The sequence below is a fragment of the Dromaius novaehollandiae genome, chromosome 2 (genome assembly GCF_036370855.1).
Source record: "Dromaius novaehollandiae isolate bDroNov1 chromosome 2, bDroNov1.hap1, whole genome shotgun sequence".
Taxonomy (NCBI): domain Eukaryota; kingdom Metazoa; phylum Chordata; class Aves; order Casuariiformes; family Dromaiidae; genus Dromaius; species Dromaius novaehollandiae.
This window is the reverse complement of record NC_088099.1, coordinates 120,890,375-121,008,505: the sequence shown is the minus strand read 5'-3', so window position 1 is coordinate 121,008,505 and position 118,131 is coordinate 120,890,375. Positions and strand designations below refer to the sequence as shown.

The following is a 118,131-nucleotide window of genomic DNA, read 5'->3' as shown; positions in this document are numbered from 1 at the left end:
CAGCGCTGTTCTTTTAAGCTCTGCCCCAGTTTAAGGAGAGGCTGTTGGTCAAACTTAAAAATAGAGCCAGCTCAGCCCAGACAAACCAGTCAAGAAAATGATGCCTGGTTCTGTAAATGAACATGTAACCGTTAATAGTTGCATCATTCCTTCTTCAGGAAGGAGTTGACAGCTTTAGCTCTCAAATACTTTGCTCTGATGAGTGTTAGTCAGCCTGTTTGTTTTTTCATGTTGTTAATTTCCTGTGTTTAAAACAAACGTTCTTCTCTCCAGAAAGTAGGACTGTCAGCCCCTCGTGTTGCACCACCAGCTGCGTTATTCTCATTAGTAGGCGGTAAGTTCTGTGTAGTTACCCTGCGAGCTGTGATTTTGCCAAGTCTCACTGAGATCAGCTAGGCACCTGCTTGCTTGCTTGCTTTCGGTGGGATTTTACAAACGTGCCACGTAACGGTGCTGCTGCACAAACTGTTCACAGGTTGATGCTTCCGTCATGGGACATGCACCAGCAACCACGTTCTTTCATCCAAAGTATCTTTTTATGCAATATTACGGAATATGACTGTATATTCATCTGAGTATGGAAATTTCTATAGACTCAATGGTGCAGGCATTCCATTCATTTTGGTGACACTTTGCTATTTATTTAAGAAAAGAAAAAGAAATTGTTAAAGTAAATATGTGTAATGAGGTTTTTAATATAGTCTGATAACTCAGCATTTTTCTGTTTTTTATTAAAATTTGTCAGAGGGCATACTTAAATACTTGTCTGGCAGCACATATCAGTGTGGTCTTGAAATTAAGGAAACATGGAAATGGGTGGGGGGGACACTCCAAAAATTGAAGTTCATTAGCTGATTATTAGATCTTCATGTAAAGCTGATCTGTTGGTACATATTTACACAATACTGGAACAGCTGCACTGTTGGAAATGCTTGTTTTCAATTAGCAGCAAGTAGCCCTCTTACATAATAAACAAACACTTGCTTCTCCTACCCCAAATTTGGTTGTTAGTTTGCATAGAAGTCAGAAAGCAAAAACCATGGGAAATAAATATTTCTCACAGATCTCCTGACTGTTGGAAGCGCTACGAAATTTGTGATGCTGAGAAAGAGGTCAGTCCCACGAATCGCGAATGTACTGATGCAAAGCGGTGTGAAGCTGCAGAGACTATTTCTTGCAGAAACCCTACCCACGCTCCCCAGCGTAGGGGTCCTTCTGTCGCCCCCCAGGAGCGGTGTACCTACCTGAGGATGTGTTTCTCCTGTCTGTAAAAGCCTGAACGTACTCCCAGATCCCGACGTGCCCCACTGGCTGCAGCGTTCCCGCGCTCAGGCGCCGGCAGAGGTGTTGGAGGGGGATGCTTGGGCAGGGGCTGCGGCTCTGCATCGCCGGCTGCCCCCCCCCCCGCCCCTGCTCACCCCTCCAAAATGGGCACCGCAGCTCCTGCAGGGCCAGCGGCTGGGTGCAGCGGGCAGCGCTCCCGCGCCTGGCAGCTGCGGTGCGGAGCCCCAACGTGGGCGAGACGGGCAGTGGCAGAAGAGCTCGCTGGGTCTTCCCTCCCGCGTTCTGCCACTGATGCCGTTTGCCGTGTTGTTTTTGAAGCGCGTAGGTTTTGCTAAGCTGGCGTTTTACTTGTTCAGGACGTACCTGTCCAGCTCAATGGCACCGAAGAGGCCGTTGCGCCCTGTCCCCGACTGGCCGGTTGCCCTTCCGCTGCATGCGCGGCCACCGCAGATCGAGTCCTAAGTCGCTCACAGACCCCGAATGTCAATGTCGCTGCACTTAGGTAGCAGTCACGGAGTAAGAGGCCATGGGTAAACAAAGCAATGGCTAATGACAAATGATATGCAGAAATAAATTAGATGTAGATTTTAGACAGCAAATGAGAGTTGTCCTGTTTGCAATTGAGGCTCATAACAATGTGTGTTTAAAATGTTCTTTAGAAAAACTGATCGACAGACAAACGGGCAATAGATCCAGGAAGGGTAAAAGAAAAGAAAAAAAAAGGGGGGGGGGGAACCAGACTATGGTCAGCTCTTTTCTGGAGGTTAGTAATTTTGACATCTACAATAGTTTATCCAATTTTTTTTATAAAAGATATAACTGCATTTTATGCCATCAGTGGTGTTTTATTTAACTAACAAGTGGAAGAGTAGCAGCTAACAGTAGCTGCCAACCTTGTACTTCTGGTGACCTGAGTGAGCAGCCGCCAGGAGAACGGCCATGGACACGGAGAGAGTGCGAATACCCCACGACACCCCTCCATCCAGTGAGACCCCGCAGAGGAACTGTCTTCATTGTTGCTTTTTGTAATGTTAACGCCGGGTATCTCCAATAACCATCACCCCAGGGGTTAGTTCTTTTCCTAATGCCTCCTTAATATACTACACAACTATGTAATGTAAGTATAGATCCCGGCACACTTGGATGAACCTTTAAGGCTGTTAGCGTCCTGTTGAAGACGGTCCTACCTGGTGAAACCAGAGCAAGGTAAATTAAGCAAAGTGAAGTCCCACTTAATCAAGGTGTTAATCTCTCTTTTTCTTTTTGGTTTTTTTTTTTTTAGAAATACTACTCATAAACAAGTACTACTAATATTTTACCTCCAGGTTCTTATGGCCAGGTAGTTTGGCCCAGCTAGTATGTCCTTCCGTTGCTGTATGTCTAGAAGGAAGCTTATAATTTCAGTGGTTGATTAGCACAAGCTTTTATAGTTAGAACATTATCTTTTGGTGTCTGATATAATCCTGTTCCCTCTCCTGTTACTGTAAAAAAAAAAAAAAAAACAAAAAAAAAAAAACAGGTTGATCTTGCAGATCCATAAAATGAGAATCCATAATAAAATCCAATGGGGACAACCTACTACCATGTGAAAACATGACATTTGAAACACCCATTCAATTATTTTTCTTTATGTTAAACAAGCACTGATTTCAATTTGAAGAGAAACATTTTGTTCATGAGCCTAAACATTTTTGCAGCAGCCTTTAAAATTGGTTGATATACTAATTACAGGATTTTTACCATCACCCACATGACTTGTCAGGTGCATTTTTCTTTAAAGTTCCCCCCCCCCCTTTTTTTTTTTAAGTATTTGGAGAAGGAGAAGAGTTGGTTTTAGGCAGAAAAAAAAGGATTTTTTTATTGACCAATGGTCAGTTTTGAAGAGAAATAAAAACATTTATTTCTGTCTGTCATTTCTTGACTGTAGAATTCTATATTATGAAATATTTCTAGGGACAACTGGTATTTATATGTAGGCATTCTTGCTGCCTGAGGTTTATTTGCAGTGGAAATGAAACCAAGAAACCCTTAGGCCCTGTAGACCAGTTGCTTTTTCTCAGGCTTCAGTTTGAGTGGTTTATTATTTCTTGAGGGTCTGGAGGGATCGCCACCACCAAAAATCAATACTTTGCAGCAAGTCCCTGTGTTGGCTTTGGCTGCTGCCTCATTGATCTGGGTACTGAAGACCCCAAAACAGACTTGGCATTTTGGGTCCTCCGTCTGAGACTGAGACTGTTCAAATAGTGTCCCTATCCTTCATCCAATAAAGATGCAGATGCAAAGCACGAAAATTGATCCTGGAGTTGTGTAGTTGTAACCCGAGCTGGTGGCCAGCTCAGGGAGCTAATCTCCGTGCTGGTGGAATGTCAGCGCCAGTCCCCCGAAGCATCCTCTGCTCGTGCAAGTTCGGACTCCAAGATAGTAGATAGTCTGTTTTTCCTTATGTCTGTGATTTTATTTTTTTCCCCTGTAGATTTGTTGGCTAGCAGATTAAAATGTTATGCCCCTGAAATAATTAAGAGTATATTATTTTCTAACTGCTGTCAGATGTGAAGGGCTAGATTCCCCTTCTGCCTTTGTATTCACAGTGAGCAGTGATTCACCCCTCACCTAAGGTATGGACTGAATTACAGATTTGTGGAAAATGGGGATTATGTGGAGATGCGCAGAACGATGATCAGCTCTCTGTGTTGTACGGACAAAAGTTGTATGTTATCTCTAGTGTGCGTTCTTTTTAAAAAACACAGTATTTTCCGCTGCAGGTCAGAAGAAGTGTGATTCAATTGGACTCTTATCTCACAGCCGCACTGAAGCTGTATGTTCTTGAGCTCTTCTTTTTGGATTGCCTGTAAATCTGATGTGTGACTGACCCGAGTGATCTCCCTTTGTGAGCGATCTGTGCTTTAGCCCTTGTCAAACTGAGCCAGTCTCTACCACTGCTCCTCAGAGTACAACTCTGGTGTGCTTTTTTCGGGTGAGCAGTGGGAGGGAGGGGAGAGAGAGAGAGATTTGTCTCTGTACTCCTGAGTTCGGGCTGATAAATGATCTCATCCATAACCCCAAGTGGTCTTCTGGTTTCTGTTCTATGATGTAGCTTGCCAGTATTAGTCTTAATTTTTCTGAGAAAAATACATAATGTGGGATGCCTGGCCTTGCCTGGTCACCATTACGAAATAGTTTAATGTTGAGTATGGCAATGTATTAAGTGCACACTGTGGTTCAGACATTTTTTTAAAACAACAACTACATTTCGTGAAGTCCCCCAGACTCTCACTGTACTCATTCTGCCTTCAGTGCAAACCAGGGGGCTCAGGGAGGATCGCAAATGGATGTTTGACATTAATCCCAAAGAAATTAAGCTCAACAGAAAAACAAAACAAAAAAACCCAAAACAAGCATAGCATGGACACAGGATCTAAAGATCTGTAGCAAGGATTCCAGCAATCCTTACAGCTTCTGAATAAATAAATACTTCAAATCTGGATGCCTTGCATTAAATACATTTATTGCCAGATAAACAATGAAACTAGCTGTGCATTTTTTCCCCTCAGTTTTGTCAGTTCAGGAGGCTTGTTTTTCTTCTGCTTGGGGCTGTGCCTAGGCAGCTCAAGAGTAATAATTTTGGCCCTAACGCAGTACTTCGTCTCTTCAAAGCATTGTACAAACCTTCAATTAAGCATCTCTCTACCTGCAAGGGAAGTAGGTAGCAATAAGCTCATCTTACAGCTGCGGAAACTAAAGAGGATCGACTTCCAAGCACTCTGATGGCAAACCACACTTCAAGATTTATGCTTAACTGCCACCACATCTTTTACAACCACTCTTAGAGTGTAAAAGACTTTGAAATCAGTGCGGTGCTATGACTCTTTTTTTTTTTTTTTTTAAAGCTGTTCAAGCAAATATAAGGCGTCCATGAGATGTCTGAATAGGCTTTAAAAATACCACTACAATCATGTTAGGCTTGATACTCTTTTTTTTTTTTTTTTTTTTCTAATTCCTTCTCAACTGAGAGAAAAATAAATGAACAAAAATCCTCTCACCTTTCATGTTTTAAGTAGGCTCTACTAATGTCTTCATTTTGCTCTGGCTCAGCTCTTCAGTAATGACTGTAATTTTCTATGTATGATATTTCAGTTCACTACCACAGAACTCAGCCATCACAGGAGGGAAAAAAAAAGAAAAAACAAAATATCCCTGTTATAATTTGTGAAAGAGCTTTGACTGTTCATAGGGATCACAACAAAATCCAGATGTGCACCAGGATGGTCAATGGCAGGGATGTTTCGAGCTTGGCTGCTAACATTAGGCAAGGCATGTCTGGCTAGTGGCTTCAGATGTTCCAAAATCAAAGTTACAACACTAGGGAACTAGGGCTTAAACCCTTACAGACTATCGTCTTCCTTAAGCGTCTGCTCATCTTTCTCATGGTTGTGGCTTTTGGATGAGTGGTTAAAAACCTGTGCTATAGTATCAAACGTGAGCGATGCAACTATTCCAGTAGAAAACCGCTTGGCTCAGGGACAACTGTTGTGCAGAAAAATTCTCTTCTGATGCATTATCGATAGACGTAAGTTAAAGCCATAAAGCTTGCAGCTTTATCAGGCAATATCTACTAAATCCTGGAAGCATGTAAGATAACCTAAATGTAATCTACTGCATACCAGCTCCTTCAGTGATGGATAGCAGAACAAAAGCAGGACTAATGAAAAATTAATGAAAGCAGTTACTTCCATAAGAAAAATGATCTGTTTTCTCCCACCTTTGTATTGATTTTAACTGGCCCTGTAATTGGAAGTGTGTAATTTTTTCCTAAGGTAAAGAGGATTGAGGGTGAGGGAGAGTGAGCATATAATTCTATTCATGTTTGTGACATACTTTCAGGCTACAAAAACAAAGCATTTTCCTTAGGATGTTGAAGCTGCCTGGGAATGCAGACTTCAAGCATATTTTTTCGGCTCAGGCAAACTGCCATGCTGTTTGCCTGAAACCAGATCTTGCATGAGCAGAGTACTTTGAAGGCTAGTGAGGAAGTACAAAGAAACAATGTTTAAGAAAAATCAAATATTGTGTATGTAACTTGGTGTTTTAACATGTTTCATGCATTCAGGTTCACTTCTGATTGATCTTCCTCTTGCTGGAAGGAAAAGATCCTCCAGCCACTCTCTAGAGAGTTAAATGAGCATCAGATTCCTAGAAAGGACCTTTTCTGTGTGACCAAACCAATTGCATTGAGGTGCTGCGTGCACTGGCTCGACAGTGAGATCGCTAACATTTGTTGTCTCACCACCTTCCCACTGATGCCTTTAAACACAATTGTCTTTTTGTCTAAATTTAATAGAGCATTTCTGATTTTTCAAATACAGCTGCACAAATCAGTCTGATCTGCGACTCTGCTGTAAGCTGTATATTAAATTATTTTAAGTCATTACCTGCTTAAAGTTAATATATCCATTGAGCCCAAAGGGCAATGCCAAGATGATAAATCAATCAGGCTTGTTTGTTTTGATAGAAAACAAAAATTACCTTTCACAGAATGTTTAGGAAATGTGTCATTCCTCTTCCCTGTTCTGTATAGTATGAGTGAGTTGTCTTCTAATCTATTCCATGAAACACATCAAAGACATCGGGGCTGTATTGTGATGAGCAGACAAGAAGCAAGATGTTTCTGTACATATTGGTCGTAAATGTTACTTTTTTATTGTAGTCTTTTTCTAGAATCTCTTTGCCAACCTGCCTTCATTTAAAACTTACTTACCTTGCTATATATGTACTTTTTTTACTATGGAGATTCAGACATCCTTGGCTGTTGCTTGTTAGTTATTGTTGTCTTTCTCCATGGCCTGATAACAGCTGCAATAAAAGGTGAATGGCCCCTTTTGATACATGTCATTAAAAATTAGGTCATTTACCTCTCACCAATATTTGGCTTGGCTTTATTTTTATTGCAGCAGTCTCCACCAGTCCAGTGCTCTGCAGAGTGGTCCTCACTTAGCGTGGGCAATGAACCACCTCCCTTTTAACAGTGCCCTCTCCAGCTAGCCAGGGGCTGCTGAAGGAGCAAGTGTTGCGAGAGCAGCATCACTCTGGGAAAAAAAAAAAAAAAACACCTAAAACACACCATTGTTGCAAAGTCCAGGTAGATGTGTGGCTCCTCCACCCCACAGCACCTGGCGCTCGGGAGCTGACAGGGCAGAGCAGGGGCTCCCTGGGGGGTTTGGGATTGTCCTAGCCAAAGAGGGCTGGTAGCCCAGTGCCAAGCTCCTGGCACCACCTTTGAGTCAACTGCTCCAAGAATGAGTCCTCTCAGCCTCAGGATTAGGAACTGACATATATGGGAAACATTTGCGAGGGGAGAGAGAGCAGTATGGTCCTATCCCTCCTATTGATACTTGGTATCAAGCACCTTTTTGCGGAAGGATGCATCCATAGTGCAAAAAATTTCCCGTGACGTGATTATGCTGTCTACAGGAGTGTGTGGACAGGTCAGAGGAAGCACTATCTACACGAAAGAACGCTAGGCTAAACCCACTGCTCACAGTGCCTTAAATAAACTACCAAGACTTGTTTAAAAAAAATGCCAACAGAGAAAGCAGGCGAGAAGACCATGGGAGCCTGCCATGAAAAGGCATGGGGGTGTCCCAGGTGCCACCAGTGCTGGTAGAGCATGTAACACATGAGCAGGGAGGAGAGCTTCACTGGAACGGGCCCAGCTGTTCCTCAAGTCACAGTTAAGGCACCTCTGGGTAGTTAGCTGGATGGAGGGCTTGGCATGTTCTGCCCTAGCCCTTCTGCTCGGAAGCTTGGAGGGGAGTGCGGAAGTCTGGGATGTAAAAGTAGACTATGCAAGGAAGAAGACCACGTAAACAAAAAAGGGTCTTACTGTGGGAAAATGAAGCTAAATTCATCAAAAAACGTTTAACAATGAGGTCATAAAACTAGCATTAATGAGCGTTTAGGATCACTAACAGCTTTGGTATTCAGTTTATGTTTTGGATGACAGGTTAGTGATGATAAAACTTAGGAGTGACAAGGGCAAGCACAATGTTTGTGTGAGGAAGCGATCAGAATGCGCTTTTTTGTTAGCATGTAAAAGTAGGAGGAGGGTGATAATTTAAAAGCAAAACATAGCATGTGGAGGGGGAAAGAGTCTTGATAGCTTTCATTCTTCACAGAAGAAAAGCAGTTACAATTCCTTTTGTTGTTGTGAAAAAAAGGACAAGCCAGCCACTTTATGCTAGGTAAAAAAGAAGAGCCATCCTGAAAAAGCCTGTTTTGTTACAGATTATGTTTTAATTATTTTCTTCTTCCAACATACATATATTAACTACAAAGTCTGTCTTTTCTCTGGCCATCACTTTTAAGACTATCTCGCTCAATGTGTGTTATGGACTGTTAAGAAAATTCATCAAAAGAAATAAAAACAGTATGTATGTGACTTTTAAAAAAAATTATTTATACCATTGCATGACTGTTTTTCTTTAAAATGAATGTACGCTTTCTGTCTGCCCATTCCCCCACCTCACACCCAGGGTTTGATTGTGTAGTTTAGAGAAACCGTGGCCGTTTCTGAGTGAAGGTTTGCTCTGGGAAAGGCAAGGAGGGAGAGCTTCTCAGCTCCCCGTGCTAGGATGAAGTTGTTACCCTTTTGCAGGAAGAGCTTTTCTCCCAGGTGGCAACTGGGCATCCTCTTTAAACAACATACATAAAAACAGAGCCTTTCAAGCAGGATCTGAAAATGGCTTCCCTTTCCAGCTTGCAGTTTTCTTTGTAATGCTGTAGTTGCCACAGTTCTCTAGTCTCCTTGAAAACACAGACTAGTCTACATGTGTTGTCTCTAAAAGGAAAAGCAGCAGGGAGAAGGCTTTCATGCTTCCTTGCACTTCTTGGAGATCCGACAGGACATCACTATGTTTCTTCCTCCAAATGTCACTCTTAGGTTACACTGTTTGTTTCTGGAGCATCAAAATCATCCTGCATCTTCTTATAACTAAGATAGCCCTTCATTCTGCTTTCCTTCCTTCATCACATTATCTGGGTTTTTAATTCTACCGGCCAATTTTTTTTCAGCTGACATTGATCTTTTACAACATTTTTTTTTTTGGTAGGGAACTGAATGGGGATTCAGTCCTCATGGGGGTTGAAAGCCATCAGGTGCCCGTGCTGGGCTTGATGTAATAAACTATATTTAAAGTATTACTCATAGAAAGCCTGTGAACAACAAGGCTGTAGGTCGTAATTACATCACATTATTGCTGAAGAACAAGCAAAAAGCAGAGCTGCTAGAGAGGTAGGCTCAGCACTCCTGCTTTCCTTTATGGGGCCCCAATTCGGAAAGGCATTTTGGCATGTTCTTAATTTTCAGTACATTAGAAGTTTAGTCTTAATTTCAATGGGACACTCACAGAACTGAAATTGCACATATGTTTCTATACCTCACCAAGCAAAAATACAGATGCCTAAAGAAAAGAGGGGAGAGAAGACCAAAGAAAGCCTCCCCGAATGTTCATTCTTTCTGATTTTTCATTTGTTTTAGTGATGGTAAATTGTAGGACTAAATATTGATTTTTCAGCTCTGAAGAACTGAAGGCTTTGCATCTTCTTATGTCATGTCCTCAATATGCTAAAAAAAGTCACTCCATAACCATGTTTTTTCACTATAAAAATGTGAGCAATTAACACAGCAGGTTCTCAGTTCAATACGTATAATTTATTATAAAATGTATATAATTGGTTTGGCAGACAGCAACTGCACCAACACAAACATAAACCTTTTTATGAATCCATATGTAATACTGGATGTGGATGTATTATTACTACAGCAAGATGTCACGTTAAATAACTGATGCAGATGTACAGTAGCAAATTACTGTTTTTGCCATTTTCATTAAAAAAAGAAACGAAAAAAAATTTTCACATCTCCATTATTTATTGAAGAATTTTTTAATGCACTCACTGCTGGAGCATCTGGGTGTATTAAGCAGATGAATTCAGTATCACATTAAGCTAAATTGCCCACAATGGACAGCTGCCTCATTTCATAGTTCTTGAAAGTCCAAAACATGTTTTGCGAATGTGAGACATTTGTCTCTTCCGCTCCCCGAAGCTGTGCACTGGTGGATATTTCACTGAAAAGCGGGGGGAAGCAGGAGGAAAGCACACTGCTTTGCCTTGGAGACCCTGGCAGAAGAGAAAGGCCAACAATTCCACCGCGCAGGAGAGGCAGCAGGAGCGGGAAGAGAGGCTGAAACTGCACTCCTAACTTCATGATCCAGGACCTCCTTTAAAATCGCCCGGCCAAGAAGCATCTGGTGTGCTCCTAGATGGCTTTGTCCCATGGGGAGGGAGCAGGTTGCTACAGGGGAGTGTGGGAGGGGTTTGTGGGTGCACCTGAATCTGGGGAGAAGACCTTGAAACTGCTCAGGAGACACCAGCAGCCTCTGCAGCACTGCCGTGGCTGAGCCTGGTGGCGGTGGAGCGGGAGAGATGAGGCAGCTCTTCTTCCACTGACGGCCAGCAGCGAGGGCTCTCCTCCCCTTTCCTTCCCCTCTCCTTCTCTGGGGATTTTCTTCACCCCATTGATAGAGTGCAGGACCCAATGGGGAAGACGCTGAGCCCATCTGTGCATCCTCCATGTCTGTCACATTTTTGACAGCTGTGTGCCTCCGCTTGTATCCTCCTTGCACTTCTTTGGCCTCTTCCCTCATGCTGAGGTGGATTTTCCCATGTTTTATATCGTCCTCCTCCCTTAACCCATTTTTCATCATCTCTTTCCAATCATCTGTTTTCTTTCTTCTCCTATAATCCTGTATATTTGGAGAATTTTCATTTGGACTGTTTAACATAACCACTAGATTTGTATTTTAGCCTTGTTTGGCAGGTTAAACACTCCTTTTTCTATCTTATGTTCTGCATTTTCTTCTGTCTCTTAAAATAGGTCAGGGTTGACAAACTTGAGATCCAGCTCGACTTCAGTGGAAAGTTTCAGCAGTGATTTTGGTAGAAGCAGGGGAGACAATTCCAAATATTGCAATATGAATGGCTGAAATTAAGTTTCTGGATTTATATATGGCCAGATTTCCCAAACTACTCCATGTTTCCAGTACCCTGCAGCTCCAGATGGATTTGTAGGTAGAATAATAGTTCTAAAAACAGGCCACATTTCCTTATGTTGCGAATGATGGAAGCAGGTAACAGGTTTGATCCAACTTGTCAGAGCAGGGACCTTAATCTTCCATTAGTGTCTGCTAGGAATCATGCCAAGTACTTGTTCGACATTTGTATTTATGAGTAGTACATTTGGAAGGAAGGAGGAAAAAAAAATCTTTTGCCCTTCCAACTTCACCACTTAGAGGTTCGCTTGTTCCAGGCAAACCAGAAATATCTGTCCTATCAACCCAGCCACTCACACGCTCACACGTTGCCTGACTCTGGTGCTGCTCCACCACAGCTTTCTCATCTCGTGTGTCCTGTCAATGTGCTGCAGCCATCCCTGCTTCAAGCCAACTGCAATGAGGACACAGTGGGTGAAGCCCCTCTTCCACATAGCCAGGCTAGCAGAAATCCATAATATAGATTCAGTTATATGCCATAAAATATGCTTCTACCTGCAGATTTTTTTCTATGACCCTGCTTGCCTCAGCAAGCAAGGCAGGGCACTGAGGCAAGGGGTGGCCACAGGATGCCCACTAAACCTCTGGCATGGCTGCACCAGCAGAGCACCTCTCATGCAGCCCTGCAAATAGGCAGCCAGAGCTGTTTCTAGCCTTGGTAGGGGAAAAAAGACTCCCTCATGATACTGCCATGACAGTCAGATGGTTTTTATTCTTCAGTTGTGAAACATCCCAGAAAAATAATCCAAACTGATCTCGGGAGTGAAAGAAAAAGAGAGCGGCAGCTGTTTTTGAGCTCGGCTCCTTTATCAAATGGTATCTGTTTAAACCCCTTCTGTTCAGTGTGAAATGTCCCACTAGAAAAAGTCCCCTATTTGCAGCTTATCTTTGCAGCAGCTGTCATTGTGATGCTCATTGTTCTTGAAGTTACGGGCACCTGCGTCTCACTGTGATGTGAGCTAGAGGCTCCCACTGTTTATGTCAATGTAAATATTTTTTTTGTTGAGAAACAAAAGAGCTAAAAAAGGGGAGGTTATGGGAATATTCAGTACGAGATAAGAAATCTGAGGCAGAAAAGAACACACCAATTACCTCAGCTCACACACTCATCTGCCAGATGAAACCAGTTTTACCAGCTATTGCCCAAAGGCAAAACACCACAGGGCTTCTGATGTCATGTTGGCCTTTGGTTATGAGCCGAAGTAAATGGGTACCTGGCATAAAGAGAAAAAGGGCTGTGCTACTTAATGCCAGCTTCATATATTTATGTTCATCTAGCATCAATTAAAAATACCTCTGTCTCATTCTGCCTGCCTGCCTGCTAGTGTGGTATTCATTTTCTTTCCATAACTCTTTAGATTGCTTTGCCTTACACTTTACAACAGCAAGAGTTGGCATTTGCCTCTGGCATGGCAGAGGAAGAGAAACCATTTCACTTTCATGCTGCTTTTCCTCTGCTCTGTCTCTGCACAGAGCAGCAAAGGTATTTGATGTGCTTGTTGTTTTGGAGAGGTGATGCACAAGGCCAATGCGACTGGTAATTTGCAGTGCTTCCACAGCATTAGCTTTCTCCTTAGGATTTATATTGAATCGGGAGCATTGCTGGGACAATACAGTGCTGTAGATCTGAACTGTGTGCAGTGTACTCACCTCTCTTTTCTTCTTTTTTGTATTAACCTTCTTTTCTTCTTCTTCTTTTTTTATTTTTATATCAGCAAGACCCAGTGAAGCAGACTTTATGGTGCAATAATTCTGCATGCTTTGGTTATAAATATCCTGAAGCAAAGTTAAGGTTTTTCATATAGCTATCAAAGCAACCAACCTGTGTCTGCTTCAGCACAGAAAGTGAAATGACGTTTTACACATAAAAGCTCATCAGTGGGTGGTAAACGGCCTTGGTCCTAATACATATTGCAAATATTCTGCTGCGGCACAGACTGATGGCTTTGGTAAAATTGGTACTACCTAAGACACAACGATTCGCAGTGCTAGAGGCTATCGTGGGAGCCTCAAGAGGGTCTAAGAAATCCCAGGAAAAACAAGTTTGTACTACACCGTTGCACTACAAATGACTCCTCTTTCTTTTTAAATTTCTGATTTTCTCTTTGAGAGCAAATAATGCTACAAAGTAATTTAAAAATGGAGGAAGTAAAAATCAATAACTTTAGTGATAGCAGTTTACTCCATCACAATCCATCACAATCTCTGATCTAGATTTTCCAAGCAGACTAGTGATTTCAGGGGTTGCCTTTGGCAGGTGCCCAGCATGGTGCACCTTGTCTGAAAGCAGATGCTCAATGATTTCTGAAAATCAGATGTCTTAAGATGAATATTGAAATCTACTAAATATTTCACATTTTCCTTCTGCCTCAGTGTTGCCTGCACTCAAAATGGCAAATACTTCATGATCTGAAGTCAGTGCAAGAACACTGATGTATCACTGGTTTGCAATAGTATCTATTTGAAGGGATGTTTTAAAGCAGTCTGCTGTGCTGGAAGGCTGCTCTTTCTGAACTGCTTCTAGCAAGGATGGGCTGATCTGAGCATTCGATGGCATGATTTATTTATCAGAACTTCAGTGCAATTTTTTTCTCCCCATTGACACAGGATTAAAATTAAATATCCTTAACTGCACAACATGAAAGTATAGCTTAGCTCATTCAGGTGCTTCTGTATTAGATACATGTGTAAGTGATTACTCTTTGCTAGCTTGATCTTGTATTCACGTGCAGACAAAACTCCCATGAGAAGGCTCGCCGGAATCGGATGTACAGATGAACTGTATCTATGCCTGGAGGTGGCAGCAATTGGACTAGGCCAGGGCAAATCTTTGCAGCCTTTGATTCTCAGACGACCCCATCAATAGCTGTCACTGATACTTAGGGGCTTGCCATTACGGCTTGGGTCCTTGGGAATGCATTAGATTTGTGGCCCAATAATTTTACCTGCTGGGCATAATACTGCTAGAACAAGCGTTAAAGCTCAATAGCTCACCTCTTCACTAGTTAACGAAAAATGGTGAAAAGAGATGTGCTCTCTGTGCCGACAGAGCAGCAGAACTGGAGCTGCGCGAGTCTGGCCTGCTCTGCTGAGCGCTGCCTGCCGAGGTGCAGGAGGGGGGCAGCTGGAGCCTGGCATGGAGTGGCCGTGGAGACACCAGCACTGGACAAGTCTGGTAGAGCACGACACACCTCCAAGAGCAACTGCAACATGGAAACATGCTCTCCGTCTTTGCCAAAAGTGTCCCGAGCATGCTGACCCTCAAGATTTGTTTTAACACCCATCTGCTCTAACCCTGCTCAGGGCAGAGATCAGAGCCTTGGAAGGGTGAGATCCTGCTTGTTGGGGTGTTTTTCTCCCTCTCTGTCTCTCTCTCTTGCCCTCTTTTTTTTTTTAAGTTGTAGGAGCACTGAAGCAAAACTTGATGCATTTATAATGAGTGAGTTGTATTTAAAGACTCGTTAAAGGCACGTTGAGCCAGGAACGTCACTTCAGCGCATACAGATTTTAAATTAGCACACTTAGAAGCAGCCGCGTATGGGGAAGGTGCCGCAGAGGGTGGCAAGGAGGCAGGTAGCACATCCTGCCAAGGCCAGGAGGGCACAAGAAGCACCAAGAGCAGCAGCAGCGACTGTCATGCTCTGCCACTGGGGCCCTGCTTGGCCACAGGAGAGGAGCTCCTTAAACATGGGCCTCTTTCACCACTGCCTCTGACATTTCAGTTGCATTTAATGGAGACATTTGAACCCCTTTCCTCTCTCCTGGTCCCTCGAGCTCGCTAACAGTTTCCCACAGAAGCCACACATTGCATTTCAGCCCCGTCTGATGCCAGGGGGAGGACCTGGCTGTTTCCTGGCTTGCCCCTGAGGGTGGTAGCAATACTCCTTTCTGCAGGCAGGAAATGCAGGCTCTCACCTTCCTCCGTGTGAGCGTGGCAGAGCGGTCGAAGCCACCCCACACCTGCCCTCCACCTCACCTCATGCAAGGGCAGCCACTACTTAACCTCTCGCCTGCAAGGGCTGCGTCTTATTTGTGCTACAAAGCTAGCACCCCTTTGCTGCTGTATAATTAAGCACAACCAAAGACCATAAGTAGTTTTTGTGAGCAAGAGCAAATGATTGCTCACAGAAGGGAACATAAAGTTCAGTGGCAGGGAAGATGGGTCTTGCTTTACTTGCACCATTTGAAATTTGCTTCCCAGCACCATCTGGAAAGCCTACGCTCTGGTGGCACTCAATGCTGGCACTCAATGGAGAGACAGAGCAATACTGTTTTTAGTATTTCTCTCTCTCATTTCCCAGTGCAAGCTGTATGGCAGCTCTGGACCAAGATTGGGTAGGAAACAGCATAAGTATGACTTTGCTGGGCAAAGCAGCAAGTTTTGAGGAAGAGCAGAATCCAAATGTCTTATTCAAAGTTGATGAAACCACATTTAAAACATGAGCAATTTAACCACTGCCTACCTCAGTGCTGCAGACCACCAGTGCTGATCAGCAGAGCGCTGTGCCCTGGTTTGGGATCAGGCTGCCTGCACACTTCCTTCCCAAGCATGCTGTTGGTCTGCTTACAGCTGCCCATCAGGTTGAGTCCTCAGCTGGTGACGGTTTGCTCCACACCTCTATTCCAGAAGCTCTAGGGGTCAGGTAAGGCCAACCCTCGCCACACTAGGCCTCTTTTTGCTGTTATTTGGAGGTGATTTTTGTTCAATGACATGACTGTACTGGGACAGGTGAGCTTTCATGTTGACAACTGTCATCAACTCATGGGCCTGTGCAGTGTTTTGGAGCTGCACTAATTTATAGCTCTGCAATTGAGGAGAAAGGTGGGGTCAGAATAGCTGTTACTTATAATTTAGAGCAGGCGAGGACCTTTGAGAGACTGTGCTGTAGCCAGCAGTGGAGAGCCAGGGTAGCTGGCTCTACAGCTCAGTGACTGTCCTTGTGCGAGGGCTCAGACAACACCTACTCTGTGTTTCAAGTGCTTCCCTGGCTCCTTGCCCATTTCCATACTGGGGATGTAAGATAAGTTTTGAGGTTAGCTTTAACTACTCTTCAGGGGTGGATGAACTTCCAGTGGTTATTTGGGCTAACCCTGCTTCACATTAAGTGTTTGTTATTATCAGTTATCAAGTCTCTGGCTAAGGGAAAGGAAAATATCTTAACTGGTCTAGTTCAATCATTCATATTCATTCGACCAAAGCCTCTGGCACCAGCCCTTCTGTATCAACTCCCCAGCATGATCTCAAGGATCCTTTTTTCAATCCTTTCTCCAAGCTCTCTCGTTCCACACCCAAATGAGACCCAACTCGTGGTTTATGGAAAGCTAATTAATTGTGGCATTTTATAAATTAAAAAAAGTTTCAAAAATCATTACATATCTAGCTTTAGAGACAGATCTTCAAAGGATGGTCTGGATGAGACTTCTGGTTCCTTCCCTAAACATCCCAGGCATACGCAGCAAAAGGTTGTACCTGCAACAGCCAGGGCTCATTTTCCCGAGGACTGCCTCAGTTTCCTGCCGGCTGCCCTGTCACCTTGCTGAAGCTCCTGCAGCCAGTTCCCTTGCTTCACGTGCTGTTTGGGCATCTGCCAGCGCACCCCTCTGAACCGCTGGGCAGGCAAGGTGGACAGGAGTGCCCTGCTCCTTCCCAGCGCAGCTTTGGGCGCCCTCAGCCGCTGCATGGCACGGAGCAAGCTGGCTGCCGCTGCCACATCCTATGTGACCAGGGATACCATGCTTTGGGCTGTGCCCTTGCACCCTGCACCCTGGCTCGTGGTATGACTCGTTCCCACCTCGCAGGCAACACGCCCACGTGCTGAGCTGCAGGCAGAGAACAGCGAAATGCAACGACTGTTCACAGCTGGGTTCTCCCAGCGCTGCACAGCTCTGCACAGTATCAGGGAAGTGGGCGATGCACTAGACGGTACAACTGCAGAGCTGTTTTCCTCAGCCTGAGACCAGGCATGAGAGCATGGAGATGGCAGTGCTGTGAGCCAGGGCAGATCAGACAAGCTATGCCTGCGGCTACATGTGCGTGACATCCCAGCACCACTGTTTCTAGGCTGTCTCACATTCTGCTTCACCTTGGCCCCATTTTCCTGGGGAATCTCTGTCAGTGCAAAGCCCATCTCCCAGGAGTGACCTTTCTGTCACTGAAGGAGGCCTTCCCCTCCTGGGGACAGGGCTTGGCCCGGGGACTGCATCGGGAGAAGGGCAGCAGGGTGAAGAACTGGAGGGACACAGCATCTGCACCAGGCTGAGGGGCCATCTATCCATGCAGCAACCACTATTCTGAGCCACAGACTGGGAGAGCTCATCCCTTACCCCTGGCTCTCCCAGGGATGGCCCAGGTAAACATAAAACGGCTGGCTGTGGCCTCCGGGATATTTTGCTGCTCCTGTACAGCAATCTCTCGCAGGCGGCTCTCGCAGCCATGGCAGTGTGAGGAGGGTGAACGGCTACAGGCAAAATGCATAGATGAGGCAGGTGTGGGAAGTGAGGAAAGGTGATCATCCCACGCAGAAGACCCACTGTAAGGGATGCACCACTGGTTACTTTGCAGTGCTCCCAGAAGTCGGTCATGGCAGGAGCTCGTCAGGCAGAGATGACTGCAAACGCAGAGCGAAGAGCTCCCCGGGCAATGGAGCGCTGCCATGGGCACTGGGTGATGGGACCCTAGAAACAGCCACTGGACTAGGACAAGGCACTGCAGGGGAGGTTGCTTATGCCATCATGTCTTCAAAGTTTCTCCTTTACTAGTTTGTTTGCCTGTGTCAGTCTCTTCAAGCATAGTTATCCCAGGGTCTGGGCTAATAGTCATGATTTGAGTTTGGAGTTAAAACAGAATAGACAGGGGGAAAGGGTGGTTTGCCTGCCCCTTTGTTCCTCTTGGAGTGTCTTCTGTCCTTGCAGCTGGGGGGGGGAGTAGGGAGAGATGGTCATCCACCCCAGCTGGGCTCAGAGGAGGACTGCCTGATCCTGAAATCTACCCTCTGGTCAAGAGTCCGGCTACTCTTTGGCAGTCCAGAGTAGCAAGAGCCAGGAAAGCCAATGTGATGGTTTGTGGTGTACTAAGAGCGTGTGTGGCGCAGACCTGCTTGGACTGGGCTGAGTCTGAAGGGGCCTTGTGGAGTATTTAAGGATTTTTGTGATAAAAGGCTGTGCATGAGGGCTCCTAAACATTGCAAAGCATGGAGGTGAGCACAATACTCTGAAAGGACCATGAGGGACTGTACTGGAAGGTGGGCTGGGATCTCTGTGCCAGGGTGGCCTACACAAGGGCCAGCAGACCAGTGCAGATGTAGGCTTTAGTCCAAGGCAGCCCCTGTAATGTTATGTGGGAGCTGAATGCTTTACCAGCAGGGCCCATGAAGGAGAGAGAGAAGAGGTATGTGTCTTGCTGGAAATATCACTGAATGCATGATCTGCTGCCTTCGCACTCACTGCTTTAAAACATAACATCAACCCACATGCAACAAGGTACAAAAAACATGTTTCAAAAAACCATGTGTCTAATTTTCCTTTTATACAGCCAAATTTTCCTCTTTTTGCAATAACTAATAAGTTTATTACTTTGTCCATTGCCTTCCATTAAGTGGTGTAATGATGTTAAATCCAGCTGTCCCGCACTCTAAATTCCCCAAAGTTTGGAAAAGCGGCCTAGAATGAAAGCTGTTGTCACAAAGACATCTAAACATGGTTTGGCTGTTGATTATTACAGGGTTTGTGAAGGGATGGGCTGAAATTGTTAATGCAACTTGGGCAGTTTTGTTACAAACACTGTGGTCAAGATTTTATTACAGGTGTTCATGTGCCTTGATTCACGAAGCTTAAATCACATGATAGGAGAAGCAGCCATGTTACCAATGCTTGCAGAAGCATAATATATATGAAAGTATTTCCAGTGCTTCCATCTCCCCAGAAGTAAACAGAAATTAAAATGTGCTCTAAGTTTGCACACAGAGAGTCATTAAGTTTGTATAGTTAGGGACTAGAGGGAGGCAGGGAAGGGGGATTTTTGGTATTTTTTTTTCTTTTTTTGCCTTGGGCAAAATTTTCAACATTAACTAATTAATGTTTATGAAGCACTTTGCATATATAGTGCCTTTCATCAGGGGATCTCCAAGTATTAGATTATATTATCTGGAAGGCCTCAGGCCTGTGCATACTAGCCCTAAAAAGTATTAGCCTTATAAACTTCAGTAATTCACTTCGGGTTTTTCTGGGGTTTTTTTTTTGGTTAATTTTTTTTAATCTTCTTTATTCTGAAAACATGCTGAGCATTTTGGCTGTGCATGTAAAAAGGTGGTAAAAAGGATGGTGTCAGTCAGAATGACCATATGAAAAATCCAAACCCCGTAACGCACTTCTCAACTCCTCTGATTGCTTGAGTTAGGGTGTAGCAACAGTGCCAAACTTAAATTGAACTATAAAACCCACATGTCAAATAGAGATCAGTAGGAGGTATCATCACTAGTTGAGGAAGCAGCTCTGATTGATAGTTACTGTGCATTATATAGTTATGACAAGGGAGAGAAAGAGAGATCTGATTTGCAGCAGCTGCAGGAGGCAGAAGGAAGCTACCAGGAAAGGGGGAAGAAACTTCTCCTTGGGGGCAATCTGGTGGCTCTTTTGTGCCACATTAAGTTTATGTTACAGAAAAAAAAGGGGTTGGTGGTGGCTGGGAGCAGGCAAGCCAAGGAGGGGCATGAAAATTGCCCAGCTGGCCCAGCTGCAGTGTCTTCAGGCAGTCACTGACACTGTCCCAGGCCGAACTAAGAGGCAGAGTACCCCTAAGCCATGCCAACAGTAGTGAATCTTCCATGTGTCAAATCTAAAAAGCCTGCTTGGGTGTGGGCTCAGCTGATGACTCAAACAATTACTTAACAATAGCTTGTTGCGTGAGTTGACAGAGATGTAGCCAGGTTCACAATGGAAAAAATGTGTGGGCATTTCTGCTTTAGCGAAACACATGGAGAACAGACTTGCTGCTGCATGCAGGAACTACCAACAGAGAAAGCAAGGCCTTGGGGAGCAGAAACTTGACAGGGACAAAGCAGAGGATGTCTTTGCCCTTACTTGCATGTCTTACAGGTGGAAATCCCCCAGCTGAATTTAGTTGGGTAAGGGCTGCTGCTAAGAAGCCAAAGAACAAGCAGCAAATACATTCTTTCAAAGAGTCAGTGGTATTCAGAAATCAAGAACAGAATCATCCCCTACGAGGCCAGCTTACCAAAGCACCCTTGCTGAGCAGTGAAAGTTCACAGCAAAGAGAAGGAAATCCCTCTCCTTCAAAGGAGGAGATTTGAATAGACTGATGGCACACATTACTAAAACCAGATAGATATTGCCTCATGAAAACATCCAGAGAGCTCTTCCAGAGCCTGAACACAGTGAGGAACTTGATGGAGGAATGACTAAAATTACTCATTCAGCGCTCATGGACTCACAGTCTCAGTTCGAAAATAACCACAGGGTACAGCTCCAGTGGGAGAAGCAGTTGGAAAAGTATGCAAGGGGACTGCGAGTAACTGCTTGCCAGGTTGGAGGCAGGGAGCACCAAGGAACTCCAAGGAGTGGAAATCCATTTCAGGACATTGACAGGTTGAGATCAGATTCACTGACTAACTCACAAGATCCTATAGATTTGCAACATGGGAAAAAAAAGACTAGAGTGGATAATCCATGCACCTTGCATGGTGTACTCCCAGTTCCTGGCTGAGGAAGATGCACATGGATCTAGGGAGACATTTGCTTCCTCGATTAAGAATGGCATTACGACAGAGATGCAGGTGTAGAACAGCTCTCCCTGGCACAGAGCACAGCCAGAGGTGACTGCTGTGGAGCTCCACATCTTTTATCCCTGGAGCCTGCACTGTGCACAAACTCTAAGAGGCCATGAATTTGTATCTTCAGTTCTCCTAGAAAGCATAGCCCACACAACCTGCTCTATTGTAGCAAGCAAGACAGGATCATAAGGGCCAACTACTGACTGAAAGTGAAGAGAAGATTAAACTTCCTTCTTTGAAGATGCTACACCACAGAGACTCAGCCTGGTAGCTGCTAGAAGTCTCATCACCTTGCTCCAGTCAATGGTGTAGACTTATTTATGGCATGTGAACCCACTCAGCATTGGAAAGGACTTTTCCTAGTCTTTTCTCTCCCCCTCAGGTAGATGTGGTTTGAGAGAGACTGGGAGAATAAGAATCGAAGGAAGAATTATTTGGGGTGTGGTTAGGTCTGCTCCCTGAGGGCTGTGACAGTGTTAATTTTGTTGGATCTTTACAAGATGAGGGTTCACTTCGCTCTTTCAGCATCTGCTGTTCTACATTCACAGTGTTTGTCTTCCACTAACAAATATGGAAGCAGAACTGTGTATTTATATTGGCAAATGAGACCATCTACCAGATACAGAGCCTCTAACGAGGCAAGCAGGCATGTTTATGAGGTGCTGCTGCTGCTGGCTGTGCGTGTATGTATTATACTCACCTCTTCTTTGATGTAGACACTTCACTTAGGGGTCAGGCTAATACGCTTGGTCCTTCAGGCCAGGATACTCCCACACTTGCTTGTTATGCAGCAGAAAAGAGTGCTTGTTGCTACTAGTACTACCTCCAACCTACAGCAAGAGTGGATTAATTCATGCTCATCAATAGACACCTAGGCACCTTTTCCCTTTCTCTGAACTCAGGAAACAGAAGTTACTGCACTAGGCCCTAGGGAGCCTTGGGATGGGCATGATGGCTGGTAGGTAACCACAAACCAGCTTTGAGTCATTCCTCCCTCTGGAACCAGAACAGCTCTTGCTTATGAGCTACCGTTGCAACAGTTATTGCTCCTGTTAGATTTTAGTGGTTTCACAGCCCACTGGTTACTGTCTCTACCCACTGGCTTGTAAGTAACTGGGATTTGTCTTCATGAGAGAGTGATACAAACGCTTTGATGCAAAATACACTGCTCAGCTTTGAAGGAGAAGGCCTGTGAGGTTTTACCTGTTGCACGGCTGGAGCTCCACCCTTTACCAAAGCAGGTGCACTGCTGACTGCAGAGTTCAGTCTCAGCAGGTCTGGGAGAACTGAAACTCTGGCTGCTCTTCCCTTTTGCATGCAATTCCCTCTAACTCCTGAATGCTCTTCCTGTGACAGGTAATTTGCCTACCTGACGGGAGTACAGGAAGGTCCGCATAGCCTGGGATTTCCCCATGTTTCACACTAACAAGGCCTGATGGATATGCTTATGTAACTGTGAGGTGGGACTTACAAGCAACACGGGGGCAACACGTAAGGGTTCTGCTGAGAACAGTGGGTTCTGCTGAAGTAGAAGATGTCAGTCCAGTGCAGGGAGGCCAATCTAACATGTGTGGGCTCATGAAGGTCTTCTCATGGTGCTGTGTAGGCAACTGTCTTTGGGAGTCCTCTCACACTGGGATTACTTTGCAGGGCTTCTTGTGTGGATAGCTCCAGTTGAGTAGTTGGAGTGTGACTAGAGATCTTGCAGGGCCCAATATAATAGTGCTGGCAGTGACTATGGGACTCAGTGGGGATAGACAAGAAAGGACTTGCAGCAAAGCTGACTTTGCAAGGCTGAATTGGGCAACAGCAATTTAGATCAGGTATAGATCTAGAGGCCCTCAAGTGAGGCAGGAGACTGAGGAAGTTTCCATCTTTTGCCAACACATCCATATTTGGAGATGTGGGTGAAGACTGTTCTCTGCCTAGGTTTTCAGACTCCAATAAATTGGGTGATTTAGTCTAGCATTAGGGAAGCTTGCCACAGCACTCTCCTTTTCTGGTCTTGGGGTTCTTTGGGTGACTTTGGGGAAAGAGGTATTTATTTGTAGTATCTTCAGCTCTGGCTCATAGAGGACTCTCACACAGTTATAAAAGCAGGAGGACAGCCTAAAAGACTGATTATTTTCTAGAAACAGGAAGGGAGGCTAGTTGCGGATGGCCATGGCAAGATTTAGCATTTGACTAAAGTTTCCACAATCTGAAAATTAGATTGTGCTGTTTCTGCTGTCTTCAGGAAGGCAGGTGCTGTCATAGCAAGATGGTGTAAGAAGCAGAGAGTTGCCCTGTGCCGTAGATGCATTAGGACCTTTTCTGACGCTTGTCTGGCTGACCTCCAACAATTCACAGCCTTCCAGAACCCACTCAGCAGGAGCAACTCTCATCATCCTGGGGTGTGCCGTTTTGTTTTTGTGGCACAGGCTACTTACATATTTGAACTGTCTGAAGTGCTGGCTATCTCTTGTTGAAGTCTGTGAGACAGAAACAGAGATGCCACTTCCTTGCTGCTTAGCTACTGGTGGGAAGACTGCCCTTAATAAAAACAGCTGCTCAGTGGTGGACTCTGTGGTCTCTCACTGACTCTGTGGTCCCATAATGGTGGGCTACGTGGGTTCTGTTGTCTGTCGATGCAGCTCATCAAGAATTTGAGGGGTGACAATATCCTAGTGAGAGGGGTGAATAGGAAGAGTGTGGAAGGGAGAGCAGAGCAATAAGACAGATTTAGGGGATTAGGATCCTGGGAATATCATCTCAACTCAGGAGGGAGGACTGTGCAGGGACCGTGCAGCTGGCAAGAAGGAGGCATTCTTATAAAACAATTTAAGCCTTGACTCCAGCTTGTCAATGTTCTCTCCCAAATTGAGGGCATGTAGCTTCCCCTAGAGCTTTGAAAACAAGAAGGGAAATACCCTTCAGAAACTGCCCAGATTTCGTATTTGAAATTCAGACCACCAGTCTTGTGATTCCTGGAGATCTGATTCATGCTTTTTGAACATGTGGGTTTGGCAATCCCATGCTTGCATTTAGAGCCATTTCCCAACCCCTTGTTTTCCCCAGAGGTGTTCTTACTCTTCCCCTTTTTACTCCTGTATACATGAAATAAACTGCTTGGGGGTTAGGGGAGTTGTTACCGATGGCAAAACTCATCTATTAAATTCTCAGTGAGCTGCTTTCACTAAACAACCCTCCCCCTCCAACTTCAGAGTCTAAAATAACCATGGTTAGCTAGAACAACTCCTCCTTTTCTGCTTTGCTTCGGGGTGGGAGATAGACCTTACAGCTCTGCTCAGAAAGAAGTGAGAAAATGCTGTCCCCCCTGATGCAGCCACACAGAGGGTGGTGGACAAGCCCCAGGCTGCTGCACCTCCTCTGAGCTGTCTCTCTGCTCTTGTTTTTCTAGGCAGCATGGGGAGGAAACAGCTAAGCTCCTTCAAACCCATTAGCTGCTCTGGAGGAGAGGTCCTGTGTGTGCACAGGCTTGTAAGCTTTATGCGAGTGCATCTAAAGGCCTCAAGAAAGGAAGGCAGGTTATGTTTTGGGAGACCAAGCATGGGAGTTTTGTCCCCATAGTCAGTCAGGTGGTTAAAAAAAAAATCCCTTTTTCCCCCCTAAAGTCCACTTGTGGGAAGGACTGCATCTTCATCAACATAGGTATCAATCAGGACATAAGTGCTACCTTAGTGCAAAGAACCAATGTTGATTATCCGAAGCCTCTGTTGAGTGCCATTTGGATTCTCATAGACAGTCCGCTGCTGGCATGATAAAAGGCAAAACCCCACACTCATGGGAGTGGAGACTGTTTTCAATTCTCTGCAAGAGATCCCTGCCCACTTGAAGACAGAACAGTAGTCTGAGAATAAAAGGGAGTCCCACTGTGATGGATAGGCTTTGCATGGTGTTAGCCTGCAACCCTCCCAAACTGCAGGCCAGAGCAGCAGGGGAGGACGGAAGCCCACAGAGGCAAATGTCTTACAGCAAAAGCGCATCTCTGAATTGGTTCAGCCCAGCCTGCACTCTCAAACATCACTGCTGGGCCAGGAAAGGTGACCTGCAGGGTTAGCAGATGCAGCGAAATGTAGTATTATTGGACTTGCAGCTAATTCCAGAAAAAGACTTTGTCATGGTATCAGGTATTAGGTACATTAGGAGGCATAAATAGACCTTGCTGTCTTGAGATCCCAAACCTCAAGTTACATGCCAAGGAGGTCCACAAAGGCCAGCGTACTGAGTGGAGAACTACCAAAATTAGCTCAAGGGAAACCCCTGACATAGAGATTTAGATGCCTACCTGTAAGCTGCTGAGAAGTGCTTCTTTCTCATGGTGCTAGTTATAATGAAACCTAACAATAGCAAGTTTTTGTTGGTATTACAGCAAAGCAGAACTTGAAGGAGACGTCCGAAACAGAGCTTGCACTCGAAACAGCTTAATAGTCTAAAATAACTACAGCTGCATGGAACAGCTCTCCTCATTTCTGCTTTTGATCCACACAGGGGTCGAGGAAAGCAGAAACTCCTCTAATCCTGCTGTCCTCACCTGAGGAAAAGAAAATCCATGTCCTTGACACCTTGTAAGAGAGGAGGAAGAGTGAGGCAATGGTGCAGATCTGTATAGGGAGCGCTTGTTGAGGGGCTACAGAAGTCAAAGCCGAGACTCCTAAGCTCTTCAGAGGGAAGGAATGATGGGAGCAACGTTGCCTAATGACTAATTGAGATGACGGACAGAGAAAGTAACTGAGCTCTATTCTAGCTCTGTTGAGTTTGAATTAAGGTCTGAACACAGAGGGAATCCAAGTGCGCAAAATTACTATTTGCACAGAGGACAACAGCTCTGTGACAGAGAGATCTGCACCCCAGTAGCCCAGAAAAATGGCAGCTGAATGTCTGTTCCTGCATGACATGCCTTCCTATAGAAGGAAACCAAAGGACAGTGCCTAAAGAAAGCTGGAGATCGGATGGTAGTTATCCAAAGAAAAAAAATTATTTCAGAGATTGGAAAACTGGAACAGCCATGGAAGCTGAGGGGGAAGGCAAGGTTTCAGGGAGAGTAAAAGTGGCTGACAAGCTATGCAAGATGAAGGTAGCAGTGCCAATCCGGGCCTTTGCCCAGCCAAAACAGAATTTTGCTTGAGTTTCACCTGAGCGCAGAAGTTAAAGCCAAGTCAGAGAGTGTCTGGAGGAAGCAGACATTTGATTCAGTGTTTACAAATTATTCAAAGGGCTTAAAACACTGAGAGGGAGAACGGGCAGTAGTCAGGGAGACCAGTAAAGGAAAAAAACAGGAGGAGCTACAGCATGTTTGTGTTGCAAGAGATTAGGGCAGGCAAAAATGTAAAATTAAGGCAGTTAAGGAAAGGGGCCAAGGTGGAAAGGAGATTCAACACCACAAAACAAGGAGAAGGGATTTTACGTATAAGTGGAAAGGATCAGCTGGGTCATTGCATCCAGATCTCAGACAGCCATGTCTGAGGCTCTGAGCCCAAAGTACCACAGAATACTCATGCCCATGTCCCAAAATTAGGAGCTCAAGGCCTTTATGTATGAAAGGCCATAAAATTATTTTGTGTCATCAGCAGAAATTAGGAGAAATCATAAGGACTTGCTGGTGTCTTAAGGCTGGCTTGTCAAACAGACCTCCACAGGGAAGGACGCATTAAAAAAAGAGCCTGAACATAGTGGCAGATCCAGGAGTGCACAGAGTGATCAGTCTGCCCAAAGTTGGCTTAAACCTCAGCAAGGTCTCTTGGCTCTGGGCTACCCACCCTGCCTCAGTCCATGCACTGTGTACTGAAGCCATCATATGGCCGAAAGCCACTAGACTCAAACCTTGCAGAGCTGAGGGGAAAAGCAGTTTCAGGGCAGCTCCAAGGGCCCCTTGTAGGCTGGGGCTGGGCTGGGCAGGCCCGTTGGCCCTGGGGCAGCTGGATGATGTTGGCTCCTCCTGGCTCACTGCCCAGCAGCCGGCTTTCCCAACAACTCCGCTGCTAGAGCAACTCCTCCGCCTCTCACAGCACAAAGTCCCATTATAGGAACTACAAGGGAGTCACGGCTGGCTCCTGAAACCCTTTGCCCCTGCTTTCCCCAACCTGCCCACCCTACCTAAATGCAAAACTTCTTCAACTTCTTCATACTGAATCAGCACTCAAGGCAGTTGCCAGTTCTATGTGAGTTTAAAACCCTTGTTGAGGAGAAACCTGTATTGTTGGGGAAAAAAATCACCAAAATCTGTTTGCTAGCTTTGAGCCACGGTCAAATCTCAGCTTTTACTAAGAACCATGAGAAGTTTACCTTTGCTGTTAAAGACAAAAAGCCTGAAAATGCTATCTAGCCTAAGTAATGAAAAAGTCTCACTCAGGTATACTAAACTTGGGAACAGTCAGATCTCTGCAAAGCTTTCTTAAGTTTTGACTTGATCAAGACCAGAGAAAAAAAAAGTCTTCCTGACTCACTCTCTTCCCAAGACTGCCCTAGCCCAGGGCATTCTCCCTGCCTTGGGAAGTGTTGCAATATTTGAGCTTGCCCTGAAGATATCTCTCACTAATTACTGGATATCCTGGTTTTATAACAAGGACACAATCAGAGCCTTCCCACAGGTTCTTCTTTATGGCATGAGAAAAAAGCTAGAAATGCTGATTTCTGTTTCAGCATCCACAGCAGGCTACTGTAAAGGGTTGATTAAACACTCAAGGGGATCTCTTTCCGGAGCTATCCTCCCCTGCCCCAAGGCATCACTCACCAACAGTCTCTAAGAAGAAAGGAATTTCAAAGGCAAAAACAACCTAACTTTTAATATTAGCCCTCTATACCCGAAGTTTGGGTCATTTTCAAATTTTCGCTCTGTAATAAAGATGACTAAAACTTTCAAATTAAAAGCAAAGATTCTGAGAGCTCAATGAGATGAAGCCTATTTGAGTTTGTACCACCTTTCAGCCACACTGCAAAAGGCTAATGAATCAGCTGGTGAAAGGCAGAGTGCAGAAAATTCCAGCTCTAGCCCAGATAAAAGGCAATGCAACCCCGATTACCATGTCAGCTCTGTGTTAGGCAGATGCTTACACAGGCTGTAAGCCTGTCTGTGCTTTTCTGAAGCTGGTACAGGAAAACTACTTCCCCACCCCGAGATACTGAATGGAACGTGCTGCATTCTACACATCTGCTCGCTCCAACCTCTTTTAGGATTGCCAGTTCCTGTGAAAACAATACATTTTCCTAAATCTGGCAATGCTTCAGTCATATGGCTGGACTGCAGCACTGAGCTGAAGCTGACATGGTTTTGTTAATTAATCATTTTGGCCACTCCTTCAAGGACAGATGCAATGATTACGGAGGATTTCTCCAAATTTTAAGAAACGTTGACTAAGAAGGAAGACAGCACTGAACTGGAAGTAAAGATTCAATGATTTCTTTCCAGATAGAAATTATTCAATAAGTCTGCTTTATTAAATATGCAGCCTGCATATACATATCCACCTACCTTGACAGATTATTTTTCTTCTAGAGATACACAACTTTTCTGTAAAAGAGAACATCATTTCCCTGCCCAGATACATGCAAACCAAAAAGTACCTGGAGATAGAAGAGAGTTCCATGTTCAATCCTTTGAGTGAGTTCTCCTTTTCCTACTCTTCTTTTTGAGAATGCTACCTGACCAGCTCTTCAAGGGAGTCGTTATTCCCTGCCCAATTTTGCACAGAGTTATCAATGGATTTTAATATATTAAATCTTGCAACCTCATCAAGAAATCCTCTCTTTTCTCTTTCATCTCCCTGTTGCTGGTGTTTCATACCTGGGAACTGTTATAACTCAGTCCTTAAAAGAAGTAGAATATTTCTTTTAAAAAGTTACAAGGATTCATACACACAGAGTATATCTATATTCACACATAATTAACGGAAAAAATATACCTTCTCCTCTCTTCTAGCTTCTAAGAACAGAAATAAGAAACACCTTCAAACAACTGTAAATAATAAACCATGTCATGCTAAATACTTCAAAGTATAAGTGCAAATATTTTAAGAGGCTTGGGGAACAACTACATAATTACAAATTAGCTCTCAAGAACAGATACAGATGATCTGTCAGATAATTCTTCATTCCAAATAGATTTTAAAATAATACTCTCTGTGATCTGGTAAAGAGAACAATTACTTACCGATAACTGCAATTCTTCAAGGAAAACATGCACAGTGAGAGCGTGCATGCCAAGCTGTTAAGATGAAGATTTTTTTTTTGCCTTAGCAGGACCCATGAAGAACTCCCCCCTTCTTCCTCCCTCATGCCAGGGCATAGCTGCAAAAGGCAGTGCACCCCACATGGACTGTAATTCCTCATAACTGCAGAAGCATAGAAGGAGAATGACAGCAAGAAAGTGGAAGGATAGCGGGAAGTAACTTACAGATGGTGTATCTGAAAGAATTGCAGTCCCTATTAAGCAGCTCTCCTCTATGGTGAATGCATGCATTTGCACTATTGCTGACTCCAAATACATTCCATCTATGTATTTGGTAGTTACCTCCAGGTGAGCTTCAAGCACCAAAGATTTAAGATTTCTTAGATGCCACAGCACTGTGTAAAAACAAATGCTGTCACCCAGCAGGTGCCTACAAATGCAGCAGTCTTTCAGTAACACTACTGATGGGCCAAGCCCTGGTGGAATGTGTACTGATCACCCCCAGGGGTGCAGGTCTTGACACAGCCCAAAATCCAACTGGATAATCTGAGACATGGCTGAACTCTTTCATACTTCTTAGACAGAAGCAATTTGTAGAGGAGATTCTTCAAAGAGCTCCAGGACTGTGAGATAAGGGTTGGGGAAGAGAACAGATGACTGGCTCTGATGGGGTCTCAGGCAGGAATTCCAAGTAGGCTGGAAGAAAGCTACCTGTCAGGGAAACATCCTTTGAAAGGTGAGCAGTATCTACAGCTCCAAGGATCTTGTAGAAAACCGTCAACCAAAGAAGAACCAAAGAAGGTGAAAGTCTTGACCACCATGAAACATTTTCTGTGATAACCTGTTCACTACAAAGAAAGTAGCAGCCTGAAGGTTGATGTGAACTCATCTGTACCATCAGCTCCTTTAATTTCAGAATAGTCATTCAACTTTCAAGGCAAGGATAAAGATCCTCCTTTTCTTCCTGCTTTCACTCTAAAAAGCCCTTCAAAAGAAGGCTGCCTGTAGGCAACCTATGAGCTATGAAGTAGAGCATCCTAGGAAGGGACTGGATAGCAAAGTTAGTAACTAATATGATGAAATAGCTACAGATGGCAGTGACCAGTTTGTGCCTGTAGTAAAAGGGAAAAAAGGCAGTAGGGGCAAGGACTGATGTATCTGGAAGGAAGAGACTAGTCTTTTTGCTTATGCCTTCAAAATGCTAACTACAAAGCCAAAAGGTACATTTGCCTAGGTCGCAAAAGGCCTGCGCGAAGTGAAACACTTGTGTTCTGGCTTGGGACTTTCCTACCAGATGAAGGCAGGGCCAACCATCAACCCATGGCAATGAGCCCAGTGCCAAAGGTGTCAAGATAGTTCAGATACGCCAAGGGCTTTAGTCTTTGTACTAAAGTCTGCACTCCAAAACAGAGGAAAGCCTTCACTGCAGATTTATTACCTCCGGAGTTGCAGGCTCCAGCAAAGTCCAGCCTGGACTTTGGGTAACAACCACTGGCTGAGCTCCTAGATGCTAGGCAGACATCACATATGCTATGCACACAGGGGTTTGCGTGTGTGTAGCACATACAGCTTCAGAAACCCAGCAGCCCACATTTGAAAAGTTGCTGAGAGCAAGCCCATTTCATGAAGTCCAAACCCTTGGACAGTCTGCCCCTTAGGACATCCTTATTTACCTTGGTCTTTCCATCTTAACCCTAGTGACTATAAAAGAAGAAGAAAGCAAAGAACAGGGCAAACAAGTGAACTTGGAGAACAGCTGACAGCAATTTTTCCAGGCAAAGGGCACTTGCATGGCAAGACACAGGTGTTTACAAGAGAGTGGGCCTAGAACAACTTGATACAAACAAAAGCCTTAAGCTAATTGTGTCAAAGTGTCCAAGAGAGCACAATGGCTTTGAGGAATCACATAGCAAGGTCTCAAGGGCCCCAGCTATCTTCCTCATTAAACCTAGAAAAAACCTGCAGGGTGTGTTAGCACAGATCAGCTAGTGTCTTTTCCAGGTGCAGGGAAAAGCTGGAGTCAAAGACAGTGCAAAGCGCTGGCAAAGGGATTCAGTGCTAAGGCTTGAAAATGGCAAAAAAGGGAAAAAGCATGAGGTAGGGGAGAAAGTGTACAAGACATTAAAAACAAAACAAAACAAAACAGCATAACACTATGTTGCTAAGATGGTAGGAGTCAAGATCCAGCAATAACACTTCTCTCAATTTTATGTGCTGTTTTCTTTTAAGACAGTACTAAGATATCATGGATGGTTCCATAAACAGCACTGGACTAACAGACCATCTGGAGAGCAAAAAGCACCTGAGTAAGATTTGAGAGCCCTTGAAGCTTCAGAGACATAGATGGCTCTGCTGCTGAGTCCCTAACATCGAACAGAAGCTTCTTGAGACTAGAAGGCATGGGAGCACAATGACAGGATTTTTAGTATTTGCATAAGCAGCAGTCTACCTTTCCACAACAGGTTGTAAGCTTGGGAAAAAGATGGGGAGGGTATGCATAATCATCTCTCCTCAAAGCTCAAGCATCTCCTAAGCACTCTTTCCAAGGACATGTTGTTCTCAGAATCCTACAGCATGGAGTTGGAATGAGAGGCAGGCTAAACTCTCTGGAAGGACAAAAGTATTTATAGCCTTTGCACCATGCCTTGACTACCCCTATCTGAAATTAAGCCCAAAGACCCATCATTACAGACCCATTATTACTATTATTATTATTATTGAGAACAAATGGGAAGAGACAACTTGCTTTGGCAGCAGTAATAAAAGCATGCAATCTGTATGGTAGGCAAGTCAGAGAAATATTTCAAGCATCTGTCCTACATAATTGATGAACAGATACTCTTTATAGTAAGTTATTTTCTCTAATGTATCTTTAAACTAATGAGATATCAAAAAGTTAAAGAGGTAGGCTAGTATGCAGATGCTCATCTTTGTTCTCCAACCTGTGCTTAATTACTTTAGGGTTGCTTTAAAAATAATTTAGGACAATGCTTCCACTGGACACTGTGGAAGTTTGGAGAAGCTTCCTGTGTTTTTACTTCACAGAAAACATGCAAAGTGCTTACCTCTGCTCAGATGTTAAGAAAATAGCCTTTATGTTGACTCACTGGCAGTTAGTTAAAAAAAACAAAAATGTTCTCACTTGTCTAAGTAAGTTTTTGCTCTGTCACCTAGTTCTGTTTAAAAGCTTTAAAATATTAATGATAAACTTCCATCTATTAAGTTTGGCAACTGTGCCAATTTACTGTGATGGGCAGATAAGCTAGGGGGTCTCATTAAGAACCATGCCATTAGTCATGATGACGCCAATTTCAGATGCTAAATTTCTCACATTAGGAAACAGACAAAATTACCAAAATATTATTTTTAATAAAATAATTGCTTTAATGCAGTATTTAAAATAATTTTAAACATCTGATCAATAAGATACAGTACACAAATATGGAAAATGCTGCACTTTACATAAAAAGTAAAGCTTAAGCATTTAATTATACAAAACAATTTTGCCTGATGCCATCAATATCTTGCAAACTATAGCTTAGTCAAAGTACTGCTTTTCATATATATATATATATATGTGTGTGTGCTATATATACATATATAAATAAATCACAGCATTCATTTACTAAATTTGTTTACTACTGTTTCAACACAAAAAACATAACCAATTCAAAACTTACTGAATTTAGTATCTGCAGTGTTTCCGATGGTGGAGGGCATGTTTGAATTATCACTTCAAGTTTTAAAGTAGCATGCCAAATAACCATAGGAAGCTTGTTCCTTAAAAGAAAAGTTTCAGCAGGAAGCAATTCAATACAGTCAGTGCCTTTCCCACTGGTCCAGTCAACAGCCGTGCTATATAGCACTGTGTCATGGGAGGCAAAGTGTTTGGAGGCTGGGGAGAGGGAAATGACCAGGAGGATTTTCCTCCCACCACAAGGCAGCCTTTACTAGTACAGCAGAAAATCTTTAAGTCTATTCTAGCAGTTTTAAGAACCTGGAGCCCTCCTCCTTGTTGAATGGAAACCAGGCAACTGGCTAAACTAACTAGCTTCTATTTAAGAAGTTTCCCTGTTATACCACATTACAGTATTATGAACATTAAGATAATTAAATCAATATTTTCAAAGCAGTGAATGCTCTGTGCTTTGCAAACACTACTTTTCTCCTTAAAAGAGGCTCCAGCTGTAAAGTTTTACAATATTTAATGTATTTCAAGCTTTCCTTTTTTTGCAGTCAGCACAGATTGCTTTTGTTCATTTCTTTTTAAAATCTGTTTGAGGCCATTGCTATTTTTGATATCCACATAAAGAAAAAACATGAGATTTGTTTCCTCAGTTTATCCTTCCTTTTTAGGCTTTTTCACTCGCTGTATACAAGTTTAGTAACTCCAGATTTTCCCAAACATGGAAGTATGCCACTACATGCAACTACACTGTTTGATGTACATTAATCACAGGAATTACCCATTTGTTCACCTTCCCTCAGTTGCTTTCTCAGAGGAGAGGGTAGTTGAGGTGAGGTGGGGGGAAGAGAAAGTGTCCCTTGTCCCTTTGCTTGCTACTTTGCTCCCCACAAACGTTCTCCACTACATTCAGTAGTAATTCTAAACTCAGAAAATTTAAAGAGATGCTGAGTCAGATAGGCAATACATTAGCATGTTGACTGACTGCTGGTTCATGATTAAATACAGCTGTCATGCTATGCAGTGCCTTTAATATGTTAATTTGCTTCCCTAAATAAGACTGGATTAGAAGAAGGCACTACACATAGAACAGATGTTGCAGGCTCTGGAGTACTGAAGCAAGTGACATACATGAACTAGGTACACATATCAAGCCTTCAGAGCCTGCAAGACAGTTAAATGCATGCAGGTAATCAGGTGCTTGTGTGTGCAGTTCGCTGTTTTCACTGGTTTACAGATTGGTTTAAGCCAAATATTATTAAAAACCCCACAGGTGATAAGTTAGGTATTTAATAAAAATGTTTATCTGTAAACAAGAGTTATCCTTACAACGGATCATTTTTCCAGAAATTGGAATTTCAAGACAGTGCAACAATGCTTCAGTGTTTTCTTTGGCAGTAGACAGCAAAGTTGAAATGTAAAACTCAAATCACTTCAAAAGAGCACGGTACAAGGCTAGAGAATGCTTCATCTCCCTTTCTTGTTCCATGCAGAATATCAAGTCCCTGAGACAGACACGGGTTATTCTTGGACGAAGTAACTGTTTTGTAAGGCTAAAACTCGACGATCCAGGAGCAATTCCATTGCCATTCAAACCCTAAAGCCGGGGGGGGGGGGGGGGGGAGGGGGAGGGAAGGGTGGTGAGAGAGGAAAAAAGTTAATATTATGTCAATTTAAGTTTTTAATCAAACTCGTTGGATTGTACTGCCTGCTGACATTCACTTTACATATGTTACAAACCAGCAATCCAGAATTCCATGTACATTGGATACTTTAAAAGACAAAGCAAGTATCTGCCAGTGAAATAGTTTATTCCAGTCAAAGGAATGAAAAAAATTCTAAGTAAAAAGAATTTTTATTTCTAACTACATTATGGTATGATAAATAACTGCAGTTTCACTGAAGTCATACCATGTAAATACTTGCACAGGCAAACAACAGGCTAACTGTGAAAGTACTACCACAGTTTCTACGCAGAGGCCCAGGCTGTACAAGGCTTACTTCCATTTGCAAACACCCAAGGCTCCAGATGTTCGCATCTCTTCTTGAAGAAAACTGTCACTGAGAACAAGCTCTAGCCTTAAAACATGGCCAGAAGAAACAGCACACTCTTGCCCCAGCCATCATTTGTGAATAGTCCTTTTTTTAAGGGAGCAAATACAAAAAGTCAGAGCATCTGTGTTTTTAGAACATTATACTTAAGCCTATCCATCTCAGTCAGCTGCCTTACTTGGTTATGAAAGCACAATTGGTGGAGAGATGATGATGTTTAGTAGTTATACATTCAGGCTATTGGAATGAGCAACCCCCATGCATTCCAAAATGCCCTGAGATTTATTATTAGGGGTGGGGAGGAGGAAGATTATCATGAGCTGCACAATAGACTGGCTACTTATCTTGGAGCCAGTCTATGCTACACAGCCAGTCTCTTATCACTACTGGAGGGTTCTTGGTAATGAATGCAATTTGTACAAATACGAGTGCTCAGTCTCTGTAACTTCAGCAAGGCAATGCCTGCCAGCATCAACACCACTTGGAGATGGTGTTGCTTGGATGCTGTGTTAACTATATCAGTTCTTGCCCTAACACACTCTGCAAGACTTCAGCAAAATGACTTTGCCCACTTTGCTTAGAGAAATCAAGGCTAGAGAAAAAACCCATATATTAGAAACAAATACCAGTCTATAGCAGTGAGTACTAGTGTTGTTAGGGGGGAAAGCATTGAAATTCATTAAAAATAAAAAAGATTCACCAGATAGCACACTAGCCACAGAAAAGCCAGGGCATATAGCAGAAATGGAAGCTGTATTTCTTACTAGCAGCATGCAGGGTATTCAGCATCATTTCATTTGCTTTACAGTCGATACTATTAAACATTATGAAATGCCATCATTTGAAACTTTCAGTTTGTTAAATGGCTTGGAACAAATGTGTGCATGGGGAAGACTGCTGGCCACATAGTGCAGAGAGGGCACTGCTGTCCTGGTAAGAACACAAAAGGGTCACAGTTCAAGTTTGTCATATGACAACCCTGAAGGATCCAGGGAAAAGATAGCTCTGCAATGCAGCTGCCAGCACAGGGTTGAAAAGGAGGTCAATCCAACAGGATGCAGCAGAAGGCCTGAGGCAATGTTATAAATGAAACAAACCCCAAGGGTTTTCAGTAACCCAACAGCAATGTCCTTTATAATTCAAAGAACTTTATGGAGGTGAAAGTATTTTCTCTCTAAATAGTCACTAGATGAGAAGTCTTACCTTTAAAAAGACACAAAACAAAAAACTATCTCAATCTTGTTCACTCCCTTACAAAAATCAGGCAGACATCACAAATCCCTGAGCCTGCTTTGGAAGCTATCAGATCTGCAAGATGTTACAACAAAGCGGAAACTCCAAGCTGCTGGCGTTTGAGAGAGTTACAGATTTGCTTAGTTTTAAATTCTTACTTGTCATGCCCAGCGCAGAGACATGGAATACTGTTATCCTGTAAAAATCATTTCCAAGGCCAAAGCTTATACTGAACTTCTGTTCACTAGGACAGCCACGTCATATTTTGAGTTTCACACAGCACCACACAAGTGTATCACAGCTACTGAAGAACCTCTGAAATGTAGTATTCAATTAGCTACTGAACCAACAGTCACTACCACATCTAAGTTAAAAGAAAAGGTCCTTCTCTCCAAGTGCAAGATGGTTTAAAACAAAGAAAGACAGCAGACTAGGTCATTCTGGTCCAGATCGGGACTACAGAAAGACTTCATCTTGCTGGGGAACTTATCCGACACCATATACCAGGTTGCACAAAGCCTCGTGCGTGTATGTCAGAACAAAGTTTATACAGGGATTAGCACTAGCTCCTTTTAGCCCCTTTCCCACACAGTTGCAAAGCATTGGTCTTTTATGGTTTTATTTTGGATTTTGTAACAAACAGTGGTGGGAGATCTACTACCTGCCTTCTTTTTTAATAAAAGATTTAAGGAACTAAGAACATTCGATGTTCCTGAACCATCTGTACCTCAAAATCAACCATCACACATGTGCCTCTGTCAATATGCAAGAGTCAAGTTAAAAAGCGCCTAACTCTGAGCTCTTCAGCTCACACAAGGAACACTTCAGGGGAGGATCCTCCAGTGTTCAGTTCTCAGAAGCCTCCTCTTGAGTAAGTTCCTGTTGATCAGCAGGTACATTTTGTCTGGCCCTAGGCAACAGTCAGCAGTTCTTTCCCTTCCCTCTCATATACCCCTTCCTGCACAAAAGCTCCTCCAACCCTGCTTTTCAGACCTTACTCAGTACTTGGTAAGAATAACACCAGCCCACTACCACCTGCCTATGCCTTGCTCCCAGACATCTCCATTATGTTCCCTCCAGTGGGGCAGTAAAGGCTTGTGTCTTGCTATTTTGGGGCATTCTTCGCTGCCATAAAATCTTCAGTGTATCTTAAGACAGCTTAGTGATCCTCTTCCAAAGGAAACTGAAAACTGCCTCTTTTCAGCCAGGTCACAAGTACAAAGATAAACAAAGACACCCCTATATAACAAATTCTAGCAAAGGATACCAAGCTGCAGCCACCTTCTGCTACAAGCAAAAATCAGTGCCTTAGCTGTTAAACAAGCAGTTTCTTTGTTTTTTGAGAAAAATCCCTTTTCTCCTCCATAGGGAAGGCAGAAAAGTCAGTCAACCCAAGGAGTTACTGCCTTTCACTGAATTCCTCTGGAACAAAGACATGGCCCAGCACCCCATTTTCATCCCAACACTAGGACTACACAATCACAGACAGGCAGCACGAGAGCGGTACCCACCAGCTGACCTGGGCATCAACAGCAGTGCTACAGCCAGCAGCAACAGTTTCAGTATCGCTTACAAGCCCGTCTGTAAGCCCAGGTGAGGTACTGTGGCAACTGGGCTATGCACCACTGGAAACTACCCTTCAGAGTACCCAGGCTAGTTGGCTTAAGACTAGCACCATAAGGTTACATGAGCTGTGATCATGCTTTTGGCACATCTCTGGCATCAAAACAAATCAGCAACTTTATCAAATCAAAAACTCCATCTCTCTTTCTTGATCCTCACAGCCTTTTATGTATTCCCATTAAAAATCAGGAACTCTCACTATACTGATTTTTGACAACAGAACATACTGCAGGACTCTAGCATGAGTCTCACATCTGTTTTGCATCTAGTGTTGTTGGGAGGTTGTTTCCTAAACCTGTCTTTGAAGATCTTTACAGCTCTCTCCAGCGGCTGGACCAAGAATTAAATACTGATTCTCTCACAAAAGGCAAGAGAGAAGAACCTGAGATGAAAGTGTTATCATGAACTTAAGGTAGCAAGCCTTGCATGACAAATCTTTTCCTTTACCTGAACCACCATCATAGTCTTATTTCTAGTCTCCAAAGAATTTGAAGCATATAATCTAAGAGTTTTAATTACTGACAAGAATATCAAAATTGCTCAGAGATATTATATAGGACATGATACAAAGCTCACTGAGGCCAGCATAAGCCTTCCTTCCCACAAGTATGGGGCAGGCCCCCAGTGAGCTATTCCTGGCAGAATATGTATTCCCTTCTCAAATTCAATGGCTTCACACCAATTACATTTAAAATTTTAAACTCCTAATCCTATTTTCTGTGGAGCATTTTAAGGGAGCAAACTGTTCAATCAAATGTTAAAAGTAGAGTCAATAGTTCTCATTTTAATTTTTGGCATGGCATAAATACTTCCAAGTCTCAGAGCTAAGATCCCAAGAGAGCAAACCATCATTGCAGCTCTGCTGTGCATTATAAAAATATTACCAGAAAAAGGAAGCAAAGTCATGAGATAGTTTTCAATGACATTTCAAAATGCTGAAAAATTACAACTGTTTGCAGTAGGGACTTTGTCAGAAGGTGGTAAGAACATCAGAACAGATACTCACATTGAGATCCAACTCCCAGCTCCATCACCTGTGGCCACATTGATGTCTATGTACCTAATGTATCCTGTACACTAGTTTCCCAGCTGTAAAATGTAGAAGACACTGCCTCATAAGAGGAAAAAGTAGTAAAAATCCATTAATGCATTGTGAAGTGCTCAAGACACTTTCCTGGATCTTATCTGGCAACAAGGGGAATGAAAGATAACCTGCCAGAATTGTGAAATTTGTGCTTATATGAAGAAGTAAGTGCATAATACAGCCCAGAGAAAACAAAGTGAAAGAAGTTGATACTACCTTGGTGACAAGCCAGACTTGTGATGCTGCCTATTCTAACAAGCCTCAGTCTGTTGGAATATACTCCCACATTCATAGTACTAAAATACTACATTATTCAGAATGTTTATATAAATATGATTTTTTTTAAAAAAAACAAAGCTTCCCCCTCTTTTTTTTTTTTTTTTTAAATCTGTTGTAGACCATTAGGATAGATCAAGTTGACATCTGAAAGGCTTAGATCTCTATTTCCAGACTGTTTCTCATGCAGCTGAAAACAAATATGTATATTTATGATGTTATCTGTAGTCTACAAAGCAGCCTCACTAAGCTGTTGAATATATATAATAATGTTACTCAACTACACATTTTCTTCCTCAGATTTCATTGCAACATTCCTGCAAGTCCTCTCAAATGTAGGCAACAAAAATGTTTTACATATTGAAACAAATTACTGCAAATGTAATGTCAGTTTATTCACTATTATGCTCAAGATTCATATACACATGTCACTTTGTATGGCTACATCAGATGCTTAATCTGTACCTGGAGGTAACAAATACTATACAAATATGTCATGTTAGTTAATAGACGATTATTAAGCTGAAATTTTCTGGCTCTTTGCCACATCATTTTAAGCAATGTATTGTCAACTAAATTATAAATCTCTTGACCCTTCACATGTCATCTACATTTGTGTGCTACCAATATGTTCAGCCTAAAGCTACAGTGCAATTAGTCATTTAAATTGCAGATATCTTTCACACATAAGACGAATTAAGTTCATCTCTAGCACAGAGAAAGCACGATATGGGCCAATGAACGGTGCATCTGAAGTATATGAATGGCAGTCAAGAATATTTTAGCCTATTTATGTGGGAAAAAAATCACATCAAGGGTATGGCCTAGACTGACAGCAGCCAGGAAACTCAGAGCTGAAACTGAAACTCTGTCTGTAGCTGACAGGATGTGCTTAGGTCTTGCGGCAGATAAAGATGCTGAAGCTATCTTTTATAATTACAGCACACTTCTAACTTCCCTTTTCCCAAAAGGTATGACTACCCTGTAAATTCTTCAATTGTCCAATAGCTTAGAGAAGAACTAGAAACTGAAATTAAGGGTCTGCATATGTTAAGCATATGCAAAGGGAAAAAAAAACCCTCATATCACTTTTGACCTAAGTCTCAAAAGGGGCTGGGAAGGAATAGGGGGAGTAGTGGCAGGAAGAAATCCCTCAAGTGTAGAAATAGATTTAGCACCCTGGCTCTTAACACCTAGATACATGCAAATAGTCTAGGTCCATTTAAAGTGGTTGCTTTCAAACTCAATTTCTGCCATTTTTGAGAAAATACTTTAGCACACAACCATGTACCAATGAACACTGGCAAGCACCAGGCAGGCAAATCAGCTGGAAGCCTCTCTGTACCCCACAGATATACATGTGGCAACAAACCTATTGCCATTCTCAACAGAGCCAAGTTCTAAGTTTAATTCAGGTTTAAACACAGCCACATCCTTAACACCAATACTGAAGCTTATGAATTTATGCTAGTGCATTCTCACACAGAAAGACTCTCTAGAAGAGATTATGGTCAAAGAGGTGCCAATAGCTTCTACAGCTATCATTTAAAAGAGTGTAAACCCACACACACCTTAATTGCCACACATCTCTCACCAAATGCCAAAAAATCAAAGTTATTTGATCAGCACAAAGGGGGAGAACAGAATATATCTCTTCCCAGTCATCCGGAAAACTCAGGGGTTTTCTTTGTTCACTTTGCAGGAAAGGACTTCTTGCTCTAATGTTTAGCTTTTCATAGGTCCGCCTGAAAAGCACTTCCAAAGGTTTAACATGCAACATACACAGAACATTTCATCAACATGCATATTGGCATCCTAAGCCATAAAGCAAGAAGGTGGAATTTAAGGTCTGCTGTCGACGACCAGATACTGCAGAGGCCTCGACCTGAAAGTGAAGGAAAAAGTCTGCTAGTTTTCTCCACCCACAATCAGTATTAAAATGGAACTGACTAGTGTAGAAAACAAGATATTTCTCCCATTTCCTTTTGCCTAAGTACTTCCCAGAAGGAAATACAAGCTTATTTGGGAAGTGTTCTATTAGAAGCTGTACATCACCCTTCAGGTGTCACATCATTTTACACACATTGACCAGAGCTAGAAGTTTTACAGAAGAGAAAGTCTTTGAATAGCTATGCACTGACCTCAGGATACCAGCTACACCATTTACTTCTGCAGCAACTGCATGGTGTTTGGCACCACACAGACTGCAGAGCAGAGGGCAGCATCCTGAGAAGTGCTTTAGACACTACCTTCCTCATCACTGCAATGGTGACTACTGTGACAGTGAGAGGCAGCACATAGATACAGCTGCCTGATGCACCTCCAGTTCTGACACCTCTCCCCAGCACAGCCACATTTACCCACACATGAAGATCTTTGACACCACCAAGGGAAGGGCTAAGTACGTGTTTGTAAAATTATATTCATAGTAGCCTACATTTCCACAGCTGAGCCAGACTGTAGGTGACAAGGCAAGAAGACCCACACTTACTAACAAAGCAGCCAGTCTTGGCTACAGACAGAACAGCCACACACAATATCCAGAAGGAACTTTCCTCTTCAGCCTGCTGAATCATGCAAAAAGTACGAAAAGACAGGAGATTAACCTGTGCACATTAAGTCAGTCAACGCGATCAACCTAGAAGAAGGCAAGTGAAAGATGCCATCAACAGCACTTTGGAACAAGACAGATCGCATCACTTCCAAATGGTTAACATGTTATCACAGAGCCTGAAAACTCTCTCTCCAAAAAGATTACATAGAAGTGCAGACATCCAATTAAGTTTCCCTGTATAAAGTAGAAAAATGGTCTAACTACAGTCTTCAGAAGTCAACCATAAAATTAAGATTTAGTCTGCTAATTCTATTTTCAAAAATGCAGATAGACTTTCTTCTTCCCTGTTGTGTGACACTGCACAAATATACTGCTAGAGCTGGGAGCCAGAACACCTCTGGATAAGGGGGAAAAAAATTGAGATACTCAGAACAGTACAGAAAAAAAAGCTTTAAATCAACTGCAAGCAATTTCAAACTTAAAACTCCAGTTGCAGTGAGAACTAGACAAAACCAATTCCAAAATGGTTTTGTCATCAGAAAGAAAGCAAAACTTAATCAAAAATAATCCTTGGCTGTTTCTCAGCACTGAAAACATCATCTTACCAAGAAGAACTGTGAAGCACAACACAGAATCAGGGATATAGGTCTGTGGCTTCTAGTTTAGTTTTTCTGATTTCTCTTTGAAAAAAAAGTGTTCTCCCTTTTTTCAAGGAGAGTTATTTTACCAAGTTTTCCCATCCTCTAATTCATCAGTATTGACCACATGCCCCAAAACAAGGGGGAAGAAAGGTTGGTAACAAATACATAAAACCAAAAACACGTATGAATCAAATGTAAAGGCCTCTCCTACTGATTGTATCCAGAAGTGTTCAAGGGTACCAGAATCAGAGAGATGAAGATATTAACACCTCTGCAAAACAAGCAGCACCAATTAGCACATTTTTACAATAGAGGGGTTTTCTTACCGGGTCTTTTTCAAACTACTCTTTCTGAACAATAACATTCAAATGTTAAATTGCAGTAAAGAGGAAAAGCAAAACTACCCCAACTAGTACCTCGTAAGAAGGGAGAAAGAATTCCCAACATAGCGCTATTTCTTCCTAGGCCTAGAGCATTAGCCTTATTTTTTCGTTACGTGATCTTCATGGATTTGTCCTTCATGCTGGCCGAGTGTAATGCATGAGCAGTAAACACAGAGGGATATAGCTCATCCTTTTCATGTTGCTTTTAGGCCCAAGTTAGATGACAAACTCCTCCGGTCAAGAATCTCTTTCTTCATTTGTTACCTGCCACACAATAAGGTAATGTGGCTGTTAGTAAGCAGGGCTCTACCTGCAGATCATATGCTTGTGTCACTGTATCTGTAAATTCCCAGATTAAAATAATTCATAACAGATTTCCTTAAAAGATTGTTTCCTTAAAGAAACCAGAATTTCAGAGAACAAGAGGATATAAATACACAAGAGTCAGCCATGCAAGTATGCCAGGAAAAAGACTTTCCAGACGAGGTGCAAAAGACACATGGCAGAGTATGGAGGAAGCAGATATCTAAGGATGAAGAACCATTCCAATTAAACATTAACACTCATTTGCGGAGAAAGGAAAAGTAGTAGGCTATCCAAGTGCTGTCCTCAACCCCTCAATGCTTATCACCGAACCCAATTCCAACCCTCCCTGTTGAGCTGCACTCTTCCAGTACCCTTTAGATTTCAGTACCTAACAAAGGTAAATACATAACAAATTAACTCAAGTTCCTTTTCTTCAATACATTCAGTAACTGATCATTTCTTCCCTGCCTCTCCAAACACACCTTGGAGTTTCAAGTTTACACCAGTAATGGCTTGAAACATTTCCCTTTTAATTATTACAGTAGGAAATAAAAAAGCTGAACATAGCCATCTCTGTTCTAATACAGACTTCAGAGATATGATTTTACACAGAAAGCATTATCCAAAGCAAGTTGAAGAAGTCTAAGTTAAGAAAAACCTAACAGAGTTATCATTACTGATTTCATTTAATACTATCAGTCGATAATTCATATTCAGGAATAATATCTCCCATCATACCTGTCTGCCAAGATATTACGCTTAAAAAAAAATCACAGGAGTATTACGCACAGATTTACTCCTAGCCATTGCATAGTCAGGAAGTTCTGACATTTAAGATTACTTGAGAGTAAAACTGTCTGTATTTGCAATTTGAAATGAGAAAGTACATCCTGCCCATTTAAATTATTCTCAGACAGGTTGCCCAAAAAGATGATTTTAAAAATGCCCAAATGTGTATCATCCTAAGGCCATACTGTACTTGCTTTCAGTTTCAAAGACCTCCTTTCATCTCTGAAGAATGGAATGTTGTTTACTGCTCAGAATGTTTTGCCATGTTATCACGAATGTATTACAAATGTTTTGCTTCTTGAAATACAAAATGTTTGTCAAAACCATTTTTTATTCTACATAAGAAGTCTCAAGTCTTTCATAAATCCTCTTCAGATATATTGGGACACTAAGTGTCTTAGCCTAAACATCTTGCACAAGTTATTATGCCATTTCACAAAGGGCGAGGGGGGGGGGGGGCGCACGGGGGGGAGTCCAGAGAATTGCTTTCTGGCAGCATGGAACACTAAGCACTAGGCATTGGAACGCAAGATTGCATATGAGAAACAAGAGTAGTTTCACCGGCAGAATTACCTTCACCTACTGCCCTTTCAACTGAGTCTAGTAACACAACATATATGAATAGAAGAATCTTAAAATACAGCAGATAAGTTTGATAATGAAATGTCATTAAGGTTTATGGTCAGTTTAGGCATGTCATGTCTCAGTTCTTTTAAAATAGCATATAAATAATGGATCACCACCATACAATATGAGCACTGCTAACTGTCTCACTTTGGTACAATCCTGTAGAGTTTTTAACAAAGTAGGCACATCCCAGACAATGAGAAATAAATGAAAAGCACCTAACAAGCAGACTTGTTAAGCATTCAGAAACAAATCCTGCAATAATTATTGAAAAAAAACTATGAAGAACAGGAACAGTTCCTCAATGAAAGCTTTGGGGAAGAGAAAAAAAGGATGGGCAAAACTTCTGCTAGACTCACTTTTCCAAGTTTTTCCACTGGTATTAAAAAAAAAAAAAAGTACCTATACCTTCAGCTTCATGTGAAAGTGCATTAAAAAACTTCAAAGAAATGAAGAGTGGGTCCTCAAAAGCTTGGAATGCTGCTTTTGGAACTTTCTTAGATACAGATTTCTTCACTCACTTGCTATAAACTGTGAGCATTCAAGGTGTTATTACTGTCTTATCAGAAAAATGAAATCACATAAACAAGTCTACCTCATTTCCTTAGAGAGGTCTCTTGTCACAATCCAGGCTGAGGGAAAACCCACAAGTTAGATGCCACTACTGCCTCAGGTTGCAAACACTAGTTGAGGTTTATATAAGGTCCTTCCAGACTCCAGCATGCAAAAATACAGTATTTGCAACCCTAGTATCCACTTAGACTTCCCAGGACAGACTTCCCAGGACAGAACAACAAAAAAACTTAATACTCAGACAAGACAACTTTACCACCATTTCCTCCAAACAAGAGTTACTTTTCAGGCTTCTGGTCACTATGCTTGGGTCACAGGCCAACCACCATTCCTTCAAGCAGTGTTGAGGATTCATGAGAAAGAGCAGCAAAATAGACAACAACACTTGAATCACACCTGGCAACTCATTTCTCCCATCTCCAGCCAAGATGATTATCTCTAACAGAACTAGGCTATCAGTCTCCTTGAAAAGAATTTCTGCAACCTCAGAAGCTTTCCAGGTCCCTGAAATGGTTTATCTCCTGCACAACATTAAGAGGTATTAAATCAAGATTGTTAAAAGCATCTTAAAGGTACTTTTAAAATGAAGGATGGGCCAGAAAAGGAGACCTGACTCACTCCTGGAATGGAAACAAAATCTGAAGGATCTAGCTTTTTTTCTTCACTAGCAGGGCAAGCTCATAGTATATTTGAAGAGTCCCTATGCCTTACACACGGAAAACAGCCTGCAGCCAAATCTTAAGAGTCATAGCCATTTCAAGAGCCATCCAAAACTGCTGTCATGAGTTCAACTGATGGGCCACAACAACTAGCTGCCGTGGAAGACTATCACAGTCTTCGTTACCCTCCACTGCAGACCAAAGTTTCTCTGAGCCATCATCTGATTTAGCTTTTTGTACATACCACTCTTATCCACAGTTTTTCCTGTAACGTACAATTAACATCCCCATTAAATTTACCAGAAGTAATCCTTCCAAACGTCTAACATGTAGACTGGTTTTCGTACAGTATGTATCCAGGCTTTTAGTGAAATAATTCTCATTTCTCCATACAGAGAAGGATGAAAATAATCCAGTAAGAAAATACAACAATGCCATGCAAGTCAATTCAGTACCTCCAGCCCAACATTTGATGAATCCAAAGGTCTTTTCTTCCTCGGTCCAATGGCTGCCAAAGCTGTGAGGTTGGCTTCTCTCTGTTGCATTTGTGCTAACTCCAACTGTTGCATCTAATTTAAAAAGAAAATACTTAATATTAATTATGATATACAGTACTCTAAAGGGCTTGTTCCCTTTACTGAAGCTTCAGACAGTTTGTGATGCTTACTGAAACAACATATTTGGCGACAGCTTGTAACATCTTCCCGGACACTTCTAATAGATTCCAATAATCAGTATGCTTAGAGCCTTGAAATACTAACAGCCTGGAGACAGTATTGCATAAATAACACATTTTGTGAAGACTACATTTGGTATCAACACAGTCTCAAGAGGAACCTCTCTGCTGGTACCTCAACTCTTGAGCTGTGACATTTCTGATTAGTAGAGAACATCTGATCAGAGCTGGTGTAAGTGGCTGCATTTAAGTTGAAGTTGCTTAGCTCTGTAAACTGAGCACATCCTTTACTCAATTCACAACCTTACAATTGCACAAGTGAGACATTCTACATTTCTTCAATCTATATTACCTGAACCTAACACTCAGTATTACCTTTCTAAAATGTCTCATCCAATGAATAGGATGTTGTCAGTTCACTGATATTCAATTTTTTTCCCCCGAGAACATATTTGAATCTTTTGAAGCAAATTAGAGACACACCTAACACTGCATATATTTATTTTCAGTCATTCAATCCCCAAACTCTTCAACACAAAGAAACCCCTAGAGAGGCAACATCTGCCTGGGTTAATTTAGCAAGTATGTGATTTTATTTATTTATTTTTTTTAAGCTGGATCAGACTGACAGCAAATCTCTTCAACAACATTTTAAAGAACCACCCAGCAGCAAGACAAGGCTCCCCTTTCTTTTAAATGTTTGGGGATAGGAAATAATCTCTAGAATGAAGAAGAAAAAAAAATCATGATCAAGAGAAAAAAGGTTTATGTTATGTCTACATTTCAAGGTGCACACCATTTCATTCTGTGCAGAAACTTTAGATGCCAGCTGCTCTGGAGCCCAACCAAGCCAACTCTGCTGACAGACTTCCTAGTTTAGACTGACCACCTTGCTAATGCAGCTCCACTTCTCTTGGATCAGTCAGCTGTCCCACAGAGCACAGGGTGGAGGAGACCTCCAACTCTCTTTAGAAAAGGAGGCTTTTCTATTACCTGGGTTGAGTTTGCCCTTAAGTACAAACTTCTGGGTTTGATGTTACTCCTTAGAGGACCTGACACACAACTAGAACAGCACCTTAGCCCATCCTCTCCTTCTCCCACAGTTTACAAAATCTCGGTTTGAACAATTTGAACCGGAATTCTTTACATAGGTTAGTGGGGGCGGGGAGATGTTAAAGAAAGTACAGTCACACCGTGATAGGAAAGTAAACAGTTCTCATCTCCCCTCTCCCAATCATAAAAAAAGGATTAAGTTCCCTCATTCAGTGAGTACAGATGTTTCATTTACAAAGCTTGCAATACACTATGCTTTTGCTTGCTTTTCAGCCCCTAGAAATCACATTTAAAGGGAAGAGAAATCCAGCTGGTGAAAACAACCAAGCTTGTACTACCTATATGGCTTTATTTCCCACTTGGTACTACTCAAACTAGAATCTACAATGAAAAATATTAGGTTTCTTTTTTGTAAGTCTGTTAATATTATTTGTTCTACTATTTTACTTCAGAAAGGTAGAGTTGTCCATCCCTCAATAACGCTAGTAGCTTCACAGAAGGTATTGCAAAGGCTAGACTATTGTTAAAAATGGTATTTTAGTGAGGGATTCCAAAAAAGGAAACCTTCCCTTTTAGGACTCAAGTAACACATGCACTAAAGATTTTGCAACACAAATCAGGGAATACGAGAGGCTGACATATACATGTTAACATTGTTTTTTCTTGGGGGGAAAAAAAAAGATATCATTCAGTTAAGAAAACAACGCTATTTACAAGTCTGCTTTGATCATCCTATGCAGACTCTTGCTTACAGAAATGTAGCAGTGCTTCTACAACACTGGGAATGATCATTCACTTATCACACATACTATTATTCTTGCCCATGTGTTCAGTGTAAACATTTACAATTTTATTCATCAGAATCACTTCAGTTCTGCATGTTCAATATATCCTCCCGCTTTGTTTTCTTCTTCTTCTTCTTAAGTGTACAGTAATGTTTTCAAGAACATTTAAGAAACTAAGGTTTTGGGCCCCTTAGGAACTTGAAAAATACTAATGTTCTGTAGTTGTCCAAGTTACATCCAGCTGGCCTAATTGTATAAAATGTATCCTATGACTGATATTAAAAGGAAGAATATATCCATACAAAATCTATATATCCGTACAAATAACTTTTCTAGAATATATTTATATTTCAGAACACATTGAGAATGAAGAAAAATGACTAAATCAAAAAATAAATCAAAACTTCACACAAACGGAAAACCTCAGTCAAATACTGAGGCTTAGAAACTGCTTTTATTTGAAGTCTTCATCATTCCTTGGATTAATCAGAAGCAATAAAATGCTGAGATTCTGTGGCAGAGGCATGTGTTGACTTCTAACCCCCACTATCCAGCCCTCCCACAAACACTCAGAGCGCCACCATTGCTTACAGGCAACTGAGGTGAATCATTACAGAGCTACACTTTCCCACCAGCAACGCAGTTCAGTTGTCACAACGTTGATACAAGTGCTGCAATGCTCCTGCCACAGAAGCATGTATTACATGTCATGCACATGCAACTCTTTAGGGGCAGACCAATTCTAAGTTTCAAGGAAATGCTCCAGTGCAAAGAAAACTCAAGAGAAAGATCATTTGCCTCACTTTTAAGAGCCATTAGGCTGAAACCAAAGGGCTCTATACAGATAAAAGCAGCAAATCATGGATCTCAAAGTAAGCCTAGTTAAAAAAAAAAAAAAAATAGCGCCACACACACCACAATCATACAAAATTACTCCCAATACAGTCCTCAAAAGCCTTCGCTACAGTTAGACTCCTCAAAATTGATGACCATAACCCATTTGGTAACTGTCTTGAAACAGCACTGAATAAAAATTCCTTCTCGTAGAGCTGATGTTGACAGGTTGCCACAGTAAAGAGACAGGACAAGAGCCACAGCTATGAAATAACTACCGAGGCGGTTTATGGTTAGCATCAGTGCTGTATGCAGGAGGATGCAGTAGGGCAAGAATGCTGCTTGGTAGAAACCAGGCATGCAGCTCTGGGTATGCAGATTGCACAGTGTCTGCACACATTCACTCATTCACCTCAGGAGATTCAAGCTGGCAAATGACGCTGGAGACACTGACTCCTAACACAAGGGACTACGGCTGCTCCAGAGCAGTACTGATAGAAAATCCACCAATACAAAGGGCAAGATGACACTTGGAAGGTATGAGAAGGAGATGCACTTTCTAGAAACAGAATTGATGCATCATGCAATTCCCAAGATGATGCTGGAAATGCAAGCTATTGCTATAACCTACATGTTTTTCCCAATAAATTTTTCCACCTCAAACAGTCAAAGAATTTTTCAGATCCAGCAGAATCTAACCAGGGTTTCGGGGGGGGGGGGGGGGGGAATAAAAATAAAAATAGCCTCATTGCAATCTAGACATCTCTTGGATTTTTTGAGAACTAGTTAAGACAAATTAACTTAAACAAGGTCCATAATGGACTGAACACATCCCCATTAAGTTCCAAATTATATTACTGAAGCCAGCAAAGTCTTCTTCAACAAGTTTTGTTCTTATAAAAGTGTAATATTGAATGTCCAAGCATTGTGTGAGCAGTTTAAAGCAGAGGATCAGGAGAAGATAGAAAGACAACATCAAGGGATACCTGAGGATACTGACTTGTTAATTACTGTTGGAAAACCAAGATTAAGAAAGAGCAAGCGGTAACTATGTTGATCAAATCTTTCCTTTTTAATAGACATTTTTGTAGCAAGCAAGTTAGGGCAGAAAAATCATTGGAGCAAGTGGAAGACAGTAAAAGTAGTACATACATTTTATTGAAATATACGATGTAGAGAAGTTGCATCTAGTATTTCTTCTAGGGGTCCCTTTTTAATATCAGTATCTCTGACTAAAATTGGGTAAAAATAGAAAATGTCATACTCCAGTTGTATCTTGAAAACATACTTTCTTTTTTTCCCCCAAGATGGAAGTACATAACGGCAATTCAAGAGGGGGTAGGGGAATCTCTGTCATACATCAACCCACAAACTGGCAGGGTCCCCCTCAGCAGATGAAGCAGATTAGATAGAAAGATGCTGCCATTCCATCATGACACAAGAGCTGAATATGTATGTTCTGTCCAAAATTCACTCAACAGGGAACAGTCTTCAGACAAGCAGCAAATCAATGTTCATGCACCTGCTCCTACCCTTCAGATTTTTACATACACTAAGAACCATAGTACAAACAGTTCTAAAAACCTGTATATAAAGATCAAATTGCTATAAAAATGTCTCAGAACTTGTAAAATAGTCTTTGTTGCTGCTGGCCTTTTTAATAATAAAAATAGGGTTTAAAGCCTGGTCTTGCATCAAAGCAACAATTTCTAGGGTGACACAATAACCATTTTAGTTAATCTGACCTGCAGCACAAATCAAAAAGTAAGGTATGTTTTATAGTCCTCCCTTACAGTGAAATGGCATTTGTAGCATGGCTGTAATCACAAAAAAACGAAAGGTTTTAAAATTGACCTGTTCTTTACTCAATCCTCTCCAAGAAAAACATTTCCTTTTCTGCTCACAGGAAATTTCTCACTTATGATGTCTCATACTCCACATTTCAGAAAATATGCAAAGTCTATTTCTACCCTACACCAATGACATTTTTGGGTGGCATTTTAATATTTAAAAAAATGAAATTTCAAGTTGCATAAGATGACAAGAAGTATTTCAGTTATGAGATGCCAAGACTTTTTTTCTTTAAGCAATTCTGCTAAAGCAGGAATTCCTAAGGCTGCAGTCTCTTCAGTCCTAAACATTGACCAAAGAAGAGTAGTTACTAGTGAAGTCTGTCTCCTTGCTTACAGTGTTAGGCAGTAATTAAAAAAGCATCTTTTCACCTTTTCAGAAAAAGGTGCAGAGTTTCTCTTTTTGGCTCCCACACACAAAATAAATAGGAGATATCGAAGCAGAACAGAACGGAGATATCGAAGCAGAACAGAACGGAGATATCGAAGCAGAACAGAACGGAGATATCGAAGCAGAACAGAACGGAGATATCGAAGCAGAACAGAACGGAGATATCGAAGCAGAACAGAACGGAGATATCGAAGCAGAACAGAACGGAGATATCGAAGCAGAACAGAACGGAGATATCGAAGCAGAACAGAACGGTACTTGGATTGTAGAATAGACAGATATTTTTGCAGGTATTTCGTCTTTCAACTAAGAGCAGTATCATATCAATGTGAACAGTGACTTCACTTATATTCAGAAGGGAAGGAAAGGGAAAACATACGTCTTAATTTCCAACCCGTAGTCTCCAAATAGGAATTGCTGGAGCCGTTTCACATCCCACATAATACTGCATGTTGATTTTTAACTCTTTAGATTATGAAGTACATAAAATGCAATTGTTCGCATTATCAGAGTTCTACTAATGCAGGCTATGCAAACCTTGCAAGATTTTCCCAATCACTGCAAGGAAGAATCCCTTAAGCACTTAAGAATGGAAATTTGTATTCTACTAGAAAACAAACAACCAGAAATCCCCACTAATTTGCACCATCTATTCCATGACATGTATAGTAGCAAAAGGCTGAATTATCAAATGGGAGCAAAGGAGAGCTATTTAGCTAAATCCATGTTCTCTTTTGCAAAGAAGTGATAAAAGCCCTCATGCTTGGTCACAAAGTACACAAAGGATTCAAATATTTGATATAAGCTTTCATAGAAGACAAATGAAGTGCATGAAACCTTTGTTCTCTAGATCCTCAAGAACAGTTTTACTGGTGAAGATTTTTCTAAATTAGAGAAAAGAAATTAAGCATCTGTATTAATCAGGGTTCATAGAGAAATAACAGATTTGAGGTTAAAAGCCAGATAGATAGCACTTGTCCAGCACATGCTGACTGATGACATGCATCTTAAGTAATTTATACCATTGTTCACTTCTGCAGGAGTTTGAATATGCAAGTACAGAAAAAAAACATGAAGAGATGAATTTTTCTCCCCCTTTCCCAAGTTTAAGTGCTAGGGAATTATGTTTAGAAAAGCAAAAAATATAGTCTTGGCAAGGCAGTAACAAATACAGCTGTGCAGATGTAAATGAGCTCAGAAGAAATGCTGATAAGACATTATGGGGAAGCTAAACATGACAATTCTGGACTTGATTCTAACTGATATGAGGAAAAGAGACTAGAAAGCACTCGTGCAAGATATCGGGTTTATTACCAAGAGAAGAAGAGGGGATCATGATGTCTCCACATACAATACTGTATGACAACAAAGTATGGGACAGATTACATAAAATATTTAAAGTAACAGGAGAATTGGCAGGAAAGGAAACCTGGGAAGGCTGAAGACAAGTTAATATATGCCTAAGGGTTACGTGTGCTATCCAGCAATAAGTATATCAGGAGTAATAAAAGCACTAAAGTAGATGAACAAGAATTTGTATAAGACTTGCAGGAAAAGAAAAAAAGGAAAGAAACAGGCATACAAAAGAGGGGGGGAAAGCACCCAATTCTTCCAGATTCCACAGCAAAGAGATTAACTCATATTGGTGAATATTAAAATATTATAAAACAGATAAATCAAAGAAACTGTCATCAGATGTTGACATTTACTTTTGCATTGATGTAAGCTGGAGAGGGGAAAAAAAGGAACTGAAAACCTGTCTTTAAATATGTACAGGAAAGGGCTGTGGTAAAGAACTAAAGATTGAGGTGCCTTTTAAGTTGGGCTACTTAACCCACCAAAATTGCTTTCATCTCTTATCTCTATCCATTCTTTTTTCTGACCACCTTTTTCAATTAAAGTTCCAGTGAGTTCCATTGTGTCCTTCATTAAATATTTTGAAAGTTTTCTCCTATTCTCAGTTGCTTCTCCCTTCATTGTCTTTGCAAGGAAAAGCTCCTTTTTTTGCATTCCCTTTAAGCATTTTAAGAAACTTGTGACAAAAACAAAAAATAAGCCTTAAAAATGTTTTTAATTCTGAGCCCCTCTCAGTGGTTGTCATAAAGCTCAATGAGCATTACTGCTTCCAGCCTCTACCTTTCCTGTACAAAATTTTCTGCCCTACAGGTTGAATGCCACTGAATATCAGAGTTCTCATACAGAGGACATTCGTCTGAGGAAAACTGACATTTGAAGGCTGCATACTTAAGCATTTACCATCTTCTCCTCTTGCCTACAACACAATTTCTCTTTTTGCAATTGCTTCCTTTCAAACTGTTTTAATTAGCCATACGATTAGCTTCCACTGACTTATCTGTCTGTTGCAATTTAGATTTAAAAGTACAAGGCAGGATAGTATAACACTGGTTTGACATACAGGCCTACCTTATAATAGGGTTGTATGTAGATTTCTTTCAGTTTAATACTCCACAGGCATGCTTCAGTGGCAAAACAGGCCATAGTGGCAGTGCCCCCCAAGACCAGATGCCATATTTATTTGGCTGCAATAAGATGTTTTAGAGAATGACGGAAGCCCTTACTGCCACAGCAGTGCAATTACCTGAACTTTTTTTCCTTCCTTTGATATCTGACATTCTCTAATACATAGATAACCAGATTCCTACAGAATTAAAAAAAAAATCCATGTCACAGTGACTTCTTGACTCCTGCCACCCAGTGTCAAGTTCTCTTTACACGTTTTAAGACACAGCCTACACTACTTTCATAGCATGACCAAGAAAAAGGTTACAGGACCACACCATAGCAATATACTCTAACTTTCATTGTTACAGCTGCTATCATTTGTGAGAAGACTGCTCAATGACTGTTAGTGGATCTTCATTGATCAGTAGTGTCCAGCACCCTCAAGAGATTACTTAGAAAAAATAGTTCTTCCAAATGCACAATATCATGAATGATTTTCAACTGCTTTAACACTGCCTATTCCCTCACTCTTGTGTAGTCTCAAAACTAAAGAACGTTTAAGACTTGTCTTTCACCTGAAGGTTTCTCCATCCCATTGTTCAGTCCACCCAACACTTGTTCCTGGTACAGTACTTTCTGGTTCTTCATCATCATCTTTTTGTCCTGTTAAAATAGATTTTTTTCAGTTCTACAGTCTGCTCAATTAGCAAGTTTCCAATTCAAGGCCATACTTGCAACTGGTTACTACTTGGTGTCCATTAGTCTCTTGCAGAAATTTAGAAAAGGCTATTTGAAAACCCACAAATATACTTAGTGTTTTTTCTTTTTTTGGGGTGGGGGGGGGGGAGAAGGGAGGGGTAGGGAGGTAGGCTTTTGTTTTTCCACTAGATAAAAACAGTTGCTATCATCTTCCAAACAGTTGGTATTAAGGTACCCTATGCAGTACTCAGCTGCTCTTCTCCTATGCTCCTTCAAAACGCCAGGATGAATGCCACTAACTCTAGGGATTTGGTTTTAGTTTGTTCAGTAATCTAACATTTTACAGAATTTCTGTCTCTAATTTTCTGCAACACTCATAACACTAGGATTTTCAGATGATAGCCTTTTATTATTTGTAGGAATGCACTGCGGAGTAAGAAAACATATCTGTTCAATAATTGTGGTTTCTTCAACATGTAGAAGCAGGTAAGAAACAGTACAAGATGATAAAGATAATACAGATCAGATAATTAAGCAAAAGCTCTCAGGATGTCACTGAAGGCTCATTAAAAGCCAGTTGATCAGGAACCTCATTTGTAGCATCTAGTTTGCTTTTTTGGGGTGCTTACAGCTAAGGAGTTTGCCTCTTCCTGTCATAAGAGTGGTCTTTGAGAATTTGAACCAATAGGGCCAGAAGACTAAATACAGAAGTAGCACAAGGAGAAAAATGGAAACAAACAGCTTGAGAACTGTGGGTTGGAGAGGGTAGGGAAAGCAGCAGATAAAGAATTAGTTACCCATTACCTGAGAACATAAGGCAAAGTAAGAGAAAAATAGTTGGGATGGACACCCGATATTGGGGGGTGGGAGGGGAGTTATTTTTGAAAAGAGGTACTGCAGAACAGTGGCATTTCAATCATTACTAAATGACATCTAGGAACTCTCAAGAATCATGCTGACTTTTTCTCCAGTGTTTTCGCTGCAGTTTGTCTTTACAGAGAGCTCAGGTTTGCTATTTTCCTCCCAATCAGTTCATACTGAAGGTATTGAATTTTCTCAGCATCTTGTCTGTTGCTGTCTTGTGACATCCATGGCAAAAATCTTAACAGTAAAATGTACAAATACATCAAGCTGGCAGGAACAAGGGACTAGGAAGACCCGTGTAGTCATAAGTGACTAGAGTTGCTGGAGCAGCAAGGAATGGGTCAGACAAGTTTGCTGTCCATCTGTGTGCTCCTTCCCCTTGTTAAAGATACAGCTGCTCACTTCTCTCACTGACAGATGCTGCAAGGTACCACACAGTAAGAGCTAGATGAAGGCAACTCTTGTTGAATAAGTTACGATACTATCAATGAGATATCTGTCCGCCTACTCTACCCCAAGGAGCAGTATGCATACTATTTGAAAGGTCTGCCCAGTCTCAGCATCGAACTTTCTGAAATCAGATACTACAAGCACACTCAGTTTTGAGGACATGAGATGCAGAAGTAAGAAAGATCAGAGTCTAGATTTAAGTTCACAATATGCACTGTCACATACATTTTTACAGGTCTTCCGTGATGTTCTGTTTATATGGCATGCTTGCTTATTTGACAGTATCCTGTTCCAACTCGATTTAAGTGAGGTCATTTCAGAAGAGAAATGAGGCTAAATGAACTCTCAACACAGCTACAGGAATCACATCAACTGAATATTTTTCTTATAACTAAAAGTACAGTTGAAAGTAGAACAGGGAGCAGCAGAAAGCATCTTGGGAAGTTAAGGTTTAAAGTAAAAGCATCGGTGACAATGCAAGGACTGTACCCTCAGTCAGAAGTGGCAGATTAGGCTGAATGAAAAGCAGGGGCAATTTGCCCAGGCTTCGGGAATGCTGTTATACAAAAGACTGGCCTATAAGGTGAGCAAAGATGAAATTCTTGAGTGGATAAAGGAACAGCTTCGGGCAAGCCTAGCAGCTGTCTCAGAAGGAATGCATTTTCTGTAGGTATTAAAATTTGCTGAAACAGGTGAAAGGGGGAAGTAAATAAAGACCTAATTCATAGCAAGCTACATAGACTAAGAACACAGGAAAATAAGTGACTGTTAGCATAGGGAAAGTTTGAGGTAATAGATCATGCAAAAAGGGACAAAAAGGTCACAGCAATTATGTATAGCCTTTTGGATAAAAGAATCCATTGCCAAGTCTCTGGATGTACTTCCAGCAATTTTAAGATGCTGCCTCCAGCTGCAGGATGACAGTACATCCTAGATTTAAGTATTCATTATTATGATGCACACTCTGCATTTCAGGAAATATTGCTAGAGAACATGCTCAAGATCTCCAGGGCAATTATCCCTCACCCTCTCCCTTCTCCCAGCAGGTCACCATTAACATATAAAAGCCAGCTTGCAGGAAGGAATACCCATACTGTTTTCTTTCTTAAAGAACTACAAGGAGACAAATCAGATCAGTCTTTCCAAAGGATACTCAATCAGAATGATCAGGAAACAATCCAATTCCAGCTGTCAGAGGTATCAAAATTCCCCAGCAGTTTGGTTTTTTTTAGGAGCAGGCTACACTTACAACTTGACAAGAGAACAGTAAGCCTTTTCAGGCTTTCATCCCAGTGTACACTGTGCTTCTGAGTTACCAGTTTCAGCCTTGAGATACTTGTTGATTTTTACTTTGCTCTTATTCCAGGCTCTGCTTGCGTTGCATTTTTTTATGTAAATTTATCTCCAAACTCTCAATAAAGTGTCAAAACTAACTAGTTGCATTTGGGCTCATTTAAGCTCAAGCTCAAGATGGACTTATACAAAAGAAAATCCATGGCACAGAAGGTTGGCTGCCTGTGCTGTAACTGAAATCTTGAAGTGCTGGTTGCCTCATTCTTAGGAGAACAAAAACAACAGAACAGGGCAATGCATACCAATACAAAGATCTGCATTATCCAAAGAGGCAGATCTGCCTCCTTTTCTTTTGATGAAGCAGTTGGAGACAGTCACTCAGGGAGCAGTAAGAAACTGATGGAAATGCAGGGCAAGTGCAGGAAGGCTGTGTTAATCTAGCAGAAGATAAGATGTACTAAAGGATGTGAACTCAAGAATTTAATAGAACACTAAGCACTAAACTCAGATAGCCTTCTCCACTCTGTTGGCTCCGTTTTTTTAAACCTGTAAGCCACTTTTAAAGAGACCTCACTAACAGTATTAACCAGTTAAAAAAAAGGAAAAGAAAAAAAAGAAACACACATCTAACTTCTCTCTATTCTAAATATCTAATTCACAGAAGATTTTTCAAGTTCTTATGCAAGTTACTATACACTATTGTTCAAAGGAAAAGAGAGAAGTTACACAAATGATTCATGTAAAGGTTTGCAGTGTTTTAATAAAAGGGAGGAAGGGAAAAAACAAAACAAATGATGCAGAGGTAAAACCACCTATGAAACAAGGCAATTTAGCATTCATCCACTGATTGCTGATCCTGGTGACCCTAGAGGCAAACTGAGAAGGACTTTAAGGCAACTTTTGTACTCACAAATTATAAGCGTGGAAAAGTAAAAAGAGTTGTAAGACAACAAAATGAATTAAAAGATATATATTAAAGCAGGTTCCTTCTTTTCGCTTCTCATTTTACAAATTTCTTCTACTTTGGTGGAAATCCAGAGCACTGATTCTAAGACTATTTTACTGGATTTCCATTTGTTTTGCCTCAGCTCCTACATTAATCCAAACAATAAGGGCCTTTAAAGCATTCATAAATAACCTGCTGATGCTGCTGGCACCTAGGAGCCAAGTGCAGCAATGTTAAGCAACAACAAATTTCATAGTTCAAGAGGCACAGTTAAGGAAAAAGGTTGCTCAGAAAATCACTCTCATTTAGCACAAAGATCCTTAAAAATTGCATGAAGTCAGTCAAGTAACTATAGAAACCAATTTCTTCAGCTCTGTATCACACGTCTCACACCTCAATTGTCTTTATTATCGTCTGCTGTCAGATCCTTAATCAGAAATGTGAACAGGCTTGATGATTTATTCAGCAGGGAAAAGAATCTGTAGGTCAAGTGAAAAATTTCACACACACATACACACGCACATACATCTTCAACCTTAGGTACTTTCATTTCATTCTGTTCCCAGTAGCTCTGGGGGCAACTCCAGTGAGATCCAATATTAAGGCTCAATTAAAATAAGCTCCAATTAGTGGAGCTTTTTTCTCTCAGGCTAGAGAAGTCAGGAAATGGATATTGGGAAATGTAAAAAGTCAGCTACTGAGAGGAGGCTGCAGACATAAATGAACTTATTTGTTGATTTCTACAGTTGCTATGCAGAGGCCTCTGGGAGTAAAAGCTTAACCAGTCTAAGCTATAAACTAAAACCCCTGCAGCTAAACATGAACTGTGTGAAACAAGGGCTCCATTCCAGAACAGAAAACTGCTGGGCCCAGAAAATTAAAAGCCAGAGGCGTTTTCCATTTAAAACTAAATCCCAGTACCGCCTCCCAGCCAAAGAATTATAAGCAGTATCAGATTTACAAAACGAACAATTACCCTGGAAAAAATGTAGCCTATTGTACAGTCCCAGATGCTAAATCTCAAAGTTTTTTTTCTTTTTTTTTTTCCCCCTAATCCCACATTATATTCCTACCAAGTGTGATGCTATAGTTTACAAAGAACCATTTCTAGACAGGACTAAACTGAAAATAAAATGTTAAAAAGCGAGCTCATAATTCATTGACCTCATTTGAAGTACTGCCCTTGCCTGCAGCAGTTCCTGTCCTTCCCCAAGGCCTCTGCAAATGGTATGCAACAGCAAAATAAACCCTGACCTAATTGCCAGGACAGGGCTGCCAACCTTCTCTCAACACACAAAGGCAGGCATGGTAACTTGAAAGTCCTACCTCTTTTGCTTTCTGCTTTAATCGCAGTTGCTCTGGATCTTCTTTATTGGAGCGACTCTACCAAAGGAAGAGGAAAAAAATTGAATAAAGATTACTAGAATCCAAACACCACAGCATCCATTAAATATTTAATAAATGACAATTCTCTCTTGTGATTGAAAGATTTAGCTCCAGGGGTGAATGCCTTAATCCATACTGGCTCTCCCACCCCCACCCCCCACATACACGTACACCTCCCCCCCCAATCTGGGCCGGCTGCTTCTGTTATAGCCTGAAGGAAGACTAAGCTGAAAATGATGCTAACGCTGTCAGTCAGGTCCAGTCTAGGCATGATGCTGTTCATGTCAGTAGCAGACACTTAGAAGAGACAGGAAGTACAGAAAAGAAGTTGTACTTGTGCAAGTACAACAGGATTCTTTCAAGTCTAGATTATCCTTCTGCCCAAGTGACTCCAGAATTCAACATGAAAGCAAAACAAAAAACTGGCAAACAAACAGAAGATGACTGAGTTGCATCTCATGGTGCAACACTTACTGATTTTTTTTCTGTTTTTTGAGGGGAGAGAATGCAGAAGAAGGATGCTTACTCTGTACCAACAGTGGCTAGAGCAGGGATTCTCAAGGGCTAGGCTACCAGCTAGAGGTAGGTTAGCTCTCTGATCTCAGTATAAACAAATACCCGTGGCAGGGCCTTGGATCTCATGAGACTCCAACTTTAACAAGCACGGTGAACCCATATTTTGGAATACCATGCACAGATAAGCAGAGACACAACTGTTTTAGTACCAGCAATAGACAGACAGAAAGGAAGTTTAAGACTATGTTAATAGACTACTTTTGTTTCACCCTGACCAGCAGGAATGATCTCAGAAGATACTACTCCTACCATTTATTTGAAAGAGCTCCCATCATCTTTAAAAGAATGTAAAAAGCTCAAAGCCTTTTCTGTACAGCCTGAGCTAACCTAAACATCAGAATTTTTTAGTTGCAAAGTTAAAGGTTTATTTAAAGCAGAAATTGGAGAAACCAGCAGATGCTCACCAATCTAAAGACCATCACTACTTCCTTGGAATGCAAGAAATTCTTACCTTAGCTGCTCGTAGCAACATTTCACGTTCCTCTTCATCCTTTCGCTGCTTTTCTAGGTGATCAAGCTTTTCAAGAAATCTCAGCTGTGCTCTAGTGTCACTAGATATGATGTACTTATCACTCCCCTGGAAAGACACAAGCAGGCTTCTAAGCACACCATTAAAAAGCTATGTTGAGTCAAACAAACTCAACAATTCAAATAGTATAGCATTATCTTTTCAAAGCTGAAAGAAAATGTAGGCTGTTCTAAAAAAAAAAAAAGTTCTACTGTCTATTAACTATAATGCCACTCTTACTAAAGGCTAAAATCTTTTGTTTTAAATAGCATGTTCATATCCAACACACATACACATAAGACTCTTCTAGACAGGCTGTTTAGTGGAAAAAAAGAGGGACTGAAAATAGGAGACCCTCAAATCTAAATGGAAAAGGATATGAGGAAGGGTGAAGAAAAATTAAGATCTGAAACTGCAAACTTGCAGAGGTCAATGTTCTAGTTTCAACCATTTATTCCAGAATTTGAATTAAGCCTCATCCCCAAGGATGGGGGGGCTGTTTGTTTGTTTGGTGGGAGGGTGTTATTTGTCATCTCAGAACTAGCTAAAATGCTTTTTGAGTGGCAAGGGAGAGAGGTAGTGAGATGATGCATTAAATACTGTTCAGTATAACTTTAGGAACATACACTCTTGCCTCAGTGAATGCTTTCAAATCATAGAATAAATTACACTGAAAAGGGACCATGGAAGTCATCTGGTCCAACCTCAACTCAAAGCTGTGCCAGTGAACACCAGTGATTAGTTACAACAATAATGGGACATGCATGTATTAAAAGACGACTAAGATCCTTTTAGTATAAACTACTGATTTGTGCTATTATTTCACCCTCACTGGAAAGTCTGAGCACTAATTTTACTTTCTATAGCTGGGAAGGAAAGCAGAGAAAGGAAAGATCTTAGATATAGCTCGTAGGGAACAAAAAGCTAATTTTTACTATTGCTGCTCTTCTAAAATGCAGGGGAGGGGTTGTTTCTTTCAAAGTCATGCAACGGCCAAAGGGCATAGGCAAAACAAGGCAGCAAGCCCATTCCAGAAGAGTCACTTCAATGCCTCCTGTTTGTAGCACCCTCTTCCAGCTCACATCCTTGGGTCTTCTCCTTTCCCTCTTGCTTTGTGAGCTCCTCTTTCATTGAGGAAACTGTCTTTACGCTTTTACCAGCCAAACACACTGTATATTTTCAGGAGGCCTTTCTTCTCCCACGCTACTCCAATCGCACAATCTACATTAATAAAGCAATTGTGATATGCAATTATTCTGGAGTAAAAACAGCATATTGTATGGGTATATTTTAAGTATACAAACCATCAATGACTTCAGTTTCCTAGTCTTCAAATACACTATGTTCAGACTCTTCCTCCCACACCTAGTAATCCACTTTTAAAGCAGCAAGGAAAAGAGAAGTCATGCTGTGGGATGCTATTGCCTTCCAAGCTGAAATCTCACAACCCAGCCAACGCATGGAATCAATCCCTCTTCTTGTATGAGCTTTAGTCCTTTTCAATGAGCTACCACATTGTCATGTATCACTTCACTAACTCATGGCTCAGACAACACCATGTGTTGTAACCAAAGAGACTGTCCTTCCCAGTGAGAGTCTGTGGTTCTGCAGAAGAGTTCAACAGCACACCTTTCCTCTGCCATGTTATTGCTCTAGATTTTCTACTGCTACAAAACATACTACTACATGAATCAATCTCAGTACATTAGTACAATTTGTTTTGAAGCTGCAGTTTATAATCCACCACCATGCTGCAATCCTTTTAAAGGGACAAAGGAAAAAGCCATATTACCAGAAGATTATTTTTCAAAGTTGAAAAATGTTTCACTTTGGAATGCCAAAAGTCAGAATTAAATACTTAATTTTAAAACCAACTCAAAGAGCATGTGCCAATTAGGAATGCCAGCAACCCAACCAGAAGCGCCCCAGCACAGTATCTTAGGTAGTATGACACATGAGATAAGAAATGAGTGTTCATTACACTATTTCAGCCCATTAACAACAGTTGAAGATGCCCAAAATCAGGTCTTTAAGAGAAGAATACCTGCAGTTATATTCTCACTCAATAGACCTGTTCTCCATGATCATTTAGCACTGTAATTGCTTAGACTGAAAAAATTATGTTTTATACCTGTTTATAATTCATAGCCATAACAGTTAGAGGGAGCAAGCTGGATTCAGATTTTGTCCATATAACTTAGCTTTCTTTCATAAGACCAAATTGTCCCCAGCTACAACAGTGCAATCCCAGTGAAAACTGAAGTTATACAAATGTAATTGAGTACAGAATTTAAGTTACTGATAGATAAAGCAAGTATCACATACAAATCTAAGCATACTCTCCATATTATGGCTAAGACCGAACTTGTGTAGCTGACAGGTTTTTTTTGGTTTGTTTGTTTTGTTTTTTGTTTTACTTTAACTGAACTAAATCTAATCTGGAATTCACTGAAAGTGCAAGAAAAAAAGATTTTCCACTATCTTGAAAGAAGCTGTTATTCCCATACAATACCATACTAGTGCATCTATGCAATCTTGTAATGAAATTCCTTCCTCCACACTTTTTCTTCTTCTCAAAAGAAATCCACATGCTGAAGACATCTCCACAGATGCACTCTATGGTGTGGCCAGCTTGTATCAAAATTTTAACCTCAGGTTTACACATATTTGAAACACATGCAGCATGAAATCGCAAAGCATTCCCAGGTACATCTTCAGTGAGAAAACACCTGGCAACAAGTTCTAAGCAGCTGTATGCAGTGAGAAAACACCTAGCAACAAGTTCTAAGCAGCTGTATGCCTTGTGCACAATATGTCATTTTCTTTCTAGATTGTCGCATATTTGTAAACGAATCAGAAATCTGACTAAGGCAGTTGCCATTTAGCACCAAGAGCATATCCCATGTCCAGGGGCACAAAGAAAAAAGATCATGCATATGGAAGCTCATTCTAGCTCAGTCCACCAGGGCAAAAGTTGGAAGAATCTCTTAACAGTTGTTCCACATAGGCTGAACAATTTAAGTCATGTTGAACTACATTGCTGTGGACAGAAGGCATGGATAACAGAGTAACAGAAGCTCAGCTATTATGGAAGAACCTATTGGGCTTTGGCCATTTATATTAAATTCCTAAACTAAAAACAGAAAAATCTCAACATCTGATAAGTTACTTTCGTACTCTGAAGTTTGATTGAGGGTGGGGGAGGAAGGAGGCTGGCAACCTGAAAGGCCTTACCCCCTTGCTTTAAGGGGTTAACACAAAATCTAGCTATGGAGCTGCCACACTATGTTGACACATTCACAGTACAATTTAGGGTTTCCATTTTTTTATTGCTCCTGCACACTGAACAAATGTGCAACACCACAATACCACGAGCCATGCGTTCATGAATCCTAACCATAGGAACATGAAACAGTTGTCTTGCGTTATGCAGAATCCACAGATATCAAAAACATTTTTAATCACTGTTTTGTCCAATTGTCATTAACAACTCTGCTCCTGGCTATCATGCTATGTCACCTAAATATTCTAGCTCAGCAGTTCTCCAAATTATAGGAGGGGGGATGATGCAGTTGAACAAAACCAGCTAGCTAATCACCTTTGTGGTCTTACTAGACCTAAATAAGTGCATTGCAACAAGAGCTGCCTTACAGACACCAGCTTACAACAGCCTGAAAGCCTATTCCTTGCTTTGGATAGTGAGACCACAATGATAGTTTTAGATAGACGTTAGTAACTACCAGTTATTCAACTTTTAACATATAGCAAAAGAAAGGATGTACATGTTGGTAGGCTTTTACCCTGCAGATTTTTTCTCTCTTAAGGGCTAACTATCAGGTGAAAGCTGCCAGGCATGAGCTTAACAAACCAGGGAGAAGAGTTTCCTGAGTACTATCATATGAATTACTGTTTTTTTTTCCACCAGCTGCTACCCTAATAGCTGCCTTGTTTTTCACCAGACCTATCATACTAGAATGAGTGAGTGTGTAATGAAGATAAACCAATAAAAATGAGTACAGGGCAACTGCCCAATACTTTTGTAAAGTCTCTAACTTGCAGTATGGGAGTCCATACTGCAAGTTAGCCCAGAGAGAAAAGAGGGAAGGGGTAAGAACGGGGGGAGATGGAATAGAGGGCTATATAAATACATAACAGGGCTCTATAACCCTACTGTGTTCTGTTCTTGAAGTTACATACTCATGAGATCTTAGAAATCTATCACAGTAACATTACTTATGTGGGAACACTCAAAAGTGCAATCCTGTAGGACACTCCTCCTTGAAGTAATGTTATCTTCCTACTGGAAAGATATACTCATTTTCAACCATTACAGGGTTTTTTTGTTTTGGTTTGGTGTTTTTTTGTTTTTTGGGTTTTTTTTTTTTTTTTTTGAGAAAACAGGGAAAGAAAGTTTGTTGCAGCCTTACAATCTTCCTATCTTTGCTTCTGGCACATCAGTCAGTCCAAAACCTATCAGTTTTCCTATTGCTTTAATTCAATGAGAAAGAAATCAGCCATATCAAAAGCCCACTGTTCAAAAATACTCCCTTGCTGCCTTCAACATTTGCAAGACACTAAGCCCTAGCAGTTCCTCAAGACTGCAGCTTACACTTCACTTCTGTTCATGAGCTTTATCAGATCTCCCACTTTGGGAAGACAACACAGAATGTGCACAAGTTTCTAGACTTTTCACAGAAAATTGTATGCTTTTTCTGTACGGGATTTTTTTCTTCCCATGTCCCCTTCATACCCCAGCTGTCCCAGACATCACTATAAATCCTTGGAGGTTTCCAAACATTCTGTTCTTCAGTATTGCTTCTCCTACATTTAAAAGGCTATAAGAAGTCTGTTCAAGAGTTGAACTCCCACCCCATCAGTTGCTCCTGTTATACTGCAAGTATGGATAAAGTTTCTGTAAATAACAAACTCACACAGTAAGCAGAATTAATTTATAACTTCCAATTCATTTTTAAAACAGTTTGATACTGAAAAAAGTGAGACTCATTCAGTTTCCAAGGCTTTCTACTGAGCCAATACTGCAGCTCTACTAAAAATAAACAAAGAGAAAATGCCAGTCCCCAGTCAGAGCAGACTACAGAGAGCATTGAGAAACAGTTTTACGTCTACCAGGTGACAGGGATTTTGCATTACAGTCACCATTTCTATGGAACAGGAGAAACGCATGCTTTTACTTGTATTCTAGGTTTTAAGAGTGCCTAACAAGTCAAAAGGAAAATAAGTAGTAGTTGTAGTTAGAGGCTATAAATAGTTATGACAAAAATCACCTTTTGGTAGATATTGAAAAATGTACGTATTATATGTGATGTGCCTATACATAGAAGAAGCCTATCTTCAAGGCTGCAAAGCACAAAAACTTCAGTGCAAGGCTTGCTTAATGATTTCTTTTACCTTATGGGTTGATAGTCTGTGCTGAGCAATTACAGTTAGCTTTTCTAGAAGCCCTCGTAATCTCTCCTGTGTAGCATGGGAGATCAAGTTCACAACATCAGAGTTAAGTTCCATAATGTCATGCCTTTTACCTGTGGAAGCAGAGAAAATCCATTACGCGTTTTAGTAGTAGCTGATAATTGAAATAATTAGCACAGTAGGTATTCTGTTCCCCCTGGAAGTCATACCCATTATGAATAAAGGTTTGGAGATTATGATTTTCCTGGTAAAGTCACAACTTCAAAGATCTCAGACATTACATTAATAAAACTTAGCCTGGAGCTTCAGAAAATATAGATATTGTTTCACTTAGCCTCTAGAATCACTCTCCTTGCAAGGTCATTTATAGGACAAAGTTAATAAGAACACAAATCAAGCTTCATGTTCAGGGAGGGGGAGAAATGGTAGCAGTAGAAATTAGTGCCATATTCTGTTAATCTCAGTAATTAAAAAAATAGAGAATTACATTTTGCCCTGCTTGACACCGTGCTTGTTAACAACTCATGACATTTATTCAACGAACAGGGATGGTTTTATGCAGCGCATTCCAGGCATGCAGACACAGGCCCCCTCCCACCTACCTCAGCCAACCCAGGATATGGCAGACTGACCCAGCAATCCCAAGGTAGCAACTTAGAAAATACAGATCTAGTCCAATTTAGGTCATCATGCCATCACCTTCAACCTGTTCTCTCCAGCTGCCACTCCTCTCCCTATTCCCTAACGTGCACTGCTGCCTCTCTGTATTTCAACAGCTGCTATCAAGGCTGGCAACAGCTCTGGGCAAAGCTGTCTGGACCCTACCTACACCCAGAGCTAGGTGTTACCTCTGCAACCTTCTCACAGTTGCAGACAGCTGATGGAGAAGCACTCCAGAGGTTGACACAATCAATCTCTCAGCATAGCTCAACCAACATACCTGGACAACGCTGACTTTTCCTTTGCAGAGACAGCTGTTTTGCAGACTTTATACATACTACCTAGCGGCAGGTCATTTTCTTGCCCCTCGCTGCACTTAGAGTAGCTGTAATACTTTATGATGCAATATACAGCATGCACTTAAAATCCATTTTATTATTTATTGCCAAGCTGAGTGTTAAGAATGGATAAACAGTGCACTGCAAAAAACTCCACCCCTATGTGATTTGCCTTTATTACTCAGTTAGAATAGCAATCTCGCAGAAGAATCTATGATATTATCCCAGATATGATCGAGATGTTCCCACCGTTTAATCTCTCCCAGTAAATATTAAGACTGCTGTCTGCAGCTGTGCTTTATCTCAGTGCAAAGTTTATTTTGCTCAAGCACCTTTCAAACTTCCTCAGCAGTTTTCCGCTAATCTATTAGAATACCTGAAATAAGTCAGTTTAAACTGACTACAGTTAAACTTGTTTAACTACAGTTAAACAAGAACCCCCTGAACCCCTCAAGACCACCTCCATACACACTTCATAAACAAAATGGAGCTCAGTTCAAGAACAGAAGCTTCTATTTTCTGAATCACTGTACTGCCTGACAGTATTCCTTCCCTTGCAATCAAAACACTGTTCACTTACAACATGAACTAAAGCTATCTTCTTATTAGCACAGAACAGCTAGTATGAAAATCACGAAACAGTCAGGCTTATACTTTCGATCTTGTACTGAACCATCGTTACATCACAAAACAGACTATTATTCTAGAAGTACATTTTCTTTAAGTCTTTAAAGCTTTTTATTTTTCTTATATCTGCTTAGAATGGATAATGGTTAACTCTAGTGAATTTTGAGAAAGTCTTCTAGACACTAATTAAAGTATATTCCAATGTGTATTTTCCCTTTTCAACTAACAACATAACACTGACTTCACTGAACTATGCTCTATACAGCTCACACAGCACATTTGGCTAACTAGCTTGGGATGTATTTAAACAGCGATAGCATTTGCAGGTTACATGCTCTTCACAGACTAGCTGCCTAACTTGGACTACAAACAAGTTGCATGCAGAACTAGAGACAGAGAAACATCATGTGATCACGTAATTAGACTATTGTAACAGAATTATTACCGCATGTATATACTACAGCATTTCCCGAGTGTTTAACCATAAATGCTCCTGGTTACAGTAAGGCAAGCTACCAGGCCGAGAACATGAGCACGGAGCTGAGCAACATTCATCTGGTTTGCTGTAGGGGCAGTGGTAGCAATCAGTGCAGTGCTCATATTCTGTTACGTGCTGTACGAACACATACTCTGCTTTGACATAATGCCACATCGCCAAGTGACTGTTATAATTTTGCTCAGAAGCCAACAAGTGAATAGATACATACTAAAACCTTTCCTATTACATTTTAGTCTCAGACACTGAATGCACATTTCACAGTGTTATTCACTAATATAAATAAAATAACATTGACAACTCTTTTGTATAAAATTAGTGAAAAACTTTTCCACAAAGGGAGTGAAAAACAAAGATCTGCCCTGTGTGTATTGGTAGTATGAAACTTTTTCCTAATCATGTAAAAAGGATCTGTAACATTGGTCTACAGTGTACATATACCTGAATAGGCTGAGGAATGCTATACTGCCTTCCATAGTGTAGGGGCAGCTTTTACATATCTGATTAGGAGCTGCAGAAATAGAAGAGTAGACTTAAGAGTTTGACACTAACATTTCTATGTTTGGTGATGAGTTGCACTGTACAGCAGCATTAGATTGAAGAGTAGTACATTGCTCACATACTTCCCACATGTAAAAGTAGTACTAGTTTCTCTTTTTCTGATTGTGTTTCAGATTGTTTCCATGTAAAGAAAAAGATTAGAGCACATATCTTTCTTGGAAGGTCAAGCAAAAACTTAGTATAGATTGGTCATGAGTCAAGCTGGTAAATCTTAATGTCTCCTTCTTCAAGGACCAGAGGCTGCCTGATGGACAAGAAAATACTACATCCATACATATCAGTTACTAATTTGTTCTCACCTATGTTCAAGATCTTCTTCTGAAGAGCTTCTGAGGAAAGAAAAGGTTCATCCGCACATGAACGCATCACTGTACCAATGAGTTTGCTATTGGTTGCCAAAATGCATGCACTCTCCTCGTTAAGATTGACCCCAGCCATAGAAGTCACATCATTTATGTCATCTTCATCTTTACTAAAGAGAAAAGCAACATGTTACGCTTCATTCATAATGAACACGAAGAAAAAGCCAATTTTATCAAACAGCCACATTGACACACCTTGGAAGTTACCTCTATACAATATCCATTAAGTCTAGCAGTGGACAGGGAAAGAAGTCCCCTAGAAACTTTCACAATTCAGTGAAGTGCCTCTCATCATTGGCTTAACCAATGCTTCAGATGCTAGGCACACAAATCCTTTATAAGAGAGGAAATATTAGAAGTGAAATTTTAAGCAAGCTTGGAAACCAGGGACTGAAGTAAACTGGGACTGTTTATTCCTTATATGTGATCTCCCTCCCCCACCACTACTCCTACAACAATAGGATTTTATTGGCAAGAATATTCAGAAGGCAAAAAAGTCAGTGGCTCATTGCTGAGTCCACAGAAAGCCACAGATTAACTGAGATGTTCTAAAGTTGCAATTCATGAGGTAGCACCAAATTCTGAGTGAAGCTGAATATTGACTCATACTATAAACATGCTCAATTGCTAAATGAGATCTGTATTCTACTAGCAGAAGCTTTCAGAACAAGTGTATTAGCTTAAACTTGACTTTCATTTTTACTGAGTTCCCTTAAAAATGAGATGAATGCTCCTTGTTTAGTACACTAAAGAACCAATACAGATCTTGCTCTTTAAATCGGTTTTACTATACAATACTTACCTAGCTAGTAGAGAGGATGCTGTACCTCCAAGGAGCAGTGACAGAGCTCTAGTCTCAATATTTCTGTGCTAGTTAGATTCTGTTGTAGCAGTTTTAGATTGAACATTGAAATATAAAGACTCACATCTGACATACTTAGGGCTATCGTAACTCAGACCAGCTACAATTATGGCAAAGCTCAAATTAAGCAAACAGCTTCTGTGCCTCAGCTTCTTCTTTTTTTTTTTTTTTTAAAAAAGAAAATCATTTAAGTTAAAATACTGAATGAACCTGTACTGGAGAAGTTTTCATGGAACTTCTGCAGCAAAACGATTCAACTTGTTTTTAGATACAAGTTTAGATCATCAAAAGAAAGCCTTAATGCTTCACCAAATGACAAAGGTCCTCTGGTAGGTGCAAGAGTTTAGGACTAATCCAGAATTGATGTTTGCAATATTTATAGACATGTGGAAGCACTGAATCTGAAGCTCCTTTGATTTTCAAAAAGAGCCTAACCCTGGAAAGGAACTGTGGGAAGGTTTGGCAAATTTATCTTCAGAAAATACTGTATGGCCTAAATAACTCTTGAACCAGGGGTATGTCAGACACTTGCCATTCTTAGGTGAAAATGGGATCTCTTGGCTGACTCCTGGCTGGCAACGGGTATAAGCTGAGGTTACGAGAAAAGGGTTTGAGTGATATTCCAGAGTCACATGAAAGTTATTTTAACTATAGATGCATTTTCTTGTTTGGGCTTTAATAGGCTTCTGTGGCACTAATCTTCTCCTGTACACTTCTGAAGAGATGTATGACTAGGAAAAGAATCCTACTTTACACTACTCCTGCCTTTCGTTTTTCTACTCTCATGGCTAGGCAGCTTCTGCATAATTTGTTTAGGGAAAAGGAGACTCAACAGATTCTCAAGCCAGCTTCATCCATTAAGTCTAACTAGACTAAACTTCCTGACTAGGCTTGTGCCCCAAATTTATTATGCTAAGAAAAGCATTAAATCCCAAGATTGTCAGAACAGTTAAATGACCACTGTTAGTATTTAAAGCTGAAGTCACCACCATAAGAAAGTTTCTCCCCTCCTACCCCATCACAACAAGCAACTGAACAATTCCAAGCATATATTCATACTCTATCAGCCTAACAGAAATCCTGATCTTTCAAGAAGTGTGTAAATGACACTTCTGTGCATGATAATTGAGTGCTAACTGATCTTTACAAGTGCACTCCAGTTTCCTCCTCTTAATGACCACCAGTACTACAGAAAAGTCTTTGGTGGTGGCAAACAAGAATCCCACTGTAGTGCAATGACTCTCATGGATCTGCTGATAAAGCAGATTACAAAATCAGCATAACTAGCAACTTCACTGTGGGACATGAGATTCCACTGCATCACTGAGTCACTAGTCCTGAGGAAAGATTAATTGTACCCAGGAAAATAATGCTGCACTTATTTTACTTAACCCAAACAAACCATCATTACATTTCCTTAGATGTGGTGCTCACTAGAGATTAATAAGTTTCAGAAGTCACATTAAGTTTGTACATTTACTAGTCGTCTCTTCTTGCTATTCAAAGAAACCTCAATCACTTTTAGTAAGGTACTATATATTTAGCATAAGCTATTAAAATATTCTATTAATAAGTTTAAAATATTTCAGAGTATGTCTGCAAATGTATGGATACTCTCAGTCAGTTGGATACGGACTTGCTTTCATTTTCAGGAATCCCGCTGCAAAGCCCCTCTTATACAGCAGTTCCTTTAATGCTTTTACATTAGATCACATCACACCCAGGAAAAAAAAAGAATCAGTAGCTGTTTTAAGTCTTTAGTAATTTAAGCTTATCAGGATAAAGGAGAAAGCAGAATGCACAGTTCTCAGAGTTACTCTGTATGAAACCAGATTTGACGTTCAAACAGTACAATCAACTGGAAAAGAAACCCAAGCAATGCAGATGCACCTCATTACATGAACCTGACCATACTGGTTGAACAGTAAGTCTGTGGCTCCCTCTGGTGTTTGAACAATGCACATGTTTTCTTCTGAATCCATCTTCTATTTACTCCATTTTATACAACAGTAAAAAGGAAAACTGGAAAAGTACGCTTAACCCAAACCTCTGCAGTGTTGCCACAAACAACTGAACAGGACTGAACAAGCCCACTAGAGCAAATCTATTGTCTGGGCCAAATTAAGGCAACATAGCACTAGATCTGCTTGGAGAACACAGAACTTGATCCAAGGAAATCAAGAGTTTAGATGAATGCTGCCCAGGTTCAGTTATACAAAGATTGTCATATGCAGTTTTTCAAGTCTCAAAATTCGGTCATACTAGAGAGTAGAAGAAGATTATCAGAGATATATCCAAAGAGACGCTATCAGAGACAAAAAGCTTACAAGAATTACATAATGTCATTATTTTGAAGACCGACCTATAAAACAGACAGGCTTGTAAAATTTTTGACTAGACTTTCAAAGTTAGATAGATATTTCAAACCTGAGTTCTCAGTGACTTAAGTTACTAGGAAAATTATAATCTAAAAGTAAGAGCAGAAACCCACCTGAGGTCAAACTGTAGTAAGAGTTTTTCTAAATAGCTATGCATAGAACTCAAGAGTTCAAGAAACAAGCTTCAAGAACTCAAGTCCTTTTTTCATATACAAGAATTGGCATATACTGACTGGAAGGTCAAAAAAAAATCTTTTTCAAAGGTTGCTTTTTAATGCTTGTATTTATAAAGAGATTTTTTCAAACATCACTATAAAAAATTACATTCCAAGTTATATTCTGAAAGTATATTTCATAAGAGCTCTAGAGAGGAAATAGAGTTATATCTTTAACATTAGCTTTTTGTTCCAGCTTCTGGCTACAAATGTTTTAAGTGTTCAGTGTACACTGTATGTTATTATAAATAACAGTTCTATGCCTTCATCAGTACACATGAAGTTGTGGCTTTCAAGAGATGAGATGTCAATTGGTCAGCAAGACAGAGGTGTCATTTCTTGATCTTTTACCCCTGGAAGACTAACTTCAAGCTTGCCTTAAGGTCACAGGACCACCAATGCTTATGGTAATCCGCACTTCTGTTCGAACATTAGATGTCACAGATATAAAATCACTTCTCCTTGTGAAAAGCTAATCAGTTACCAGAACTAAAAGCTTGAAGTATTCTTGTAATAGAAAGGCCTAGAGAGTATGCCAGAAGCAACAATTAGAGATGTAGCCAGAGAGGTTCACCTCCACCTACAGGAACAAACTTCTAAGGGCAGCTAATAAAGGATTTTGTAATACAGCACAGGGCTTTTAATAGGTTACCAGCCAGTCCAAATTACACTGCAATACTATCCATCTGTCTGTAAAAAGCAGAGGTTGTATCTGCTTTCATCCTACAGAGAGCTTTCAGTACAAGATACTATTGCTTTAGATTAGTTAATAGTACTCGCAGGATCAAGATCAATATGCCTCCTCTACAACTGAAGAGTGATACATCTTGAAGCACACTGTGTATACTCTCACTATGGAAACAGCATGTATGCTATAGCATGCATGAAATAACAATGTAAACCCTAACTTATCAGGACAGTTTTGCTATACTAAGAATAATTAAGATCTGCTACGAGGTCAGAGTTTTAGGTTCTCTCTTGCCAATTAGTATTACACGATAAAAACACCCATCATAAACAAGTCTTTAAAAAAAGTTCTCATCTCTATACTTCCTATCTGTTCCTTTTGTCCCTTCCTATAGCAAACTTTTGATATTATTTATTTTTACCTGAAGGATGTTGTTCCATTCTCTTTTATTTTATTTTTCTGAACAGGAGATGCTTGAAGTGACAGAATTTTATTTCCTGGCAGAGTAATTTGTTTCAGAATGGAACCTAAAACAAACCAACCAAACAAAAAAAGAACATACCACAGTGGAAAGCAGAATGCTAGACAACTGTTTAATCAGTTCATACTTTTCACAAAGGCTGCTGCAGACTCGGTAGCAACTAATTAGGCCCATTTGAAAGCCAGACACTCAGAAGTACTACATTCCACATGTTCTGTATGGCCAAAACCATTATACTCTAAGCAAAGCGCCCTCCTCCATGCCGATCGGTGAAATGTTACATGCATCAGCCGAAACTGGCTAGCTGAGATAAAAGTATTTTTACTTTTTAAAAATACTGTGAGTAAGCTCATTGCAGTAAGTTTTCTTTGAACAGCGGTACTTTCGAGTGTCACTTCAGGAGGCTTAGCTCTTTAGCAGGTCCAGGTTAATTGTATAATGCAAGTTTTGAGTGACATGTTCTTAACAGGCAACTGAAGTGGACATAGTACTGAAGGAGATTCTAATCAGAACTCCAAGGAGCCAGTAAAGATACTCAATTTATCACATAGAACTGGTTGCTTCTGATAAATAAGCACCTTCTTACATTCCTATAATCTGCCAACCACTTACGCAAACTTCTGTACCTCAGCAGTCCCCTCAATTCTCCATTAAAAAAGTTCACTGTACCTGCAGGAAACTGGTTAGTTTGAACAAGTGTGTTCAGTGGCATCCTTTTTTCAGAAGATGTCTGGAAGGTCAGTGTTGAGGGTTGTGGGAGTGTGGATACTTGTTTTACAATGGTTCCTGATGGTTGCTGGACTACCTGAAAGTAGAATATCCAGTATCAAGAGTGAGAAGAGCTAAACATACAGAAAAGTAAACAGTATCAACATGTTCATTCAACCAGAAGTGCTGCAGGGCATACATGCATGTCTAGCTTTCAGTTCATAACAAAGAGCCTGCTCAAAAACAAAACAAAAAGGCATATATTTGACTTCATGTCAAGAAACAAATCTTAACGACTGGTGGTGAGCTTGAAGTTCCAGCTTGTCCAGAGAGCTCCAACACACGTCACCTCTACTCTCTATTTGTAACTAGATCAGAAGTTTCACTGAATACTATATAATCTATTACACTAACAGGCTTTTCTCTTGGTAAAAGTCTTGTCTAACAGACTATCAATTGAAAATTGAGTCTGTCTGACAAGTTCAGAAGGGTAGGTATCACATACAGTTTCTTAAAACACATGGACATAGTTAAAATCCTGCATGCAATCCTTTTCCTGTCACAAATTAAATTATGAATATGCACATTGAAGTTACTAGGGCATTTTTGGAGCTGCAAGATCAATTGTAAACAGAAATGCTTAGTTTGAAAGTGTAAAAAGCAAAAGCAAGCTGAACACATCAGTTAAAAGGAATGTGAAATACTTACTAGCAACACCTATACCAAGCACAGCCTCAACACAAAAACATCACTACACTGGTCAAGGGTAAGGAAGGAGGTTTAATAGTTTTGTTTACAGAGATTCTTGAAAGAAACAAAACTAGACCGCAAGATGTCACAATAAGACAGATCCACAGGCACAGTTCATAAATACTATTTCTTCCTCTTCAGGGACAGCAATTAAAATGCAAGAAAGTAATAAAGTTACAGTATCCCTAAAACGCTTTATCTCTACCCCTCCTAACCTAGTGAAACGTGGGCTGAAGATTTTAATACATCCTTTGGAAAAATTCTTGATTACAAGTAACAGAAAGAACTAGACCATAATAGATGCTAACATCCTTCTACCAAAGCAGAAAATTATCAGCATCTTCAGATAGAATCCCAGTTGTTTAGAGGCAAAGAGCCAATACAAAGGAATTTTCAGGATCAAGAAACCATGTTTTCCTCAAGTCCTTTATCGTTACTTCCGAAAGTCTAGAAAGTACTTGCACAGCAACAGTATTCAATTTAAAGGCATTGACATTTATTATACTTCAAAAAATCAGTCCATCTCCTTTTGTCATCTAGCTTCAGATTTATCAGTGAACACCATCAGCATAAGTGTCACCAATTCACAAAAAGAGATGCTTTTATGTATGAAAAAATTTAAGATTACTCCCCCCCGCTAATTATTGGCATTGCAGCAGTAACGTAGAACAACTGAACTGAAGTTGATGTCTAAAAACTAAATAAAAGCATACAGTTCTTGAGGAAAAAACGTAAGATCTAGATCCCCAAGCTTTATATACAGAGAAAGTAACTTCCAGAATATGGACACCAATCGTGGACAGAGTCAATTTCACACACACATAGCACTTCAACGAGAACCAGCACGGACACTAACATTTGCTTCTACTTGTTTTCACCAAGACTAAATTTGATCTTTCTTAAAGATTCAGCTTTCACATTTCTGAAGTTGAAAATAATTTTAAGGGCACAATTTAAACGTTCAGATAATTACCGAATCACCAACCAGTTCGGACAAACTATTCACAGGATCTGCCAACATCCATACTGACAGGCACCCAGAGATCTTCCCTACAGCCAGTGAAAATAATACTTCATCTTCAGCATGCAAAGAACTGAAATAATGCAGGAAAGAAAACAAGCGTTCAAGATTAAGGTGTGGCAGACAACAAAAGAACAGAGACAAGGAATGTAAAATCAGTAGCTTAGGTAGAGATTTGGAAAGAAGTAAAGTAACTGAGGAGATTAAACCAACCAGAAACTGAAAGGATGTGTTGGCAGTAAAGCTTATTTTCTGTTTGCCATTCTACCTGCTAGGCTAACAAAAGCTGAAAGTCCTTAGAATTTGCAATAGAAGAAGAAAATCCTAAGGATTTCAACAAGGATTCTAGCACATTCTAATGCTGGGGGGACTGAAGAAAAAAAAAAAAAAAAGAGCTATTGCGTCTTTTCTTTAGGTTAGCAACAAGAAGTAATAAAGAAAAGGGACGGTTCCTTTGTGCCCCATTAAGGAGGTCAGAAACATCAGAATAAAAAGCACTGATACTTTTAAGTTTAAAAAAAAAAAAAGTAATGCAACATGCAGCTGACAGGATAAAGATAGCACTGTCTCAAATTTTGATTAGCTTTACTTGAATCTGTTTCACATCCATAAAGCAAAGTTGGCAGATTAGCTGAGAGATGGTTAAAGTATCATCATATACTACAAGCAGGACTGCATCATGAACTAAGCCCCATTGACCAAATACAAAAGCATACATCCAGGACAAAATGCTGACTCTTTTGAAAGACAGAGATTACAGTACAGTTCGGTATATACCCCAGGAAGGAACTCTGTTTTGGGAAGCCAAACAATTATTAATAAGAACGATTAGAAAGTCATAGTTACAGGAAAGGCTTTTCCTTGTGAAATCTCAATATGAGAGATCTTTGTTCTACGGAAGAAAAGACTATTAAGTTCAAAAAAAACAGGAGCTGAAAGCTGAAGTCGAGAATAATAAACAAGTTCCCACCCTGCGAAGCCTTGTTGTTTAGGCTGAAACTATTTCATTAGGGAGTATGAGATTTTCCATTTACTTGAAGACATCTAGTCAAGCAAGTAATTCCCTGGTCCTCACAACAAAGTTATGAGACTCATGTAAAATAAAAAGTGACCAAACCACCTGTTACCTACATGAAATCAACTTTGTTTTAGATTATTACTGTGCATGATTTGTGATTCTAGTTTTCCATCATATGCTAAGTGTAGAGTTTCAAAGTAAATGACCACTTCATAGTTTTCTCAAGAACCATCATACTTTGCCCAAGGTGCCCTGATGTGAGAACATGGCCAGAGAGATCAGGAGGAGAATCTCTGCTCAAGAAAGTTCAGCTCTCAGGGGCTTCAGTACTGCATAACAATTCACTAAGAACAAGTGGCTGGAATAGCACAAGGACTTCATGTTTTGATTCAATCACTAGCAGTATCCAGTGAGTGCGTCCCACTGATAATTGCAGAGACTAGACTGTAAAACTATCACTCTTTATGCTCAATGTGAAGTCAATTTCATAGCGGCCTTCTCACTATTAAAAGCCAGGGCTTGGTCAGGTAAATGTTATCTATCATGCTTTAATAAGAGACAAACCAATACTATAGCAATACAAGCTATTCTTCCAAGACAAAGCTTCCTAAGCCAACACTTTTAAATGAGGCTGCATTAGAACATCAGTGGGAGGAAACCCTTCAGAATCTGCAGCTGCCAGGGAAGCAACCTGCAACTCAGCAGAGAAGCTGAATCCAATCCCGACAGCATCCCTTAATGTCCATCATACAAACCCTGAATTTTGGTAATTTTACTGCAGAAAACAAACAGTTCTGTGTTACATCACTCACACCACAGTTCTGACATGAAAAGACTGCAGTGTTGCATTCTTAAGCATCATCAACTTTACAGCAGAAATGGCATAGGAAGGCACAGAAGATGTTTGCTTCACATTCCTCAAGCACTAGAGACAAATTAGAAGTGGGCAGGCAGGGGGAATGTATGGCATCAGACAACCTGGAGGGCTGGAAAAAGGAAAAAAAAATCCTGGCAGCATTGTATGGACAGATTTGCACAGCTGGCATGCACTTCCTTTCAGCTGGCAGCAGGACCCTGCTATTTTGGGAGGTTAGCTCCTGCATTTGTTTTCAAGGGGGAGGGAACAGTCCCTCTGCCTTTTAAAAGCAAAGGCATCAGGAAAGCCCTACAAGATACACCCACTTTTACTAACTTGCCCATTGGGCTAATAAGTTCCCAGAACAAACGCCGAGCTCCTGATATGGCTGAGCTGTTAAGTGTTAAACTCAGCCCTTCAACTTCATCCAAGACCAAACTTAACCAGCCATTTGCAAAAGCAAATATTTTAATCAATAACCCTGGGATCCACCCAAATAAGAATAAAGTAGTTTGTATGCAATTTATTGTTTGTAAGGTACAGAGAAGAAAATTTGCATTTGGTTGACACACTGCAGTTGTGGAGGAGACAGAAGTCATTTCATGAGTTCACCAATATCACATTCAACAAGCATCTCAATTCCCCAGTGTAGAGTTAAGCTTCCTCATCTATTTGTACAGATGGTCAACCTCTCTCCTGGATTAGATGGCTTGCTGTATAGCCAAACTGTTCTCCAGCCCTTATACAGTTTAAGGAGCCCTCATTTTCTTCTGGCTGTAATTTCAAATTTAGTCCTTAAAGACAGCAACGATAGCGACTCCTTTTCCAGTTTGGCTCTGGCTACTACTGAAATTCATTAGTGCATACTCTCAATAACAACTTTGCTAAAGTTATTTCATACAACCCTGCCCTCCCCCCCTGCACACAAAAAGCCCTTCTTCCCCATACAGTTCAGTGCTTTGTTCTTTTTAACCAAGTCTGAAAAGGCAAAAAGCTGGTAGAATAAGCTCTTAGAGTGCATGATTCTTGTATTGTATCCATCTTATCAACTTTGAAGGGAGGAAAATAAGCAAGCAAAACATGCTTTCAAGGTCTAAATATTGTTAAATCAACTACAAAGGAAATTCACACATTAGATGCCCTACCATACTTGTGGAAAGCAAATCTAGCTTCAGAGGAAGTCTAGCATTTCCCCCTGATTTCAAGCAGCAAATCTTTATGAGCAAGTCCTATTCAAGCAGAATTCTTTATCCGCCAAGATGAGAAAATTCTCAATAAACCTGAGAACACTACTCAGGTAGACCAGTTACCTTGTATACTATTCAGTACTTCCAACATCCATAAACTAAACTTAACATATTAGACAATATGTTGGGTAAAACTACAGATCACAGGTGTTAGACTCCTTCTCGAGAGCCTAACAGGTTAGTATTTAACATTAGTAAGAAGTTAACATTACTTTTTCTTGGCACAGGATAACACTGCTTTTGAGACTATTGTTTTAATAAGACATTTAGCTAAAAAATTACTGGAGGAATAATAAGGCCCGATAGAGAAAGGTCACATTTTGATGACTTCATAATTAACACATCTTAGTAAATCTGGAGGTCAGCACTCTGCTCTGGAAAGCACCTTGAGCTAGTCTGTATATTTTAGTTAACAAGAGCCATATCACTAAATATCAAGTCAATTATGCCTGCAAAAAATTGAGGATAGAAACTATCAAGTTAAAGAGACTAGAATCCCTAGTAGCTAGCTCTAAACAGCCCTAACAGGGCATCTAATGGTGATTAATGGAAACATCCCATCATCAATTTCTGTTTCTAACACAAACATTTCCTGCCTTTTCTCTCATATGCCAGTCTAGCCTAGCTGTATGCATACCAGGAATCAGAACTCCGATTCCCTCTCATCACATTCAGGATGCTTAGTCTGGTGGAATGGTGGTCAGCACATCTTGCGGGAGACTCAGCTTACAGTTTGGCTTTAGACGCACCTTTTTACAAGTGCTCAACATCCATAATTGTCACCTATAACATCTGCTGAAAGATAGTAACCTTTCAACATTGCCAAGAGGGCTGCAGACTAGTCTCAGATCAAGTAATGAAACTACAGTTCATTTATCAAGCACAGATAACTAGTCAGCTATGATAGATACAACTAGTTAACTCACAACAGACCAGTTTCTTATCAAAAAAAGCTAAGATGCAAATTGGTACCATCCTGGCAAATTGATAGAGTCAAGGCAAATAAGCCTCATTACAGAGAAGTAGAGGAATTCATCTTACCAACTGTTTCACTTTAACCACCTGCTGAGTACCAACCGACTGCGCAACAATGGAGTTCGGCTGTGAGATTTTAATACTGATTGGGGTTCCCATGACTGGTTTCAAAGACTGCAGAGGGGTTGGTGCAGAAGTTGCCACAGTTGAGACGAGCACCGGCTTCACAGGTTGAAGAGATGATGTTGCTACTGCAGAAGTGAAGACTGACTTTACAGTTTGAATAGCAGTGAGCCCTGACGTTGCTACTGTTGTGGTGAGGACTGGACTTGCAGGCTGAAGAGAGGCTGTCACCACTGCAGAGGCAAGAATGGGTTTCACAGCTTGCAGAGAGGCTGTCACCGATGCACTGGAAAAGACTGGTTTTATAACTGCAGAGGCTGCGACTGTTGCAGAGGTGGACACCGGTTTTACAGTTAGAAGAGAAGTTGTTGCTACTGCTGAGGTTGCCACTGCTACAGAAGGAGTTGGTGCTGCAGAGGTACAAGTTGAAACAGCTTCTTGGGTTGGAACTGGCTGCTGCATACATTGCTGGATAAAGCTCTGAGCATTGGGCATTAGCTGCCGTAAGGCAAGCATGCTTTTCTAGGGGAGAGAAGAAAAAACAAAACAAAACAAAAAACAAGAAAAACCCAACACACTGAACATGTCTTTCATAAAATTAAATGTTACATCAGCAACTGAATTCCCCTTCCTCACCTCCCAATGTATTTTTTTCCACGAGACAATAAATTGGTTATTCCAAACAAAAAGTTTTGCTAGAATTCGTAGAGCAAACATAGGTGCTCTTAAATTGATAAAGATAATGTAGAGTGAAGACCACAAGATTCTCTAATACGGGTGGAGCAAAGGTCAATAGTCACTATAGCCTCACTATGTGGAGCAAATCCTATCTACAGAGAAATTTTATTCTTCTGTTTAGATTGTTTCAATCTGAAATTTTTGTTCCAGAATAAGACCATCTCAAGTACTACCTCAGAAATTCATTTTTGTTTTACCGCCCCCCCCCCCCCCCACACACACACACACAATGCTATACCATAACAGCTGTGTTTATTCCACAGAGCTTCTCTGATAGGGAACTAAAAACTATCCAGAAGTCAGAAACAAGCTCTAAAGATACAAGCACTTCTATACCAATACATTTGTATCTACGCTAGGGGGGGATACCACTTTAATTATAGACAGACATACAGCTGGAGCAGCACAACTTAAGCCAAGTAAGTTCTCAGCATCAGGAGAACATTAGTTAGATTATCTGGCAAGTTCTCATTTTTATTACAACTATGTTTGAGAAGGTCAATGAACAGAAGAGTCTTCAAGCCCTTTAACAAACTGTAAATAGTCAAGAAGAAAATCTGTAAGGGTCAGAACCAGGGGAAATCATTTCTGCAGCTACCAGTATATTCCCTGAACTTCAAAAACTGACAGAAAAATGTTCATGTTTATAAGAGTCTCCAGCATAAAATGCTGTTGCTCTGGACTTCAAGCAAAAGGAACATGTTATCTTACATGCCAATATGTTAAGTGAGCAAATCATTCGCCCACTTAAGTTTGCGCATCTGGACTTTCTGTGGCGCATTTATCTTTCATTTCCTTTAAAAAGCTACTTAGCTTTCCTCATGCAATATATTGACAAAAAGCATCCAGCACAGATTTGAAAAAAAATCAAGTAGGCTTTATAGCCAAAGTCATTGTTCTTTTCCACCTATTGGAAGAGAAAAAAAAAATATGCAATAACTTCACCAAAAACCTGTGTCTCAAAGACAAGCAAACTTTAGGTAACTTTAGGGCAACTCTAGGGTCCTCCCTACAGTTCCACTTTATTGGCTAAAAATGAATTGTCACTTCATGTAGCAAAGAGAAGTGTTCATGAAGTCTGGCTTTATTCTGCACTCAGTCTTGTCACAGATGCCTGGAGTTACATACCAATTAAGTCTGGTCTATATTGACTGCAGATTCTTAAGGTATTTTGGACAAAAGCAGTTATTACCCATCTTTTAAAATGTCTTGTGTAACACTATCATTTTAGCTAACTTCCATCACAACAGTGCCTGAGCAATGTTTTTGAAGTCTAGTACTTCATTGTTAAGATGCACTCTGTTGTATGCTATATTATCAGGGATTACAGAAGCATGGATACTCCCCATAACGGAAGAGCCTAGGTGATACCAGTACCTAGTAGCACGCAACAAAAGAAATGTGCAGCAGCTCTGTGTGATGCCAGCCCAGGTCTGATGCAGGCTGATGAACCTGACCTAACTCCTGTGGAACTGCCTCAAGGTCTTTGCACCATATATATCAGTAATACATATTGAGGGATCACTTTCTAACTCTGGCAGAGACCTTACGTGAATGTATGAGGACAGTGCTGTGTCCGAGCTAACAAATCTTTGGGAACCCAAAGCACTAGCAAGTGTAGTGCAGCAAACCTAGCTCTTGGACTCCTTTGCAGGAATGAGTCTGGATCTGCCAGGGCTTATTAGCCCCAGGTAGGGGGGAGCAGATTTAGGCTAGGTCTCTGCAAAGCTACTGAGGTTCATCTGTGCTGTTTTGGGAACACTGCACAGTGGCATTCGAGCTGGCCCCACACACGTGGCCAGCTTGTGTCCCACAGGATTTGTTAACCAGGGCCCTGCAGAATGCAGCTACACTACTTCTGAAGTTGAGCATTTTTGTGGCAGTTAGTAGAGCAGAGACCGTGCAAAACAAAATAAAAAACAAACAAAAAAGCCTTTTCAGTCACACTGACTCTGCATTCACAGCCTGGTCATTCTGCAGCCACAATAAAACTGTCTACAGGTAACACAGCTACCTGTATTACATTTGTTCCACAGGCTATTCTAGAAACTGATGTGAAAACCTGAACTACAATAGACTGTTACAGTGCAAATCAGATTCTGAAAGGCCTGTATTCTTAGCTTCTGTATGGACATATAAGAAGTCTCTAAGGAATTAAATAGAAAATTGAAAGGTGAGCAGTAGCAAAACTTTTCATCAAGCACCGCAGAAAAGACTAGTCCTCTCGACTCTTGGTAAACTACTGGCATAGCATTTAGAAGGCTGCCATTGTAACAAAACAAAACAAAACCATCCCATACTTGAACAGATTATAATCAGTCATATACAGTAATCTTAACATGTGGTAACATGCAGTATTATGTGGATGGTAAAGCACAAAGAAAGAAGACAAACTCCAGAAAAACTGTCCCAGCTTTACCATTTCACTATTCTTGATTCTACACTGCCTATACTGTATAGCAAGGAAAAGTACAGATACATCAAATGAACAATATAGTGTGCATAGCACTTACATATATGTGATTAATTTTCCATGTTTTACTGGGATTTACAGCTTACTGCACAAGACAGATGCTCATTTTTATTTTGATTGCCAATAAATCCCATTCCACCATGTGATTTAAAAAGTTAGGACAGCATTTTTTATTTATAGGATTATTTGCTTGAATGGAAGTACAGGTTTGGGGGGTTTTGGGGGTGGTTTTGGGAGGGTTTTTTGAGTTGCAGAAGTCCTGTCAAACACCTTCTGGGGAGGAAGGTGTTTTTTTCCTGCCTACAGTTAAGCACAAACCAGAAAACAACTAAAGAAGCTACATAAAAGCTAGTATTCAAGCTTAAATATTGCATAAGCTTTGTTCATAAGCATTATATGCCTCCGAAGTCCAGTTAGGTATTAGAATTTAGAATAGCTGTAGTAAAAGGAGCAGATTCCAACAAAGTAGTATCCAGTAATGGTATTAGTCTCCAACTTGCGAATGCAGATAAAGTTACTCCTCTGAAATGCCACACAAAAACATCTCCACCTTTCCAAGAGCTGTGGTCACAAAGGACAAGGTTCAGCATGATTTCCTCAACAGATCTGAACAAACAACTATTTGAATACTCCACTCCTTTGCTTTTCCCTTCCGGTCCCGCTACCCCCATTGAATACTATATATCCACAATCAAACACTTACCTTGAGAAAAGGAACTAGATATGGTTGTGGGGAAGACTTGAGTTCTATATATAGCTTTTTTGTAAATTCTTCTGGTTCAATTTTTGCTTCCTAAAAAGAAAGCATAATTATAGTGACAAGTTACTAAGTACGAATCTATCATTTATTTTTCCGGGTGTATCAACAATTCATGGAAGTTTAAATTATCATGAAGTTGTTCAATTTCAGTAATCTGAGACATTTTTTTTCCTTCCCCTATTTTTAACTAAAAGGTTTTGAGAATGTTGTTGTAATTCAGATACAGTATTAAAGAATTAAATTCCTTCCTTCAACTACAAACAGTTGGATAATTCCTCAAACACCCATTCACTGAAGTGAACAGATAGAAAAAAATTCATAAGGAACACTGATCCTCCTAAGAATCCTTCACTGATCATTCATTTTTATGCAGAAATACTTAAAAATCCAACACAAGAGGACTTTTTATTGTAAAAGTAGTTATCTACATAAAGATCAAAATGTGAAGAGATCAAGATACAAGAGACAACTCAAGTAGTTTTTGTAAAACAATTTAGTCTAATGCATAAATGGCTTAATAAAGCAGGATACTTAACACCTTTCTAAAGCTAGAGAAACTAAACAAGATCACTTCTGCATACCATTAAGGCAACAGTCCTCAGATTGCAGAGTACCATCTTCTTCTTTAATGCTTTGTCCTCTGCCCTAACACAAACACCTATTCAGTGGTTTGGGAGGGTTAGGAAATCACCCCAGACTGCAACTTCCTTACAAACATTAGTACCACAGCACCTGGACTAGGTGGGAGGTAACCCCAGACACTGATCCCATTCTCACCCACCAAAGGACAGCAATGCTGGGACTAAGATTATGTATTATTAAATCAATAATAGTTTAAGGTTATTGCCACCTAGCTGCTGCCGCAGGGTCACCAAGAACGCTACCTCCTTCAAGAACGTACAGCAACACATGGAGGACGGACCCTAGCTAGAATCTCTCATTCTGCAGAGAAATTCTTCCTTTCACCCATATTCTCTTTTAGAATCACTGTTCCAAGGAGCTAGGCATTCAGAACAGGGTGTTTAAGGACTATACATTCATAGACTACCAAAACGTGCTGCAGCTCTATCTAGTCATTTGACCTGCTGCCTGTTTTGTCTCACTGAGGTGTGGATGCACAGGTCACTGAGGTCTACAAACTCACTGATGCAGATACAGTCATCTGATACATTACATCAGTGCATGCAAGGTGCTTGACACCCGCTTCATAAAATACTACTTTAAGGACTATTTTACTTCACAGCTGCCATTTACTTGTTTGCCTTATGCATACAAAACATTAGTTTATTTTGCATTTATATCACAAACACAGACATACAGAATGCTGGAAGAACAGCTTTTTAAAAATACTGCAAAAAGCAAACAAATGCACAATTCAGTGATGTGTCTCTGATAAGGACTATTAAAAAAAAGTATTCTAAGCACAAGCAGGAATAATTCAATAATTCTAATATTGTCCAAGAGAAGCAAGGTGTATAATACAGCAGGGACACAAAGGCAGAAGAGGAGGAGAACAGCGTATTTCTGTAAGACTGTATCTTAAGACAATCTGCTCTGAGGTAACACCTCTTTGTCTACAATGCGTTCTACACTGAAAAAGAAACCAATCAGTCCCCTCAGTACCACCAGCAAAGCCATCTCCCTCTTGCAGCACATAGCTTTCTGATAAGATGGAACAACAAAAGAGCAGCAGGGGTCGAATGTCAGGAAGTAGATGCAGTAGTAGGAGAAAACACTAGCAAGAAAATCCAGCTGGGGCACAGCACTAGGAGTCTAGAAGCCAACTGCAAGGAGAGATACATCAGAGTTTGGCAGCCATCAACTTATTCGCTCCATCACATTGTATAAAGATGAAGATAATTTCACACTTGCTTCACTGGAGCTTTAAACTGTCAACTTTTAAGTCAGCTCTGTCTTAGAGCATGACAGTAGTTCGGATTCAGCACTGCACTACAACTTCCTGAACAGCAAGGTTTTTACCCTGACTCAAAACCACACTAATATGAAAAAAGCAGCTCAGACCCATAAACTGTGTAAACACCATCAGCTCCTTCTATTGTCAATTATCTGCATGCATAAAATGAAATAGGAATGGGGTGGGCAGGTGGGGAAGTATGGTATCCAGTTAAAATGCATGTTACAATGTAAGACTTAGAGGGTCAGGTGTATTCTGCCCAAAACAAAGCTCTTCAGCTGTTTAAAGAAATGACATATAAGCAAAAAGACAAGGAACAAAATTAAGAGAAAGTCAGTGTCACAAATTGATACACAAAAGACACAGACTTGTTCAAAGAGAGTCTCACCAATAGATTTTGCACCAGATTCTTCACATTCTGCCCCATTTCAGGGGCTTGAGGTCCACTAGATGCCAGTTTTATTAGTGTAGCAAGAAAATTTTTGCATTTCTTCACATTCTCTAGCATTTCCTAGTTTGGAAATAAAAAGATTGTTAGATCTTGCATTGGCTCTCCAACCTCTGATGAATATAGAGAATGTTATTTTTTAATTAAAAACTTCTTTTCTTACTGCAGAAGCGTTGGTCTGTGCTACTGTTGTGCCCTCTGCTTTCACAGAGACTGCCTTTTGGGAGATCGCTTGTGCAGGTGGTCCTGTAACTGGAAGTTTTACAGGTGTTCCAGTACTCAAAGGCTTTACAGCTGTAACTGTAGTAACACTAGGTGTTGCAGCTGCTGGCTAAAAGGAAAAATTAACACTTTTTAATCAAAGACTAACTTGAAAACACATACAGTATTCTGCCAGCATATAAAGCAGCATCCTCTCTCCACACTCCAAATTACCAAGCTATTTACAACATCACTAAACTATTTTTATCTTTGCTTTTAAAGACAGGATTCGTTTGCTTTAAGAGGCTCTATCTAATATAATAAAGGTATAGAACCACCACAGCTGTAACTCCCAAGTTTTATTTGTGGCAGTGGGACGACGACAACAAAGGTTCACTCAATCTGGAACAACTGCTTGCAACTTCCAGTGAAGAGAGAGAAAGGTAAAGTTATTTGAAGAAACCAACACCATAACTTTGCCAGACTTCTGCAGTCTAGGATTAATCAATTTTGGACAACACTAAGCCAAGCGATGCTAGTCTGTAGAGAGACATGACCGCAAGTGATTATATATTCCTTTGAAATAACTTCCTTCCTCTCCCAATTGCAATAACCCTCATGTTTCCTATCACACTCACCAGGCAAGAGACGACACGTGTTGTGTCTATTTTGAAGGGATGCATGTGCCAAGCAAAAGCAGCCAGATGGGCAAAAAAACATCTAATGCACAAGTTTTTCCTGCTTTTCCTTCCACATGGGCACCAATTTGGATCATTCCCAGACAAGTCCTATCAAAATTTAGTTATTTGATACTTTCACCTCTCTTTCAAATCTAATTAAAATTTATTGGCAGATTTGGAAGTTCCAGAGGCAGGAGAGGAATGAAAGTTTGGGGAAAAAACAAGAACAATGTAACTGCCTTTCATCTTTGCAAAACAGGCTAAAGACCAGCACAGTTAAAAAAAATATATATATATACACACACTAAAAATGAGTATTTCTACTTCAGACTCAGAAAAAAAAAAAATCCCCCAAACAGTTCTTTTGATACAAAACCAGAATACCAAAGACTAATATTTTGCCTCTAAAAAGCCCCCACAACTTTCAATCTATTTGATAGGTAAAAATTCCACTAACACTTCAAAAGAAAAATAACCTAACTTTGCAGGCTAAATTCTAGGTTCAGATCTGTGCAGCACAATTTCACTGACTCCTACTACATTCAAACATCGCAGTTTAGTCCAACAATCACAAATTAATACTTAATAATTTCATTACTCAAAAATAACACATAGGAGAGCCCAACTTGCCCTATCACAGATAAAATAAAAAAACAGTTGGACAGTGTGTAGAATATCAAAGTGTTTTTGAATCTTCCCAGACAAGGAAAATTAGTGAGTAAATATTTAAAACTAGCACAAAACACAGGCACTTTTGTCACTTTTCTTTTTTCTCCCTGAGGTGGGTCCATCCCACAGCTCCACAAGCTGCTGCCAGCTTGACATGAAAGCAGGAGGCAGCTACCAGAAAGCACTCCAGCTTAGGCTCCCACTGTTGGTAACACTTTAATAGCTCTCTGCAGGATCTTTGCCACCACCACTGCCTCTTCCAAGGATGAAGCTCAACAGCTCTAAGACCAGGGGGAGGCAAACCGGGCACAAGAATCCCACCAACAGATGGAAAGGAGGGAAACTGAAGGGGACAGAGCACAAAACTGTCAAGCTGCAATGCTTTGGGCTTTAAAAAACTGAAAACATGAGGTTCGCTGGAGCTGATCTCTTGTGATTCCCACTGTGTTTACACATCAAGGCCAGAACAGAATTTTATCAACTGAGGGAGGGAACAACAGGAAGTCTGCTGGATCCTCTTCCCAGGAAGACAGATATATGGGAATTAGCTTCTGTCATCTGCCCTCAACCTTTTCCACTACTGACAATTCTCATTTTCACTTCGAGCAACAGAGAAGCATGGCATTAATCCTGCATATTTTGAAGTGATTTCAAGAGAAGAGCTTTGCATCTAAATGAAAGTGCCCCAGCATGATGCTAATTAGATACTTTGCAACTTCGTTATCCCATCTGGGAAGGAGATGAGACAAAATACCTGCACATTTTCATTTATTTTTTAACCTTAGAGCTCAAACATCCAGGAATGACAACAAATGGAAATATTTTTTAGATGGAGAGAAGAGTCCTGAAGTCAGTAACCAGAGAGAGAGTATTGCAGAGAATAATGTTCCAAGTTACACTTAGTATAGGATAAAAGAAATACGACCAAGCTAAGCATTTTTTCCTATTCACTCTCCCACTTTTTGTGATGACATCACACCTCCACACCAACACTCCTTCTCTGTAGCCTCAAAATATTGTCAAGAATAAGATCAGCAAGTTTTCAGGCATGACAAATATAACAGCTGCCAAAGAAATCAGACCCATGGGCCCTTCCTTTCTTTCCCCAGAGCTTTCCTGCAACCTGACAGAGTAACTTGTCAGCACTCTCTTTTCATAGCTGTCCCACAAACTACATCCTCCAGGGTTAGGAGTGAAGCAGCCCTGTGATGACAGGATGTATCCACATTGCACCTATTTACACCTTATTGTACAAGGCACTTATTTGGATATTGCAATCCTCTGCAGAACAGGCAGGCTTTTAAGGAATCCATTCCAAACAAAAAGCAGTATTATATTTCTTGCAGTTTAAAGCCAACTCTATGCCTATTAGAAGTGCTCAAGTTTCTGTAGCTTAAAAAAAGGTTACAGAAAAGGAATATTCTATGTCCACCTCTTCAAATACCTCAGGGGAAGAGGGATTCAACTGATTATATCAAACTGAACTAAGAAAGTAGAGAAGAGCTAAGAAAAAATAAGAGCTAAAAAAAATAAATAAGAAGAAAAGCAGATGCAAGTTTTTAAAAAAGTGAAGTTATTAGCATAATGAACTTCAACATTTACTACATTAGACTGTGACGACCCAGGCAGTTTTATCCACCAGACAGAACAAATCTTTACCTTCATCTCTTCTCCTGAGTGCAAGGGTAGTATAGCAGATGATTGCATCTTTTATATCCTAAAGCTCTCTACCTAGAGATCACAAATGCATAGTTTTCAAACTAATACTTCACAATAAAAATGGATAATGAATACTGGTTATTGTTCTTATTAGACACAAAGGGTATGTTCTTTCCATTCTAAGTAAAATAGAAAATGCATTAAAAAACAGGTGTCCAGGTTTTCACCTTTAACCCTAACAATATCTGTCTACAGTGAGGAGGAAGAGACAGAACATCACAGGCAGAGCTGTAAGTTGCTTTCAGTTGCTAATACAGAAGAGCAGTAAGAGGACAAATTTTTAAGTCAGACAGTTACAGCTGTCAGCAAACATCTCATCCTTCAAACACTGTCAAGGTCAAGAACATATGTCTAGCATGTTCTTTTGAATGACTGATCCCGCTCATTTACTGAGGGCTTGGTCAACAGCTACAGCCAAGTCCCATTCAAGCTCTCTCACAAATGAAAAAAGCATGTACAAGCCAGATTTCCTTCTGATTTCTCCTCCAGGTCATGGGGAGGACAGAATATTTTAGCTGGAGAAAGAAGCAGTTTTCCTTTATTATACATGTTTATCTAGAACTCTGAGAACCAAGAACAGAAGAAGAATTGTATCTAGGAGAAGTCTTGTACTCTTCAGGTAGCAGGGGCCTCTTCAGAAGAGTCCTAAAGCATTTATGTCTGGAAGGGGAAGAGAAATATGACCTAAGAAACAATACAAACACCATCTAAAATAATGAGGAATTTCCAACCACTGCCTATTCACATCCACATCTTTGGAATCTGTTGGTCAAATTCAGTTAGAGAAGAGGTCTTCAGCTACTACCCTCCTTCAGGCTTTAATGAGAAAAACAAACAAGAAAAGGAAAACCCCACACATGAAAAACGGCTTGAGAGAGGAGAGGGGTGAAGAAAAAGCTCCTTCCACCCGGCAACACCTTGGGTATAACTTTTTTCCAAAGGTACCAGGGAACCCACACAAGACAGCACCTAAAAAGTCTCCAGCCACCAGAAGAGATTCAACTACAGCCTAAAGGAGCTCAATCAAAAGGTACAAATGCATAGGAAACAGTCAGAACTATTTATTTTACCCAGGTTTTATACATTGCTCATTGCCATTGTACAAGTGCTGTACTCACTACTATTGCAGTGAGTGTAGATGATCCAACATGCTGGCAAAAGTATAATTAAATTATGCATTTAGGAAAAGAAAGGGATATTGAGTAAAGAAATGTATTGTAAGGACAGAAGTTACTAGCCTAGTGAAAGCCAGGTTAGAGTTAGAAATAACAAGAATGCGTCCATATGATCTTCAGTTCTCTCCATCACTGGATGTTATTCTACAGGAATTTAAAGTTTGCCACCTACCTGTATTACAGCAGGTGGCTGAACAGTAGAAGCCACAGAATTTGTTGTTTGCGATAATGTTTTCACAGAAGCGGCTGTTACTTTCTTTAGTAATTGGGTGCCAGCATGCTTCAAGGAAAGAAGTAATATACATGGTGCAGAAAACAGTTGTCCAACAAATCAATGACAGAACAGACACTGAAGTTAATACCTACTCTTGTCCAATATAAACCAAGACACCCACCCTTACAGTAATACATGCATCATTTATTTAATCCATATAATTTAAACAGTTTTCAACAAAGCTACATGTCTAATAGTTTTACAGGGGAAAAGAGATTAAGACATTTAGACAATTCTTAATCAAAATGAAAAGGTTAAATGATAAGCATGCTGTGAAAAACTACACGGACAGTTACTATTTTGTGCCCCCTCTTATTTTGTGTGCTGGCTACATTGCAAAAGAGGGAAACAAAAATCCAACACAGCATAGAGAAGAAGGAACGTCCTAGGGACACAGGAGCCCTTTCAGAAATGTTCTAAGGCTCAGTTAGCATCTGAGAAGTTTCTCATTAGAAGACCGCAAGGTTGCAGTTTCTAGCAGTGATGATTCAGGTGGCTTTTAAAACAATTTGCATCATCATCTTAAATTCAAATTCAGGACTCCTTCTCTATACCACGTATAACTGCTAGCAGGTTTTTCATACTGAGAAAGCAAAGTGTACAGTGACATTTATGTGAAAAATAAATACTGTCATGTTGAACAGTCTGTTCAGAAAGCTTTCAAATACCTAGTGAACCCTTAACAATTTTTTTTGCAAACCCTGTTATAAAAGAGCATAACATACAGCTACTTCAAATTAAAGCTGTTAGAGAAGTTACCTGTACAGCACATATTCTGACTGCAGGTGTGCTGGTAGGTACAGATGGTCTTACATTTGTGTTATTTTGTGGCTGACTCTGTGCTCGTGCTATTGCTTGTTGAGATACTAGCATTAGTTGGCCATTACTGCTTCTGATAAGAACAGTTCCTGTTGGAGAAAAAAATCCAGACTGTCAAAAATTAAGTGACACTATTTCTTCCACAAAAGTATAAAGTCACAACTAGACCACACTGATAAGCTAATATAAATATTTAAGTTTCTTACCTCAAGGAACAACTGCCAACAACCATAAAAGCTAAGGCTGTATCAGTTTTACTCTGCATTTCATGACAGAAGATTCCTAATTTACAGCAGAAAATTCTTAAAAAAAAAAAAATCAAGAAACAAGCTTGAATAGACAGCAATACCACATGTGAACTGCAAGGAAGTTTACAGTTTGAACGAAGACATTTGGGATGTTAGAAGAAAAGAAACAAACCGCCCACACTGGGATTACTTTAACAGTAGTCAATCTCTTTAAGCAGTTATTCAAAAATAACTGCAAAATTTATCACCAGTTTCAGACTTGGCTGCCACCTTACATTTCTATTTTTCTGAGCATTTAGATACACACTTACAGGTGGAGATACAGTTTAGGGGAATCTACGATGTAAACTGAAACTTGATTAATATCAGTTCACCTGCCTAAATCAAGACCATCCCTCATTTGCAGACAGAGAGCACTGGTCTCTGGTGAAAGCCAACACCATTCAGAGTTTTGAAACCATCTGCCTGCTCAGGGTCTGTTCAAAAGCATTAAAACTCATGGATTTAATCAAAGTTGCTTATAGACAAATAGGGAGATTACAGTGAAAGAAGAGACTTTCCCTTGTTTCCTTGCTTTTTTATTTTTGACTTTTAAACCTACAGCAATGCCAGCCCACCATGGTTCACTCCTACCACCTTTCTCCTATCCCATCAGCTGTAACGATCAACGAGCAACAGTTAAACAATGAAGTATTTTTTACTAAGCTTTCAAATTAAAAGCACTCCAAGGAGAATCAGTCAGACATTTCCATTCTCTCTGCACTTGGAAACCATTCAGCTACGAATGCCTCTTCTTCATCCCCCAACAGCTAGACTCCAGAAGATCCAAACGTTTAATCAGGATCACAAATACATAACACCAGCTAGATTCCTGATCTGAACTGCTTCAGAGTCTCTCAGTGAGCTACAGAGCATCTTTGCTGGTCTCACCTGCTTGCTCTTGAAGAGCCACTGTTGCTGAGTCCACCATAACCACTGTCCCTCACTGTATGCATTCTGACAGCCAAAATAATACAGGCCCTTCACCTTTTCTTACCCACAGAAAGGGGGAAGGGGCAAGGGAAAGCAAAGCATGAGGCGTGCACAGAGCTTGCGATCTAACATAGAAGTTTTTCAGTGCCAGAAGAATCTTAGATCTTCTGTGCATGTTTCTCTCCTAGTGTAGAACATATCTGTAACAATGGAATAATCTTTTACTACCTCGTTAGGCTGGAAGTTTTTAACAATACGCCATATGACTACTAAAAACACTGCTTCCAGTGATCTTAATGAATAAAATGGGAAGAACTGCAAGCTTTTTTTTAAGATGATGCTATAACCACATGTTTAGAAACAGCTTTTCATCTTCCACATCTAAAGCACGAGATGATACTGCAAGACAATACAAAACCTGGTATAAAATTCTCCTGTTAAAGTCAACATACGGCACTTGAGGAGGGAACTACATAGCACATATAAACTAAGACTGTAAGAGCAGCATCCAGAAACATTCCCTCCATTCTCAGGCAACCTTTACTAGAGAAGGGCAGTTTCACAAGACAGTTGCATACCCAGAAAAGTACTATGCACTCCTTCTGCCGGCTCAGGTTTCTCCTCCTCCACTGAAATCTTGACTACAGTTGTATTCGGCTTCACAGGGATGTTTAGATTCATCAATACATCCCAGGAATCACAGAAAGCACACCAAGTTTTCATATTCTTTTCACTCTTATTTAGACAGTGATTCGTGTCATACAATTTCTCATTAAAAATTGCATTTCTCCTTGTTCACACTGCATGTTTGTGCAGATTGAATTTGGGAAGACAGAAAGCTGATGATGCCATGTATTTTATAGCAATAGCATTTCTCTCTGCATTAGGGCTACATTCAGTATTGTAGAAGTGTTGCTACTGGTTATTTTTGGTCCCTAAGCTCATTTAAAATTGTTGTTCCTAGTTCTCCTCTTTAAGCCACATGTAAACTTATTATCTAATTCTTTATAGATACTTGAAATGCATTTTGAATTGTTCTATTTTCATTTATTTGGATATTTTGTTACTTGTTATTACCTTTGTTTTCTAAGAAAAACTAAAAAGCACAATTTCTACCTCTCTGAATCACATTATGTACAAGAAACAGCATCACTGCCATTCAACTCAGTCATAAGGCCTTTCTGCATTACTGTTCAGAAGTTTCAGTTAACATCCACCAGAAATCAAGAACTGGGCACCAAGTCCCCTGCAGACCAGAACTGTGTGCTACATCATCTGTTTTTGACAGAAAGGTTACACCAATACTGGAAGCCAGAGGAAAGGGAGTCAGATGTGGACCGTAACAGAGACAACTGAGGAAAATATGATTAAGATAATTCTCATACACCTCCATATAAGTTATGGCAAGAACCTGTTCCACTTGGAATAGTCGCTAGTTTTGCCACATTTATTTTCATACAGTGGTAGCCTTTCATACTAGTAGCTTTTCTGCCAGGGTTAGTAAAATTAAAACTCCAAAACTGACAAAACCAATATTATGGTAATCTGCCACTACTGCTCTTACAGGCTTACTACTATAAATCACCGATACTAGGCACAAATAAAGCTGAATGCAAATTTGAAATAATTGTTACAGCCATAGATTTGTACAGTGAAGAGCCACACAACATTATCTGAAAAAAGCATGAAATTCACAGTTCTGGGCAATTACAGAAACTGATCTCTTGAAATGACACTAGATTGGCAGGTGGCTCTTCTGAAAGAATTGAAAACTGTTGAAACATACATTCATAATCCACTTTTGGTTGCAGCAATTTAGCTATACTTTTCACAGCTAACTCCCTCATCCTCCCAAGCTTTTGATACTTCCTTTCTGCCTTGAAACAAAAGCAATGACCCAACACTGAAGTCAATAACACAGGCTCTAAGAACAGACAGACATAGGAGGTGTCTTCTGCCAGAACAAAATGTTTCAAAGCACTCAAAACCAATGGCTGAAGTTTCATATGTTATGTAAAGCTGTGAAATGAGAGAAGAGCTAATGGCATCCTTAAAGTTCTCAAAAGAAACAGACTTATGCAGCTACCAAGATGTTACTAAGGGAACTAAAGAGAAGACAAGTACAAGACTGAGCAAGAAGCCACTTTCTTCACATTCAAAAAAAGGAAATATTGCATATCAGAAGCTGGTTTTGCATTCTTTAGAAAGTAATTTTTGCCAGTCTAAATATGAAAACAGATTATGTCTTGCAGTCAGTCACTACATGGCAGCTCCACAGGAAAAAGAGTGGTGGTGTGGAACTTCTGAAAAGCTGAACCAGTGACGTTTCAGCTATTGCGGCCCAGCACAGCATTTCAAACACAGAAAAGATGTCTGTAATCTCTGACCAAAATATTAACACCAATTGCAGTTATTGAGTGGTGTGAGGCATCTTCTCGGCACCACAAATGCCCTCTTTTGGGCATCACTTCAAGTAAAGCTTGTTTACAGGATACAGTTTCATAGTTTTACTGAAGTTGTTCCAGAGGACAGGAACCACATTCATACCACTCTCACACTTTGATATTAAGACCAAGACACAATCCCCTTAGGGTTACAAGGCTGTTCTTATTTTCACATCTCAAAAAATATAAGTGATCAGCTACTGGCAGGGATCAGTTCTTTATCTACATCATTGGAAGACTTGAGCATCTCTTGCAAAGTTACAGTCCCTTTACAGTGAATCGAGACCCCTATCTCTAGAGATTCTGCCTGCCCTGCCACAAACATCATTTGGGAAGTTATTTTTTTTTCCTGACTGACAGTGAAGACAGTTAAAATAGAACTGCTTACTCAAGGAGCTGATTTCTTTGTTCCCTGCACACCTACCACCAGCTGCCATCCTGCAGGAAGGCTAGAGTGGAAGGAACTAACAACTGAAACCAAGCTGAGCTTCCTTTGAAGGTAGCCAGACGGAACCAAGCAATAACTTCAACTTAAAGAAGTCTCACTGAGATCTATACCCTTCTCTGTGACCTGTCTTCTACGGAGCAGGAGCTCCAGGACCAATCCTTCAGACACAGTACCCACCATCTCTCCTGCAAAACTGGGGCAGTCACCACCCATAACACCCTCTACCTTGGTGCAGAAGCAGCACATGCCATGGAAAACTAGAAGTCTTCTATTTAAATCTCGTTTGCTGCTCAAGCCTAACATACCTTACCTATAAGTTTGTGCTGTCCCAGTCCCACCAGCCCAGGATATCCAGCTTTTTCTAAACTAGCTTACAACCCACTTCAACTTTTCTAAGCTGTAGCCATATTTAGTTAGCATCCAACCCTGGAATCAAGAAACAAAACGTAGGTTAGCAGAAGCAGCAGCTTCCAGACACCTGAGAAATTTAAGGGACAAGTTTCTCTTCATTCTAATTACAGTCAGCAGAACCAAAAACCTTCCCCAGAGAAAGTCACTGACGTGAACAAGATACTGCAGAATCACGATAGAAAACTGTTTGTACCACTGTAAGTAAGAACATCTGCATCAACTTCACTGTATTCATGCAATGGTGTCATGAAAACTGCACTGCTGCTCATGTAAAGTTATGTCACCAACTGAAGTTCAGGGTTTTATCCAGCAGTACAGAACATTGAGGCATCCCACCACAAAGGCAAGTTTTACCATTAAATTTCTATCACACAAGCCAAGCCTGCGGCCATTTCTGAAGGAGAACATCCACAAGGAGTATAGAAAGTGTGCTCCTGTGGAGAAATACCATATGTTGTTATATTCAAAGCTTAAATCTTCAAGTTAAATCACTACTTTGATTGCATGATTTCTAACACAACTGCTTTAACAAAACAGCTCTTTAGAACTGCTTTGCCACAGCAGACGGTGGAGCAATATGAGAAAGTGAAGAAAAGAAGTCTCCTACGTAATAAATCATACCTTTCATGTTTGGTTCCTACAATAAAATACCAATAAGATCCAACTGAATTAGACTCAACTGATTTAAAAGAACAAGAGTTACAATAGCTGCTTTCAAAGGAGGGTAACATTAGTTCCTTTCGAAACAAGGGGTGCATGTGTCAGATAAAGTGAACTTTAAGGCTGGCAGTGTTAAGAATGGATTGAAATGCAGAGTAGAAGTAAAAACCCTCTAATTATAAATACACGATTACATGAGACTAACATCCCAAATCAATAAGGGACTACAGTAAAACATTAACATTTTAAAACATTTCTGTTGTTAAAGTGCTCCCTGTTCCTAAACAAATCTCATACTTGCACCAAACCACATAAGCAAAACAAAGGGATACTTTTAATGCAGTTATGAGACAAGAACAAGTTCAAGGGGATGTTTTAGTAGGAAACTAAATGGCAACTTGAAAGGAATGTTGGCTTTAATTATTTTATTCTAAGTGCTTAGAATGAATTGAAATCAAGAAAAAAAGGGCCAAATACCACTAATCCATGCAACAGCTTTGAAAAATCATTTCTCTATTTAAAGGTATTCTTTAAAAAAGAAAAAAAATGCAATTTCTCTTTTTCAACCCAATTTAACAAACCCTGCAGAACAAGAGATTTAAAAGTTATAAATAATACATTAAAGGATTAAGTAAAATGGACCTAGAACAGACATTAGCAGAGACAACAAGCATTTAAAGAGAGTGACCATAGTTTATCAAGGTGCATTATGTTGTAGACTGACTGTACAGGACTGCTAGACAGGCAAAATATCTTAATGAAATGCTATGAAAGAGAAGAAAGTTGACACCATGGCTAGGTTTGATACTGAAGGCCCCAACTTTTACGGAACTTGGAAAAGCATCCCAATATGTTGGGGCCATGTGTCTTCAGATGAAGTATAGACTGTATCCCATGTAAGATAGCTACTTATTTCACAATACCCTTACTTGATACTTGAGTTTCCACAGTTGCCTGTTGTAGATTCCAGTACTGAAGATGAGAAAAAGACAACAGCACAGTCTAGAGCAACATCAGTGAGAAGAGGATTTTCTCACTATCTTAGGAATGGTGCTACAACAAAGATCTGGCTGCCATCTGAGGCTACTCAAGTGAGCCACAGGCTCCCATGGATAAGCTCTGTCTTCTACTCTTAAACTGAATAACTTTGAAGAACTGACCACCGAAGGAGTCAAAAAGATTACTGTTTTGGGTTTTTCTTGGGAAAACATCTGATTGCTCTTGGATTTCCCAGACAGACAAGGTAAAGGGCTTGCCTACACTGTGTGGGTCAAGTTGAGCTGTTCAGCTTGTAGTTCACTACATCCACAAAGCATTTTGCTGTATATGACAAATCATTATCAGCCTTTGGAGGTCAGCTTCAGTAGATTAAAGGGGAATTCACCCATAATCAACACTGGTATGGTAGCAACCAGAATCACTCACCACCATACCCGGGCCCTCAACCAATTCATTCTGTTCTCATTTCATTTCACTAACTGAATAATTACATACCTCAGAAATCACCCTTTGCACCCCTTCCCTCTGTTACAGGAAAGTCTCTATACTATGAGTCAATGTACCAATGGCTCAGGAACTGTGACTAACATGTGGATATTGTGGTTACCATGCTGAGATGCCCCAATTTGTGTTCTAGAGAAACATGTTGTTTTGTCCAGAGGTATGGATTTCCAAGTCAGGAAAAATATTCAGAAGTCATAATCTTACACTCTCACGCTACAACAGCACACCAGACAACCCACAGACAGGCTAAATATAATACAAGAGTGCAGGGAGATGACATATCCCACAAGCACTATAAAGAAGTAAATTGCATCTTTGCCAATTGCATGATCACCACATTGCAGACTTGCAAGACTCCAGTCCACAGTTTTTAAGATTGGACCAGCTTCAGATGCCTGATTACACCTAGCCTTTACAAAACCAGGAACTAGCCCTACCTTCGGGCAGTGTCTAGCAGATAGCATTGTTTCACTAGCATTACTGTTTTCCAATTACCGGAATTGCTGTAAGCAGGTTTTGGCATGCCTTAAAAAACAAAAAACAAGACAGAACAAAAAAACACCTCTGTCACACTAACAGAAGGAGTGGTAAACAGTCCCAGTAAAGGCTGCTGCATCCGGCAAGCTCTAATAAGGTTCTGTGCTAGCAGTGGGCATCAGCTCCTGAAATCTCCAGTACAGACACAGCCTTTTCAAGCATAGAGAGCCAGGAAAAAAGATGAAGAAAGCCACCTGTAGGCAGGATGGGGGCAGAGTCAGATACTCTATTCCATATTATTTGAAATAATAATAATAGGACAATATAAAGCTTTCTGAAGAGTATAAATAAGATCTCCTCTCCCATCCTCCAGAAAGTCAACAAAAAATGCTAGAAATCCAAAACTAAATTTTACATGCTGCTTAATTGATGCATCTCATCCAGATTGTTGGAGGCTAGCTGTTCATCAATGCATTTTTGGTGCATCTGGGGATGGATATCTCTGTTTAACAGTCTAGCAAATGGGCCCCCCACAGCACTGATGCCTTTTTATGGAATATAACTCGACATTTCAGAGTTGAAGTTCTACCAGACTGCACAGAGTTCAGCCTCATTATTTCAGAATACATTTATACTTGTGGAATTTAAGAGTTCTGCTATAACTCCTGTGCAAAAATACAACTGTCTCAGTTGCAAGGTAGTATACCTTTCATTTATGGCAAATAACAGATGTCCATACCAAACATCTAAAGAAAGTCTGGACATTACATTGATTTGTGGAGAGACTGTAAATAACTGACAGATCATAGATGTTTTCTGGGCATAGTTCCACTATGTTTCTATTCAAATTCAAAATGTATTTCTTACACTTTAATCCCATGAGGCTTTTGTTTTTATGAGGGTAAGGCACACGGGATTTCAGTCCAACTCTGCGTTCCATGCGGCAGTCTTACCTGATACCGCGACAGCGTCTAACTCTTGTCGTAGAGCTACACCTTTCAGCTGTCGAGATCATTTCCCATCAGCGTTTCTGCATCTCATCTTTGTGGTTTGCAACTTAGTTACCAGAGGCTGGGCTGCTTTCACCTGAATAATGAGTCCCAGGATTGTCTACAGATAGGTGACCTGAGTTCAAGTTTGCTTGCACCCAAGTTACTTCATGAAAGAGCTTTGCTTACTTGCAGAGGACTCAGCTGATGGCAATGAAACAGCACCTCAACAGAGCTAAAGCGACATATCCATGCTTTCAGAAGAACTCCTACTCCAAAAAGGCATTGAACCTACATACCAAACTTTCTGGTTTGTTGTGTACTGCCAGTATTCACTGGAGTCAAACTCCTTAAATAGCAAGTTAGATGCTTGACATATTGAAGTCATATGTAAACAGCACACAGTTCTGTATGAACCAGAAAACATGCTAGCACTCTGCACTTACCATTCCTAGAACAGTGTGAGGTATTAGGCTGTTATGGAGATCTGAAACTTAGTATTTAATTATAGATCTTAATTTTAAATTATGAGATGTTAAAAATATAACTGTTGTCTTGCCAGAGTTCTAAGAAAGGGCAATATCACTCCTTTAAATCTGTCCCGACTAAGAGGAGAGCAAGCAGTTGATCCAGATTTGTTTCCCAAGTGGGCACTTGTTTTCTGGGTGTTCACATGGAAACCAACAGAATGTTGTATTCCACTTAATTTCCTCAGAATTTACGTGTTTACTCATAAGAACATGTTCACATGTTTACATGTTCAAGGACACATTTTCGCATATTTCAGATGGGCAAGCAAGGGGCTTAACACTGTAAGTTTTAATACTGATCCCATTGTTCCAAGTGATATGGAACAACAAAAAAAATCCTTGTAAAAGACAGCAAAACTTTCACAAAACTATTAATTTCAGTCTATGCAAATACTGTGAAAACCATCACCAAAACTGTTATATCATCTGTAAAATGTTCAGGATACAAACCAGATAAAAGCATTCTGAATACACTTTTCCCCTTCCACACACACCTACAACCGCCTCAAGAAAATACTCTAGTAACAAGCTGCCAAACAATCAGCTGGACCTGGCTTCTTGAGGGCTCTGTTTTAAACTAAATAGCAACTGCCACTCGGCACTTCCCTCCTTCAATTGTAATCAGAGACTATTTCCTTGAGACACTGACAGAAAAGATCTTCTAGTGGACTTTGTTCCAGACAGACACCTGACAACTTGAGTAACAGGCAGCCTACATGCATCTATTGTGATCCTTTCCACTTTGCAAATTACATACATCTTTCTTGTGATATCACCATAGTTTTCAGAGACTGGCGTCATGCAAAAAGAACTCAACAAGAAAAAAAAACAAAGACAAATGCTGGCAGTGACCAGGACAGTACTAATTATTCTTTGATTTTTATCTCTGATACTTACCAGAAGCTTTGCAACTTACAGCAAAACTTGCATACACAACTCTAACATACAACCCTACCTGCTGAGCATAGCACAGATTTCTGCCACACAGCATGATAAATATTCAGTTCTCTAAATGAACTTAAAAAACTGATATCACAAGCTACTCAATATAACAACCCATGAGCTTACATACTTTATCAGTGTCTTTGGGGAAAAAAATTGAAAAAATACTAAATATATTTCCAGAAGTCATTTGGGCATGCATGATGCTATTTTCACTACTAAATGCTGAAGGGTCCTTTAAATACTGCAAAAGCAAAAGAAGTTCAGGATCCCATTGTCTCTCCTGTAAGGAGTAAAAGAAAAATTTAATATTCACCAGCCAGTAGCTGCAATCCTTCCCAATGCAGTCCAGGTGATTGTAACATCTAAACATTTAGCATTCCTTTAATTTTACTGAGTGTCCTATTTCAGTGCTTTACCATGCCAAGTGCATCTATTTTTTGAGAAAACTATAAATTTAGAAGTTATGATTTGAATCTTGACAGAAGTTATAAAGCTAATTCCCACATGGCAATGCATTTAAAGATATCAAAGTCTTGCTTTGCTAGACACATTTAGTCCTGAAAGAAAAATCAAGTCCTACAGAGCATCTGAAATTTCTACCAGTTACAACAGAAGACGTATTCACTATCTATTAAATTTGACTTAGTTTCTCAGATCTGTCAAAATTTTGCCTGTTCCTCTTTGGAAAAAAGTTGAGTGGTGCTGCCCACTGCAGAGAGAGAAGTTTGCAAACAATCCTTTCTGATAAGCCTGATAAATAGGAGAAGCTATTGGGATATAAAAGGTTGAAATCATGTATTACTCTCCTATTTAGCACCTACTGGTCACCCTACAGCTGATTATATTCAGACCTCAAAAGATTATCAGTATCCTGAAATTGTAGACTTTGACGGAAAGCCTCTAGTTTCCTGACTTGTGAAGCAAGAAATACTTGGATAGCCTCCTCCTATACAATGAAAATACAAACTAAGAAGCATTTTTAAATGAACATTTCGCTCTATGCTAAAGTGAGGGACCAGATGCAAATATAAAATACCAGGTTCCTCATGCAGTTCTACACCTAGGAATAACAAATAGAACAGAACAAGGAGGATTCAGAGTAGTGTATTTTGTGTATTCACAGCTATTAAGCCAATTTCTAAAGTGGAAGGCAGTAAGCTGATGTTTACCTGCCCTCATCTCCCCAGATTAGCTGAAGTTCTCTACAAATTTGAGGGAGAAACCTGAAGAGACCAAGTTCTGTACCACCTAGGAGCAATTCTGGGATACCTGCACTTGTTCTTTCCCTTCCCCACCCACAGGTGTTTACATGTTGCACTGCCTGTCTTTTGCCATTCAGCCCTGGCCATCTGCCATAAACAGAAACAGCAATTGTGCTTTCTGAACAGTTATTCACTATCAGCCTAGATAAGCTGTAGACAGTAGAAAACTTGCCAGGGGCAAATCGAAACATACAACTGAAGACAACTGAGCTGCAAATAGAAACCAAGAGCCTGTAACTGCTGCCATTTCCCCTCCAAGTCAGATGCAAAGGAATCTGTATCCAGAGGCCATGCCTTACACCAGCTTACTAATGTAAATGAAGGCAGAGTCAGGGCACAGCTCCAGCCACTAGAGTCAGCAGTACTCTTTCATGAGTACCACAGTTTGGACCCGGGCCAGCCAGCACTCTTCCAGATAATACCTGCCAATTTGGGGAAAACAGAAGTCAAAGACCACTCGATATCAAGTCCAAGTAAGCCACTAAAAGTCCATTGTATGAATGCCAGCAAAATCATGCTAATTGACCTCAGTCAGTCCCTCTCCCACTCACCAGCTAAAATAAACCCACTGGTACCCATCTACATTGGAGTTTGTTTTTCCCCCCACAACAACTCTTTGTTGATACCATACTTGTTCAGGTCCACTGGTGTTATTACTAACAGAAAGGGTAAAATAAACAGATATACTCGCATCAGACATAGCTGATGTTGCAGTGAAGAGGGCTGGCAGCTGCTATGACGGCTTCTGTAACCAGTAGCAGTGGCATCAGCAACACAGTTTTTCCAGGCACTTCCTGCTGTAAGCAGATCCTAAGGTAAAAATGAGGGATCCCTACCATCTAGTCAAGTTTTGTTTTTCACTGTCCCTTCAGGAGAGAAGCAGACCTGTCTGGTGACTGTCCCTTCAACCTCTGCCTGTAAAAGCACTGCCATTCCTCTTGTATTTGAGGTTTTGGAGTATTTGAAGGCCACAAATAGCAAAAGATGAACAAGGATAGAAACAGAAGGGACAGAGAACTTAGTTCAAGAAAAGTCAAGAAAAAAGGAGACCAAGGAACAAGGCTGTTCTTATTATTTTTATGCTCCTTCTCTATCCAGCTGCCTAAAATGGCACTGTGCCCAAAGACACTAAGGTGAGTTATGGACATTTTTCTCATAGTTCTTCAAAATTTTGATACTACTTTAACACAGTTTTTGCCTTTACTCAGCCATGATGAAAGAGAAACAGAAATACAGTAAACATCACTTGGAAACCTTACCACTCCTTCCCCTTCCAGCACTGTTCCTTTCCAAGCCTTCAGCTATTTCCTCCTGTTAACAGCACAGCCCAACCATTTTTCTAACAGTAAGTTTAAGTCAACCAGAGACATAATTTCTTGTTAAACAGATGGTCTGTGACATAAGACATCTGCAGTTTTAGGAGCATCAGCACAGGCCAAAGACTGAATCACCAGAGCTCAGGACAGAGGCATGTATTGGCAGTACTGGAAAGCACTGTACATGCTATACTTGTCCCTTCTTTGGCAATGGTACAGACTAGTCTGCCAAAAACACTCCTTTCAAATTCTGCAAAGGTGTTCCTGGTTTTCAACCAGAGGGAGAAGGGGGAAAAAAAAAAAAAAAAAAAAGAGAGAGAGGAACAGTCTCTTCAGTAGACCATACAAAACCTCTGTGGAGGAAGCAGCAGCCAAACCATTCAGTCTAAGAGCTGATTGTATTTAAGGTCAAAAGGCCACAACCAAAGCTTCAAAGGCAGAATCTCTGTCCGCTTCTAGGCACATAAAGGATGCAGTTCCCAACTGGAATCCTACCACATGCTACCTACCATGGCTGGCCATAAAGCAGTCCAGGACTCCAACCTCATGACTGCTAGCACAGCAGATATCCTGAGAGCAAAAGAGGAATGCCTTGAGTATATAACACTAGTCTAACAGCTGGTTACTGAGTATAAAACTAGTATTTGGTAGAGGAATATACAGGCAGGAGATAAAAAAGCCTTGTTATTAATGAGCAAATGTGGGTTCTGTTAAAAGTGGAGAACTTGCAAAGGTCAGTGATTGACAAAGACTCCTTGGGTAACTTGGTGACCTGGCATTTGGTATAATCTGTGCTCAGAAAAAGAGAGTCATACCTGATTGTCAGTCGCTTATTTTCCCAACTCCTGGCTTTTTCCTAGGCAAGAGGGAGAGGAAGATAGAATATGGAAGAAAAAGAACGCCTTAAATTCATGACATGCAAGAACCCTCACTGGCCTTCAAGCAAAGGGGGCAAACAAATATACCCCGTGTGCCTCTTTTCCCCAAATGATAGCCCCACAGAAGCACATGAGGAATTCCTGATCAAAATTGCAAGAAAATAACTTTACAAACACTTGACACTACTCAACAGGAAAAGCAGCGCTGTACATCTTTTCCTCAAAAACAAAAACCCCTTCAGTTTCAGAGTTAGGAGGAGCATACTTTCTGTGTGCATTTTTTCTTAACAGCTTCCATGGATGCCAAAGGTTGAATGCCATCATTTCAAAGTCACGTACACTCTTCCTTGTTTATTTTATCCTGCATCGCCAGATTTTGCAATTTATCCAAAATATGAACTTCTCAAGCCTAAGAGCTTAGTCTTTTATTCTACCCTCTTTAGGTACACTAACCCTTGCAGCTTAAATGCTATACATCTCGCATTTGAATTTCTGAATGACTTCTATTATTCAACAAAAAATGAATTCATATGGAAGACAGAGGTAGAATATTAACACCTTCTCAAACTAGAACGCACTTTTAGATTGTCCTTAGGATGATTATTTTAACAAATTACACTGCTCCCTTTGGTATGTGATAATTTCTGTACTCCTTCCAAAGTATGAAACTCCATACAGTAACTTTCAATTTACAGTACTGTACAGTACTGGTACTTCTAAACTTTCAATATGAAGTCTGCTTTCACTGTTTTTTCTCCCAAGAGCAGAACAAGCTGATGCAACCTAAGTGTAATGCTAATTTTTTTACATCTGCCTACTGCTTCAGTACCAGTCAGATTACACTCAACAGCATAACCTGACATCATCAAACCAAGCCAGTAAGAGCGAAAAACAAACAAGCAAACCACAAAACAAAAGCCCACAGTTTTGGTAACTGGAGCTTTCCACAAGTAGTAAAAAGTAAAAGCCTCATACATCCTTATGGAAGATCCCAAACTACAACTAACTTGCATGAAAATTCACCTTTGTGGAAAGAGGTGTTTAACCAAATGTCAATACATTCCAGAACAGCAAAATATTAGATAGAAAACCCAAAGATTTAGGGGCCCCTATTATTTAAAAAAAAAAAAAAAAGCCTAATATACTTTCACAGTGGTTCACTTGAGTGGAAACTTGGCAAGGATATAGACTCTGCAAGGATTTTGACTGCTGACTACTCAGACATTATAACATCATGCAAGTGCTGGGAAATCTAAAAAGAAGCTTACCAGTTAAAGACAATTTTTAAAACTTATTTTAACTTCATACAACTCCTTAAAAGGAGGGAGAGAATACCCAGACCACACCTTCAGCTATTTATTTTGTTCAAGAAAAGTGGAAAAAATACATGAATCCCTACACTCCTGGTGCATATTTTCAAGATCAGCCATCCATCCAAGCAACATCCTTCCTGAAAGTAACTGCAACAGATGTTCCAGCGAAGGAATTGTCTTGGCAGAAAATAATAATAGCAATATAACAATAAAGTGATTAAATCTTGGGGTCTCAATATAATGTTTCTAAGACCGGTAGAATCAAAGTCTTTTTTTGTTCTTTTACCATTAAAATGCAGTCCGAGAGTGAAGAACAGGAAGTGTAGAATTAATAGCATATTATTTCCCTTATGAGAAAGGGCAAGTAGGAACACCTGTCTAATCCTCTGTGAATATCACAAGTATTTAATCATCACCATAGTTTCCACATTAATCTTTTCTTTGCCTCTGTAGGAAACACATCCATAAGCATGGGATGCCTCTCTAAATGCTTTATTTGACAATGCATGGCGTTTTTTTGGAAGAAAAGCATTTCAAAGGGCAACATGTAATACTATTCTAAACATCTTCATCACACTCCTTACGCACAGTAATATTTTGTTTCAGTAAGAATTCGTATTAGTCTGGTCATAACAGTGAAGAGAATTCATCTAAATTAACTTGTTTAGAGTGTGCGTAAAAATGGTAACATTGGTGTTTAAGTGTGAATTATTTTAGTTGTTAACACACGTTCACACTTTATCACATTTTATCACATTACTCATTCAACTTAAGTTCCACCAAAGCCTCAACATTTTTTTAAGTTACGAACTAAAGTAACTTAGCCACTTAGTTATTCACGCCTTGCCCCTTACACTAACTAATCTAAATAAAAAGTTGTCTAATCCAGAGACTTCCAGATCAATTGTCAAGATATTAAGCATGTTTTATGTTACTAGTGCTCTGCAGGATAGGCAAATACCCCAATTTACAGAAGTTTTAAGCAGAAAAGCCAAAATATTTAGCATATCTGTGAGCTTATCTCAAGTTTCTCAATTTCACATAACCATGAGCTATTTTTCACTGTGCACGGAAAGACTGGAGAAGCAAAGGGACTTCCACTTCTGTCACACGGACCGCTGTTCACTCTTCCCCAGCTGCAAAATGATAGCTTATCTCACATGAGACCGAGGAAACAAGGCGGCAGTAAGTGTAAGGAACTCTGAAAGATCCCAAACGAGCGCACGCTCTGCTAAAAGCGGCTTCAGTTCATCTCCCCGCAGGTAAGGCGAGGCGCTTCCCGCCCCCGCACGCTGCCTTTAGCGGCCGCGCCTGCCGATCGCCAGCCCTCAGGTGCAACGGCCAGCTGCGAGCGCGGGTCCGACCGCTTCTGCTGACAGCCCGCCGCCCTCCGGCCAGGAGCCCCCAGAGGCGGCGGCGCCACCCGTCCCGCGGATCTGCTTCTCCTTCGCGCACCGACTCGCTCCGGTAGGCGAAACTTGGTCCTAGGCAAGAGCTCATCGCTCCCCTCCAGGAGCCTGCGAAAGAGAAAGCGGCGCGCAGGGCGGCTCGCCCGCAGCCCGCCGCAGCTCGCCCACAGCGGCCCGCCCCAACAGGGGGGTGGGGGGGCCACCCACGGGCTCAACGGTCGCAACGGCCGGCGCGAGCCGCGGCTCAAAGTTGAGCGGCCCCGGCGGGATTCGACGCCCGCTGCCACTGCAAGTGCCGCCAGCGGCTTCCCGCCCACGCCGCGGCCCCGAGCCCGGCCCCGCTTACCTGGGGGGAGCTGGAAGTTGGCCGGTAACTGGATGGTGGCCGTAGGCGGCCCCTTGGGAGCCACCAGCGGCGGCGCCGCCGCCCGCGCCCCGCCAAGGGCGGCCGCCACACGCGGCGGCGGGGCAGCGGGCGCCGAGGCCGCGGCGCTGCCGCGGGCGGGCGCCGGGCCCCCGGCGGCGGGGCCGCAGAGGAGCCCCACGGGCGGCGCGGCCCCGGCGGCGGCGCTGGCGGGGGGAGCGGCGGCCGTCTGCTCCGGGGCTCCGCCGGGCATCAGCCTCGGGGGGGCGGCCGCCGAGGCGCTCATGGAGGGGGAGGCGAGGTGGGGGGAAGCGGGGGGCGCTGCCGCTTCGCCGGGGGCCCCACGCCGCCCCGCAGCATAGCAGCGGGCGGCAGGAGAGGCTCACGCGCTGCCCCGGCCGCCGCCGCTGACACGCTCGCGAAAACACATGGTCATCCCGCCGCTGCCGGCTCCTCGGCGGCGTACACGTGGGTCCGGCGGGCCCGGCCTCGCCTCTGGGGCCCGCCCCTCCCGCCAGGCGGGCGGGCCTGCCCACACCGCCGGCGCGCTACTGCGGCGGCAGCGCCCAGCCCGGCAGCGCTCAGAGCCCGCGCGCCGCGCCACTCGCGCCCCGGCGCGCCGCCGCCCTTTCCATGTTTATGTCGCCACGCGGAGCCGCGGCGCAGGCGCCAAGGCGCGCGGCGCCCGCGGCCCGGCTCCCCCCCGCCGCGCCATTGGCGGCGGCCGACGAACCCCATTGGGCGGGGCTGCGCGGCGGCGCGGGGCGTGGCCGAGGCCGGCGCTGGCGCTGAGGAGAAGTTGGCGGCGGCCCGAGGAGGCGTTGCGTCAGAGCCGGGCGTGAGCGGTCGCCGCCTGCGTGCAGTCAGTGTCGATAGCGCAAATTTTACTAAACTTCAGTTTTCCAAGCATCCGTTACTGCATTAGCCTCAGCAAGGCTAGAAAAGCCGTCTAGAGTCTGCTCCTCCCGCTGCACCTTCGGGCCCTGCTACCTGCGCTAGTCCTCCGAAAGCCGTTGGGGACTCTAGGTGTTGTTAAGGTTACAGCCAAAAAAAAAAACAAAAAACAAAAAAAACACAAAAAACGAAGGGAGTTTCAGAAAGCGTAATGAGGCGCCCAGTTTCACGAGCAACGCTTCACCTGAGCTCAGCATGTCGCCAGGCAGGGGCTGAAGGAGCGCTTACCTTTAATAACGAGTGAGGCAAAGTCATCTATTTGACCTTCATGTTCTTGGCTTGGCTTAAAGAAAAGCTGTGTGAACGGGAGAGAGGAGGGAAATACAACCTCCCTCGTTTTGTAAAGTAAGCGTGTTACAGATATCAGTAAGACAAACAGTTTTTTTTAAAAAACAGTTTTCAGAGTAGAGCTGAAATTTCTTTGCTTGTGTGACAGGGGTGTCAGTATGACCTTGAATAAATCTATTTTGAGGGTTTTACTTATCATAGTTAAGGTTGGGCTAAATTTCAGTAGGTTTTGAAGCACACTTACACACATGCTTAATCTTTACTCATAAATTTATGGAGGATTGCTCATCTGCCTAAATTAAACAGTACAAGTGACTGTGAAATGAAGGCTTGGTGTACAATTCATTATAGTGGCACCTGAAGCACAAAATCCAACAAAATGTGCATATTGCAAAAAAAAAAAAAAAAAAAAAACCTCCTCTTGTATTAGACATCCTTTGCAACTATGCTTTTCAGGTAGAAATGTATACAAGAAATTCCAATACTTGAAGATACACTGAAAATGATGCAAAATGTGAACAGAATGCATAAGATAATACAGCTTTTTTCTATGCAGTGATGGATAGTTCCATGCACAGGTTTGTCAAACTGCAGGAAGCAAAGAAACACTCTTTTTGACCATTTTCATTTGCAGCTTTGCTCAATTTCACAGTATTGCTGCTTTAAAATACTGTCAGCAGCAGGTGAGGCAGGTACTGAAGAGAAATCATGTGAACTAAAAGCATATAGCCATACCTTAATTTCTAGTGTGATCACAACACAGGTAACTCTGCCCACCAAAATTTAGCTTGTAAGGTAACAACTAACATAGAGACAAGTGGTGTGGACTAGCTGTCTGAGTAACCACTATTATTATACTGGAAACCTTAATAGGTTGCATAAAGTGCTGCAATCATTCATTTCCAGTGCATCAGGGAAGAGACACAGTGGCACAGAAACCTGTATCTAAGAAATCAAAAACTGTTTTAGGATCCAAACAGGGTATTTGCTCTCTCTCTCTTATGGCTTCTGTGTTCAGAAGCATCATCATCATAGCTCTCGTTTCTTTGCATCATGCATTCTCTTACCATTCCTTAATGAACTCCATCCAAAATCCTAAAGAGGCAGTTACAGTGTTAATGTGTCAAGAGCAGACTAGAAAGACTATGGAAGAGGAGGCAATAGGGTGACACAAGAGGGAGGCAGTCTGTGCACCCCTTACAGCTTTGCCAAGTCTGAGCAAATTAATCAGTTCTTCTGCATATGAATCTGTTATGTGTATAAGGTGACAACCAGAGGATAGTGAGATGTCTCCCTCATGCCCAAGGATGTTCAGAGAACAGAAGAAAGGAAAAATTGAATTCCAGCAAACAAAGAACAACGCTGACTGATCACAGACAGAATAGGATGCGGAGGAAGGTATGCAGTCCACAACACAAGTTCTGCTTTTCTAGAACTTCAGGGAAGAACAGAAATGATTTATCACATAGCATCAAGATTTCTCTTCTTGGGGCCACTCAACTTTTATAGGAATCTCTAAGACTCATATGTGAATGTTTAGGAGTGAAAGCGTATCTGGAAGAGACAGAGACAGGTGCAGCAGACAGAAGAGTATGTAGTTAAGCTGGGAGGAACAGCAGAGTATGAAAAGAGGAAGTAGAGAATACAGCATAGTGAGAAACAGTGCAAAAGTAAAAGAGGAAGTGATGTGAAAGACAACACAGGAAAAGGTATAGCCCAATGATAGTAAAGAGAAAAAAAACCCCACACTGAACAAAGCCCAGAAGATTTAGAAATATACACATCCTAAAAATTGGTCTAAGAGTGCCAAAACTGTATTCTCCAAGCAAAGCAGATAACACCCATCATTCCATCAAACTGTGCAGGAAATAAAAGGAAGAGTTGTTTTTCCACACTGGAAGAATGTGTAACTATAGAGGCCTGATTAATTACCTGTATCCAGTTTTCATTACCTAAGCTAAGAGAAATGCCAAAACTTAGTCTGAATTGGAAAGAACACAGAATCCAGAATTTTTTTAAAAGTTCATTTTTGTAATTGAAAAGTTTACGACACATGTAAGGGAAGTTACTTTTGTAACTACCTTGAGTGTTCTAACTTCTTTTCTTGGGTAATTGCTACCTCGAAAAAACTCATCACTTGAAAAACTTTTCATTAAATCATCATTCTTGTCTACACCTTTTTCCAAGACCTTGTCCTGGAGATACTGATGAATATGGTAATTTTTTTTCAAAGTCATCTGTAGAAACATCTAGTTACACATTCAAAGAATGTCCAGGCTTGGTGAATTGACCTGCTTTACTATTACAAGTAACCCATGAATGGACTCATTTGATATTCATCTAGAACTATCTTCTTTAGCTTCAGGCATAGGAAAGCATTACTATAAACACTGGTTCCGATTTCCTCAGGAGCTATTGGGTTATATACTGCCAGTAGTTGGTCTGCACAACCTCCTCCCACCAGCTGAGACTTCTACAGCACACTGAATTGGTCTCCCCTGTACTAAGCTTTCTCTATGCTTTCAAATGGAGTATTTAAAATGCAAACCAGCTCCCATCCCCTCCAAAATTCCTGCCCAGACAGCAGGCCTTAACTCTTTCAAAGACAGACTATTATAAAGTCCTTAAATCTTAAGTCAATTTCACATCCAACACACTGTCTTAGCTTCCCAGAATCTTATGAAATCCATCTAATATGCTTCAGGGGTTTTAATCTGTCAGTGATTCTTTTTACAAAAGTTTTATTTTCTGTCTGATTGATAAATCATCAGTTAAATACAACCAGCAAATTAGCTGGAATGAAAAACTTGCAATATTTGCCTTAAGCTTTTCTTCAATGACAGAGACTTGGCATCACTGCAGAATTAACTTATGCATGTAACTAATATGAAGGGAAGAAATATGTGTGAAGATTCAATCCCATTACTTAAAATAGTTAATTTTATTGGGAAAAATGAAAAGATTTTAACTAGACTTACCATGAAATATGTTAAATGGTAACAAGGAACATGAGATCTTCAGGAAAAGATGCTGAAAGAAATGAGATACTGCAGATAAGAGCAGTAAAAATCAGGGAACAGAAAATTTCATACAAATTAAAAAAAGAGGGAGACAGAATGAGCTGGTTGAAAATGAAGAGACAGAAGATATAGCCAGAAAGATTAAGTAATAGGAATATAGTGGGAAATGTGAATTTATTTATTAATGAAAACAACCAAGTAAAATCGTAACTGACCATTTGTTTAATATCCTTAGTAACTGCCTCTACATTAAGTTTGCAACTGGAACTAGATTTTTTCAAATTTATAGTTGGTGTCACAATCTGCCTTTTTTTCCCTGTCTTGACTAATCTTTTATGTACGTGCATTTTTCTTTTGGACCTCAGGCCTGACAAATGTCAAACCAAACATAAGGTTTACATAAGTCAAATTCTTTGTTCCATGAGGTACAATACATTGCAGCTTTAAAGTCTTACAAAATATTTCAACAACAGGAGAGCACAACAAAAGAATTAGGCATATGCTTTTATATTATTCTAGGCTATAAAGCTTGCTTGACCATATTGAGCTACTAATAACAGGAAAATTTACTGAACTTACAGCTTAGCCATAAAGTGAGACATATAACTCCCATCAGCAGAAAGCCTACCTGGAGGTGCACCTGCAATTCCTGCTGGGCTGGGGAACCCAAAGCTGCATCAAGAAGCCACAGAAGTGATCTGATGAGGTGGGAAAGTCAGGGAAGCACATGAACCTCACAAGTTAGGTTTTAAGTGAGGAATAAAGATGAGAAAAATAAGTAAACAGAGGGGGAGAGAGAGGGCAAGAATAAGGACATTCAATAGAAATAGGTAGCTGAAAATTCACAGTAGTATGAAATAGGTACAGTTAAAATACCTCTGAAAAAAAGGATTCACAGTATTAAAAGTTTAGCTAGAGAGCAAAATTATGTTCTCAATGGAACACTGAAATAGGTGTTTTTTTTTTTTTAACTAAGATTTAACTTTCTAAAAATTAAATAACTATATTAAGAAGTCATAAAGGATACCATTTGCTATCTGGTAAGATTCACTAGAAAACAGCAGTTTTATCGCTGAAGCAGCACTGGTCTGTAATAATATATCATTACATAACATGACATTACCTATGAAAAATAGATTAGCAATGCACAGCATTGTAACATTTAGTAAATGAAACATAACACAAATCAGAACTTTACTGGGCTGTTAGTATCACGGAACAACAATTATCTCATTTACAAAAGTTACAGCAGAAAAGACAAAATAGAAATTCTGCTTATCTTTTACCAAGACTAATCATGAGGATAATTGTCAGCTCTCAGAAAACATCTTAATAACTTTTTGTGGCAAATACATGTGCAAGAAAATAGAAGAATACATGAACATATGCCTCCTTACGCAATGTAAGACGCACAAGCATATTAAGTTTAGCACAACTGGAAGTCCATCACATTTCAGGAAAACTACAGAACTCAGTATAGGATCAAACACAAGTTCATTCAGCAACTATATGAACTTGAGTCAATTACTGCTTGTTAGAACTTCAAAAACATTTTAATAATAGCCACCATAACTGTTCCATGACTTTTTTTCTTTTCTTTTCAGATTCTTCTTTTTCTTCCTCTGTTTCTGCAACTTGCATTTCATTATTTTTCATTTCATTATTTAATTATTCATCATTCAACATTCATATTTCATTATTTTTCACTAAAAATCTGAATTAGACAAATAAAAGTATTAATAGCACTGATTTCCAAATGTGATATTATAATTTATTCATTTACGTTCCATAGCTCCAGACTGTGCTGCTAAATATTTGTAATACTTTGACTGTCAAGTAACACATCTAGAACTGGACTTTTTAAAAATACAGCAGCAATAACTGCAAGCTATAACAATCAGCAGGAATCTTGTCATTTGAGACTGATGACTTTATTTTATAGCTTAATAAAGTCTTAGATAGCTCAGCTAGATATTTTATATATTTTCTTTTTGTCACATAGATAATGTAAGTATTAAGAATGATTCCAAATCATCAATGTTCCAAAAAATGAAAATATTGTATTCTAATAATATTTTAATGTAAAATTTTTATGTTCTCAAAGCCTGTGTTTTCCACTTGTGATAGAAACTATTAACCTATGAAGGAACCACAGCATGTCAGAAATACTGTGATAAGGATTACTACAGGATAAAACATTCCTATCACTTTCATAATTTTAAGAAGCAATGGTAATGTCTTATACACCCAATAGATGTAGCATGTTGTCATATGCCTTCCCAGAACTGCTTTCTGCATGTTCCCAACAGTCTTACACTCTGTTATAAATTAGCAACAATCACTATAGCTCCCAGCACTATCAGTCTACAGAGACACCACAGAAGTCACCTAACATTGTACCGCCAGATGTTATGGGACACTTCAGACATCAGGCTGAATGCAGAGGTGTCACCTGGTATAAGAGAAGATTTTGTATACAGTTATATTTTTTTCTCTATAAAATCAAACACATACCTGCAGTGGCTGTTTTCTTAAGTTCATACTTAATACTTAACATACTACTACTATACGTTAAGTTCAGTATTTTTTCCACCAGACTGTAGAGGACCGGTTCTGTACATGCGGTTTTATCTCGACATTGCTGCTGCTGCTGCTGCTGCAGAGCCGCTGCTGCCAAGGTGCATCGGGCAATGCCACGCCGGTGCCCCCGAGAGCCGTCCGCGAGGTAAACAACCTCGTGCACCTGCACGAGGTAAAAAGGGCGCGAAAAGGGCAGAAGGTCATCTCTAGGGCACGAACCGCACATACTCATTTGCCATCTGCGCATGAGCAGGAGACCCCCAGAGGCCCCCAGGCCGTTTCTGGAAGGTTCCGAGAGGGCGGACTGCGCATGGCAGCTAATCTGCATGGGAAGTGAGGAAGCACCTCCCAGAGGCGGGGCAGGAACCTATAAAAACTGCAGTCGGTGTGTAAGGCGGGGGTGTTTCTTAAGTGCAATGACTAAAGAACGCGAGTGGAGTCGGCGGAACCAGACAGGAACTTCCCGCTTCTGCGCCCCCACCCCAGCCGAGACTCCCAAGGGAAGAGGACTAACGAGACGCCGCTGGATCCACGGATGGTGATATCTCTCTCTCTCTCTCTGTCTCTCTCTGTGTCTGTCTCTTTGTCTCTTTCTCTGTCTTTCTCTCTTCCCCTCCCTCCCTTTTCCTCTTTTTTTCCTAAAATGTGACGTGAGATATGGTTGATTCCATTTTGCCTTAATAAATCTTAAAACTGGTTGCCTGGTGTCGTTTTCACCTTAATTCAGTCCAAGGCCATCACGAACTTGGTCATTGGTCCTAAGGGGAGGGAGGTTGTCCTAAACAACTCCCTTCGGGCCGCGACACAGACCACACAACCTAATCTACAACAAAATCATTAAAATAAGTATGTTTACGTACCATTTTACATTCCCATAAAGGAAACAAACCCAACCTTTTCCTGAAGTATTTATCACATCCATTGGATTGGATCACTTACTTCTAGGAAACCTCATTGCTAATTTGATGGTGTCCGTAGGAGCTGCTGTAGGTTCTTTTGTGTGATTCTTTTTCAAAAATTCTTGCAAGTTTTAGCATTGTGACAAATCTCATTGGCCTGTGGAGGACAGAAAGCTATAAATCTCACCACAACATAAATTGATTTACCTGTTGTAATCAGTCACATAAAGTATGCATTCCACACTGAGTTCTAATTTGGGATTCCCCCAATATCACTATGCAATATATAATTCAGAATTTGCCTGTCTGCCAGGACAGTGATTTCCCCTCACTTCTGTTTAGGATCTGGTAACGTTTCAAGACTTGATCTTAGTGTATCTGGGGACATAAATGTATCAGACCAGGAGTTCTCAAAACTTTCTTGTGCCACACATCTTTTTCTGTATGTACACTATGCTAGCAACTCTCTATTTCCTAAAAATCTCTTCTAATACAGAGCTAGGGAAGGACAGAAATTTTGAAACCCCTTAACACAGTCATGTGACCAATAGTTGAAGAAACTCAATTAAACTCTGTCCATAGGAGAAGGATTCTGAGTAAGCCAGGATGCAGCATACTTCAGTGACTGATACAGACCTATATTCAGCCTTTCAAAAAAGACACGTGTGTGTGTGTAAAAAGCCAAGAAGTTTTGTGTTTGGAAGAACTGCCAAAGTGTGGTACTATTTCTTTACATCAAATAGAAAAAAAGGCACGCACAGCATTTCTCTGTAATAGATTTCAAAACTTTTTTCTAGTCTCACCAACATTGAAATTGTTGTTAGAGCTTCCTGGTGAATTGAATGATATCCACATGGTCTGGTTTGCAAGACTGGCTTATAGTGTTAAAATTACGTTATTTCTCACAGTGCCTAGTGAATAATTATTTGTAGTGATTGCATAAAGATACAGTTCATACAACGGAAATTTCATGGATTATTTTCCCTCTCCAAAGTTTAACAAAAATGATTTTAATATAATTTTTAAAAAATCAACATTGTTCATTTGAAAGGAAGGTGGAAGGTGGGCAGAAGTTTCATCTGGGGATACTGAGGGGCTGATTATGAACATCTGCACACATGCCATGACTTTGTCAACTAACTGTATCCATGAAAAGAACTCATGTTTTGACCTAACCATCAATATACCACTGCCAATCCCAGAGACAAGGTTCCGTCAACATTTTCTTCAATGATGATGAGAATGGCAAGAATGGCATCTTGCACTGTTCACAGTGAAACAAGTACATTCAGAATGATTTTTTTTTCTCATGTTTACAACATTGTCATTAATAAAACAGTTGTCAGTTTTCCTGGGCTCATTGCTTGATCTATTTAATGTCTATGCGTATGCTCCACAATTCTTTCCCAGCTAGCTCAAAAACTGCTTTGAAGTATTACGATAGCTCTTGAGCACACTGGTCTGTGTTTTGGTCTGAGTTCATTAGAGATGAAAGAAATCCACAGGACAGGGGAAAAGCAGATGGTAGTTTCCATTGCTCTGCTTTCTGGCTCTTGGGAATCAAGCAGAGAACATGAACTGTAATCCAATTAACTACACCCTTGAGGCAAAAACTGGGAAATAAGTAGCAACTACAAGTAGGCACCAGCAGGACAGGGAACCAAAAAAAAAAAAAAAAAAAGTGTGACAGGCATATCATGGTATAGAGCAACAGAAGACTAGAAGGCAAAACCACTATCACTTGCAGCAGTAAGTTAACTCTGCTACTCTACACTCACCTTGGGGGAAAAAAAAAAAACCACACAAGAAGAAAGAAAGTAGGAATGAAGGAATTAGAACAACTTCTTACCTTTTGTCTGTAACCTCCAATCAAGAACGTGAGTCTCAGAACAAACAGGAGCTAGGAGAGAGATGATGATACCAGCAAGAATAGCTGCTATCTCGCATATT

At 40.7% G+C, this 118,131-nt stretch overlaps 1 protein-coding gene across 8 annotated transcripts; it reads right to left on the bottom strand.

Moving 5' to 3' along the window:
* Positions 1-6,278: 6,278 nt before the first annotated feature.
* TAF4B (TATA-box binding protein associated factor 4b) lies at positions 6,279-109,131 on the bottom strand. 8 transcript variants are annotated; one of them, XM_064507335.1, is made up of 16 exons: positions 108,423-109,131; positions 92,212-92,360; positions 91,351-91,458; positions 86,898-87,065; positions 86,675-86,797; positions 84,315-84,404; positions 80,344-80,922; positions 74,372-74,507; positions 73,643-73,748; positions 69,016-69,188; positions 66,017-66,147; positions 60,551-60,676; positions 59,464-59,520; positions 54,461-54,548; positions 46,289-46,402; positions 6,279-7,367 (listed from the first exon to the last, which is right to left on the bottom strand). In XM_064507335.1, exons 1-16 carry the CDS (start codon positions 108,724-108,726, stop codon positions 7,363-7,365), a joined length of 2,457 nt encoding a protein of 818 aa, XP_064363405.1. In that variant the 5' UTR covers positions 108,727-109,131; the 3' UTR covers positions 6,279-7,362. The 8 variants fall into 8 exon arrangements, with proteins under 8 accessions (XP_064363405.1, XP_064363406.1, XP_025951726.2 ...); XM_064507333.1 differs by lacking the exon at positions 6,279-7,367 and adding an exon at positions 34,458-34,630; XM_064507334.1 differs by lacking the exon at positions 6,279-7,367 and adding an exon at positions 34,658-43,143.
* Positions 109,132-118,131: the final 9,000 nt, after the last annotated feature.

Coding starts and splice junctions, on each gene's coding strand:
- TAF4B (XM_026095941.2), bottom strand. CDS start 108,726: ATGAGCGCCTCGGCGGCCGCCCCCCCGAGGCTGATGCCCGGCGGAGCC. Junction 91,459..92,211: donor TCAGAATATGTGCTGTACAG/GTAACTTCTCTA, acceptor CTTTCCTTGAAG/CATGCTGGCACCCAATTACT. Junction 59,521..60,550: donor TGTTGCTACGAGCAGCTAAG/GTAAGAATTTCT, acceptor TTCCTTTGGTAG/AGTCGCTCCAATAAAGAAGA.